General features: G+C 47.1%; 3 long non-coding RNA genes across 4 annotated transcripts; 1 reads left to right on the top strand and 2 right to left on the bottom strand.

Annotated features, from left to right (window-relative positions):
* Window positions 1-41,011: 41,011 nt before the first annotated feature.
* Window positions 41,012-59,644, top strand: LOC141102633 (uncharacterized). Its single transcript, XR_012235174.1, has 3 exons — window positions 41,012-41,165; window positions 52,672-52,794; window positions 59,375-59,644. It is a non-coding gene; the product is annotated as an uncharacterized lncRNA (long non-coding RNA).
* A 902-nt stretch (window positions 59,645-60,546) lies between these two features.
* LOC141102641 (uncharacterized) lies at window positions 60,547-129,853 on the bottom strand. 2 transcript variants are annotated; one of them, XR_012235182.1, is made up of 4 exons: window positions 129,733-129,853; window positions 112,218-112,365; window positions 62,800-64,228; window positions 60,547-62,741 (listed from the first exon to the last, which is right to left on the bottom strand). It is a non-coding gene; the product is annotated as an uncharacterized lncRNA (long non-coding RNA). The 2 variants fall into 2 exon arrangements; XR_012235181.1 differs by having other exon boundaries at window positions 60,547-64,228.
* On the bottom strand, window positions 103,288-104,493 carry LOC141102635 (uncharacterized). Its single transcript, XR_012235176.1, has 3 exons — window positions 104,260-104,493; window positions 103,616-104,213; window positions 103,288-103,477 (listed from the first exon to the last, which is right to left on the bottom strand). It is a non-coding gene; the product is annotated as an uncharacterized lncRNA (long non-coding RNA).
* Window positions 129,854-144,179: the final 14,326 nt, after the last annotated feature.

Genomic DNA, 144,179 nt, shown 5'->3' with positions numbered 1-144,179 from the left:
AATCATTTGAAATAAGAATAGCAGTCTGGGCAGAATGTTCATTTTCACCACATTTATTCTTCCCAACCATGAGTGAGCTAGCTGTGACCATTTCTGTAGGTCAGATCTGATTGTGTTCAGTAATGGGATAAAATTAGTACGAAACAAAGAAGCGAGGTTAGGGGTGAGAAAAATGCCTAGGTATTTCAATGAACGAGATTGCCATCCAAAAGGGAATGATCCCCTCAATTGGGCCACTCTCTCTTTCGGTATTGAAATATTAAGAATTTCAGATTTTGTCATGTTTATTTTAAAATTGGAAACAAGCTTGAACTTTGAGAAGGCTGTCATTAGGTTAGGAAGAGTAATTTCCGGCTGTTGTACGTAGAAGAGTATGTCATCGGCATAAGCTGCGTATTTGTGCTCTGCATTCCCCACCGAAATCCCATGTATGTTGGTATTGTGTCTGATCGTCGAGAGAAATGGTTCTAGGCATAGGGCGAATAAGATTGGTGAGAGAGGGCAACCTTGGCGAGTTCCGTTATGTAAGGTAAATGAATTGCTTAGGGTACCATTTATTCTTAATTGTGCTGTCGGGAAATTATAAAGGGCCGATATTTGTTTTAATAACATGGGGCCGAGGCCTAAGTGGGATAAAGTCGCCAATAAATATTCCCAGTCCACCCTGTCAAATGCTTTTTGTGCATCGGTTGATAATAACAGGGTGGGCTGGGAAGAGCCCTTAACATGAGCAATCAGAGAAAGGGTACGGAGAGAATTGTCCCTTGCTTCTCTACCGGGGATGAAGCCCGTCTGATCGGTAGAAACCCATTTTGGGAGCAAGGGGAGGAGCCTGTTTGCTAAAGCCTTGGCATATAATTTAGCATCGAGGTTTAAAAGGGAGATGGGACGATAACTTCCACATATACTAGGGTCTTTACCAGGTTTCGGTATAATGGTGATATGAGCATGGAGAGTCTCTGAACGAAAATTGCCACCTGCTGAGATTGTGTTAGCATATCGAGTCAGTCTGGGAATTAAAATTTCTGTAAAGGTGCGGTAGTATGCTACCGTAAGGCCATCGGGACTCGTTATATAGCGAATTTAAATCTGTTGCTGATTGGCAGGCAAAATCTGTCACTGTATAGATTATGTGCAAGTCTGATGGCCAGATTGCCACAATTAATATGTTCCAGATGTGTTTCCGCATGAGTATTTTTGATGCAATCTCAATGTGTTTTGCCACTTTCCAGATGTGTTCCATACAGAAACAATGCAACATTCTACTTTTGTTGACTGCACTAGTAATTGGAATCAAATTTAGACAATGTCCAAGCGTTCTTGTTGCAGAATAAAAACGCACTGGACTGCATCTGGTGTGAACAAGTCCATTTTCTCATCCATAGGATCTCCGAAGACAACCGAGTTATAAAAAGGCAAAGACACTTGCTGTTCCAGACACTAGAGGGCAGCATCCACCTCTGGGAGTGCAGTGCATAAACATACATCCGCCATCCTATTTGGATAAAGTTCAGAGAACCTGTTACTGTAAATTGGTCTTCTGACGAGGTCTCGGTCATCCTTCATCAACAAGTAATTTAGGCTCTATACTTATGGAAAAAGACCATCTTCCATCATAAGCGATTTACGCTCTGCCATTGTGGGAAAAAGACCATCCTCCATCAATGAGCGATTTCCGCTCTATCGTTATGGGTGTTGCTTGTGGCGTGGATATTTGCAGCATATTTCCTGCTATAGCCGCCTTAATAGATCTTAGAATTGTGCACAACCCCCATCCTTGTGAGACAACCTGTGCAATTTTATTTCTCTGCCACTGCAGACTGCATGCAATCCCCAAAATGCACCCTAATCTTGGCAAGGCATCTTCTATCATGCTGACATAAACACATGTACCAATCTCCTGGATCCTGTCCCTTCACAGGGTAAGTGGAAACAACTCCTTTAGAGTGTACTGACCACATGATTAAATGAATGTGACAACCTGTTAGGTGTCGTCATCCTGCGATCGTTGGCGGGTCTTATGTTTTTTTGGAGCGTTTGCGTTCAGGGTTTCTGCTCCTCAAATAATGCAAAACACCTTAATTTGCATATTTTCCTTGAGCACTCTTTTAAGAACCATGTCCCACGTCGCCCCCTCCTACTTTTGCTAATCTTCTGTGCCACTAACAGGTGTGGAAAGCTCATATTTGCACAAAATATATGGAGAAAAACATCTTACTTCTCACCAAAAAACATGGAACCCTGTCTCTTTAAGAGCCATCTGCCTTCATCCACTCACTTTAAAGCATCAGTAGGTGAGCTTCACACAGCATTTCCAAAGGCAGACATCAGACACAGTCAGAGTCAGAGACAAAAACCAGTCAGACTATCAAACCCACAAAAGTACACAGCATAGCAGGGGAGCCAGGGCAGCACATCCAGAGACAGGCAGGAGACCCAGTCAGAATCTGAGGTAAGTCCTTTACCTGGAAGGACTGCAGAGAGAGAGGGAGAGAAGCCCTCCCAACTGCAGACCTCCAACTTCATTAACCCCGTTGCACGGTGTCTGACGGTTCCCATCCTGTGCTGCCCATCTCCCCGCCCCCTGTGACACCATTCAGAGCCGCTCTCAGACTGACAATAAAGCCAGGAGAGCAGTGCAGTGCACTGCATATAAAAAGACAGGAAAAAAAAACCCAAAGGGAGAGGCAATGATGATATTGCAGAGCTCATATAATACCACACCTGTACAACATCAATGCTGTTTAAGCATCATTTTGCCCACAGCCTTGGCACAAGGCACCTCAGTTTTTAGAAAGATTTACTTTCAGTATTCAGGGTCTTCCAACTCCATGAGAGGCTGAACATGGAGGGGTAGGTTCGGCAGGGGGGGGATGCAGCAAACAAATGACTTATCAACAGGTGGCCTGGAGCAGACCATAAAGAAGAACATCCTAGTTGGGGGAGGGGCTGTCTTTATATTCAGCTAGATACAGGTGGTCATGTGGGGCTCCGGAGGAGGTGTTAACCCATTGTGTGCTGATGGGAGGTGGGCCAGGAAAGAAGAAATACAGGCGCCTCTGAGTGTAGACTGTTAAAATGGATTTAAAAATCACAATAAGTAAAACTCACACGTGGGACAATAATAACAGGCACATCATGGAAGGTTGTTCGTCCGGTGGAGTATCAATCGCACTGGTCTGTGGTAGAGAGTAGGGATGAGCTTCGAGTTTGAGTCAAACCCATGTTCGACTCGAACATCACATGTTCAACCATTTGTCGAATTTTGAACATTACGGGCCGTTCGCGCCAAATTCGAATGGCACGTCATTACCCATAATTCACTGCGGCATTGCAGTACATTGCTGGCTGATGATTGGCCAAGCATGCACTATGACCCACATGCTTGGCCAATCACACTGCCGTCTGTACAGAGAGCCGTAATTGGACAAAGCCACGGTGGCTTTGGCCAATTATGGCTCAGGGGGTTTAGTACACGCCCCACACTATATAAGGCCGCCTGCATGGCGGCCTTGTGTAGTGTGTTGCAGTGGCGGCGGAGAGATAGACAGAGAGACAGTGTCATTTGATTTAAGTTAGATAGATTAGGCAGGGGAGTCAGTTAGCTGCACTTACAGTGTATTGTGTATATATATATATGCATCCTAGGTGTTGTGTGTATATATATATACATATATATATATATATATATATATATATATATATATATATATATATATATATATATATTGTATTCAGTTTAGCTAGATCCGTTCCTGCTATTCTCTTCCTACTGACAGGCAGGCAGGTGTTTTTACAGTATTTACAGCTACTTGAAGAAAATTGCTGGTGTTCTTCTGATCCTATTAGTACCACAGGCAGGCAGCTACAGTTTTTACAGTTAGTGTACTGTGTCCTCTGCACAGTGTGCACCTAAAGCTACCTGAAGACAATTGCTGTTGTTCTGATCCTATTAATACCACAGGCAGGCAGCTGCAGAATTTACAGTTAGTGTACTGTGTCCTCTGCACAGTGTGCACCTAAAGCTACCTGAAGAAAATTGGTGGTGTTCTTCTGATCCTATTAGTACCACAGGCAGGCAGCTACAGTATTTACAGTTAGTGTACTGTGTCCTCTGCACAGTGTGCACCTAAAGCTACCTGAAGACAATCGCTGTTGTTCTGATCCTATTAATACCACAGGCAGGCAGCTACAGTATTTACATTTAGTGTACTGTGTCCTCTGCACAGTGTGCACCTAAAGCTACCTGAATAAAATTGGTGGTGTTCTTCTGATCCTATTAGTACCACAGGCAGGCAGCTGCAGTATTTACAGTTAGTGTACTGTGTCCTCTGCACAGTGTGCACCTAAAGCTACCTGAAGACAATTGCTGTTGTTCTGATCCTTTTATTACCACAGGCAGGTAGCTACAGAATTTACAGTTAGTGTACTGTGTCCTCTGCACAGTGTGCACCTAAAGCTACCTGAAGACATTTGCTTGTGTTCTCATACTAATAATACTACCGTCAGGCAGTTGATTCTTCTAGCTGCAGTATCAGTATATATATATAAATCCCAAGGCCTTTTTTGAGACGAGTGCATCAGATCCCACTGCTGCTATTTGCAACATATGTCTCAAGCGTATCTCGCATAGCCAAAACATCACCCGCTTGGGCACCACATGCTTGACCAGACATATGTCAACCTGCCATGCAGTTCATTGGCAAGCGTACCTAAAAGACCCACACCAAAGAACAAAACGAACCTCTCCTTGCTCCTCATCAGCTGGGATCTCCAACCCCACTATACCTTTAGTCCTCTCTGAAACCTGCACCAAGAGGAATGAAGGTGTAGAATAAGGTGTGTCACAGCCAAGTATTTGTGGGCAATCTGCTATCGGTACACCGACGTCAGATTGTATCAGGCAAATTTCCCTGCCCCAGCTGCTGCACCGCCGAAAGAAGTTCGCTCTCAGCCATCCACATGCCCAGCGGTTGAATGCTAGCTTGGCTAAATTGCTAGCACTTCAACTGCTGCCTTTTAGATTGTAGACTCTGCCCCCTTCCGTGAGTTTGTGGAATGTGCAGTTCCTCAGTGGCAGGTTCCCAAACGCCACTTTTTCTCACTGATTTTTTTTCTCTCAATTCCAGCTCTCTACTGGCATGTGGAAGGCAATGTCTTGGCCTCGCTGGACAGGGCGGTCAGTGGTAAGGTGCATATTACCGTTGACTCATGGTCCAGCAGGCATGGACAGGGACGTTACCTATCTTTCACCGCGCACTGGGTGACTCTTCTGGCAGCTGGGAAGGATGCAGGACAGGGTGCACTAATGTTGGAGGTTGTTCCGCCACCACGCCTCCAAAATTCTACTAGTGGTGACTCTGCCACGCCTCTCTCCTCCACCCCCTCCTCTTCTTCCTCCTCCATGGCCTCTTCCTGTGCTGATTTGTCCTCGGACTCAGCGGTGCTCTGCCTAATCTGTGACATGCCCTCCAGGTGGAACTCAACCTTGGCCATGCTGCAGCGGGCCATCAATGAGTACCTATGTGACTATGGAACCAGGACAGGGTCAGGGGACCTAGTTTTTTTCCCCATGCCAGTGGGCTATGATCAGGGATGCATGCACTGTCCTGTCACCATTTGAGGAGGCCACGAGGATGGTGAGCAGTGACAGTGCATGCATCAGTGACACTGTCCCTCTTGTCCACCTGTTGGAGCACACGCTGCATGGAATAATGAACAGGGCACTTGAGGCAGAACAGAGGGACGAAGAGGAGGACTTCCTTACCTCTCAAGGTCCCCTTTATCCAGAAAGTGTTCCTGCGTGCCTGCTGGACACACAGGAAGAGGACGAGGAGGAGGAGGAGGATTGTGTCAGCATGGAGGTGGAGCCTGACACTCAGCATCAGCAGCAGTCTTTAAGGGATCATTTACAGTCCGAAGAAACCCATGAACTTGTATGTGGCTGGGAGGAGGTGGCTGCGGATCATGTCATCGTTAGTGACCCAGAGGACTCTGGACCGAATGCCTCAGCAAACCTACACTGCATGGCCTCCCTGATCCTGCAAAGCCTGCGGAAGGCTCCTCGTATTCGTAGTATCGAGGGGAGAGATGATTACTGGCTGGCAACCCTCCTTGATCCAAGGTTAAGGTTGTGGACCTTATCTTGCCATCGCAGAGGGAGCAGAGGATAAAACATCTTCGGGAGGCCTTGCAGAAAGGTTTGTGCAACGCGCTTCCAGAGCCTGGGAGGTTACAATTTCCTGGTCCTCCTGGACAACGTGTTGCTGAGGCTTCGGTCAGTCACAGAAGGAGCGGTGGAGAAGGTGGCCATCTGTTCAGACAATTTTTTAATCCTCAGCGTCAAGGTCTGATCGGTTCCAGCAACCATCACCAGCGTCTGATTCACATGGTGCAGGATTACCTAGGGGCAAGATCAGACTTGGACACCTTTCCCACCGAAAATCCTCTGGGTTACTGGGTCTTGAGGATGGATTACTGGCCAGAGCTTGCACAGTATGCAATTGAGCTACTGGCCTGTCCTGCATCCAGCGTTCTTTCGGATCGCACATTCAGTGCTGCTGGAGGCTTTGTAACCAATCACAGGGTGCGCCTGTCCACCGAATCGGTCGATCGGCTGACTTTGATAAAAATTAATCAGTCTGGGATCACCAGCTACCAAGCACCTGATGCTGCTTAGGGTTAGCAATGTAACCGATTGTTTTTTTTTTTTAAATGTGAGAACCCTTCAAGACAGCCTATGCTGATGCTGAGTGACTATCCTGTTATGCTGAGTGACTATCCTCTTCCTCCTCAATTTTCATGCTGATTAGGGATGAGCTTCGTGTTCGAGTCGAACCCATGTTCGACTCAAACATCGGCTGTTCGCCCGTTCGCCGAATTGCGAATGATATGGGCCGTTCGAGCCAAATTCGCGTGGCGTGTCATGGCCCATATTTCACAGAGGCATCGCAGTGCATTGCTGGCTGATGATTGGCCAAGCATGCACTATGACCCACATGCTTGGCCAATCACAGCGCCGTCTGTAGAGAGAGCTGTAATTGGCCAAAGCCAGGGTGGCTTTGGCCAATTATGGCTCAGGGGTTTAGTACACGCCTCACACTATATAAAGGCCACCAGCGCGGCGCCCTGTGTAGTGTGTTCTGGCGTTGAGAGACAGAGAGACAGTGTCATTTGATTTAAGTTAGATAGATTAGGCAGGACAGTCAGTCAGTTAGCTGCACTTACAGTGTATTGTGTATATATATGCATCCCAGGTGTTGTATGTATATATATATATATATATATATATATATATATATATATATATACACTGTATTCAGTTCAGCTAGACCCGTTCCTGTTATTATCTTCCTACTGACAGGCAGGCTTGTGTTGTTACAGTATTTACAGCTACCTGAAGAAAATTGCTGGTGTTCTTCTGATCCTATTAGTACCACAGTCAGGCAGCTAGACTATTTACAGTTAGTGTAGTGTGTCCTCCTCATAGTGTTCAGCTAAAGCTACAAGTTACTTTAGTGTGACCTCTGCACAGTGTTCAGGTAAAGCTACAAGTTAGTGTGGTGCGTCCTCTGAACAGTGTTCAGCTAAAGCTACAAGTTAGTGTAGTACACAGTGTTCAGCTAAAGCTACAAGTTAGTGTAGTGCGTCCTCCTCACAGTGTTCAGCTAAAGCTACAAGTTAGTGTAGTGCGCCCTCCTCACAGTGTTCAGCTGAAGCTACAAGTTAGTGTAGTGCGACATCTGCACAGTGTTCAGCTAAAGCTACAAGTTAGTGAAGTGCATCTTCTGAACAGTGTTCAGCTAAAGCTACAAGTTAGTGTAGTGCACAGTGTTCAGCTAAAGCTACAAGTTAGTGTAGTGCGTCCTCCTCACAGTGTTCAGCTAAAGCGACAAGTTAGTGTAGTGCGACCTCTGCACAGTGTTCAGCTAAAGCTACAAGTTAGTGTACTGCATCCTCTGAACAGTGTTCAGCTAAAGCTACAAGTTAGTGTAGTGCACAGTGTTCAGCTAAAGCTACAAGTTAGTGTAGTGAGTCCTTCTCACAGTGTTCAGCTAAAGCTACAAGTTAGTGTAGGGCATCCTCCTCACAGTGTTCAGCTAAAGCTACAAGTTAGTGTAGTGCGACCTCTGCACAGTGTTCAGCTAAAGCTACAACTTAGTGCAGTGCGACCTCTGCACAGTGTTCAGCTAAAGCTACAAGTTAGTGTAGTGAGTCCTCCTCATAGTGTTCAGCTAAAGCTACAAGTCAGTGTAGTGTGTCCTCTGCACAGTGTTCAGCTAAAGTTACAAGTTAGTGTAGTGCGTCCTCCTCACAGTGTTCAGCTAAAGCTACAAGTTAGTGTAGTGCGACCTCTGCACAGTGTTCAGCTAAAGCTACAAGTTAGTGTAGTGCGTCCTCTGAACAGTGTTCAGCTAAAGCTACAAGTTAGTGTACTGCACAGTGTTCAGCTAAAGCTACAAGTTAGTGTAGTGCGTCCTCTGCACAGTGTTCAGCTAAAGCTACAAGTTATTGTAGTGCGTCCTCCTCACAGTGTTCAGCTACAGCTACAAGTTAGTGTAGTGTGACCTCTGCACAGTGTTCAGCTAAAGCTACAAGTTAGTGTAGTGCGTCCTCTGCACAGTGTTCAGCTAAAGCTACAAATTACTGTAGTGCGTCCTCTGAACAGTGTTCAGCTAATGCTACAAGTTAGTGTAGTGCACAGTGTTCAGCTAAAGCTACAAGTTAGTGTAGTGCATCCTCCTCACAGTGTTCAGCTAAAGCTACAAGTTAGTGTAGTGCACAGTGTTCAGCTAAAGCTACAAGTTAGTGTAGTGAGTCCTTCTCACAGTGTTCAGCTAAAGCTACAAGTTAGTGTAGGGCGTCCTCCTCACAGTGTTCAGCTAAAGCTACAAGTTAGTGTAGTGCGACCTCTGCACAGTGTTCAGCTAAAGCTACAAGTTAGTGCAGTGCGACCTCTGCACAGTGTTCAGCTAAAGCTACAAGTTAGTGTAGTGAGTCCTCCTCACAGTGTTCAGCTAAAGCTACAAGTCAGTGTAGTGTGTCCTCTGCACAGTGTTCAGCTAAAGTTACAAGTTAGTGTAGTGCATCCTCCTCACAGTGTTCAGCTAAAGCTACAAGTTAGTGTAGTGCGACCTCTGCACAGTGTTCAGCTAAAGCTACAAGTTAGTGTAGTGCGTCCTCTGAACAGTGTTCAGCTAAAGCTACAAGTTAGTGTACTGCACAGTGTACAGCTAAAACTACAAGTTAGTGTAGTGCATCCTCCTCACAGTGTTCAGCTAAAGCTACAAGTTAGTGTAGTGCGACCTCTGCACAGTGTTCAGCTAAAGCTACAAGTTAGTGTAGTGCGTCCTCTGCACAGTGTTCAGCTAAAGCTACAAGTTACTGTAGTGCGTCCTCTGAACAGTGTTCAGCTAATGCTACAAGTTAGTGTAGTGCACAGTGTTCAGCTAAAACTACAAGTTAGTGTAGTGCATCCTCCTCACAGTGTTCAGCTAAAGCTACAAGTTAGTGTAGTGCGTCCTCCTCACAGTGTTCAGCTAAAGCTACAAGTTAGTGTAGTGTGACCCCTGCACAGTGTTCAGTTAAAGCTACAAGTTAGTGTAGTGCACAGTGTTCAGCTAAAGCTACAAGTTAGTGTAGTGCAACCTCTGCACAGTGTTCAGCTAAAGCTAAAAGTTAGTGTAGTGCATTCTCTGAACAGTGTTCAGCTAAAGCTACAAGTTAGTGTAGTGCACAGTGTTCAGCTAAAGCTACAAGTTAGTGTAGTGCACAGTGTTCAGCTAAAGCTACAAGTTAGTGTAGTGCGTCATCCTCACAGTGTTCAGCTAAAGCTACAAGTTAGTGTAGTGCGTCCTCCTCACAGTGTTCAGCTAAAGCTACAAGTTAGTGTAGTGCAACCTCTGCACAGAGTTCAGCTAAAGCTACAAGTTAGTGTAGTGCGTCCTCTGAACAGTGTTCAGCTAAAGCTACAAGTTAGTGTAGTGCACAGTGTTCAGCTAAAGCTACAAGTTAGTGTAGTGCACAGTGTTCAGCTAAAGCTACAAGTTAGTGTTGTGCGTCCTCCTCACAGTGTTCAGCTAAAGCTACAAGTTAGTGTAGTGCGACCTCTGCACAGTGTTCAGCTAAAGCAACAAGTTAGTGTAGTGCACAGTGTTCAGCTAAAGCTACAAGTTAGTGTAGTGCGTCCTCCGCACAGTGTTCAGCTAAAGCTACAAATTAGTGTAGTGCATCCTCCTCACAGTGTTCAGCTAAAGCTACAAGTTAGTGTAGTGCGACTTCTGCACAGTGTTCAGCTAAAGCTACAAATTAGTGTAGTGCGTCCTCCTCACAGTGTTCAGCTAAAGCTACAAGTTAGTGTAGTGCGACCTCTGCACAGTGTTCAGCTACAGCTACAAGTTAGTGTAGTGCACAGTGTTCATCTAAAGCTACAAGTTAGTGTAGTGCGTCCTCCTCACAGTGTTCAGCTAAAGCTACAAGTTAGTGTAGTGCGTCCTCTGAACAGTGTTCAGCTAAAGCTACAAGTTAGTGTAGTGCACAGTGTTCAGCTAAAACTAAAAGTTAGTGTAGTGCGTCCTCTGAACAGTGTTCAGCTAAAGCTACAAGTTAGTGTAGTGCACAGTGTTCAGCTAAAGCTACAAGTTAGTGTAGTGCGTCCTCCTCACAGTGTTCAGCTAAAGCTACAAGTTAGTGTACTGCGACCTCTGCACAGTGTTCAGCTAAAGCTACAAGTTAGTGTAGTGCGTCCTCTGAACAGTGTTCCGCTAAAGCTACAAGTTAGTGTAGTGCACAGTGTTCAGCTAAAGCTACAAGTTAGTGTAGTGCGTCCTCCTCACAGTCTTCAGCTAAAGCTATAAGTTAGTGTAGTGTGTGTAGTGCGTCCTCCTCACAGTGTTCAGCTAAAGCTACAAGTTAGTGTAGTGCGACCTCTGCACAATGTTCAGCTAAAGCTACAAGTTAGTATAGTGCGTCCTCCTCACAGTGTTCAGCTAAAGCTACAAGTTAGTGTAGTGCATCCTCTGAACAGTGTTCAGCTAAAGCTACAAGTTTGTGTAGTGCACAGTGTTCAGCTAAAGCTAAAAGTTAGGGTAGTGTGTCCACTGAACAGTGTTCAGCTAAAGCTACAAGTTAGTGTAGTGCACAGTGTTCAGCTAAAGCTACAAGTTAGTGTAGTGCGTCCTCCTCACAGTGTTCAGCTAAAGCTACAAGTTAGTGTACTGCGACCCCTGCACAGTGTTCAGCTAAAGCTACAAGTTAGTGTAGTGCACAGTGTTCAGCTAAAGCTACAAGTTAGTGTAGTGCGTTCTCCTCACAGTGTTCAGCTAAAGCTACAAGTTAGTGTAGTGCGTCCTCCTCACAGTGTTTAGCTAAAGCTATAAGTTAGTGTAGTGCGACCTCTGCACAGTGTTCAGCTAAAGCTACAAGTTAGTGTAGTGCACAGTGTTCAGCTAAAGCTACAAGTTAGTGTAGTGCACAGTGTTCAGCTAAAGCTACAAGTTAGTGTAGTGTGTGCTCCTCACAGTGATCAGCTAAAGCTACAAGTTAGTATAGTGCGTCCTTTGAACAGTGTTCAGCTAAAGCTACAAGTTAGTGTAGTGTGACCTCTGCACAGTGTTCAGCTAAAGCTACAAGTTAGTGTAGTGCGACCTCTGCACAGTGTTCAGCTAAAGCTACAAGTTAGTGTAGTGCGTCCTCCTCACAGTGTTCAGCTAAAGCTACAAGTTAGTGTAGTGCATCCTCTGAACAGTGTTCAGCTAAAGCTACAAGTTAGTGTAGTGCACAGTGTTCAGCTAAAGCTAAAAGTTAGGGTAGTGTGTCCACTGAACAGTGTTCAGCTAAAGCTACAAGTTAGTGTAGTGCACAGTGTTCAGCTAAAGCTACAAGTTAGTGTAGTGCGTCCTCCTCACAGTGTTCAGCTAAAGCTACAAGTTAGTGTACTGCGACCTCTGCACAGTGTTCAGCTAAAGCTACAAGTTAGTGTAGTGCACAGTGTTCAGCTAAAGCTACAAGTTAGTGTAGTGCGTTCTCCTCACAGTGTTCAGCTAAAGCTACAAGTTAGTGTAGTGCGCCCTCCTCACAGTGTTCAGCTAAAGCTATAAGTTAGTGTAGTGCGACCTCTGCACAGTGTTCAGCTAAAGCTACAAGTTAGTGTAGTGCACAGTGTTCAGCTAAAGCTACAAGTTAGTGTAGTGCGTCCTCCTCACAGTGTTCAGCTAAAGCTACAAGTTAGTGTACTGCGACCTCTGCACAGTGTTCAGCTAAAGCTACAAGTTAGTGTAGTGCACAGTGTTCAGCTAAAGCTACAAGTTAGTGTAGTGCGTTCTCCTCACAGTGTTCAGCTAAAGCTACAAGTTAGTGTAGTGCGTCCTCCTCACAGTGTTCAGCTAAAGCTATAAGTTAGTGTAGTGCGACCTCTGCACAGTGTTCAGCTAAAGCTACAAGTTAGTGTAGTACACAGTGTTCAGCTAAAGCTACAAGTTAGTGTAGTGCACAGTGTTCAGCTAAAGCTACAAGTTAGTGTAGTGTGTGCTCCTCACAGTGATCAGCTAAAGCTACACGTTAGTATAGTGCGTCCTTTGAACAGTGTTCAGCTAAAGCTACAAGTTAGTGTAGTGTGACCTCTGCACAGTGTTCAGCTAAAGCTACAAGTTAGTGTAGTGCGACCTCTGCACAGTGTTCAGCTAAAGCTACAAGTTAGTGTAGTGCACAGTGTTCAGCTAAAGCTACAAGTTAGTGTAGTGCGTCCTCCTCACAGTGTTCAGCTAAAGCTACAAGTTAGTGTACTGCGACCTCTGCACAGTGTTCAGCTAAAGCTACAAGTTAGTGTAGTGCGTCCTCTGAACAGTGTTCCGCTAAAGCTACAAGTTAGTGTAGTGCACAGTGTTCAGCTAAAGCTACAAGTTAGTGTAGTGCGTCCTCCTCACAGTGTTCAGCTAAAGCTATAAGTTAGTGTAGTGTGTGTAGTGCGTCCTCCTCACAGTGTTCAGCTAAAGCTACAAGTTAGTGTAGTGCGACCTCTGCACAATGTTCAGCTAAAGCTACAAGTTAGTGTAGTGCGTCCTCCTCACAGTGTTCAGCTAAAGCTACAAGTTAGTGTAGTGCATCCTCTGAACAGTGTTCAGCTAAAGCTACAAGTTAGTGTAGTGCACAGTGTTCAGCTAAAGCTAAAAGTTAGGGTAGTGTGTCCACTGAACAGTGTTCAGCTAAAGCTACAAGTTAGTGTAGTGCACAGTGTTCAGCTAAAGCTACAAGTTAGTGTAGTGCGTCCTCCTCACAGTGTTCAGCTAAAGCTACAAGTTAGTGTACTGCGACCTCTGCACAGTGTTCAGCTAAAGCTACAAGTTAGTGTAGTGCACAGTGTTCAGCTAAAGCTACAAGTTAGTGTAGTGCGTTCTCCTCACAGTGTTCAGCTAAAGCTACAAGTTAGTGTAGTGCGTCCTCCTCACAGTGTTTAGCTAAAGCTATAAGTTAGTGTAGTGCGACCTCTGCACAGTGTTCAGCTAAAGCTACAAGTTAGTGTAGTGCACAGTGTTCAGCTAAAGCTACAAGTTAGTGTAGTGCACAGTGTTCAGCTAAAGCTACAAGTTAGTGTAGTGTGTGCTCCTCACAGTGATCAGCTAAAGCTACAAGTTAGTATAGTGCGTCCTTTGAACAGTGTTCAGCTAAAGCTACAAGTTAGTGTAGTGTGACCTCTGCACAGTGTTCAGCTAAAGCTACAAGTTAGTGTAGTGCGACCTCTGCACAGTGTTCAGCTAAAGCTACAAGTTAGTGTAGTGCATCCTCCTCACAGTGTTCAGCTAAAGCTACAAGTTAGTGTAGTGCATCCTCTGAACAGTGTTCAGCTAAAGCTACAAGTTAGTGTAGTGCACAGTGTTCAGCTAAAGCTAAAAGTTAGGGTAGTGTGTCCACTGAACAGTGTTCAGCTAAAGCTACAAGTTAGTGTAGTGCACAGTGTTCAGCTAAAGCTACAAGTTAGTGTAGTGCGTCCTCCTCACAGTGTTCAGCTAAAGCTACAAGTTAGTGTACTGCGACCTCTGCACAGTGTTCAGCTAAAGCTACAAGTTAGTGTAGTGCACAGTGTTCAGCTAAAGCTACAAGTTAGTGTAGTGCGTTCTCCTCACAGTGTTCAGCTAAAGCTACAAGTTAGTGTAGTGCGCCCTCCTCACAGTGTTCAGCTAAAGCTATAAGTTAGTGTAGTGCGACCTCTGCACAGTGTTCAGCTAAAGCTACAAGTTAGTGTAGTGCACAGTGTTCAGCTAAAGCTACAAGTTAGTGTAGTGCGTCCTCCTCACAGTGTTCAGCTAAAGCTATAAGTTAGTGTAGTGTGTGTAGTGCGTCCTCCTCACAGTGTTCAGCTAAAGCTACAAGTTAGTGTAGTGCGACCTCTGCACAATGTTCAGCTAAAGCTACAAGTTAGTGTAGTGCGTCCTCCTCACAGTGTTCAGCTAAAGCTACAAGTTAGTGTAGTGCATCCTCTGAACAGTGTTCAGCTAAAGCTACAAGTTAGTGTAGTGCACAGTGTTCAGCTAAAGCTAAAAGTTAGGGTAGTGTGTCCACTGAACAGTGTTCAGCTAAAGCTACAAGTTAGTGTAGTGCACAGTGTTCAGCTAAAGCTACAAGTTAGTGTAGTGCGTCCTCCTCACAGTGTTCAGCTAAAGCTACAAGTTAGTGTACTGCGACCTCTGCACAGTGTTCAGCTAAAGCTACAAGTTAGTGTAGTGCACAGTGTTCAGCTAAAGCTACAAGTTAGTGTAGTGCGTTCTCCTCACAGTGTTCAGCTAAAGCTACAAGTTAGTGTAGTGCGTCCTCCTCACAGTGTTTAGCTAAAGCTATAAGTTAGTGTAGTGCGACCTCTGCACAGTGTTCAGCTAAAGCTACAAGTTAGTGTAGTGCACAGTGTTCAGCTAAAGCTACAAGTTAGTGTAGTGCACAGTGTTCAGCTAAAGCTACAAGTTAGTGTAGTGTGTGCTCCTCACAGTGATCAGCTAAAGCTACAAGTTAGTATAGTGCGTCCTTTGAACAGTGTTCAGCTAAAGCTACAAGTTAGTGTAGTGTGACCTCTGCACAGTGTTCAGCTAAAGCTACAAGTTAGTGTAGTGCGACCTCTGCACAGTGTTCAGCTAAAGCTACAAGTTAGTGTAGTGCATCCTCCTCACAGTGTTCAGCTAAAGCTACAAGTTAGTGTAGTGCATCCTCTGAACAGTGTTCAGCTAAAGCTACAAGTTAGTGTAGTGCACAGTGTTCAGCTAAAGCTAAAAGTTAGGGTAGTGTGTCCACTGAACAGTGTTCAGCTAAAGCTACAAGTTAGTGTAGTGCACAGTGTTCAGCTAAAGCTACAAGTTAGTGTAGTGCGTCCTCCTCACAGTGTTCAGCTAAAGCTACAAGTTAGTGTACTGCGACCTCTGCACAGTGTTCAGCTAAAGCTACAAGTTAGTGTAGTGCACAGTGTTCAGCTAAAGCTACAAGTTAGTGTAGTGCGTTCTCCTCTCAGTGTTCAGCTAAAGTTACAAGTTAGTGTAGTGCGCCCTCCTCACAGTGTTCAGCTAAAGCTATAAGTTAGTGTAGTGCGACCTCTGCACAGTGTTCAGCTAAAGCTACAAGTTAGTGTAGTGCACAGTGTTCAGCTAAAGCTACAAGTTAGTGTAGTGCGTCCTCCTCACAGTGTTCAGCTAAAGCTACAAGTTAGTGTACTGCGACCTCTGCACAGTGTTCAGCTAAAGCTACAAGTTAGTGTAGTGCACAGTGTTCAGCTAAAGCTACAAGTTAGTGTAGTGCGTTCTCCTCACAGTGTTCAGCTAAAGCTACAAGTTAGTGTAGTGCGTCCTCCTCACAGTGTTCAGCTAAAGCTATAAGTTAGTGTAGTGCGACCTCTGCACAGTGTTCAGCTAAAGCTACAAGTTAGTGTAGTGCACAGTGTTCAGCTAAAGCTACAAGTTAGTGTAGTGCACAGTGTTCAGCTAAAGCTACAAGTTAGTGTAGTGTGTGCTCCTCACAGTGATCAGCTAAAGCTACACGTTAGTATAGTGCGTCCTTTGAACAGTGTTCAGCTAAAGCTACAAGTTAGTGTAGTGTGACCTCTGCACAGTGTTCAGCTAAAGCTACAAGTTAGTGTAGTGCGACCTCTGCACAGTGTTCAGCTAAAGCTACAAGTTAGTGTAGTGCACAGTGTTCAGCTAAAGCTACAAGTTAGTGTAGTGCGACTTCTGCACAGTGTTCAGCTAAAGCTACCTGTAGAAGGTTGGTGGTGTTTTCCTGATCCTATCACTACCGCAGGCAGCTACATCATTTACACGTTAGTGTAGTGCGACCTCTGCACAGTGTTCAGCTAAAGCTACCTATAGAAGATTGGTGGTGTTCTCATACTACAGGCAGGCAGTTGATTTTGCTAGCTGCAGTATCAGTGTATATATATATATATATCCCAGCTTAGTGCAGCTACATCTCACTGCAGGCCATTAGTATGTCTGGAAGGCCAACAAGGAGAGGCAGGCAGTCACAAGCCAATAAAAGAGGGCAATCAGGCTCTGTGTCTAGAGGCAACAGTGCTGGTCGTGGACATGCTGCATCCTCATCAGCACGTGGCCGTGGGACACGCTTGGCCTTTTTTTTTTGGCAGCTGGCCGTGGTGAGTCGCAACATGTGGAAGACTTGGTAGAATGGATGACCAAGCCATCCTCATCCTCCTCATCCTCTCTCACCCATGCTCAGGGTACTTTGTCTGGCAAAGCAGCTTCCAACGTGGCCTCTTCCTTCGGCTCAATGGCATCAGTGACTCCTTCCCTAGCCCCACCATGTCCTCCTGAGGAGTCCCTCGAACTGTTTGACCACAGTGTTGGGTACATGCTCCAGGAGGATGCCCAGCGTTTGGAAGGCTCTGATGATGATACTGAGCTAGATGAAGGCAGTAATGTGAGCACAGACAGAGGGGGTGCCCAAGAAGGACAGCAATCTGGCTGTCATGCTCCCCCTGCTGCAGCATACTGCCAGGTTTGCTCCAGTGATGAGGAAGGAGGGGATGATGAGGTCACTGACTCAATGTGGGTGCCTGATAGGAGAGAGGAGGAGGAGGAGGGGGCACATCCCCAACGAGGCAGGATGCCCTCCAGGGGCCAGCCTAAGGACAGCACACTGACTGCATCACACCCCAAAGCTCCGCATGTGCAGGGCGCTGCTGTCTCTGTGCGTTATTCCACAAGTTCTTTGGTGTGGGCCTTTTTTGAGACGAGTGCATCAGATCGCACCGCTGCTATTTGCAACATATGTCTCAAGCGTATCTCGCGTGGCCAAAACATCTCCCACTTGGGCACCACATGCTTGACCAGACATATGTTGACCTGCCATGCAGTTCGTTGGCAAGCGTACCTAAAAGACCCACACCAAAGAACAAAGAAGACCTCTTCTTGCTTCTCATCAGCTGAGATATCCAACCCCACTATACCTTCAGTCCTCTCTGAGACCTGCACTGAGAGAAACGAAGGTGTAGAATTAGGTGTGTCACAGCCAAGTACTTCTGTGAGTTTGTGGAATGTGCGGTTCCTCAGTGGCAGGTAGCCAAACGCCACTTTTTCTCATGGAAGGCGATTCCGGCTCTCTACCGGCATGTAGAAGGCAATTTCCATGCCTCGCTGGACAGGGCGGTCAGTGGTAAGGTGCATATTACCGCTGACTCATGGTCCAGCAGGCATGGACAGGGACGTTACCTAAGTTTCACGTCGCATTGGGTGACTCTGCTGGCAGCTGGGAAGGATGCAGGACAAGGTGCAGTAGTGTTGGAGGTTGTTCTGCCACCACGCCTCCAAAATGCCACTATGCCACTACTAATGATTCTGACACACCTCTCTCCTCCACCCCCTCCTCTTCTTGTTCCTCCATTCCTGTGCTTTGTCCTCGGAACCAGCGGTGCTCCGTAGACGTTCAAGGGGCTACGCAAGTATGCAGGCCAAAAGATGCCATGCGGTGCTTAAGCTGGTGTGCTTGGGGGACAGGAGCCACACTGGGGCAGAGGTTCTGTCAGCTCTGCAGAGGCAGGTTTTGTGCCCTGTTTGGCCCACGCCCTTAAGTTGGTGGTGCAGCGGTTCTTGGGCAGGTACAGGATGTCCTGAGGCAGGCCAGGAAAGTCTGTGTGCATTTCTGCCGGTCATATAATGCCAGTGCTCGGCTGGCAGACCTCCAAAAGGAATTTAACCTGCCCAAGAACCACCTAATCTGTGACATGCCCACCAGGTGGAACTCATCATTGGCCATGCTGCAGCAGAGGGCCATCAATGAGTACCTGTGCGACTATGGCACCAGGACAGGGTCAGGGGAGCTTGGTTTTTTCCCCACGCCAGTGGGCCATGATCAGGGATGCATGCACTGTCCTGTCACCATTTGAGGAGGCCACGAGGATGGTGAGCAGTGACAGTGCATGCATCAGTGACACTGTCCCCCTTGTCCACCTGTTGGAGCACATGCTGCATGGAATAATGGACAGGGCACTTGAGGCAGAACAGAGGCAGGAAGAGGACTTCCTTAGCTCTCAAGGCCCCCTTTATCCAGATAGTGTTCCTGCGTGCCCGCCGATCACACAGGAAGAGGAGGAGGAGGATTGTGTCAGTATGGAGGTGGAGCCTGGCACTCAGCATCAGCAGCATTCTTTAAGGGATCATTTACAATCCCAAGAAACACATGGACTTGTACGTGGCTGGGAGGAGGTGGCTGCGGATCATGTCATCCTTAGTGACCCAGAGGACTCGAATGCCTCAGCAAACCTATGCTGCATGGCCTCCCTGATCCTGCAAAGCCTGTGGAAGGATCCTTGTATTCGTGGTATCTAGGAGAAGGACCAATACTGGCTGGCAACCCTCCTTGATCCACATTATAAGGGTAAGGTTGCGGACCTTATCTTGCCGTTGCAGAGGGAGCAGAGGATGAAACATCTTCGGGAGGCCTTGCAGAAAAGTCTGTGCAACGCGTTCCCAGAGACTGGGAGGTTACAAACTCCTGTTTCTGGACAACGTGTTACTGAGGCTTCGGTCAGTCAAAGAAGGAGCGGTGGAGAAGGTGGCCGTCTGACCGATGCGTTCAGACAATTTTTTAGTCCGCAGCCCCAAGGTATGATTGGTTCCAGCAACCATCGCCAGCGTCTGTTTTACATCGTGCAGGAATACCTATGGGCAAGATCTGACCTGTTATACTGAGTAATTATCCTCTTCCTCCTCAATGATCATGATGATAGCTTGTAAGAACATTTGGGTTCTGGGCGCCGCCAGTCCTGCCACCAGTGCCTAAGGCCCAATTTTTCAGCCCCTGTTCAACAGGGACATGTAATTAGAATTCTTGATCTAATATTTTACAGCAGGGCCCGTTTCTGCGCCCACCAAGAGTATCTGTGAGGACTTACAGTGTTGTGGCACCAGCACCACCACCACCACCAAAGGCCCAATTTTTCTGCCCCTGTTCAACAGGGGCATGTAATTACAATTCTTGATCTAATATTTCACAGCAGGGCCCTGTGAGGGCTTACAGTGTTGTGGCCACAACAACACCTAAGGCCCACATTTCTGCTGAGTATATAGGGCAGGCCCCTACTTTCAAACATCCAACTTACAAACGACTCCTACTTGCAAACGGAAGGAGACAACAGGAAGTGAGATGAAATCTACCCCTAGAAAGGGAAATTCTCTCCTGTAAGAGTTAATATGGGAAAACTTTTCTCCTTTCCACTGATGCTTTATCACCAATCCTTGTTTCACTAAAAACCCCAAATTTTCAAAAAACATTTGTCATTGGGACGAAAAGTGAGGTGAGCACAGACAGCAAAACAAATGTCACAGGGGTGATAACCCTTCCCTATGTTTTCCAAAAAGCTTAAAATAGATTTTTTGGCTGGAGCTAAACACCGCCTGTATACTGCTGTTCAGAGGGCCTGGGGCCCCATGCCTTTCCTTATTTTAATTTGTGTGCGGGGTTCCCCTTAATATCCATACAAGACCCAAAGGGCCTGGTAATGGACTGGGGGGGGTACCCATGCTGTTTGTCACACTGATTTTCATCCATATTACCGGGACCGGACATTACATTAAAGCCGCAAGCAGTTTTAAATGACTTTTTTTCCTTTAAAATTGTCATTTTGTGCAGGGACTGTTCTAAGCACGGGAAACACGTGCCACTTTACAGGCATACTATAGACACCCCCCAGGTATGATATTTAAAGTAATATTTCACTTTTTTTTTTTTTTTACTTTAAGCATCATTAAAATCACTGCTCCCGAAAAAACGGCCATTTTTAAAAGTTTTTTTTGCATTGATACATGTCCCCTGGGGCAGGACCCGGGTCCCCAAACCCTTTTTAGGACAATACCATGCAAATTAGCCTTTAAAATGAGCACTTTTGATTTTGAACGTTCAAGTCCCATAGACGTCAATGGGGTTCAAACGTTCGTGCAAATTTTCGGTCTGTTCGCAGGTTCTGGTGCGAACCGAACCGGGGGTGTTTGGCTCATCCCTAATGATGATAGCTTGTAAGAACATTTTTGGTTCTGGTCACCACCACCAGTGGCCAAGGCCCAATTTTTCTGCCCCTGTTTAACAGGGGCATGTATTTACAATTTTTGATGCAATACTTTGCAGCAGGGCTCATTCCTGCGCTCCAACTATAGTATCTGTGAGGGGTTGCAGTGTTGTGGCAATTTTTCTGCCCCTGTTTAACAGGGGCATGTAATTCCAATTTTTGATGCAATACTTTGCAGCGGGGCTCATTCCTGTGCTCCAACTACAGTATCTGTGAGGGGTTGCAGTGTTGTGGCACCAGCACCAGTGCCCAAGGGCCAATTTTTCAGCCCCTGTTTAACAGGGGTGTGTAATTACAATTTTAATGCAATACTTTGCAGCAGGGCTCATTCCTGCGCTCCAACTAGAGTATCTGTGAGGGGTTGCAGTGTTGTGGCACCAGCACCAGTGCCCAAGGCCCAATTTTTCAGCCCCTGTTTAACAGGGGCGTATAATTACAATTTTTGATGCAATACTTTGCAGCAGGACTCATTCCTGCACTCCAACTATAGCATCTGTGAGGGGTTGCAGTGTTGTGGAACCAGTGCCTAAGGCCCAATTTTTCTGCCCCTGTTCAACAATGGCATGTAATTACAATTCTTGATCTAATATTTCACAGCACGGCCCGTTCCTGCGCCCACCAAGAGTAACTGTGAGAACTTTCGGTGTGGTAACAAAAACACCTAAGGCCCCAATTTATGCACAGTATATAGGGTAGGCCCCTACTTTCAAACATGCAACTTACAAACGACTCCTACTTGCAAACGGAAGGAGACAACAGGAAGTGAGATTAAATCTACCCCTAGGAAGGGAAATTCCCTCCTAATTTAAATACTACCCACCCCATCCTGCCGAGGCCACACCCCTTCCTGTTTAAGACCCACCCTATCATCTGTAAACCACACCCCTTCCTCTTTAGGCTCATTTGGCACCTTTCAGGGGGGAACGGGTACCTGTTTTTGACAGGTACCCTTCCCCACTTCCAGGAGACTGCGCTGTCCCCTCTGAAGTTTGCCCCTCCTCCTCCTTCCTCCACTGGGCCATTCAGAAAGTGCAACGCGCTTCGCACATGTGCAGTAGGGAATCAGTCGGTTTCCCTTACCATAAATGATAGTGGCAAAACCCGAGATCTGAAAATCGGCTGAGGTATCGACATTGCGGGATCCCTGGACAGGTAAATGTCCTAATATTAAAAGTCAGCAGCTACAGTATTTGTAGCTGCTGAGTTTTAATGCTATCACGGGGGGCCCTCACTGTGCCCATCAATTGCAGCCTCACTGTGTCCCATCAAATGCAGCCACTGTGCCCTCAAACGCAGCCACTGTGCCCTCAAATGCAGCCACTGTGCCCATCAAATGCTGCCACTGTGCCATCAAACGCAGTCACTGTTCCATCAAACGCAGCCACTGTGCCCATCAAATGCAGCCACTGTGCCCATCAAATGCAGCCACTGTGCCCCATCAAATGCAGCCACTGTGCCCCATCAAATGCAGCCACTGTGCCCATCAAACGCAGCCACTGTGCCCATCAAATGCTGCCACTGTGCCCATCAGTTGTAGCCACTGTGCCATCAAACGCAGCCACTGTGCCCCATCAAATGCAGCCATTGTGCCCCATCAAACGCAGCCACTGTGCCCCATCAAACGCCGCCACTGTGCCATCAAACGTAGCCATTGTCCCATCAGATGCAGTCACTGTGCCCTCAGACGCAGCCACTGTGCCCATCAATTGCAGCCACTGTGCCCTCAAATTCAGCCACTGTGCCCATCAAATGCTGCCACTGTGCCCATCAAACGCAGCCACTGTGCCCTCAAATGCAGCCACTGTGCCCATCAATTGTAGCCACTGTGCCCTCAAATGCAACCACTGTGCCCTCAAACGCAGCCACTGTGCCCATAAAATGCAGCCACTGTGCCCCATCAAACGCAGCCACTGTGCCCATCAAATGCTGCCACTGTGCCCATCAATTGTAGCCACTGTGCCATCAAATGCAGCCACTGTGCCCATCAATTGTAGCCACTGTGCCCTCAAATGCAGCCACTGTGCCCATCAATTGTAGCCACTGTGCCCCATCAAATATAGCCATTGTGCCATCAAATGCCCCCACTGTACCCATCAAATAAGGACACTGTGCCCATCAAATGCTGCCACTGTGCCCATAAAACTGATATCATTTATTCAATGATTTTACCTGCTGTCCTGGGGGTTTCCCTCGTGCTCCTCTCTCTCCTCCTGACGTCACAGCCAGATCCCGCCCTGGGGCCGAGGAGAAGATTCACTGCAGGAAAGCAGTGCAGGGGAGGGTAGGCGGAGCTTAAGGCTCCACCTGTCATCTGCTGCTTATAGGGGTGCGAGTCACACGCCACCTCCCCGCATGAGAGAAACCCCCCCCACCCGTCTTCCCGATTCTGGGCTCCCACGGCTGCCTTGCTGTAGCGGTGCCGCTGTGTATGGACGTGCTTGTCAGAGAGTGGGGGGCATGAAATTACATGCCCCCCACCCTCTGCCAAGCACGCCCATACACAGTGGCGCTGCTACAGAAAGCCGGCCGCCGTGGGCTGCATGTGTGCGGGAGGCGACCACGGGAGCCGGGAATCGGCAAGACGGGTGGGGGGGCTCTCATGCGGGGGGGCGGCTCTTTTTACCGCCCTAGGCCTAGGCCTTGTCGGCCTAGGCCAAAACACAGCTCTAGGTGCCCATGCCGTTTGTCTCACTGATTTTCATCCATGTTGCCGGAACCCGACATTACATTAAAGCGGCAAGCAGTTTTAAATGACTTTTTATTCCTTTAAAAATGTAATTTTGTGCAGGGACTGTTCTAAACATGGGAAACACGCACCACTTTACAGGCATACTATAGACAACCCCCAGGTACAATATTTAAAGAAATATTTCACTTTTTTTTTTCACTTTAAGCATCATTAAAATCACTGCTCCCGAAAAAACGGCCGTTTTTAAAACTTTTTTTGCATTGATACATGTCCCCTGGGGCAGAACCCGGGTCCCCAAACCCTTTTTAGGGCAATAACTTGCATATTAGCCTTTAAAATTAGCACTTTTGATTTCGAACATTCGAGTCCCATAGACTTTAATGGGGTTCTAAAGTTCGCACGAACTTTTGGTCCATTCGCAGGTTCTGGTGCGAACCGAACCAGGGGGTGTTCGGCTCATCCCTAGTGGATAGCGGTCCTAGCAGCTGTGACAGCTGCCGTTTCAACACGCAGCATTCACTATATTAGTGCTGCCATCTAGTGGGAAAAAATTTATTACAACTTCAACAGGCTGCATTCACTAGCTGTCTAGGGAGAAAACAATTTTACGGCAATTGACAATAATATCAGATAAATACAGTACATGGCAAAGACATTTCCATGCAAATAAGGGCACAAAAGCACTGATCTGTCATTAATATACATAATAAATCATCAGAACAATAAACATAAAACTAAAAATAGAGATAGAAATAATAAAAATAATAATAACTAGAAAAGGTACAATTTCTGGGGAAATTGTGAAAAGTGTTCTTGCCTCTACAACTGGAGTGGGCGGAGTAACTGGGTGGAGTGGCTTGAGTAACTGTTGTGTGGTTGGAGTGGCTGGAGTAACTGTGAAAAGTGTTAAAAAGCTTAATATTTTAAAAAGTATAACTAGTAGTAAAAAAGTTGAAGTCTCATCATTAGCTGAAAGAGCTGAACATTTTTTTCAAAAATTATGATTTTTTTTTCAAAAATTATGATTTTTTTCTCAAAAATTATGATTTTTTTTTTCAAAAATGATTTTTTTTTTTTCAAAAGTATTTTTTTTTCCAAAAATGATTTTATTATTTTTTTCAAAAATTATTTTTTTTTTTTTTCAAAAATTATTTTTTTTTTTCAAAAATTTTTTTTTTTTTTTTAATTATTTTTTTTTTCAAAAATATATATTTTTTTTACATGGGGCGGTCATAATGTTTTGGCTGATCATGGGGTGGTCATAATGTTTTGGCTGATCATGGGGTTGTCAACTTTTGTCACCTCCCACTCTAGTTTTGAACATTTCGCCATTCATTCCTATGGGACCAATTTCGCCGCAAAAACGGCATTTCGTGGACCATTCGGCGAAACGTTCCACAAAGTAATAACACACCAATCGGGAACAATCCGCTCGTTTCGGTATATTACTTGTCTCTGTAGTGTAAAAACTGTGGGAGTAGTCTACTAGCATTATCAAGTCTAGCAGATAAAGTCACATGCATTTGGGGTGTCTCAGCATCTTGTGTTTACAACCACTGTTTCCTAGCAACGCTCATGCCCTGTTTATGCTTCCCAAATACTACTTCATCAAAACTGCCCCATCAGAATTACCCCATCAAAACTGCCCCATCATATTCCTCTATTATAAATCAGTGCATGGTGTGTCTGTCCCCTCCCCCGGGCTCTGTAATCAGAGCTGAGATGCTCCAGCCACCTCCCCCCTCTGTATAACAGAAGCTTTGGTAACCATGGCAACAAAACAAACACTAACAGTACACTCTGATTAATGGCTAAAATTTCCTGAAATGACCTCTAAACAAATGGCCGTATTTTAAAAACTATACATCCTACAGCGAAGATCTTTATATTGTGAGAATCACAAGACCCAGACCTAGATTTTGATACATAGTATGTCTCTGAAATATTAAAAATGGAGGCACAGTCGCAGTTTAGAAATTGCCCTTCAAATTTGAAGGGGGCTAGAGTGTAGTTTCAATGAATGTCAATGGACGGCGTGAGTTGCAAACAAATGGTCATATTGTGAAAACTATCAGGACTATGGTTTAGCCGTGGACATGTTTAGTGGCAGCAGGGATAGCTGAACGTTTTGATATAAGATTTGTGTAGGTGGGCTTGAAAATGAGGGAGTGGCGGCAGTTTAGAAATCATGTTCTGATTTTCCAGCTTTTGTCATCTCCCACTCTAGTTTCCCCATTCATTCCTATGGGACCAATTTCGCCGCAAAAATGACGATATTTCGTGAACCATTCGGTGAAACGTTCCACAAAGTAATAGCACACCATTCGGGAACAATCCGCACGTTTCGGTATATTACTTGTCTATGTAGTGTAAAAACTGTGGGAGGAGTTAGGGTGGTAAATTTGGCTATAATAATAAGAACTAGAAAAGGTACAATTTCTGGGGAAATTGTGAAAGTGTTCTTGCCTCTACAACTGGAGTGAATTTTTTTTTAATCAAAAATGATTTTTTTTTCTTCAAAAATGATTTTTTTTTCAAAGGTAATTTTTTTTTTCAAAAATGAATTTTTTTATTTCAAAAATAATTTTTTTTTCGAAATTATTTTTTTTTAAAGTAATTTTTTTTCAAAAATAATTTTTTTTTTTCAAAAATATTTTTTTTTTTCAAATATATTTTTTTTTTTCAAAAATATTTTTTTTTTTAAAAGTAATTTTTTTTTCAAAAATATTTTTTTTTTCAAAAATAATTTTTTTTTTCAAAAATATTTTTTTTTTCAAAAATATATTTTTTTTTTTTCAAAAATGATTTTTTTTTCTTCAAAAATTATTTTTTTACTTTTTTCAAAAATTATTTTTTTTTTTCAAAAATATTTTTTTTTTACATGGGGCGGTCATAATGTTTTGGCTGATCATGGGGTGGTCATAATGTTTTGGCTGATCATGGGGTTGTCAGCTTTTGTCACTCTAGTTTTGAACATTTCGCCATTCATTCCTATGGGACCAATTTCGCCGCAAAAACGTCATTTCGTGGACCATTCGGCAAAACATTCCACAAAGTAATAACACACCAATCGGGAACAATCCGCTCGTTTCGGTATATTATTTGTCTCTGTAGTGTGAAAACTGTGGGAGGAGTCTACAAGCATTATCAAGTCTAGCAGATGAAGTCACATGCATTTGGAGTGTCTCAGCATCTTGTGTTTACAACCACTGTTTCCTAGCAACGCTCATGCCCTGTTTATGCTTCCCAAATACTGCTTCATCAAAACTGCCCCATCAGAATTACCCCATCAAAACTGCCCCATCATATTCCTCTATTATAAATCAGTACATGGTGTGTCTGTCCCCTCCCCCGGGCTCTGTAATCAGCTGAGATGCTCCAGCCACCTTCCCCCCTGTGTATAACAGAAGCTTTGGTAACCATGGCAACAAAACAAACACTAACAGTACACTCTGATTAATGGCTAAAATTTCCTGAAATGACCTCTAAACAAATGGCCGTATTTTAAAAACTATACATCCTACAGCGAAGATCTTTATATTGTGAGAATCACAAGACCCAGACCTAGATTTTGATGTATAGTATGTCTCTGAAATATTAAAAATGAAGGCACAGTCGCAGTTTAGAAATTGCCCTTCAAATTTGGAGGGGGCTAGAGTGTAGTTTCAATGAATGTCAATGGACGGCGTGAGTTACAAACAAATGGTCATATTGTGAAAACTATCAGGACTATGGCTTAGCCGTGGACATGTTTAGTGGCAGCAGGGATAGCTGAACGTTTTGATATAAGATTTGTGTAGGTGGGCTTGAAAATGAGGGAGTGGCGGCAGTTTAGAAATCATGTTCTGATTTTTCAGCTTTTGTCATCTCCCACTCTAGTTTCCCCATTCATTCCTATGGGACCAATTTTGCCGCAAAAATGACGATATTTCGTGAACCATTCGGCGAAACGCTCCACAAAATAATAGCACACCATTCGGGAACAATCCGCACGTTTCGGTATATTACTTGTCTATGTAGTGTAAAAACTGTGGGAGGAGTTAGGGTGGTAAATTTGGCTATAATAATAAGAATAATATATATGTGAGATAACAGTAAGTGGTCTTGCTATGCAAGAACACTTAATAATATATATGTGAGATAACAGTAAGTGGTCTTGCTATGCAAGAACACTTAATAACTAGAAAAGGTACAATTTCTGGGGAAATTGTGAAAGTGTTCTTGCCTCTACAACTGGAGTGGGCGGAGTAACTGGGTGGGGTGGAGTGGCTTGAGTAACTGTGAAAAGTGTTAAAAAGCTTAATATTTTAAAAAGTATAAATAGTAGTAAAAAAGTTCCATCATTCGCTGAAAGAGCTGAACATTTTTTTCAAAAGTAATTTTTTTTTTCAAAAATGAATTTTTTTTATTCAAAAATTATTTTTTTTTCTTCAAAAATGAATTTTTTTTTTCAAAAGTAATTTTTTTTTCAAAGGTAATTTTTTTTTTCAAAAATGAATTTTTTTATTTCAAAAATAATTTTTTTTTCGAAATTATTTTTTTTTTAAAGTAATTTTTTTTTCAAAAATAATTTTTTTTTTAAAAGTAATTTTTTTTTCAAAAATATTTTTTTTTTTCAAAAATAATTTTTTTTTTTCAAAAATATTTTTTTTTTTCAAAAATATTTTTTTTTTTCAAAAATATTTTTTTTTTTTCAAAAATGATTTTTTTTTTTCAAAAATTATTTTTTTATTTTTTTCAAAAATTATTTTTTTTTTTCAAAAATATTTTTTTTTTTACATGGGGCGGTCATAATGTTTTGGCTGATCATGGGGTGGTCATAATGTTTTGGCTGATCATGGGGTTGTCAGCTTTTGTCACCTCCCACTCTAGTTTTGAACATTTCGCCATTCATTCCTATGGGACCAATTTCGCCGCAAAAACGTCATTTCGTGGACCATTCGGCGAAACATTCCACAAAGTAATAACACACCAATTGGGAACAATCCGCTCGTTTCGGTATATTATTTGTCTCTGTAGTGTAAAAACTGTGGGAGGAGTCTACAAGCATTATCAAGTCTAGCAGATGAAGTCACATGCATTTGGAGTGTCTCAGCATCTTGTGTTTACAACCACTGTTTCCTAGCAACGCTCATGCCCTGTTTATGCTTCCCAAATACTGCTTCATCAAAACTGCCCCATCAGAATTACCCCATCAAAACTGCCCCATCATATTCCTCTATTATAAATCAGTACATGGTGTGTCTGTCCCCTCCCCCGGGCTCTGTAATCAGAGCTGAGATGCTCCAGCCACCTTCCCCCCCTGTGTATAACAGAAGCTTTGGTAACCATGGCAACAAAACAAACACTAACAGTACACTCTGATTAATGGCTAAAATTTCCTGAAATGACCTCTAAACAAATGGCCGTATTTTAAAAACTATACATCCTACAGCGAAGATCTTTATATTGTGAGAATCACAAGACCCAGACCTAGATTTTGATGTATAGTATGTCTCTGAAATATTAAAAATGAAGGCACGGTCGCAGTTTAGAAATTGCCCTTCAAATTTGGAGGGGGCTAGAGTGTAGTTTCAATGAATGTCAATGGACGGCGTGAGTTGCAAACAAATGGTCATATTGTGAAAACTATCAGGACTATGGCTTAGCCGTGGACATGTTTAGTGGCAGCAGGGATAGCTGAACGTTTTGATATAAGATTTGTGTAGGTGGGCTTGAAAATGAGGGAGTGGCGGCAGTTTAGAAATCATGTTCTGATTTTCCAGCTTTTGTCACCTCCCACTCTAGTTTCCCCATTCATTCCTATGGGACCAATTTCGCCGCAAAAACGACGATATTTCGTGAACCATTCGGCGAAACGTTCCACAAAGTAATAGCACACCATTCGGGAACAATCCGCACGTTTCGGTATATTACTTGTCTATGTAGTGTAAAAACTGTGGGAGGAGTTAGGGTGGTAAATTTGGCTATAATAATAAGAATAATATATATGTGAGATAACAGTAAGTGGTCTTGCTATGCAAGAACACTTAATAATAAACATCACTGGAAATATATCCTATATCTTTATTATCATATTTGCTAGGTAGCAGGTCTTATATTACTCAAAGGGAACTTTTTATTTTGGGAGGAGAAATTGGGGAGTAAAGAGAGCGAGGGGGGGTAGGGAGATTTTTTGATGAATTTAAATAAATAAAAACATGGCAGATCCATGTCCAGCTGCCTGGATAATTACTATTGCTGTGGCTAAGCACATCCCTGCCTGCTACCTGGACCAATGCTCTCCCCTGTGGACACTACTAAAAGCACAGGTAATACTTTTTTTTTTTTTTACCCTTTCCGCAATAGAATTTATTTTGGATTGTAATTCTTGGTATGTACATGCTATGTGTTAGAAATATGAAGGGCCTTCAAAAATGATAGATTGCCAGGAAATTATATGCGTAATTTATGCTCCTAGAACGCCTGATGGTGTTACTTGGATGTTGGGCCTCTGTATTTGGCCAGGCTGTGTAAAAGTCTCACACATGTGGTATCGCCATACTCAGGAGGAGTAGCAGAATGTATTTTGGGGTGTCATTTTTGCTATGTATTTGCTATGTGTTGGAAATATCTTATAAATGGACAACTTTGTTTAAAAAAATGCGTATTCTTTTTTTTTCCACATTTTCCAAAAACTTCTGGAAAAAAAATGAACCGTTCAAAAGACTCATTATGCCTCATAGATTATACATAGGAGTGTTTGCTTTCCAAAATGGGGTCATTTTGTGGTCAATTTCTAGAGTATCCAGGGAATAACAACCCTGAACCCAGAAGTGACTTAACACATGCAGCTTCTGGGTTCATTAGGGTTGCCACCTGTCCAGGATTCACCCGGACAGTTCGGGTTTGGAATCATGCTTCCGGGTTTCAGACTGTCTGAAACCCGGACACATAATTCAGACCGGACTATGGCTTCCCAGCAGGGTTGCCGGCTGTAGTTGTCTAAGCTGAGAGTGTCTGTTACACTCTCTTTCACACTGCCCAAAGCCGACACTAACAATCCCCCCCAAACACACACAGACGGGAGAGGAGAGAGAGCTCGATCTGCACCTCTTCCTCCCACCCACACCCCTCTGTGTCTGCCCACACTCCAATACCTGGGGCTATGCATCAGAAAAGGAAAGTGGGGGCCAGAAATTTGAAGTCCAGCAGCCTCAGATACATCTAGATGAGAGGTGATGACTGCCAAGGAGTGAGTGAGCTCACCATCCATCCCTGTCTGTGACTGAAGTCTCCTCCCTTCTCTCTCCTGCCTCTGAGTGAGTACACTAAGGTAAATCACATGAGAGTTCCTCTTTACACCAGAGGCCACAGTGTTCCCCCTTACATCAGAGTCCTCGCCGTACATCAGAGTTCTCAGTGTTCCCCCTTAGATCAGGATTCCCAGAGCATCCCTTATGTTAGAGTCCCCAGAGTTCTCCCTCACATCAGAGTCTGCAGAGTCCCCCCGTACAGTGAAAGGGAACTCTGCGAGTTCAGATGTAAAGGGGGAACTCTGTGGACTCTGATATAAAGGGGGGCTCTTGTTATTAACTTCAAATGATTAGAAATGTTATTTATTAGCAAAATATATGTATAAAATAATATAATTGCTGCGCACCGCTAAAGTGTTCGGGTTTGACTTGAAGAAAAGGTGGCAATCCACACACTAATGCTAGAGATGTTTATACTTTAACCTCTTCATTGTGTATTGCAATTAAAAAAAAATGCAGCGAAACTAATATTTTGGGTGTTCATGTGTGAAAATACATTGCTACTGAGCGTCCCTCTGCAAGTCTCGGGGGTCTCACTTGAGACCTCCTAAAATTTTAGAGTTGGCCACCGCTGCTTGAACCCCTTAAATATCAGGATAATTATAAACATAAATTGGTAGACAAGGGGTTAAATGGTACGCTAAATCCCGACTCACCAGACATAGAATTGTTTCTCGTTCTCTTTGCCACTATTATCGAATCATTTCCTTTTATTCATTTCTAATTATCTATTTATTACATTCTGTTGTTTTTTTAGATTATACCAGGGGGTGTCTTGCAGAAGACGATTATCTGAGAGTGAAAAAGTATATACCTTCAACAGTGTGCTGCTCTACAGACCTCTGTAACCATCCAGAAGAAATGTGATTGGATGGAGGCGGAGCTCACCACACCAATGATGCGATCAATCATTCAATTTCCTGCCTGATAAATAAATCTCATCCGATATCCATCAATGTTATATTATCTGATCATCACCTTCATAATAAAAATCATATACAGTGATATATAAGAGTCGCACTGTTTATTCCTAATCAATATTCTTATCAAATATCTGTAATCCTGTAATCCATGGCTGATTGTTTAATAGCATAAAATCTCAATAAAGTCCAACTTATTAGAAATTTTAAAGAATCATTAACCCCCCCCCCGGATGTAGAATAAAATACAGAACTCACATCAATACTCATCCTATCTCCAGCATTGTACCCCACAGACCCCAAAGAGGGAATTATCACTTAGCTTATTGAATTTCTTATTGAATTCACTAGCCAATCATCTGCAAGGAAGTTCTAAATGTATATATATATATATATATATATATATATATATATATATATATATACATAATACATTTTTGTTCTCTGAAGATTAACAATTAAGTGCAGTGCTATAAAAACCCTAATTAATACCCAATGTGCATATATAAAGAGTATAAAATTATATATATATATATTATGTTCCTCCTAAGGATTATATTACCCTCACTGAGAAATAACCAATGCATTGTAAAGCCTGATTTTGGGACTTTTTCATATAAAATCATTTAACACCCAGAGAAACGAACATTGTATCAGAAGGAACAATTATATCTCACAACATCTGGAGAAGATAGGGGTAAATACAAGAACAATGTAATAATATGTTGTTTAGGAAAAAATCAACATATTGGGGGTTATTTACTAAAGGAAAATCCACTTTGCACTGAAATTGCACTTGGAAGTAAAGTCGCTGTATATCCGAGGGGGACATACAAGGAAAATAAAAAAACAGCATTTTAGCTTGCACATGATTGGATAATAAAATCAGCAGAGCTTCCCCTCATTTCAGATCTACCCCTTAGATTTAGAGTGAGTACACTTCCAAGTGCACTTTCAGTGCAAAGTGGATTTGCCTTTTGTAAATAACCCCCAATGTCATTTTTATAGAAAGAGAACCACATCCAGGTCTCCCTGGTGGATTTTAAAGTGATTTATGTATCCTCAGCAGAGCTTAGAAGGTGGGAATGTAGCGTTGTCTACCTTTAAAAAGGATGCACAGTTTTTATAAAAGATACATTTTTATAATTGTTACATACCACTCCTTATTATATGTGTTCTTTTACACATTAGTTGGTATTTTGTCCTGTTCATAATTACAATGTTGCCACGTTTGTCAACCAGGTTTATCTCAAACAAATTGCATGTTGATTTCTTTTTTTTTTTAATTGTCAGTTCTGGCTCAGAAAGATTTCTTCTCCCATGGTGTTTCTTAGCATATGGACTTTCAATGTCCTGACTCCTACGAAACCCGAATTACAAAGATGACCACATTGACATTGAGCGACAACCGAGGAAAAGTAGTTGGTGGAGGTTCTGGTTATCATTATTTATCAACTTTTGTAGACTAAAAAAAGGTCCAATTGTCCCCTTTTTGGATTAGCTCCTAAGCTTGAATTGTATGTAGTGGCCGGTATTGAAGATGCTTGGCTGAAGGAAACAGGTGATGGAGTCAGAGGACTGTTTGGTGAAACAATAGATGAAGTGTTTGTGATCCAAGATGACATCTAAGATGCCTAAGGGGAGTGTGACTGCATGTTGATATTCCTATTGTGATCTGGTACACATGATATTGTACCAACATTCGTAATATTTAATTTCACATCAAGAGAACACTAGCCATGAGACTTTTAAAGGTACCTCACCATTCATACAATAGCCACATTCAATTAAAATAATTTTACCTTTTATTAGTGAAAAAAAATACTAAAAATTTTCTTCTCAAAGATAATATAAAAACATCCAGCTGATTTAGTACAATTCACATATTAACAGATTAAACAGCCAAAGATAAAATAACTAAATCAAGTAATATTTCCATCAGGTTGGCAAGAGAGACATTTTCACACAGTTTCACCAGGTGGAGCAATACTTCACAGTGGTAGATAATTTTTAAGTGAGTTCACAGCCAACAGAAACTCCAGTTTAAGGGCCTGGTAGCCCACTTTTATTTAAAGTAACAAAATGAAAGTTCATGCATGTACGGGTTGCCCACACAGGGGTTCTTCACCAAAAAAATACAACACAAACAAAAATGCCAAGCCACTTGGCTTTCAAGACTCACTCAGCCTTGGTCGCACTACAAAGCTGCCAAGGCCCACTCCTGTCCTCTAGGAAGGGGCTCTCCTGACACTCCAGGCTTTCTCACTCTTCCAAGACTCACGGTCCCCTCTGGTCCCCAGGACTCTCTTCCATTTGTCTCAGCTATGGTCTCCCCGACTCTCTCACCTGGCCCAACTCTCTTAGTCCACTGACCTGGAACCTCTCCCACATAGAGTGATGTCTCCAGGATATTGCCTGAGTTCTTAAAAGGTAGCACACCTCCCTCCTGGCTGCCGCAACTGCTCCAACACCAACTCTCCTAAGCTATGCTCAGATCTGCCTTATAATGAGTGTGCACACCTGGACACACACACAACCTGCAGAACTGCTGGAAAGCCCAGACTGAAGACTCCATCTCTCTCAATCCTCTTTGAAGTCTTCAAGTTTCCAGCCCCAATCTGGACACCTCTGTGCTGGCTGTCAGCCACGTAGGCCCAACCCTTTTTCCGGGTGCGCTTCCCCGTGACGTCACAGGGAAGTCCCGTCAAGTCACCGTGCGTCAGAGGGGGGCGGGGTCACTGGGTGGCCCACACCCCCCGTTATTTAAGAACCGTCAGACAAGGAGACTCCGTCACACAGCGGGAGCCTCCCTCCATGCCAGCATGGATGCGGAGTGGCCCGGAGATGAAAATAAAGAAGAGAAGAAGGAAGAAGAGAAGAGAATGAAGAAGAAGTTGAAGAGAAGAGCGGGAGCCTCCCTCCATGCCATGGGTGCGGAGCGGCACGAGGAGAAGAAGATAGAAGACGCCGCGGAGGAGATGCTGGACGAGAATGCCGGAGGAAGAACCAGAAGAGCCAGAAGAACCAGAAGAAGAAGAAGATGAAGGAAGATAGAAGAAAGAAGAAGCATTTAAATAAAGGAATTGTCAAAAACTCTCTTGTCATTTTTAACATTTTTGAAAGTTTTTTAGTGAAATGGTAGGGGTAAGTATCCCCTTACCATTTCACACGGGGGGGGGGCCGGGATCTGGGGGGTCCCCTTGTTAAAGGGGGCTTCCAGATTCCGATAAGCCCCCCGCCTCCAGACCCCTTCCACCGGCCAGGGTTGTGGGGATGAGGCCCTTGTCAGCATGGGGACAAGGTGTTTTGGGGGGCTACCCCAAAGCACCCTCCCAATGTTGAGGGCATGTGGCCTGGTACAGTTCAGGAGGGGGGGACGCACTCTCGTCCCCCCCTCTTTTCCTGCGGCCTGCCAGGTTGCGTGCTCATATAAGGGTCTGGTATGGATTCTTGGGGGGACCCCACGCTGTTTTTTTTTTTTTTGGCGCGGGGTTCCCCTTAAAATCCACACCAGACCTGAAGGGTCTGGTATGGAATTTAGGGGGAACCCCATGTCATTTTTTTTTTTAATTTTGGCCAGGGTTCCCCTTAATATCCATACCAGACCTGAAGGGCCTGGTATGGAATTTAGGGGGACTCCCACGTCATTTTTTTTTTTTAATTTTGGTTCGGGGTTTCCCTGTAGGGAATTCCCATGCCATTTTTATCAATGAACTTCTATGTGTATTGTCGGCAATGCAATAGCCGCGGGTAGTTTTAAATGGGTTTTTTCCTTCCAAATGTCATTTTGCTGTCAGACTGTTCTAAACACGGGAAACATGCGCCCCTTTACAGGCATACTATAGACACCCCCCCGGTACGAAATTTAAAGGGATATTACACTTTTATTGTTTGACTTTAAGCATTATTAAAATCACTGCTCCTGAAAAAACGGCCGTTTTTAAAACTTTTTTTGTATTGATCCATGTCCCCTGGGGCAGGACCCAGGTCCCCAAACACTTTTTATGACAATAACTTGCATATAAGCCTTTAAAATTAGCACTTTTGATTATTCATGTTCGTGTCCCATAGACTTTAACGGTGTTTGCGTGTTCGAGCGAACTTTTTTCCTGTTCGCATGTTCTGGTGCGAACCGAACAGGGGGGTGTTCGGCTCATCCCTATTCTGTGGCATCGCAAGAATGCTGTCTGCATAAAGGGGGCCTTGAGAGGAAAGGAAGTCCTACTCTTCTTCCCACTGCTCTGCCTCGAGTGCCCTGTCCATAATGCCACGCAAAGTATGCTCCAGCAGCGACACAAGAGGGATTGTGTCACTGATACATGCATTGTCGCTGCTCACCATCCTTGCCGCCTCATCAAATGGTGACAGTACAGTGCATGCATCTTTTATCAGCAGACATTGGCATGGAGAAAAAAAGCTGAGCTCCCCTGAGCCTATGCTTATGCCATACTCACACAGGTACTCATTGATAGCCCTTTGCTGCATGGGGAGCTGCTGCAGCTTTGCCAAAGTTGAGTTCCAACTGGTGGACATGTCATGCCATTAACGTACTGCAGATCTGATAGAATCTCTGCTCCAGTGCAGCTCCTGTCCCTTGGACAAACTAGCTGAAGCACTGCATGGCATCTTTTAGCCTGACCCATTGATTAGCCCCTTGAACGTTTAGGAGGTATTGGTGGTTCATAGGACAATTCAGCAGAGGAGGGCATGGAGAAGGAGGAGGCAGAGGGGGTGGAGCTGACAGATCTCGCATCATCACCATCAGATGTATGGAGACATGGTGGCAAAATAAGCTCCAGCACTGAGCCCCGTCCTGCATCCTTCCAAGTTGCAAGCAGAATTACCTAGTGTGCTGTGAATGACATATATCATCCCTGACCATGCTTGCTGGACCACATGTCAGCAGCAATGTGGACCTTGCGGCTGACTGACTTGCCCAACAATGCTGTTAGATATAGGAAATAGAAAAAATACTGCACTGCCACTATACAAAAAACCCCCCAAAGAGCAGCAGTTTAACTGTGGGATACACACCAAAAAATACCAAATATATAGAAAAAAACTGCGCTATACCATAGATTGAATGTGAATATACATAAATGAACCATACATGTCATGAGATGATGAAATATTCCTCTCATGGAATACCAACACTAAAGAAATCAAAAAGGTGCAAAGATCAAATAAATCATAAAGGATCAGTGACAAACAATGCAAATAGAGCTGTGAATCAATATATGCATATCAGAGTTCATGAGTGATCTTGACTGAAGAAAATCAGAAACCTCTAGTGAAAGTGAGGAGAGTCCCAAAGAAAAAGCCCCTCAGTACTCTACGGAGTGGACTTGATTGTGAAAACTGCATTAAAACACCGCTCACAGTGATCCTTCACCACAAAGATTTTGCGCTTACCACAAAGCAAGCAGTAAAGGCTTGTGTGCAGACCCAAAACAGGGACATCCAGCTGGTAGTGGAGCTTGTCTGTATGCAGTGTGACTGCAGGAGTGTAATAGGAGATCCACCCACTCAAGCTCAGAGGCATATAAACAAAGGAGAGATGGCCATAGCGTAAATCTGATAGGACATTTATTAAAAAAGGTAGAAAATTTACATAAAATAATAGGATAAAAAGAGCAATTAGCCGGCCGGCATAGCGAGCGCCCGTTCACAATAGGATTGTGATGACGTCAGAGCGTCAACCTCCCGATGTACTCCCGACGTACGTTTCGGCCACAACTGACGTTGTCTGGTTCCTCAGACGACGTCAGTTGTGGACGAAATGTACGTCGGGAGGTTGACGCTCTGACGTCATTGCGTTCCTATTGTGAACGGGCGCTCGCTATGCCAGCTGGCTAATTGCTCTTTTTATCCTATTTTATGTAAGTTTTCTACCTTTTTTAATAAATGTCCTATTATTATTACCCAAATGTAATAGACAATAGTAAATGGGTGATTTGATGCACTTTATTGAATGAAATGTGATGTTTGGCGCACTATAAATTAAGGAATGCACCACTGACACAAATTTAAAAACTATATATAAAAAAAAAATAAAAAATAAAAAAGGGTAACACCAGTGTCGCAGTAAGACAAACTGCGGCTGCCAATTAAAAAAAACGGGGGCAGGCAGGGGGAAAAAAAGCACTGTATACAGCACTAAATGTAATGTTTTTGTAACACTGCACTACCCTCACACTAGACTGACACTACACTATACTCACACTACACTAATGCCGCGTACACACGGTCGGACTTTTCACCTGCAAAAGTCCGACGGACGCCGCCGGACCAAGTCCGGCGGACAATCCGACCGTGTGTGGTCTCCATCGGACTTCCGACGGACCGTTTCGGGCGGAAATCCGACGTACTTTAGATTTGAAGCCTGCTTCAAATCTTTACGTCGTACCTCCGCCGGACTCAGTTCCTGACGGAAAGCCCGTTCGTCTGTATGCTAGTCCGAAGGACCAGATACGACGGAGGAGCAGGTTACTGCATCTCGCGCTCGCTGCAATAGGAAAAACTAATTTTCCCATTGCGGCGAGCGCGGGGGGCATCCCAGGCCCTTAGGTCTGGTATGGAACTTTAAGGAGAACCCCCTACGCCGAAAAACCGGCGTGGGGGTCACCCCAAAATCCATACCAGACCCCGATCCGAGCACGCAGCCCGGCCGGTCAGGAAAGGGGGTAGGGACGAACGAGCGCCCCCCCCCTCCTGAACCGTACCAGGCCGCATGCCCTCAACATGGGGGGGGTGCTTTGGGGGAGGGGGCGCCTTGCGGCGCCCCCCCACCACAAAGCACCTTGTCCCCATGTTGATGAGGACAAGGGCCTCTTCCCGACAACCCTGGCCATTGGTTGTCGGGGTCTGCGGGCGGGGGGGCTTATCGGAATCCGGGAGCCCCCTATAATAAGAGGGCCCCCAGATCCCGGCCCCCCCACCCTATGTGAATGAGTATGGGGTACATGGTACCCCTACCCATTCACCTAGGTAAAAAGTGTCAATAATAAAACACAACACAGGTTTTTAAAATAATTTATTAAACAGCTCCGGGAGGGGGGGTCTTCTTCCGTCTTCGGGGGTCCCTCTGGTTCATCTTCTCCCGGCGTCCGGTTGGTTCTTCTCCGCTCTCCGGCCTCTTCTCCCGGTGTCCCAGGTCTTCGGCCGGCCCCTCCGCTGTCTTCAGGTAGCTCTATTGCCAGCGGAGGTCCGGACTTCTGGGCTTCTTGGCTTCTTGTGTTCTCTTCTCTTCTCTTCTCTTCCCCCAGATGTTGACACGACGCTCTCTCCGGCTGGACTGGTCTCTGAGGGCTGCGTTGTGACTTATATAGGCGGAGACCCCGCCCCCATATGATGTCACAGTCCCTGGGCATGCTGGGACTGTGACGTTTTAGGGGGCATGGTCGACCACGCCCCCTAAAACGTCACAGTCCCAGCATGCCCAGGGACTGTGACATCATATGGGGGCGGGGTCTCCGCCTATATAAGTCACAACGCAGCCCTCAGAGACCAGTCCAGCCGGAGAGAGCGTCGTGTCAACATCTGGGGGAAGAGAAGAGAAGAGAACACAAGAAGCCAAGAAGCCAAGAAGCCAAGAAGCCCAGAAGTCCGGACCTCCGCTGGCAATAGAGCTACCTGAAGACAGCGGAGGGGCCGGCCGAAGACCTGGGACACCGGGAGAAGAGGCCGGAGAGCAGAGAAGAACCAACCGGACGCCGGGAGAAGATGAACCAGAGGGACCCCCGAAGACGGAAGAAGACCCCCCCTCCCGGAGCTGTTTAATAAATTATTTTAAAAACCTGTGTTGTGTTTTATTATTGACACTTTTTACCTAGGTGAATGGGTAGGGGTACCATGTACCCCATACTCATTCACATAGGGTGGGGGGGGCCGGGATCTGGGGACCCTCTTATTATAGGGGGCTCCCGGATTCCGATAAGCCCCCCCGCCCGCAGACCCCGACAACCAACGGCCAGGGTTGTCGGGAAGAGGCCCTTGTCCTCATCAACATGGGGACAAGGTGCTTTGTGGTGGGGGGGCGCCGCAAGGCGCCCCCTCCCCCAAAGCACCCCCCATGTTGAGGGCATGCGGCCTGGTACGGTTCAGGAGGGGGGGCGCTCGTTCGTCCCCAACCCCTTTCCTGACCGGCCGGGCTGCGTGCTCGGATCGGGGTCTGGTATGGATTTTGGGGGGACCCCCACGCCGGTTTTTCGGCGTAGGGGGTTCCCCTTAAAGTTCCATACCAGACCTAAGGGCCTGCGACGGGGCTCGCAAGGTTTCAATCTCGCCAAAAAAAGCGGCGAGATTGAATTCCTTTTCTAGTCCCGTCGTACCCAAGTCACGTTCAAAATGAACGGACTTGTCCGTGTGTGGGAAAGTCCGTTCATTCTGAAAGTCCGGCGGAAGTCCGTCGGGAAGACCGGATTCCGGAAAGTCCGGCCGTGTGTAGGCAAGTCTGGCCGTTCAGAAAGTCCGGCGGTAGTCCGCCGGAAGTCTGGCGGCAAGTACGTCGGACCTAGCTTTCTAGAAAGTCCGACCGTGTGTATGCGGCATAACACTCAGAGCCATAATAACACTAACTAGCTATCACTGAGCCCTGCTCTATCTATCTCCAACAACACACTGAAAAGGTTCCTTTGGGAAGGAACCTTTTATAGTGTGGGGTGGGACTATGAGCACTGAGCCATGATTGGGCAAAGTCATCGTGACTTTGTCCAATCAGGGCTCTGACAGTGCTTTGTGCCCTGATTGGGTAAAGCATTGCACCTGACCAGCGGTCAAGTGCATTCCTTTAGCCATTCAGGGCTCTAGAATGCACTGGCCAGCATTGATGAATATTCTCATGAGCACCCCGCAAATTCACCAGGCATTGTTCATGGCTGAACTAATGCTCAGCCTGAACAGCTTGCCCAACTCTAGTAATCATACATCCTTATGTATTTATACATGGAGATCATATCCCCCCTTATGTATTTATACATGGAGATCATATCCCCCTTATGTATTTATACATGGAGATCATATCCCCCTTATGTATTTATACATGGAGATCATATCCCCCTTATGTATTTATACATGGAGATCATATCCCCCCTATGTATTTATACATGGTTCTCATACCCCCCTTATGTATTTATACATGGAGATCATATCCCCCTTATGTATTTATACATGGTGATCATATCCCCCCTTATATATTTATATATGGTGATCATATCCCCCTTATATATTTATACATGGAGATCATATGCCCATTGTCATACCCTCTGCACTCCTCTCCTGTACATACCGCCTCCTGTCATATCCTTTGCACCCCTTTAATGCACATTGTAATTGATCATTCTGGAACATGCACACTTTTCTTGCATATATAAAAGTTTGTAGTTTAAGTGTATGTACAATGTTCCAGAATATGGAGTTTTCTTAGTGGAATAAAGCCCTGTACCTTTTCCCATCTTACCCTGATTACTGAGGAACCATTCTACTGTCTCATGATGTGAACAGATCCTGTTTATCAATACTGATCAAATATTGGCAGCAGGAGTCATGTGGGAAACCAATTCTGACATGGGACCAGCAGTGACATTGCTCCGCTCCCAGTTTTATAAGGTATTGGGTCCCGGGGGTCCTACATCTTTCATAGTAGAACCTGCAAGACATCACAATGAAGGCAGCGATCACTCTCCTAATCCTGGGGCTCCTCTTCATCCAGGGTAAGTAAGAACATTTCATTATTATACTGTTTATCTTACTAACCTAGAGCCCATTTTATAATAATGGATTATCCATATGTATACTAGTGGAAGAGTCACCTTGTTTATCATTAGATTTTGTTCTCCTGAATATTTGTTACTTCATATTAAAACATCTGCCAGGAACAAAGTGAAAATGTTTCACTGATTCCTAAAAAAAAAAAAAAAAATGATACTGCAGTTTTAAAGAAACAATGTAGAAAATAAGATGATAAAATGTTGCTGGTGTGCAATATTTGATACTTAGTGAATAAATAATAAATAGATAAAAATAAATAAATTTGTTACTTCCAACTATAAGATACAATATTTCTATACAAAAAGACAATTACAAGCAGAGTACCAAAATATCCTCCATAGTAAGGTCCCCTGAGACCGGTACAACCATCACCACCATATATGTATCAATAACTGTATATATCAACATGATCTCGGATGATACATTATAATCAACTTAATAACACATATCACACGTTATAATAGGCTGTTGACAAGAAAACCATCCAAAATCATATCATCCATTGGTTACCCATTTGATGATTGGACTATGACCTGTAAGCGGAGGTTCACACCAGTGTAGTGCGATTTTAATCTGATTTTTCAGTGTGATTTTGTAGTGCAGCTGCAGAGCGAGTCGGTGTAATTTGGATATATTTTTCAATGTAAGCTGTGACTCCTCCTTGCTGTCAGTCAACAGGGATGAATGATCTGTTAAGGATCCCACATCCTAACAATGATAAGTCATCCCTACTGTCAGCAGAGGTAAGTGTCCATCTGTGATGGGGGGTAGGTTAGGACAGAGGAACTGGGCAAAAAGGATAAATGCACTTTGTTTTAAAGTGCACTAATCCTTTAAAAACCCAAAAATATACACACCTTAAAACATCATTTTGAATTTACCCCTATCCCCCAGGCAGTATTTTATAATTTTATCCAGAGGTCATGTGATGCTGCAGGATCCTCTCTCCCTAATCTCTGAGCTGGGTAGTCCTTAACCTCATGCCACCCATAAAATTCATATATGAGCTGCAAATCCCACAAATGCCTATAGATTGATCCTTCCAGTGAAGTTTATCTATTGCAGCCAGGGCCGCCATCAGGGGGTACATCCGATAACTGTAAGGGGCCCGGGAGCACGAGGGGCCCTACCGGGCCAGAAGAAGGCAGGAAGGGTGAAGGGGGGGCTGTGTTGTGCACTATAGAAACAATTTTGCAGCTTCTGCTGCTCTCTGGGTCATTGAGCTCAGACATCGAGCTCTTTACTGCCACCTCTGGCTACTATGTGCATGTGCACCCCTCGTGTTAGCTGTCTGTACTGTGCTCCTCTGTGTCTCAGCAACATGTCAGCTTTGTGGAAATAAGAGCTGGAACTAGGTAAGAAGCTTTCCTTTAAAGTAGGGGCTGTGAAGGAAAGGGAGGGGGCTGTTTGTGTACAGGGAGGGGCCAGAGGCTTGTGTGTTTACAGATTTGTGTATGTGAGGGGCTGACATATATTTACAGGTGGGAGGGGTTTACATATATACAGGTGTGTGTGGGGGGGCTGGCATATATACAGGTGTGAGGGGGGCTGACATATATACAGGTGTGAGTTGGGCTGACACATATACAGGTGTGAGGGGGGTTTACATATATACAGGTGTGTGGGGGGGGCGGCATATATACAGGTGTGAGGGGGCTGACACATATACAGGTGTGAGGGAGGCTGACACATATACAGGTGTGAGGGGGAGTTTACATATATACAGGTGTGTGTGGGGGATTTACATATACACAGGTGTGTGGGGGGATTTACATATATACAGGTGTGGGGGGGTTTACATATATGCAGGTGTGGGGGGGGGGTTTACATATATGCATGTGTGGGGGGATTTACATATATACAAATGTGGGGGGGCTGACATATATACAGGTGTGAGGGGGGGCTGAAATTTATACAGGTGTTTGTGGGGGGCTGACATATATACAGGTGTGGGGAGCTAACTTATATACAGGTGTGAGTGGGATGACATATATACAGGTGGGGAGGGCTGAGGTAGATACAGGTGTGTGTGGGGGGGTGGGGCTGACATATATACAGGTGTGAGGGGGCTGGCATATATACAGGTGTGAGGGGGTGGCATATATGCAGGTGGGGGGTGGGGCTGACATATATACAGGTGTGATGGGGGCTGGCATATATACAGTATTGAGGGGGCTGACATATATACAGGATTGAGGGGGGGGGCTGAGTGCATACAGGTGAGGTGGCCGGTGTGTATTCAGTGGGATGGCCCATGGCCAAGCCCTGGTGAATGTTGGTGGTCAGGCTGGGGGGGCCCAGGCCTACAGCTGTGTAAGGGGCCCAAAAATTTCTGATGGCTGCCCTTATTGCAGCTTCCTGTGATGGGTTGGTAATATTGCTGCATAGCTCCTAAATTCAGAGCAGAGTTGTCACTCTCCTGTAGGCGGGCTTACATGAATTACAGGGGGGGAGGAGAAGACGTTGCAAGGGGGTGTGGCTCTCAGAATTGTCACTGCTGATTCATGAGCCTGTAGCTTGTCAATCATCATCTGGCCCACACATCCTGCTCACTGCTTCCTACATTGACACCTGTTACTGAAACCCCGCCCACTGTGAGCTGCAGTGTCTGGAAGGGGGAGTGTGTGAGACACCAATGAAGGAGGATTTGGCTCAGTCAGTCAGAAGGGAAAAGCGATTACTGCGGGAGGCAGGTCATTAAATTGAGCCCAGAGATGGCCTTTCCCATTGACTCCAATGCATTTTACCAAACTGGTGAAATTTCAACAAAATTAGTATCAGCGCTGTGATGAGAAATGTTAAAATAAAATCAATGTAAAAGTAAATTTGCCATCTGGTCATAATGGGGTATTTGTTCTTGAATACCTCAATTAGAAAAAAAAGAATTTAGGTCACTCACATAAGAGATAATTATACACCATAGAATACGGCAAGTTTCATTGGAGCTGTGTGGATGTGTGTCACATTAGATCAGTGAACTTTATATACATGGACCCCCTTTGTTTTGTCTCTTTAAAAATGCTTAAAGTACAGAAATATACTTTTTGGTCCTGCCAGAACTCCACTGAGCTCCTAAGTTCCCGTAGTGAGCTGAAATACAAAACAGTGTTGTCACACCTGTCAAGTTCCCTCCTTCTTGCATACTAGACAGGGGCAGATCCAGGGGGGTCCCTCTCCGAGAATTCAGGTGAGTTGGCGGGCGGGCTGCTCCATGAGTGAGAGAGCGGGCAGGCCAGGCTGTCGGCTGGCTCGGTTGGTGAACAGGCAGGAGGCTCGGAGGGCGAGTGAGAGTGCGGGCGAGCAGCTGGGCGGCTCGGTGGGTGAACGGATAGCTGACCAATCAGGGAGCCGGCGGGTGGGGGAGCAGAGAGATAACAATCTCTCTCACCGCCCGGCGCCTGCCCTGCATCCCTGCAGCGCAGTTCTGCCCTCACTGTGCAGGCAGCTGCGGGAAGCAGAGAGATGACATCATCTCTCTGCTTCCTGACTGATAATCTGCTGCCTGACTCTGGGACACAGCAAGAGACCACCTTAGCAGGAAAGTGACACAGCAAGAGACAATCAACAATGTGTGGCAAGTGACAATCCGTAACGGGTGGCAGGTGACGTGGCAAGTGAAAATCCGCATTTGGTGACAGGCGACGTGGCAAGTGACAAGCTGCATCTATGGCAGGCGATGGTGGCAAGTGACACGCTCAGGGCTCCCACTGATTCTGCATTATGGTGAGTTGAACTATTTCATTTTATATTACAATGTAATAATAGAAATAGTGCACTTCAATCATCCTGACACCATAACAACCATGGTACCGGAAAGATTGAAGCGCCAACACCAGCCATTTCCCTGATAAATTGCCCCCCAAAAAAATTTTCTGGCAGTGCCCCTCCCGAGACTAGACTCTGGATCCACCCCTGCTACTAGATATGGGCCGAACACACCCCTGTTCTGTGTGTGCCAGAATTTCCGAACATCACAAAAGTTTGGAGCTGAACAATGAACCCCAGTAAGGTCTATGGGATCCAAACTTGAAAAATCAAAAGTTCCCATTTTAAAGGCTTATATGCAAGTTATTGGGCATACAAAGGGTACAAAGGGTCACAGGTACTGTCCTGGGGGACATGTATCAATGAAAACAGGATAATTTTTAAATAAGCAGTGATTTAATGATGCTTAAAGTAAAACAATAACAAATGAAAAATTACTTTAACCACTTGCCGACGGCTGCACGCCGATATACATCGGCACAATGGCAGTGGTGGGCAAATGGGCGTACCTGTACGTCCCCTTTAATTGGCGGGGCTAGTGGGCGCGACCGTGCCCACGGGACCCGCAGACTCCATGTCTGCCGGTGTCCCGGCTATCGTGTCACGGAGCCGCAGAATGGAGAGATGCCTATGTATAATGTCTGGGGGGGGGTCCCCTTAGTCTGCCTGTAAAGCGGTGCATATGTCCTGTGTATAGAACCTGCTGCAGCATGACATTTATAAAGAAAAAAAATAAATTTTCTCTGCAAGCTTTCTTCATTTAGTAAGCATCAGCTTGGGGGCCAGTCTGGATGATGAGACCACAATTTAGTGCACTCAGGACAACATTAGACTTTTTTGGATAAATTCTGGTGTCTGTTTGCAGACTTTGGATAGAATTAACAGGTGCAGAAAAATTGGGCTTTGGATGTTAACCCTTTCATGACTAAGCCTATTTTTGAAATTAGGTGTTTACAAGTTAAACTCCATATTTTTTGCTAGAAAATTACTTAGAACCCCAAAACATTATATATATTTTTTAGCAGAGAATCTAGAGAAAAAAATGGAGATTGTTGCAATATTTTATATCACACGGTATTTGTGCAGCGGTGTTTTAAACGCAAATTTTTGGAAAAGGGACACTTCCATGAATTTTAAAAAATCCAAACAGTAAAGTTACCCATTTTTTTTGTATAATGTGAAAGATGATGTTACGCCGAGTAAATAGATACCAAACATGTCATGCTTTATAATTGCACGCACTCGATAAACTATCGTAGCTATGAATTTCCATAGGCAACGCTTTAAATTTTTTTATGGTTACCAGGTTAGAGTTACAGAGGAGGTCTAGGGCTAGAATTATTGCTCTCGCTCTGACGATCGCGGTGATACCTCACATGTGTGATTTGAACATTGTTTACATATGCGGGCACGACTTCCGTATGCGTTTTCTTTGCTGCGTGAGCTCGCGGGGACGGGGGCGCTTTAAAAAAATTCTTTTTTTTATTTATTTTATTTATTTTTAGACTTATAAATTGTGTTTTTAAAAAAAATGTTTTTTTTTTTTACTTTTATTGCTGTCACAAGGAATGTAAACATCCCTTGTGACAGTAATAGGTGGTGACAGGTACTCTTTATGGAGGGATCGGGGGTCTAAAAGACCTCCGATCCCTCCTCTGCACTTCAAAGTATTCAGATCGCCAAAAATGGCGATTCTGAATACTGTATATTTTTTAAAATTCGGCGCCATTGGCAGCCGAGTAAATGGGAACTGACGTCATGACGTCGCTTCCGCGTTTACATTGAGAAGGCTGGAACGAAGCCACCCACGGCTTCGTTCCAGCCCGCCCACAGCCGCCGGAGACAGCCGATTGGACACCGGGTCTCCGGATCGCACGGGAGGCCCGGTAAGAGTGGCGGGAGGTGGCGGGAGGGGGGTGATGTATAACAGCCGAGCGGCTTTTAGTCGCATTGGTTGTTATATATGGGTAGCCGATCACCCACTCTAAACAACGGTACCGGGATGATGCCAGCAGCTGCGTACGGTCGGCGGGAAGGGGTTAATTGTGCCCATGAAGTCTATAGCAAAACATTTCTTCCAGATAAAATCAACACTCACAAAGCTAGGAAGCCTAGACAGTCTTGCACAGATTCCACATCCCAAAAACATTTAATCGGCAACATCAGCATCAGGGGCTTGATAGCTGCTGCTAATCCAGGAATTATTTTTTTTTATAAATGTCAGCTGATCAACAGGGTCTGTGGACAGACACACTTTTTTTTTTTTTTTTTTAACTTAAAGTTGTATTTTACATGTACAGTACATAAGTCTTAAGACAATGTTGATGTAGTACAGAGGGTGTATAACAGAAAAAACAGAGCATGTACGGTCTCGTTATAGTAGTTTCCAGGAGTGTATCACAGGGTATCAATCCTATTGGAGACATGCTTTTTTTATCTGTCAGAAAACCTCTGGCAGCACTGAATGCCCATTCGGAAAACACACTGGATGTAGGGCAGCCCAGCAGCTCAATTGCATACTGGGCAAGTTCTGGCCAGTGGTCTATCTTCATGACCCAGTAACCCAGTGGATCGTCGACTGAAAAGCTCCCCATGTCTGTTTTTGCCCCAGATATTCTTCCACCATATGATGCAGATGTTGCCGATGGGATATGGAAGCTGCCAGCCCTAGGCGCCAAGGACTAAAACATTTTTGAAATGCATCATTGAGATGGCCCCCTTCTCCACTGCTTCTCCTTTAAAACAACAGAAGCCTCAAGACTCGCTTTTCCATTAGACTAATCTAGCAGAGTCATCTTTAAGCTGTCCTCAAGATATTTCATCCTATGCTCCCTCTGTGGGGATGGGATGAGGTTCGAGATCTTCCCCTGGTAACGGTGGTCAAGGAGGGTTGCCAACCAATAGTAATCCTTCTCCTTGATGCCACAAATTCTGGGGTCCTTTTGCAGGCTTTGAAGAATAAGGGAGCCCATGCACTGAAAGTTTGAGGAGACATGAGAACCAGAATCCTCTGGGTCACTGAGGATTACAATATCTGGAACTGCCTCCTCCCAGCAATGTACTACTTCCAAGGGTTCTGGGGGTGTAAACCATCTCTTAAGATTTGATGCATGTCTTGCTATCAATGCCTCCAAAACTGCCAGAATACTCCTCCTCCCTCTCCTCTTATGTGTTCTGTGATGTATCAAGAATTGTGCCTGCATAAAGTGGGCCTTGAAAGGAAAGGAAGACCTCCTCTTCCTCCTGCTGCTCTGCCTCGAGTGCCTTGCCCATATTGCCACGTAGAGTATGTTCCAGCAGAAACACAAGAGGAATAGTGTTACTGATACATGCATTGTCACGGCTCGCCATCCTTGTCGTCTCCTCAAATGGTGACAATACAGTGCATTCATTCTTTATATGCAGCCATTGGTATGGGGAAAAAAGGCTTGAACTGGTCATTGTTCCATACTCACACAGGTACTCGTTGATCGGGCCTTTGCTGCACGTGCAGCCGCTGCAGCATTGCCAAAGTCAAGTTCCACCTGGTGGGCATGTCACAAATCAGGCGGTTTATGGGCAGGTGGATTTCCCGCTGAATTTCAGCCAACCGAACACTGGCTGTTTATGACCACCTGAAATGGCTACAGACTCTTCTGGCCTGCTGCATGACGCGTGTCAGCTTTGCCTGTCGAAGCGCGGATAGGTGGTTAGTGCCAATTTTCACACACCCCCATTCCTGAAACTGGTGTGGCGTGAACCACCTCTGGGCCTGCCCCTGCAGAGCTGAAAGAATCTCTGCTTTCTGTCCCCTAGACAGACCAGCTGAAGCACAGCATGGCATCTTTTAGCCTGACTCATTGTATTGCCCCTTGAAAGCTTAGTGGGTACTGGTGGTTCTTAGGACAATTCAGCTGAGGAGGGCCTGGAGGAGGAGAGGGTGGAGCTGACAGATTTCACATGGAGATGTGGTGGCAAAACAAGCTCCAGCACTGAGCCCTGTCCTACATCTAAGCAGACTTACCCAGTGTGCTGTGAACAAAATTAAGCGTCCGTGACCATGCTTGCTGGATCATATGCCAGCAGTAGCGTGGACCTTGCTGCTGACTACCTTGCCTAACAACGCCACCACATTGACTTCCAAGTGATGGTACAGAACTGGAATGGCCTTACAATATGTGCAAAGAAATAGTGACTGGGAACTTGCCATAGTGGTACAGAAAATTCTATAGAGGGGGGCAGAATCCACCATATGGAAAGGCAGAAGTTGTAAAGCCAGCAATTTGCACAAGCTGGAATTTAGACACTAAGCCCACCTGGGTGGCAGGGAGTGTATTTTTTTTCACTGCAGCATGGTGGAGGTAGCATAGTGGAGGTAGATCTGAAAAGGTGAGGAGTGAAAAGAAGAAGAATTGTGTCCCTTTTGCGTGGCTTTTAGGTGCTCTTACCAATGGGATAAGTGGTCGAAGGTTGTCAGGCATGTGGTACCCAAATGGTTGGTGTTTTTGCCACACTTGATCTGCTTGAGGCAAAGTTTGCAAATTGCAACGGTGCAATTAGCTTCACATGTGCTAAAAAAGACACAGACAGCTGAGCTGTGGGAAGTGGGAGATAAGAACTCCACAATTTGATGAAATGGGGTGGCTGCTCTCTACTCTTCCACGATGGCTGCCTCTGGAGGAAATCCTGCCTCATTGGGGTTGTGACTCCTGCTCACTTTCCTCCTCTGCTCTATCCGGCACCCAAGTCGCATCAGTGACATGACTGACAATTTGTTGTTTAGCAATGTTCTCCCATATCTGTAGGCTAATGTTCCTACCTTCCTCAACCTTAGAGTCAGAACCAGCATTTGAATCAAGCAATGCCTGTGAATCGTCATGAAGCAAGTGACTGACACTATGTTCAAATAACTCAGCTGACCCCTCCATGCACGATGCTGGCACTATGGTAGGAGTAGCTGTGGATAAGGATGCAGAATAAGCTGCTCTGGCAGCTGCAGTGGACTGCGCACTAGTCTCTGCTTGAGTGATAAAGGATGAGGAGGTTAAGGATGGTTTAGTAAGCCAGTCCACCACCTCCTCTGCATGCTGTGTCTGGATAGAATGGGCAACATCACTAAACAGAGGAAATTATACCCTGCCTAAGGACGGACCACGCCAACCTCTGGCTATGGACACAGAGGCCCCTTCATAGTGGATTGGGAAAGTCTGCCTCTCTTTGTTGGCCTCCTAGACATGATGGGGTGGATTATTACCAAAATGTAATACAGACAGGGAAATGTGTAATTGGATGCACTTTATTCAGTGGAAAGGGATGTTTAGTGTACTTTAACTTGAGGACTGCTGCTGAAAGATAACATGCAGCAACTAAAAAAAAGGAGGGTATGCAGCACTGTATACAACACAAAATGTGACAAAATGCGGTGTAAAACACAGCACTACTGACACTCTACAATATACTGCAGTAAAACTGCACTGACGCACTACAATATACTGGAGTAAAACTGCACTGATGCACTACAATATACTGCAGTAAAACTGCCCTGACACCAGTGGCGTCGGGAGGGGGGCTGGAGCCCAGAATGGGTCCCCGAAAAGCCCCGGGTTGTACAACTGTATTAGTAGCCCTGAGCGCCACTGAGCTGGGACCGATCTGATCCCGAGCGCTGCTGAGTGCGGCCAAGTCACATAACAGGTCTAGCCTTCTGGAGCCTGCAGAGCCTATGATGGACGTCCCACTGGTCCAATGGTGGGACCGCAGGACGTGTGACATTCATCAAAGGCGCTGCAGGCTCCAGAAGGCGGGAATTACAATGCGGCCACTGTGCCACATCACTGTGAGATCTCTGCTCGGCGATCGGGCAGGCGGGTCTCCTCTACTCCTCTGGCTGCCTGATGTGATGATGGGCGCACTGCACACCGCACACCCTGGCTGAGCTGAGCTGCTGCTGCTGGACACATTGGTCTGGTAGGTCAGTGTGTGTCACTACCGTCAGTGTATGTATGTCAGGTAGGTCAGTGTGTGTCAGGTAGGTAGGTCAGTGTGTGTCAGGTAGGTCAGTGTATGTCAGGTAGGTCAGTTGTCAGGTAGGTAGGTCAGTGTATGTATGTCAGGTAGGTCAGTGTATGTCAGGTAGGTAGGTCAGTGTATGTATGTCGGGCAGGTCAGTGTGTGTCAGGCAGGTCAGTGTATGTCAGGTAGGTCAGTGCGTGTCAGGTAGGTCAGTGCGTGTCAGGTAGGTCAGTGTGTGTCAGGCATTGATGGGCACTGGTAAGCCAGGCAGCAACCAGCAAGTGAGCTTACCCCCCGCTACAAAACCCCACCACCCAGCCAAAGAAAACCGCGCTGGCCTTGGACTTCAGGCTGAAGCCCCTGGTCTTTTTGCCACCAACACCCCTGCATGACACACTTCAGTATACTGCAGTAAAACTGCACTGACGAACTATAATATACTGCAGTAAAACTTCCCTGACTCACTACAATATACTGCAGTAAAACTGCCCTGACACACTACAATGTACTGCAGTAAAACTGCACTGATGCACTACAATATACTCCAGTTGAACAGCACTGATGCACTACAATATACTGCAGTAAAACTACACTGAGGCACTACAATATACTGCAGTAAAACTGCACTGACACACTTCAATATACTGCAGTAAAACTGCCCTGACACACTACAATATACTGAAGTAAAACTGCACTGATGCACTACAATATACTGCAGTAAAACTGCCCTGACACACTACAATATACTGCAGTAAAACTGCACTGATGTACTACAATATACTGCAGTTGAACAACACTGATGCACTACAATATACTGCAGTTGAACAGCACTGATGCACTACAATATACTGCAGTAAAACTGCCCCGACACACTACCCTAACACACTTCAATATACTGCACTAAATTTGCATGGACGTACTACACTGATGCTGCACTACCACTATATTCACACTACTCCAGTGGTTCTCAACTCCAGTCCTCAGGGCCCACCAACAGGCCAGGTTTGCAAGATAACTGAAATACATCACAGGTGACATCATTTGCTGCTCAGTGATTGCAGTATTCTAGTATGTATCTCCCCAAGGTAATACATAAAATCTGGTCTGTTGGTGGGTCCTGAGGACTGGAGTTGAGAACCACTGCACTACTCGGACACTCTACACTGGCAATAGAATGACAATAGCACACTATAGCACACTAACTGTCTAGTAGCACTGAGCAGAGCCCTGTTCTATCTCTCTCCACCCCAATATCACACTGCAAACGGCTCCTCTGGGAAGGAACCTTTTAAAGTGTGAAGTGGGTCTATGAGTAATAAGCCCTGATTGGGTACAGTCATCATGACCTTATCCAATCATAGCTCTGACAGTGTTCTGTGCCTGGATTGGGCAAATCGCTAATTGCTTCAGCCAATTAGGGCTTAGAATGCACTGTGCGGCGTGCAGTACATTGCGGGGCAAACAAATGGTCAAACGCCCTGCCAAATCGGGTGTTTGCCGAACAGCCACTGTTCAGGCCAAGCTTTTGCTTAGTTCTAACTGTTCGACTAACACTGTTGACTACAGGTGGAGGTGTTCTATAGTCCTGGGCGGGGCTTGGGATGTCAGTGGATGAGAGGCAGTGTGATGTCAGTAGAAGAGGTTAGAGGCTCCCTGTCTGTGTCCTGCTAATCTCTATATATCTTCTTCTAGGTGAGGCTCTGCGGTGCTTACGGAGACCCTGTCTTACGGAAGGAAACTGTGACTCCTCAGCGAAAACCTGTGCAAAGAACCAAGACCAATGCTTCAAGTTGGGAGAGGGAGGCTATCTCTTGGGCAAGTGTCTTCTATAGTTTTAGACCTGTGCTTATTACTTTGAAGTTTAAAGTCTCACTTCAGCCAACATTTTTTTAAATCTCCAGCCTCCCATTCAGTCTTGCACATTTGTACACACTCCTCTCCTGGACTGAAATGGTTTCCTCTGATTTCACTGCACACTGTGAGCTTCTCACAATGTGGATTAGAAGCTGCTGTAGGTCACCAGCCATAATCAGTCTGCATTGCATAAAGAAGCACAGAGACCCAGTGATGACATCAAGAGATCTAATATAAGATATGTCAAGAAAACAGGTTTTATTTAACCCTTTTCTGCCACTGCCATATGAAGTACATTGGTGGCAGTGGGGGGGGGGGGGGGGGTTACACGTGGCTGCAGCTGTACTTTATGTAAATCTGACAAGCTGACTTTCGGATGTCATGTGGAAGTGATCCAGAGGCTGTGCAGGTGCTGGATTGCTTCCACACACCCCCATAACTGCTGGTTCCTCCTCTGTGCACAACCCAACATGTTTTCCAGGCTCCACACCCCCAACAGTGGACCCAGGACCAGCATGATGGGGCCACAAGATAGAGGGGAGGGAGATCAGTGAATATCCCTGGTCCTCATCCTCATACCTTCCAACCGTCCCTGATTCGCAGGGACAGTCCCGGAAAATGGTCCCTCTCCCGGAGTCCTGCAAATCACTGCTGAGTCCCGGAATGCCAGTGGCGTGTGTGGGTTGTCATGGTTCCTGCACGCTGCGAGCAACACATTTTATAGCAGCCAGTATTTCTCCCCATACACAGTGCAGAGTGGAGTGCACTGAACACAGAGGAGGAGGCACACCGCTCTGCTACAACAACTTGACTGATCTGAGGTAAGATTTTAGCTGCCTTGACTCACTCCCGACAGTCCTCCCAGTGTGCCCCCCGCCAGCACCAGCAGCAGACCTCCACTCCTACTCTGAATGTCCTCTCCCCGCTCAGCCTGAGTCCCGCCAGCAGTACCTCCCCTGCTGCTGCACCTTAATGTGCTCTCTCTTCTGCCAGGTCTGTAATGATTTCTGTGAGACTTGCAGAGGAGGGAGGCATGGGGGAGAAGGATGGAGCTGGGATTAGATGGAGGGGGAGGATGGAGCTGGGATGGGATGAGAGGGGAGAAGGATGGAGCTGGGATTGGATGAGGGGGGGAGAAGGATGGAGCTGGGATTGGATGGGGGGAAGTATGGAGCTGGGATGGGATGGGGGGAGAAGGATGGAGCTGGGATGGGATGAGGGGGGGAGAAGAATGGAGCTGGGATTGGATGGGGGGGAAGTATGGAGCTGGGATGGGATGGGGGGAAGTATGGAGCTGGGATGGGATGGGGGGAAGTATGGAGCTGGGATGGGATGGGGGGGAGAAGGATGGAGCTGGGATGGGATGAGGGGGGGAGAAGGATGGAGCTGGGATTGGATGAAGGGGGGAGAAGGATGGAGCTGGGATGGGATGGGGGAGAAGGATGGAGCTGGGATGGGATGAGGGGGGAGAAGGATGGAGCTGGGACTGGATAAGGGGGAGAAGGATGGAGCTGGGATGGGATGAGGGGGGTAAGGATGGAGCTGGGATGGGATGAGAGGGGAGGATGGAGTTGGATGGGGGGACAAGAAGGATGGAGCTGGGGGGGAGGGTGGAGCTGGGATGGGGGGTGGATGAAGCTGGGATGGGATCAGCGAGAAGGATGAAGCTGGGATGGGATCAGGGTGGTCGATGGAGCGGGGATGGGATCAAGGGGAAGGATGGAGCCAGAATGGGATCAGGGGGTTGGATGGAGCCGGGATGGGATCAGGGGGGTGGATGGAGCAGGGATGGGATCAGGGGGATGGATAGAGCCAGAATGGGATGGAGGTAAGGATGGAGCCGGCTTGGGATTGAGAAAAGGATGGATAAGGGATGGGATAAGGGGGGAGGATGGAGCTGGGATGGGATCGGGGGTTGGATGGAGCCGGGATGCAATGGGGGGAATGGATAGAGTTGGGATGGGATCAGGGTGGTGGATGGAGCCAGGTTGGGATCAGGGGATGGATGGAGCTGGGATTGGATCAGGAGGATGGATGGAGCTGGGATGGGGTCAGGGGGATGGATGGAGCCGGGATGGGATCAGGGGGAAAGGATAGAGCAGGGATGGGATCAGGGGGAAGGATGGAGCAGTGATCGGGGGATGGATGAAGCTGGGATGAGATCAGGGGGATTAATAGAGTTGGGATGGGATCAAGATGGTAAATGGACATGGGATGGATGGAGCCGGGATAGGATGGGATGGGGGAATGGATGGAGCCGGGATCGGGGGTGGATGGAACCGGGATGTGATCGGAGATGAATAGAGCCGTGGTGAGATCAGGAGAATCGATAGAGTTGGGATGGGATCGGATGGATGGAGCCAGGATTATATTGGGGTGGTGGATGGAACCGGAATGGGATTGGGGTGGTGGATGGAGCCGGGATGGGATTGAGGGATTATATGGCCGTCCCCTGCATTCTATACATTACATATTCCTGCCCACTGCATGCTGTACATTACATACTTCTATCCCTGCATTCTATAGATTACGTATTCCTGTCCCCTGCATTCTATAGATTACATAATTCTGTCCCCTGCATTCTATAGATTACATACTCCTGTCCCCTGCATTCTGTACATTACACACTCCTGTCCCCTGTATTCTATAGATTACATACTCCTGTCCCCTGCATTCTGTACATTACATACTCCTGTCCCCTGTATTCTATAGATTACATACTCCTGTCCCCTGCATTCTGTACATTACACACCCCTGCCCCCTGCATTCTATAGATAACATACTCCTGTCCCCTGCATTCTGTACATTGCACACTCCTGTCCCCTTCATTCTGTACATTACACAGTCCTGTCTCTGCATTCTATAGATTACATACTCTTGTCTCCTGCATTCTGTACATTACAAACTCCTGTCCCCTGCATGCTGTACAGTACACATTCCTGTCTCCTGCATTCTGTACATTACACACTCCTGACCCCTGCATTCTGTACATTACACACTTCTGACCCCTGCATTCTGTATATTACACACTCCTGTACTATATACACAATACTGTACATTATATACCGTATTTATCAGCGTATAACACACACTTTTTTCCCCTTAAAATCAGGGGAAAATCATGGGTGCGTGTTATACGCCGATCCCCCAACTATCCCCCGCTGATTGTGAGCGGAGGAGCGAGCCGCCGAGATACACATAGCCGAGTGTACTCGGCTAGACTTGGCTCCGCTCACAGTCACGCCCAGTCCTGCCCTATGATGGACATAACACAGGGACTGGGCATGACTGTGAGCCGAGCCAAGTCTAGCCGAGTACACTCGGCTATGATCTCGGCGGCTCTCGGCGGCTCTCGGCTACTCTTGGCTCCGCTCACAGTCACGCCCAGTCCCACCATTGGACCTGTGTTATGTCCATCATAGGGTGGGACTGGGCGGGACTGCGAGTGGAGCCGAGAGCGGCCGAGAGCCGCGAGATACACACGACATCTGGCTCTGTATCTCGGCGGCGCCATTTTTAAACTGGAAGGCTGCAATGACACTGGAGCAAGGTTACACTGACAAGTCTGCAAATGACACTGGGGCAAGGCTACACTGACAAGGCTACACTGACAAGGCTGTACTGACAAGGCTGCACTGACAAGGCTGCAAATAACACTGACAACGCTGCAATGACACTGGAGCAAGGCTGCAGATGGACACTGATAAGGCTGCATTGATGGGCATTTAAATGTAAGTTTTTTCCTTAAACTCCCCTCCTAAAAGTTTTTTCTTTAAAATTCCCTCCTAAACTTGGGGTGCGTGTTATACGCCGATAAATACAGTACTTCTTACCAAAGTCTTCATTGTCAGTTGCTGATTGCTATGCAGTCCCTGACTATTTTAATGAAGTTCTTCGTTAAGGTAGGTTCAGACAAAGCAATCAAAGCATATTTCATAGGTACAAGGAAACCTGGGTTTTGTTTAACCACATCCCTTGAGCCCCTCCCACTGCTAAGCACTTAGCCACGCCCACATTTTACGCAGATCTTTTCCCTCCTCCAGTGTCCCTCATTCTGAAGTTCAAATGTTGGGAGGTATGCATCCTGATCTCCCTTCCTGATAATGACCAGGAAGCGATGTGTAAAATGTTACTTTCAAGTCCTGGTGTCACTCTCCTCAACCAGTATGGTCGGGGAAGAAGCTAATAGAACATAATCTGCACTCCATTAGCTTCACTGGAGGGCAGGTGAGTCTAAATGACCCCTGATGCCTCATAAAAGAGAACTTGCCACCGAAAAGTTATAACATAGGCGACTTTTTGTGATTAAAGGAAAAGTTTAGTAAAAAAAAAAAGGAAAACATTAAAGCTGCACCCCCCCCCCCCAAATGTTGCTTTTGCTACTACATACATTAGTCAAGTATGTACATCGTCAGGTGGAGGGGAGTGCTGGGGTGTGCTGCACCTCCCAGAATTCAGTTGTGCCCACCCCAAAGCCTCCCACCATCCCTGACATTGTGCTGGCTGCATCACATTAATGCACAGATCACAGCCGGAGCACAGGCAGCGAGATCACCTCCTCCCTACACAGCACACATTGTAGCTGCAATTTCCCTTACACACAGCTAAGATCTGCACAGTGTATAGCTGTATCTATACTGCAGCTGAGCTACTATTCCATCCAGGGAGATTCAGAACTGCAACACAGTAGCCAGCTCTGTCTTTTCTCCTGCCAGCAGTGCCCTCCTTCATCTCTTCTGCCAGTGGTGACCTCTGTCCTCTCTCCTGCCTGCAGTGACCCCTGTCCTCTCTCCTAACTGCGGTGACTCCTGTCCACTCTTCAGTCTGCAGTGGCACCACCCTCCCTCCTTCCAGCAGTGCCCCTTTTCATCACTTCTGTCAGCGGTGACCCCTATCCTCTCTCCTGCCAGTGGTGACCCCTGTCCTATCTTCTGCCTGCAGTGACCCCATCCTCTCTCCTGCCAGAATTGCCTCCTTTCATCTCTTGATGACCCCTGTCCTCTCTCCTACCAGCTGTACCCCCTTTATTCTCCTCTGCCAGCAGTGACCCCTTCCTTCTTTTCTGTCAGCAGTGATCCCTGTCCTCTGTCTTGCCAGTTGTGATCCCTGTCCTCTGCTCTGCCAGCAGTGACTCCTGACCTCTGCTATGCCAGTGGTGACCCCTCGATTGGCCCTGCTGACACATTGTATACTGTCCTACAAACTAATAGCCCCTGTGTACAGCCCTACAAACTGCAGTGACCCTATCCTCCCTACTGCCCGCAGTGTCCCCTTTCATCTCTTCTGCCAGTGGTGACCTCTGTCCTCCCTACAGCCCGCAGTGTCCCCTTTCATCTCTTCTGCCAGTGCTGACCCCTGTCCTCTCTTTTGCCTGCAGTGACAACATCCTCTCTCTTGCCAGAGGTGCCCCTTTCATCTCTTCTGCCAGTGGTGACCCCTGTCCTCTCACCTGCCAGAAGTTCCCACTTCCATCTCTTCTGCCAGTGGTGACCCCTGTCCTCTCTTTTGTCTGCAGTGACAACATCCACTCTCCTGCTGGAGGTGCTCCCTTTCATCTCTTCTGCCAGGGGCAACCCCTGTCCTCTCTCCTGCCAGCAGTGCCCACCTTTCATCTCTTCTGCAAGCAGTGACCCATGTTCTCTCTCCTGCCAGTGGTGATCCCTGTCCTCTCTCCTGCCTGCAGTGACCCCATCCTCTCTCCTGCCAGAAGTTCCCCCTGTCTTCTCTTCTGCCTGCAGTGGCACCATCCTCTCTCCTGCCAGCGGTAACCCCTTTCTTCTCTCCTGCCAGCAGTGACCCTTGTCTTCTGCCCTGCCTGCAGTGACCCCTTTCCCCTCTCCTGCCAGCAGTGACCCCTGTCCTCTGCCCTGCCAGCAGTGACCCCTCTCCTGCCAGCGGTGACCCCTGTCCTCTGCCCTGCCAGTGGTAACCCTTGCCCTAGGCCCTGCTGACGCATTGTACACTGTCCTACAAACTAATCGCCCCTGTACTCTGCCCTACAAACTGCCGACCCCATCCTCTGCCTTGCTGACCTCCTATACACTGCCTGCTGTCCTCCCATCCTCTGCCCCCCTGACATTTTTTTTCTGCACCTCTAATAGAAGACAGGCTAGATCTGGCTCTGGTTACATATCACTTATTAACTGCTTCCCCAGCTACAGTAGACAGGGAATAACAATTGTGAACCTGGAAGTGACTTGATAAATGCAGCTTCCGGGTTCATTAGTTGAGGTATTACAATAAGAAAAATGCAGCAGGACTGAAATTTGGGGCATTGATCTGTAAAAATACATTGCTATTGTGTGGCAAGCATTGAGGGCAGCACTTGAGATCCCCTATAATTTTCAAGTTGACCACCACTGCTTTACCCCTCTAATGCCAAGACATTTATAAATGTACCTCAATAGCCAAGGGGGCTAAATGGTACGTTGGATCCAGACTCACCAAGCATAGAATTGTTTCTCTTGTCTCTGTTGTTATTATTGAATGATCTCATTATTAGTATGTAATATTCTCTTTATTAAATTCTGTTGTTTTTCAGCTAAGAAAGGCTGGGGGTGTGCTTCAAAACGCACCTGTGGATTATTGCAAAAATTTAATCCTTCAGCACTGTGCTGCTCTACAGACCTCTGTAACATGTGATCCGGAGATCCAGAAGAAATGTGATTGGATGGAGGCGGAGCTCACCACACCAATGATGTGATCAATCATTCAATTTCCTGCCTGATATATAAATCTCATCCGATATCCATCAATGTTATATTATCTGATCATCATCTTCATAATAAAAATCATATACAGTGATATATAAGAGTCGCTCTGATTGTTTCCTAATCAATATTGTTAACAGATCTGCAATCTTGTAATCCAATGGCTGATTTTTTAAATGTTTGCATAAAATCTGCATAAAGTCCAAGCCCATTATACATTTTAAAAATAATTTTACCCCCCCCAGGATGTAGAATAAAATACAGAACTCACATCAATACTCATCCTATCTCCTGCATTGTACCCCACACACCCCAAAATGGGAATTGTCACTTAGCTTTTCAAATTAAGGCGAAATTCACTAGGCAATCATGTGCAAGGAAGTTAAAAAAAAACAGGTGTTTTGCTCTCATATGATTGGATGATTGAAGTCGGCGCCAGTTCAGCTCATTCACTAAGCTGAGTGAAAATTCACTTTCCAGATTCAACATTCTCTACTAAGTTGTGACCATCCAATGTTATAACATAGATACTTCAAATTCCCATCGCATACGTTCCTGGTATAAGCTCTCAAGATTTGGGTGCTGCAGCAACAACCAGCTGGATACTGGTTCAAGGCACAACGTAGATATTTGCCAGCACACCAAGGATCGGCACAAACTGGCATCCAAAGGGGTGGTTTATTGCATGATCACGACAGAAGAAAGGTGCAACGTTTTGGAGTCACGCAGGACCCCTTCGTCAGACGTGATAAACGTGGGGTAACAGTGGAAAGGATTTAAATAACCATCAACCAATCAGAAAAGAAAGAAAACCAGAGCTCCTCCCACCCCCAGATAGGTATGATGTTTATCACATGTCTACAAAGGGGTCCTGCGTGACTCCGAAACGTTGCACCTTTCTTGTGTTGTGATCATGCAATAAACCACCCGTTTGGACGCCACTCTGTGCCGATCCTTGGTGTGCTGGCAAATATCTACGTTGTGACTTGAACCAGTATCCAGCTGGTTGTTGCTGCAGCACCCAAATCTTGAGAGCTTATACCAGGAACGTATGCGATGGGAATTTGAAGTATCATCCAATGTTATAGATAGACACTTTCCAATCCACTTATAATTATGTGTTCTATCAGAATAACGTACCCATTAGAAATTGAACCGGAGTGACATTGATTTGGCTCAGTCAGAGGGGAAAAGAGATTACTGTGGGGGAGGGGTTCGGGGAATTCAATTTAGCCCAGAGATGGCCTTTCCCATTGATGCCAATGCATTTAGCCAAACTGGTGAAATTTCAACAAAATCTGTGTCAGCGCTGTGATCAGGAATGATGAAATAAATTCAATGTAAAAGTCAGTTTGTAAAGTATATTGTTGTTGTTCAGTTGTTTAGTTGTGTCCGACTCTTCGTGGTTCTTTAAATAGTGGACTGTTTGTATCACAATTTGTCACATGCCTGATGAAGGGGTCCGGCGTGGCTCCGAAACGTCGCTTCTATTTATTTTTTTGATATTATGTGATTAAAGTTTTGGACCCGATTTTGGAGATCCTGGTGTGCTGGTGACACTTCCTTCTCATGAACCATGGCGCACCCAGCTTTTCTGTCCTCCACTGCCTCCCAGAGCTTGCTTAACCACTTGCCGACTGGGCCATAAACGAAAGACGGCTACAGCGCGGCCGGCTTATTCTGGGTGGACGTCTATGACGTCCTTCCAGAATGTTGCACTTGCGTGCCCCCTGGGGCGCGCTCCCGCAAACATCCGTGACCGCCGGGTCTGGAAGACCCAGCGCATCACGGATTGCGGTAAATGGCCCCTTGTAGCGGCTGTTTACCACGTGATCGCTCCGTCAAATGATGGAGCGATCACTTGTAAACAAACATCATGATATGACACTGGTTCCTCCCTCCCCTCTCTGTACCGATCTGTACAGTGCAAGGGGAGGGGGAGAAATTCTTTTTAGCAGCGCTGTGGGCTGGATCTGTAGTGCCCACAGCGCTGCCCTGTGCCCATACTGTGCAATACTCTGAAATTATGTGCAATACTCTGCAATAATGTGCTATACTCTGCCAGTACTCTGCAATACCCTGTCAATACCCTGCCAATACTCGCCAATACTCACCAATACTCTGCCAATACTCGCTAATACCCTGGCAATACCCTGCCAATACTCGCCAGTACTCTGCCAATACTCTGCCAATACTCGCTAATACCCTGGCAATACCCTGCCAATACTCGCCAGTACTCTGCCAATACTCGCCAATACTCTGCCCATACTCTGCCAAAACTCTGCCAATACTCGCCAATACTCTGCCAATACTCGCCAATACTCTGCCAATACTCACCAATACTCACCAATACTCTGCAATAAATTTTAACAGAAACAAAGATTTTTTTTTTTAAGGAATTTTCAGTCTTTTTTGATTTATAGCGCAAAAAATAGAAAACCCAGCGGTGATTAAATACCACCAAAATAAAGCTCTATTTGTGTGAAAAAAAGGACAAAAAATTCATATGGGTACAGTGTTACATGACTGAGTAATTGTCATTCAAAGTGTGAGAGCAACGAAAGCTGAAAATTGGTCTGGTTAGAAAGGGGGTTAAGTGCCCGGTTGTCAAGTGGTTAAAGCGAAGTTCCACACATTGAAAAGTCAGCAGCTACAAAAAGTATATCTGCTGACTTTTATTAATCAGACACTCACCTGCCCCATGGTCCAGCGGTGCGGGCGCACGAAGCCCTGCTCCTCTATCCCTCCTCTCTGTGGTGCCGGCATTGTAACAGTGGGCACCTGGCTTCACAGGGCAATGACCCAGAAGATTGACGAGTGATGTGTCCCAGAAGATTGCAGGGAGGGGGCGATCTGCCTTCCAGTGCCAGAGGAGGATGTGGAATCTGGATGCCTCTAAAAACAAGGTACCCACTCCCCCCCTAAAAAAAAAAATTACATGCCAAATGTGGCATGTCGGGGGGGGTCACCAGCACTTAAAGCGGAAAGTTCCGTTTTTGGAACTCCACTTTAACTGCATGTTTGTTGTTTCGATGATGCTATCCAGGGGCGTTGCTAGGTGGCAAAAAAAACAGGGGCTTCAGCCCGAAGTCCGAGCCAAGTACTGAGGGGGGGTAGTACCTGACGCGCGCTGACCTACTTGACACTGACCTTCCTGACACACATTGACCTACACTGACCTTCCTGACACACAATGACCTACACTGACCTTCCTGACACACATTGACCTACACTGACCTTCCTGACACACAATGACCTTCCTGACACACACTGACCTACCTGACAGACACTGACCTACACTGACCTTCCTGACACACACTGACCTACACTGACCTTCCTGACACACAATGACCTACACTGACCTTCCTGACACACAGTGACCTACACTGACCTTCCTGACACACACTGACCTTCCTGACACACACTGACCTACCTGACAGACACTGACCTACACTGACCTTCCTGACACACACTGACCTACACTGACCTTCCTGACACACAATGACCTACACTGACCTTCCTGACACACAGTGACCTACACTGACCTTCCTGACACACACTGACCTTCCTGACACACACTGACCTTCCTGACACACACTGACCTACCTGACAGACACTGACCTACACTGACCTACCTGACAGACACTGCCCTACACTGACCTTCCTGACACACACTGACCTACACTGACATTCCTGACATACAATGACCTACACTGACCTTTCTGACACACACTGACCTTCCTGACACACACTGACCTTCCTGACACACACTGACCTACCTGACAGACACTGACCTACCTGACAGACACTGACCTACACTGACCTACCTGACACACACTGACCTACACTGACCTACCTGACACACACTGACCTACCTGACACACACTGACCTATCTGACACACACTGACCTATCTGACACACACTGACGTACACTGACCTACCTGACACACACTGACCTACACTGACATACACTGACCTACCTGACACACACTGACCTACACTGACCTACCTGACACACACTGACCTACACTGACATACACTGACCTACCTGACACACACTGACCTATCTGACCAGACTTCAGGTGTCCTCCTGCAGCTCAGCGGTGTGCCCATCACACAGTAGAGTAGACTCCAGGCAGTTAGAGCCATGATGAGGAGAGGAAATCCGCCCGCCCATGCGCTGAGTGGGGTCGGGATCTTCTCACAGTGGCGCGGCGGCCGCATTGTAATTCTCACCTTCTGGAGCCTGCAGCACCTATGATGTACATCACACATCCCGCGGTCCCCACATTGGACCAGTGGGACGTCCATCAGCACTGCAGGCTCCAGAAGGTGGGACCTGCTATTACACTCGGTCGCCCTCAGGTCAGATTGGTCCCTGCTTGGCGGCGACACTTGGGGGCTAATAATAGAACAGTGCCCACCTGAGACCCGGGGCATTTTGGGGACCCACTCAGGGCTTCAGCCAGCCGTCAGCCCCCCTGCCGATGCCACTGATGCTATCTATTCATCTTGTTTTCTGTTGTCTTCTTCTCCTTTTTCCTTCCGTGTTTCCCAGCATCAGGGTCTTTACCAATGAGTCCTCTCTTCTCATTAGGTGGCCAAAGTATCAACTTCAGGATCTGTCCTTCCACAGAATATTCAGGCTGGATTTCGTTCAAGATTGGCTGGTTTGATCTTCTTGCTGTCCAAGAGACAATAAAAAAAAATATAACACCATATTCAGTAGATTTTGCAATACACACACATTACACTGTGGGGGATCCATTTAGAAGAAGCTCACCGAACGAATGTGACCGACATCCACACATCTCCAATGAAAATCGCTGTATTCTAGTGTGATCACATGCGCCATCTAGTGGCCATAATGCGGCATTTGTTCTTGAATACCTCAATGAGAAAAAAATAATTTTGGCCACTAGATCGTGCTTACCAATCATAAGAGATAATTATACACCACAGAAATACGGCACATTTCATTGGAGCTGTGTGGATGTCGGTCACATTCTTTCAGTGAACTTTCTTAAAAAAATAGACCCCCCGTGTTTTGTCTCTTTAAAAATGCCCAAAGTACAGAAATATACCTGTCGATCCTGCCAGAAATCCACCGAGCTCCTAATTTCCTGTAGGGAGCTGAAATCCCAAACAGTGCTGTCACACCTGTCAAGTTCTCTCCTTCTGGACTACAAAACTCCTCCTACTTTACTCCCCTCCATAACATTAGGTGGAGGTGTTCTATAGTCCTGGGCGGGGCTTGGGATGTCAGTGGATGAGAGGCAGTGTGTTGTCAGTAGAAGAGGTTAGAGGCTCCCTGTCTGTGTCCTGATAATCTCTATATATCTTCTTCTAGGTGAGGATCTGCAGAGCTGGAAGAAAGTCTGTATTACGGGAGAAAACGTAGAGACAACCTGTATAAATTACAAGGTCCAATTCTACAAGAAGGCTTTGTCTGGGGTAAGTGTCTTCTGGATTTTTATCCCTGTTGTGCTTATTACTTTAAAGCTTAATGTCTCACTCCAAACAACATATTTTTTTAACTCTAATCTCCGCCCCTCCCCCCTCCTTCAGTCTTGCAGAGATGTACCGACTCCTCTACTGGACTGAAACGGCTTCCTTTGATGTCACCGCACACTGTGAGCTTCTCACACCGTGCATTAGAATCTGCAGCATGTCAGATAGAACCCCGCCTCATTTCCTGGTTGGAGGACGTCCAGCATCATCTAGTTCTTTCCTCCCGAGCCAAACTGTTCCTGGCCCCACCCCTTTCTTTCTTTGGATTTCAGTTGTTTCAATCATGGAGGCTCAGCATCGCACAAGGGGGGGGGGGGGGCGTTACCTATGTAAATACAGCCTGTCTAGGAACGCCCACTCCTCCAGACTGATACCCAGCCATCAAAACATTTTGATTTTTGCATAACTCCTCCCACTGCTTGTATCAGGGCCGAGGGCTCCTAAGAGTACTAATGCCGGGGGGCTGGGATGTTTCCAGGAAGCTACAGTATCTGCAGCCCCCCCACCCCCCGTCGGCCCCTCCCACCAGCCTTGATCTGCCTGTTTTGCATAAAGAAGCACAGAGGCCCAGTGATGACATCACCAGATCTAATATAAGATCAGTCATGAAAACTGTTTTTATTGAACCCTTTTCTGCCACTGACATATGTAGTACATTGGTGGCAGTGGAGGGTGTTTGCATGCAATCTTAGAAGTTGCAGTTGTGTGTAAATCTGACAAGCTGACTGTCGGATGTCATATGGAAGTGATCCAGAGGCTGTGCAGCTGCTGGATCGATCCCCCCACCCCCTCCGTACCTGCTGGTTCCTCCCCCTGTGCACACCACAACATGTTTTCCTGGCTCCTGATGTGGAAAAGTAACGAATGACCAGGCAATACATTTCCAATAAGGCCCCTTTCACACTGTCGGACCGTTCAGGTCCACCTGTCAGTTTTGTCGGCGGACCTGAACGGGCGCTCCATGCTAGTCTATGGAGCGTTGGATGTCAGCGGTGACATGTCCGCTGACATCCCACCCGGTCCGATCCGCCAAAATCAGACAGACGGCCCTACGTTCACATCCGTCCCCGGCGGATCGGATCGGGTGAGATCGGATGAAAACAGACATGCTGTCCGTTTTTGTCTGATCTCTCCATAGCAACCAGCGGAGCTCGACAAGCCCCTCCCCCGCTCAGTGAGCAGAGAGGGACCTGTCCATCCGCCGACCCAGCGGAGATCAACGGAGAGATTCTGCCGCTGAGCTGGCAGACCGAGGCAGACTCCGTGGCAGCGGATCCGCCTCGTGAGAATGAAGCCTAAGGCAGGAGGTTTAATGAAAAGAATAAAAAATAACAATTACAAATAACAGTAAAAATAACAAACAGCTGCAGCTGGGAGCTCAAAGACAGACAAGCAAGCCTTCTTATACAATTTATTGACCATAGAATTACATGTGGGACAATATGATTGGTTGAAAGATCTACGTCATTGTAACTAACCATAAATCTGACACCCGTCATCCAACCAGACAAACGTATTCTTTCCCACAATTCCTACATATTTATTAAAATGATTTATAACTGTTTTTGTCTTATGGTTTTACCCATTAAAATAATTGTATAGAGACAATATGGCGCCCAGTCATGTTACATCAAAACCTCCTTGTCTTATTGTTTTTCACTATATAACCCTATGTGTATATATTCATATATTGGTTTCACAAAAAGGTACTATATTATTTACATATTTATATATATATATATATATATATATATATATATATATATAAATAAATAAACTACTTTATTTAATATTGTCGAATGATATATACATACATACATACACATAATCAGGGCCGGATTAACATAGGGGCTGGTGGAGCTGCAGCTCCAGGCCCCTCCCTCAATATAGGCCCATGGCAGTGGCTTATGGATATCTGTGTGCCTTCCTGAAGGAAGAGGAGCCCTCTGTGCCCACATGGAGGAGACAAGTGTCAGTGCAGCCGAGTCCTGTCTCTGCCGATGCCTCCTGACTCCTATCACAGGATCTGTTCACTCACACTCAGTGTCTGGGGGAGGGGCGCTGATGTTCTCCTAACCAGCAGGAGCCCGGGAGGAAGGAAGGACATCTCCCATACTGTTATGATAAGGTCAGTACATTTGTTAGGGAGATGTGTAATTATTGTGCTAGGGGACAGACTGCCAGCTTCCCCCCATGTAATGTGCTCTCTTGTGCCCACCATGTCATGTGCTGTACATTGCAGTGCCCCCCATGTAATGTGCAGTGCCCCCCATGTAATGTGCAGTGCCCCCCATGTAATGTGCAGTGCCCCCCATGTAATGTGCAGTGCCCACCATGTCGTGCTGTGCCTTGCAATGCCCGCTATGTTATTTGCAGTGTCCACCATGTCATGTGCTGTGCCCACTATGTAATGCGCTGTGCCATGCAGTGCCCACCATGTCATGTGCAGTTCCCACCATGTCATTTGCTGTGCCCACCCTGCCATGTGTTGTGCCCACTGTGTAATGTACTGTGCTGTTCAGCAGTGCCCACCATGTCATGTGCAGTTCCTAACATGTAATGTGCAGTTGCATTGCCCACCATAAAATGTGCTATGCCATGCAGTGCCCACCATGTAATGTGCTGTGCCCACCATGTAATGTGCTGTGCCATGCAGTGCCCCCCATGTAATGTGCTGTGTCCAGTATGTCATATGCTGTACATTGCAGTGCCCTCCATGTAATGTGCAGTGCCCACCATGTCATATGCTGTGCATGGCATTGCCCTTCATGTGATGTGCAGTGCCCCCTATGTTGTGCTCTGCCTTGCAGTGCCCTCCATGTAATGTGAAGTGCCCACCATGTAATGTGAAGTGCCCACCATGTCATGTGATGTGCCATGCAGTGGCCACCATGTAATGCACTGTGCTCGCCATGTAATGTGCAGTGCCCACCATGTCATGTGATGTGCCATCCAATGCCCACCATGTCATGTGCAATGCCCACCATGTCATGGGCTGTGCCATTCAGTGCCCCCCATGTAATGTGCAGTGCCCACCATGTCATGTGCTGTGCCTTGCAATGCCCGCTATGTAATTTGCAGTGTCCACCATGTCATGTGCTGTGCCATGCAGTGATCCCACCATGTAATGTGCAGTGCCCACCATGTAATGCGCTGTGCCATGCAGAGCCCACCATGTCATGTGCAGTTCCCACCATGTCATGTGCTGTGCTGTGCCCACCCTGCCATGTGTTGTTCCCAGCATGTAGTGTGTTGTGCCCACTGTGTAATGTACTGTGCTGTTCAGCAGTGCCCACCATGTCATGTGCAGTTCCTAACATGTAATGTGCAGTTGCATTGCCCACCATGAAATCTGCTATGTCATGCAGTGCCCACCATGTAATGTGTTGTGCCCACCATGTAATGTTCTGTGCCCACCATGTAATGTTCTGTGCCCACCATGTAATGCACTGTGCCCACCACGTCATGTGCTGTGCCATGCAGTGCCCATGATGTAATGCACTGTACCCACCATGTAATGTACTGTGCCATGCAGTGCCCACCATGTCATGTGCTGTGTTGTGCCCACCATGTCATGTGCTGTGTTGTGCCCACCATGTCATGTGCTGTGTTGTGCCCACCATGTCATGTGCTGTGTTGTGCCCACCATGTCATGTGCTGTGTTGTGCCCACCATGTCATGTGCTGTGTTATGCCCACCATGTCATGTGTTGCACCATGCAGTGCCTACCATCTAATGTGCTGTACGCACCATGTAATGTGCTGTACATTGTCCCCATGGCATGTGCCGTGCAGTACCCACAATTGAATGGGCTGTGTGGGGCTCACCATGTCATGTGCTGTGTCCATCATTTAATGGGCTGTGCTCACAATGTAATGTGCTGTGTCGTGCAGTGCCCACCAATGTGCCCAATGGAATGTGGTGTGCAGGGCTCACCATGTCATGTGTAGTGTCCACCATTTAATGTGCTGTGCTCACAATGTAATGTGCTGTGCTGTGTCGTGCAGTGCCCACCATGTCATGTGGTGTCATGCAGTACCCACCTTGTCATGTGCTGTGCAGTGATCACCATGCCATGTGCAGTGCCCACCATATAATGTGCTGTTCAGTGCCCACTTGTAATGTGCAGTGCCCACCATGTAATGTGCTCAGCTGTGCCCTCGATGTCATGTGCTGTGCCCATCATATAAGGTCCTGTGCCCACCGTGTGCATGTGCTGTGTTGTGCCCACCATGCAATGTGCTGTGTTGTGCAGTACCAACCATGTCATGTGCTGTGTCCACCATATAATGAACTGTGCCTACCTTGTAATGTGCTGTATTGGGCAGTGCCAACCGTGTAATGTGCTGTGCCCACCATATAATATGCTGTGCCCACCATATAATGTGCTGTTCAGTGCCCACTTGTAATGTGCAGTGCCCACCATGTAATGTGCTCAGCTGTGCCCACCATGTCATGTGCTGTGCCCATCATATAAGGTCCTGTGCCCACCATGCAATGTGCTGTGTTGTGCAGTACCAACCATGTCATGTGCTGTGCCCACCATATAATGAACTGTGCCTACCTTGTAATGTGCTGTATTAGGCAGTGCCAACTGTGTAATGTGCTGTGCCCACCATGTAATGTACTGGGCTTTGCTTACCATTAAATGTGCTGTATCCATGTATCCACCATGTAATGTGTTGTGCCAACCATGTAATGTACTGTGCTATACCCCCCCGTGTTATGTACTATGCTGTGCCTCCCACAGACTCACCCCCTCACTCCCACCCCCCTCTCTCTTTCACCCCCCTCACCCCCTCTCTCTCTCATCCCCTCTCTTTCATCCTGTTCTCTCTCTCGCCCCCTTCAACCCTCTCTCTCTTTCACCCTCTCTCTATTCCCCTTTTTCTCACCCCCTCTCTCGTCCCCTCTCTCTCTCACCCCCTCTCTCTCTCTCTCTCTCACCCCCCCTCTCTCTCTCATTCCCCCTCCCTCTCATCCCCTCTCTTTCAACCCCCCATCTCGCTATCACCCCCCCCCCCCCCCCCACCCCTCTCTCTTAACCACTCTCTCACACCCCTCTTTCTCTTTAATTTAAATTTAACAAAAATTGTTTGCGTTTTCATTTTATTTATTTCCATAAAAAGGCCCACCAAAATCCTTAGCACCAGGCCCATGTTGCTCTTAATCTGGCCCTGCACATAATAGTGTTCTCTTATAGACATGTGCACTGCCAAAAAATTTATTTGTTTTCGTTTTCGTTTCATTCGTTTATTTTTTTTTTTTCATTTTTTGGGTCATTCGTTATGATCGCAATTCGTAAATTTGTACATTCAGACATTCGTACATACGAACATTCATACATTCGTACATTAGTAAATTTGTACATTCGTTAATTCGTACATTCATACATTCCTAAATTCGTACATTCATAAACTCGTACATTCATACATTCCTAAATTCATAAATTCGTACATTCAGACATTCCTTAATTCATAAATTCGTACATTCAGACATTTGGAAATTCGCACATTCGTACATACGTAAGTTCGTAAATTTATAAATTCATAAATTTGTACATTCGTAAATTTGTAAATTCATAAATTCATAAATTTGTACATTCGTAAATTCATATATTCCTAAATTTGTACATTCGTACATTCGTAAATTCGTAAATTCCTAAATTGGTACATTCATAAATTCGTATATTTGTAAATTCGCTAATTCATAATTTCATAACTTCGCACATTCATAAATTCGTACATTCGTACATTCGCACATTCATAAATTCATAAATTTGTACATTCGGAACTTCGTACATTCGCACATTCGTAAATTCATAAATTCCTAAATTTGTACATTCGTTAATTTGTAAATTCATAAATTCGTACATTCGTAAATTCCTAAATTGGTACATTCGTAAATTCCTAAATTGGTACATTCATAAATTCGTATATTTGTAAATTCGCGAATTCATAATTTCATAACTTCGCACATTCATAAATTCGTACATTTGTACATTTGTAAATTCGTACATTCGATAACTTCGTACATTTGTACATTTGGAAATTCGTAAATTAGAAAATTTGTATATTCGTAAATTCGTTCATTTGTAAATTAGAGGATTCGGAAATTTGTAAATCCGAAATTTGAAAATCCAAAAACCCGAAAATTCGAAAATCTGAAATAGTAACTAAAAATGAACGATCCTAATACACTTTCACCCAGTAAACTTGTGACCGTCTTACAAAAAACACCAGCATGAAGCAGAGAGGTCATCTAGAGTTCAACATTTAGAAGTGAAGATTTTCTATATTTATGGAATAATATAATATACATTATTAAAGACTAATAACTATTGCTTTAACCTCTTCCCGTTCACTCTATAGTCGAATGACGGCTACAGCGCAGACCTACTGTGCCGGGAGGGCGTCCATAGAGGCCTGTGCGCCCCCTGCAGGGTGCGTGCGGCGCGCTCTGTGATCAGCGAGTCTATGAGACTCGGCTGATCACAGATCAGAGTAAGGGGTTGATCCCGACCTCTCACCACATGATCAGCTGTTAGCCAATGACAGCTGATCATGTGATGTAAACAGAGCCGGTAATTGGCTATTTTTTCTCCTCATGCTGATAGCGTGAGGAGAAAAAAAAAAAGCCGATCACTGGCGGCTGTGAGAGGGACATCGGTCCTGATCATGGAGAGGCTCTGCAGAGTCATCTGTGCCCACCTGTGCCACCTGCTAATGCCACCTACCAGTGCACAACAGTGCTGCCTACCAGTGCCCACAGTGCCACCTATAAATGTCACCAATCAGTGCCTCATCACCAGTGCTGCCTATCAGTGCCACCTACCAGTGCCCATCAATGACACAAAAAAAGTGTCAAAAGTGTCTGAGCTGTCCAATATCGCAGTCCCGCTAAAAATTGCAGATCGCCGCCATTACTATTAAAAAATAAATAAATAATAAATATGCCATAAAATCTATCCCCTATTTTGTAGACGCGATAACTTTTGCGCAAACTGATCAGTATACGCTTATTGTGATTTTTTTTACCAAAAATATGTAGAAGAATATATATCGACCTAAACTGATGAATAAATTTGTTTTTCTTTTTATAAATGTTTATATTTATTATAGCAAAAAGAAAAAAATATTGTTTTGTTTTTTTTTTTTTTTGTTTTTTTTTTTAATTGTCTGTCTTTTTTGTTTATAGCACAAAAATTAAAAACCGCAGAGGTGATTAAATACCACCAAAAGAAAGTTCTATTTGTGGGAAAAAAAGGACGTCAATTTTGTTTGGGTACAAAGTCACACGACCGCGCAATTGTCAGTTAAAGCGACACAGTGCTGTATCGCAAAAAATGGCCTGGTCATTAAGGGGGTAAATCCTCCTGGGGCTGAAGTTGTTAAAGGTACCACAAAAGATATATTTTTAAAAAATCTATATTTTATTTAACATGTTAAAAAAACCTTTGGTAAGATAGTTAAAAAGGCATAAATCTGTGTATATCATCATACACGTACATGGTTTGTTGTATCATCAAATAATTCACTCAGCATCCCCGCCAAACTTGGGTGATCTGTTGCTTGCTGTCAGTTTGATGCATTTCGCCGGTCATTGCCTGCTTCATCAGGAAGGTATTTACAGTCAAGCTCTACAATGGTAAAAGGTAGGGATAAGCCCGCGGTTCGAGCCGAACATTGGGTGCTCGTTTGCTCACAAACATATGGGGCGTTCGTGGCAAATTCGAGCACAGGGCGGAACGCCCCATAATGCCCTGCATCGCAGTATCGCAGTGCATTGACGGCTGCTGATTGGCCAAAGCAGGCGCCCGACCTGCCTGCTTTGGCCAATCACAGCACGCTCTGTTGTGAGAGCCATGATTGGAATCGATTTCATTCAGTAAAATGCTTGCTATATGCAAAAAATAAATAAAATAGATAAATACTGATCACTTCCTCAGAGTAGTACAATATTACTATGGTAACATTATACTGCTCTGGTAAAGTGTGATGAAATAAAATTGACAAAAAAAAAAAAAAAAAAGTATTTAAAAAAAATAAATAAATAAATAATAATAATTTCTTCATTTTACAAAAACTTCTGACAAAAAAAAAAAACAGTGGTGATTAAATACCACCAAAAGAAAGGTCTGTCTGTGTGAACAAAGTTATAAATATTTCATTTGGGTTTGCTGTTTGCAAAATTTTATAACAAACTATCAAATATGTTTTTTGTTTTTGTTTTTTTTTTCTGTCTTTTTTTGTTTGTTTAGCAAAAAATAAAAACCCCAGAGGTGATTAAATACCAACAAAAGAGAGCTCTATTTGTGTGAAAAAAGTGATAAAGATTTCATTTGGGTACAGTGTTCTATGACCGCCCAATTGTCATTCAAACTGTGACAGCGCTGAAAGCTGAACATTGGCCTGGGCAGGAAGGGGGTAAAAGTGCCCGGTATTGAAGTGGTTAATTCCAGGACGTTCATAAATGTACGATGTCGGCCAAGGTGTTAAGTAGTATGCTACATCCCAGACATAGAATTGTTTCTCTTTCTCTCTGTCACTATTATTATATAATTTCCTTTTATTCGTTTCAAATAATCTCTTTATTACATTCTGGTGTTTTTCAGTAAAGAAAAGCTGGGGGTGTATTACAAGAAACAGATGTACACTACTGGAAATACATAGTCCATGAACACAGTGCCCCTCTACAGACCTGGGTAATGTCCTAACCGGAGATCCAGAAGAAATGTGATTGGATGGAGGCGGAGCTCACCACACCAATCATGTGATCAATCATTTCATTTCCTGCCTGATATATAAATCTCATCCGATATCCATCAATGTTATATTATCTGATCATCACCTTCATAATAAAAATCATATGCAGTGATATATAAGAGTCGCTCTGTTTATTGTTTTACACTCCAAAAAGAGAATAATTACTTAGCTTACGGAATGGAGGAGAAATGCACTAGCCAATCAAGTGCAAGGAAGTTCAAAATATAAAACAGGAGTTTTGCTGGCACATGATTGGATGATGGAAATCAGTACCAGTTCAGCTCATTCGCTAAGCTGAGTGACAATTTTCCATATTAAACATTCTCTTCTCCTTTATTAAAATATTTGTGACTAGGGATGAGCTTCGTGTTCGAGTCGAACCCATGTTCGACTCGAACATCGGCTGTTCGATCGTTCGCCGAATTGCGAACGTTATGGGCCGTTCGCGCTAAATTCGTGTGGCGCGTCACGGCCCATAATTCACTGCGGCATCGCAGTGCATTGCTGGCTGATGATTGGCCAAGCATGCACTATGACCCGCATGCTTGGCCAATCACAGCGCTGTCAGTAGAGAGAGCTGTAATTGGCCAAAGCCAGGGTGGCTTTGGCCAATTATGGCTCAGGGGATTTAGTACACACCCCACACTATATAAGGCCGCCTGCACGGCGGCCCTGTGTAGTGTGTGTTCCGGTGTGCTGAGAGATAGAGAGAGAGAGAGACAGTGTCATTTGATTTGAGTTAGATAGATTAGGCAGAACAGTCAGTCAGTTAGCTGCACTTACAGTGTATTGTGTATATATATGCATCCCAGGTGTTGCATATATATATATATACACTGTATTCAGTTTAGCTAGATCCGTTCCTGTTATCTTCTATCTAGACTATTTACATTTAATGCAGTGCGTCCTGCTCACAGTGTTCAGCTAGATCCGTTCCTGCTATTTACATTTAGTGCAGTGCGTCCTGCTCACAGTGTTCAGCTAGATCCGTTCCTGTTATCTTCTAGACTATTTACATTTAGTGCAGTGCGTCCTGCTCACAGTGTTCAGCTAGATCCGTTCCTGCAATTTACATTTAGTGCAGTGCGTCCTGCTCACAGTGTTCAGCTAGATCCGTTCCTGCTATTTACATTTAGTGCAGTGCGTCCTGCTCACAGTGTTCAGCTAGATCCGTTCCTGCTATTTACATTTAGTGCAGTGCGTCCTGCTCACAGTGTTCAGCTAGATCCGTTCCTGCTATTTACATTTAGTGCAGTGCGTCCTGCTCACAGTGTTCAGCTAGATCCGTTCCTGTTATCTTCTAGACTATTTACATTTAGTGCAGTGCGTCCTGCTCACAGTGTTCAGCTAGATCCGTTCCTGCAATTTACATTTAGTGCAGTGCGTCCTGCTCACAGTGTTCAGCTAGATCCGTTCCTGCTATTTACATTTAGTGCAGTGCGTCCTGCTCACAGTGTTCAGCTAGATCCGTTCCTGCTATTTACATTTAGTGCAGTGCGTCCTGCTCACAGTGTTCAGCTAGATCCGTTCCTGCTATTTACATTTAGTGCAGTGCGTCCTGCTCACAGTGTTCAGCTAGATCCGTTCCTGCTATTTACATTTAGTGCAGTGCGTCCTGCGCACAGTGTTCAGCTAGAGCCATTCCTGCTATTTACATTTAGTGCAGTGCGTCCTGCTCACAGTGTTCAGCTAGATCCGTTCCTGTTATCTTCTAGACTATTTACATTTAGTGCAGTGCGTCCTGCTCACAGTGTTCAGCTAGATCCGTTCCTGTTATCTTCTAGACTATTTACATTTAGTGCAGTGCGTCCTGCTCACAGTGTTCAGCTAGATCCGTTCCTGCTATTTACATTTAGTGCAGTGCGTCCTGCTCACAGTGTTCAGCTAGATCCGTTCCTGTTAAATTCCTACTGACCGGCAGGCTTGTCTGGTTACAGTATATAAAGCTACCTGAAGAAAATTACAGGTGTTCTATTTGATCCTATTAGTACCACGGTCAGGCAGCTAGACTATTTACATTTAGTACAGTGCGTCCTGCTCACAGTGTTCAGCTAGATCCGTTCCTGTTATCTTCCTACTGACAGGCAGGCTTGTCTGGTTACAGTATATAAAGCTACCTGAAGAAAATTACAGGTGTTCTATTTGATCCTATTAGTACCACGGTCAGGCAGCTAGACTATTTACATTTAGTACAGTGCGTCCTGCTCACAGTGTACAGCTAGATCCGTTCCTGTTATCTTCCTACTGACAGGCAGGCTTGTCTGGTTACAGTATATAAAGCTACCTGAAGAAAATTACAGGTGTTCTATTTGATCCTATTAGTACCACGGTCAGGCAGCTAGACTATTTACATTTAGTACAGTGCGTCCTGCTCACAGTGTACAGCTAGATCCGTTCCTGTTATCTTCCTACTGACAGGCAGGCTTGTCTGGTTACAGTATATAAAGCTACCTGAAGAAAATTACAGGTGTTCTATTTGATCCTATTAGTACCACGGTCAGGCAGCTAGACTATTTACATTTAGTACAGTGCGTCCTGCTCACAGTGTACAGCTAGATCCGTTCCTGTTATCTTCCTACTGACAGGCAGGCTTGTCTGGTTACAGTATATAAAGCTACCTGAAGAAAATTACAGGTGTTCTATTTGATCCTATTAGTACCACGGTCAGGCAGCTAGACTATTTACATTTAGTACAGTGCGTCCTGCTCACAGTGTTCAGCTAGATCCGTTCCTGTTATCTTCCTACTGACAGGCAGGCTTGTCTGGTTACAGTATATAAAGCTACTTGAAGAAAATTACAGGTGTTCTATCCCAGCTTAGTGCAGCTACAGGCCATTAGTATGTCTGGAAGGCCAAGAAGGAGAGGCAGACAGTCACAAGCCAATAAGAGAGGGCAAGCAGGCTCTGTGTCTAGTGCTGGTCGTGGAGACGGTGCATCCTCATCAGCACGTGGCCATGGGACACGCTTGGCCTTTTTTTCGGCAGCTGGCCATGTTGAGCCGCAACATGCGGAAGACTTGGTCGAGTGGATGACCAAGCCGTCCTCATCCTCCTCATCCTCTCTCACCCATGCCCAGGGTGCTTTGTCTGGCAAAGCAGCGGCCTCTTCCCTCAGCTCAATGTCATCAGTGACTCCTTCCCTAGCTCCACCATGTCCTCATGAGGATTCCCTCGAACTGTTTGACCACAGTGTTGGGTACATGCTCCAGGAGGATGCCCAGCGTTTGGAAGGCTCTGATGACGATACTGAGCTCGATGAAGGCAGTAACATGAGCGCGGACAGAGGGGGTGCCCAAGAAGGACAGCAATCTGGCAGTCATGCTCCCCCTGCTGCAGCATACTGCCAGGTTTGCTCCAGTGATGAGGAGGGAGGGGATGATGAGGTCACTGACTCAACGTGGGTGCCTGATAGGAGAGAGGAGGAGGAGGAGGAGGAGGAGGAGGAGGAGGAGGAGGCGGCAGCACATCACCAACGAGGCAGGATGCCCTCCAGGGGCCAGCCTAAGGGCAGCACATTGACTGCATCACACCCCAAAGCTCCACATGTGCAGGGCGCTGCAGTCTCTGCGCGTTATTCAAAAAGTTCTTTGGTGTGGGCCTTTTTTGAGACGAGTGCATCAGATCGCACCGCTGCTATTTGCAACATATGTCTCAAGCGTATCTCGCGTGGCCAAAACATCTCCCGCTTGGGTACCACATGCTTGACCAGACATATGTTGACCTGCCATGCAGTTCGTTGGCAAGCGTATCTAAAAGACCCACACCAAAGAACAAAGAGGATCTCTCCTTGCTCCTCATCAGCTGAGATTTCCAACCCCACTAGACCTTCAGTCCTCTCTGAGACCTGCAGTGAGAGGAATGAAGGTGTAGAATTAGGTGTGTCACAGCCAAGTACTTGTGGGCAATCTGCTTTTGGTACACCGACGTCAGATTGTACCAGGCAAATTTCCCTGCCCCAGCTGCTGCACCGCCGAAAGAAGTTTGCTCCCAGCCATCCACATGCCCAGCGGTTGAATGCTAGCTTGGCAAAATTGCTAGCACTTCAACTGCTGCCTTTTCAGTTGGTAGACTCTGCCCCCTTCCGTGAGTTTGTGGAATGTGCGGTTCCTCAGTGGCAGGTACCCAAACGCCACTTTTTCTCACGGAAGGCGATTCCGGCTCTCTACCGGCATGTGGAAGGCAATGTCCATGCCTCGCTGGACAGGGCGGTCAGCGGTAAGGTGCATATTACCGCTGACTCATGGTCCAGCAGGCATGGACAGGGACGTTACCTAAGTTTCACGGCGCATTGGGTGACTCTGCTGGCAGCTGGGAAGGATGCAGGACAAGGTGCAGTAGTGTTGGAGGTTGTTCCGCCACCACGCCTCCAAAATGCTGATTGTGACACACCTCTCTCCTCCACCCCCTCCTCTTCTTCTTCCTCCATGGCCTCTTCCTCGGAACCAGCGGTGCTCCGTAGGCGTTCAAGGGGCTACGCAAGTACGCAGGCCAAAAGATGCCATGCGGTGCTTGAGCTGGTGTGCTTGGGGGACAGGAGCCACACTGGGGCAGAGGTTCTGTCAGCTCTGCAGGGGCAGGTTCAGAGGTGGTTGACGCCACGCCAACTTAAGGCAGGAATGGTGGTTTGCGACAATGGCACCAACCTCCTCTCTGCCCTCCGACAGGGACAAATGACCCATGTGCCCTGTTTGGCTCACGTCCTTAACTTGGTGGTGCAGCGGTTCTTGGGCAGGTACCCGGGCTTACAGGATGTCCTGAGGCAGGCCAGGAAAGTCTGTGTGCATTTCCGCCGGTCATATAATGCCAGTGCTCGGCTGACGGACCTCCAAAAGGAGTTTAACCTGCCCAAGAACCGCCTAATCTGTGACATGCCCACCAGGTGGAACTCAACGTTGGCCATGCTGCAGCGGCTGCACACGCAGCAGAGGGCCATCAATGAGTACCTGTGCGACTATGGCACCAGGACAGGGTCAGGGGAGCTTGGTTTTTTTTCCCCACGCCAGTGGGCCATGATCAGGGATGCATGCACTGTCCTGTCACCATTCGAGGAGGCCACGAGGATGGTGAGCAGTGACAGTGCATGCATCAGTGACACTGTCCCCCTTGTCCACCTGTTGGAGCACACGCTGCGTGGAATAATGGACAGGGCACTTGAGGCAGAACAGAGGCAGGAAGAGGAGGACTTCCTTAGCTCTCAAGGCCCCCTTTATCCAGACAGTGTTCCTGCGTGCCCGCCGATCACACAGGAAGAGGACGAGGAGGAAGAGGAGGAGGAGGAAGATTGTGTCAGTATGGAGGTGGAGCCTGGCACTCAGCATCAGCAGCAGTCTTTAAGGGATCAGTCCCAAGAAACACATGGACTTGTACGTGGCTGGGAGGAGGTGGCTGCGGACCATGTCGTTCTTAGTGACCCAGAGGACTCCGGACCGAATGCCTCAGCAAACCTACGCTGCATGGCCTCCCTGATCCTGCAAAGCCTGCGTAAGGATCCTCGTATTCGTGGTATCAAGGAGAAGGACCAATACTGGCTGGCAACCCTCCTTGATCCACGTTACAAGGGTAAGGTTGCGGACCTTATCTTGCCATCGCAGAGGGAGCAGAGGATGAATCATCTTCGGGAGGCCTTGCAGAAAGGTCTGTGCAACGCGTTCCCAGAGACTGGGAGGTTACAAACTCCTGTTTCTGGACAACGTGTTGCTGAGGCTTCGGTCAGTCAAAGAAGGAGCGGTGGAGAAGGTGGCCGTCTGACCGATGCGTTCAGACAATTTTTTGGTCCGCAGCCCCAAGGTATGATCGGTTCCAGCAACCATCGCCAGCGTCTGTTTTACATGGTGCAGGAATACCTAGGGGCAAGATCAGACTTGGACACCTTTCCCACCGAAAATCCTCTGGGTTACTGGGTCTTGAGGATGGATCACTGGCCAGAGCTTGCACAGTATGCAATTGAGCTACTGGCCTGTCCTGCATCCAGCGTTCTTTCGGAACGCACATTCAGTGCTGCTGGAGGCGTGGTAACCGATCACAGGGTGCGTCTGTCCACCGACTCGGTCGATCGGCTGACCTTCATAAAAATGAATGAGTCTTGGATCACCACCAGCTACCAAGCACCTGATGCTGATGTAACCGAATAATTTTTTTTGAAATCTCAGATCCCTTCAAAGACTGCCTATGCTGATGCTGAGTGACTATCCCTGAGTAATTATCCTCTTCCTCCTCAATCATCACGCTGATAGCTTGTAAGAACATTTTTGGTTCTGGGCGCCACCACCAGTGCCTAAGGCACAATTTTTCAGCCCCTGTTTAACAGGGGCGTGTAATTACAATTTTTGATGTAATACTTTGCAGCAGGGCTCGTTCCTGCATTCCAACTAGAGTGTCTGTGAGGGGTTGCAGTGTTGTGGCACCAGCACCAGTGCCTAGGGCCCAATTTTTCTGCCCCTGTCTAACAGGGGCGTGTAATTACAATTTTTGATGCAATACTTTGCAGCAGGGCTCGTTCCTGCGTTCCAACTAGAGTGTCTGTGAGGGGTTGCAGTGTTGTGGCACCAGCACCAGTGCCTAAGGCCCAATTTTTCTGCCCCTGTCTAACAGGGGCGTGTAATTACAATTTTTGAAGCAATAATTTGCAGCAGGGCTCGTTCCTGCGTTCCAACTAGAGTGTCTGTGAGGGGTTGCAGTGTTGTGGCACCAGCACCAGTGCCTAAGGCCTAATTTTTCAGCTCCTGTTCAACAGGGGCATGTAATTACAATTCTTGATCTAATATTTCACAGCAGGGCCCTGTGAGGGCTTACAGTGTTGTGGCCACAGCAACACCTAAGGCCCAAATTTCTGCTGAGTATATAGGGCAGGACCCTACTTTCAAACATCTAACTTACAAACGACTCCTACTTGTAAACGGAAGGAGACAACAGGAAGTGAGATGAAATCTACCCCTAGGAAGGGAAATTCTCTCCTGTAAGAGTTAATATGGGAAAACAAGTTCTCCTTTCCACTGATGCTTTCCAATCCTTGTTCCACAAAAAAACCCAAATTTTCAAAAAACATTTTTCATTGGGACAAAAAAGTGAGGTGAAATCTTCTGAAGAGGAGGAAAGACAGCAAAACAAATGTCACAGGGGTGATAACCCTTCCCTATGTTTTCCAAAAAGCTTAGAAAAGATTTTTTGGCTGGAGCTAAACACGTTAAAAATGTTCAAAATTACAAACAGATTCTACTTAACAACAAACCTACAGTCCCTGTCTTGTTTGCACCGCCTGTATACTGCTGTTCAGAGTATATAGGGCCTGGTGGCCCCACACCTTTCCTTATTTTAATTTGGGTGCGGGGTTCCCCTTAATATCCATACAAGACCCAAAGGGACTGGTAATGGACTGGGGGGTACCCATGCCGTTTGTCTCACTGATTTTCATCCATATTGCCATGACCCGACATGACATTAAACCCGCAAGCAGTTTTAAATGAGATTTTTTCCTTTAAAAATGACATTTGGTGCAGGGACTGTTCTAAACATGGGAAACACGCGTCACTTTACAGGCATATTATAGACACCCCCCAGGTACGATATTTAAAGGAATATTTCACTTTTTTTTTTTTACTTTAAGCATCATTAAAATCACTGCTCCCGAAAAAACGGCCGTTTTTAAAAGTTTTTTTTGCATTGATACATGTCCCCTGGGGTAGGACCCGGGTCCCCAAACCCTTTTTAGGACAATACCATGCAAATTAGCCTTTAAAATGAGCACTTTTGATTTCGAACGTTCGAGTCCCATAGACGTCAATGGGGTTCTAACGTTCGTGCGAACTTTCGGTCCGTTCGCGGGTTCTGGTGCGAACCGAACCGGGGGGTGTTCGGCTCATCCCTATTTGTGACCAACCAATGTTATAGACAATTTCTAATCCAGTTATAACTTTGCCGGCACCAGAACTACTTTTGTTTAGTTTCAGAAATGATCTTTCTTATCTTTTTTACAAGCTTAAAAAGTTCTGTCATGTGACCAATCATCTCTTCTTCCTGATACTGGGGGGGGGGGTTAAAGGACACTGTGCAGACACACCCTGTGCCTATATCCCATAGTCTGTTCAGCCTGAGGCAAGAGGCAGGTTGGCAGGTTGGGAAGGGATGTGTTCAAGAGGCAGGGCTGTGATTGGGAGGAGGAGTGTTCAAGAGGCAAGCTGTGATTGGGAAGGGGGTGTGTTTAGGAGGCAGGCTGTGATTGGGAGGGGGTGTGTTTAAGAGGCAGGCTGTGATTGGGAAGGGGGTGTGTTCAAGAGGTAGGCTGTGCTTGGGAGGGGGTGTGTTCAAGAGGCAGGCTGTGATTGGGAGGGGGTGTGTTCAAGGGGCAGGCTGTGATTGGGAGGGGGTGTGTTCAAAAGGCAGGGCTGTGATTGGGAGGGGGAGTGTTCAAGAGGCAGGCTGTGATTGGGAGGGGTGTGTACAAGAGGCAGGCTGTGATTGGGAGGGGGTGTGTTCAAAAGGCAGGCTGTGCTTGGGAGGGGGTGTGTTCAAAAGGCAGGGCTGTGATTGGGAGGGGGAGTGTTCAAAAGGCAGGGCTGTGATTGGAAGGGGGTGTGTTCAAGAGGTAGGCTGTGATTGGGAGGGGGTGTGTTCAAGACGCAGGCTGTGATTGGGAGGGGGTGTGTTCAAGAGGCAGGCTGTGATTGGGAGGGGTGTGTTCAAGGGGCAGGCTGTGATTGGGAGGGGTGTGTTCAAAAGGCAGGGCTGTGATTGGATGGGGGTGTGTTCAAAAGGCAGGGCTGTGATTGGGAGGGGGAGTGTTCAAAAGGCAGGGCTGTGATTGGGAGGGGGAGTGTTCAAGAGGCAGGGCTGTGATTGGGAGGAGGAGTGTTCAAGAGGCAGGCTCTGATTGGGAAGGGGGTGTGTTTAGGAGGCAGGCTGTGATTGGGAGGGGGTGTGTTTAAGAGGCAGGCTGTGATTGGGAAGGGGGTGTGTTCAAGAGGTAGGCTGTGCTTGGGAGGGGGTGTGTTCAAGAGGCAGGCTGTGATTGGGAGGGGGTGTGTTCAAGGGGCAGGCTGTGATTGGGAGGGGGTGTGTTCAAAAGGCAGGGCTGTGATTGGGAGGGGGAGTGTTCAAGAAGCAGGCTGTGATTGGGAGGGGTGTGTACAAGAGGCAGGCTGTGATTGGGAGGGGGTGTGTTCAAAAGGCAGGCTGTGCTTGGGAGGGGGTGTGTTCAAAAGGCAGGGCTGTGATTGGGAGGGGGAGTGTTCAAAAGGCAGGGCTGTGATTGGAAGGGGGTGTGTTCAAGAGGTAGGCTGTGATTGGGAGGGGGTGTGTTCAAGAGGCAGGCTGTGATTGGGAGGGGGTGTGTTCAAGAGGCAGGCTGTGATTGGGAGGGGTGTGTTCAAGGGGCAGGCTGTGATTGGGAGGGGGTGTGTTCAAAAGGCAGGGCTGTGATTGGGAGGGGGAGTGTTCAAAAGGCAGGGCTGTGATTGGAAGGGGGTGTGTTCAAGAGGTAGGCTGTGATTGGGAGGGGGTGTGTTCAAGAGGCAGGCTGTGATTGGGAGGGGGTGTGTTCAAGAGGCAGGCTGTGATTGGGAGGGGTGTGTTCAAGGGGCAGGCTGTGATTGGGAGGGGTGTGTTCAAAAGGCAGGGCTGTGATTGGAAGGGGGTGTGTTCAAAAGGCAGGGCTGTGATTGGGAGGGGGGGTGTTCAAGAGGCAGGCTGTGATTGGGAGGGGGTGTGTTCAAAAGGCAGGGCTGTGATTGGAAGGGGGTGTGTTCAAAAGGCAGGGCTGTGATTGGAAGGGGGTGTGTTCAAGAGGTAGGCTGTGATTGGGAGGGGGTGTGTTCAAGAGGCAGGCTGTGATTGGGAGGGGGTGTGTTCAAGAGGCAGGCTGTGATTGGGAGGGGTGTGTTCAAGAGGCAGACTGTGATTGGGAGGGGGTGTGTTCAAGAGGCAGGCTGTGATTGGGAGGGGTGTGTTCAAAAGGCAGGCTGTGATTGGAAGGAGGAGTGTTCAAAAGACAGGCTGTGATTGGGAGTGGGAGTGTTCAAGAGGCAGGCTGTGATTGGGAGAGGCATGTTCAAGAGACAGACTGTAATTGGTCAGGGGCGTGGTGGCTAAACAAACCCAATCCAGGCATGCTGTGTATCTGCACAGTGTCCAGATGGAGGGGGCGGGGCTGAGTCATGGCTTGCTGTGGCGGCACCTGGGAGGGGGGAGGGGCCAGGAGTGCTGGCAAGAGACATGAAAAGAGGAGGATTCAGGCTGCTCTGTGCAAAACCATTACACAGAGTAGATAAGTGTAACATGTTTGTTGTTTTAGAAAGAAACAAAGACTTTAGGATAACTTTAAAGTGGTTGCAAAGGGTAAAGGTGCATTCCATGAATGAAGGTAAAAAACCTTCTGTGTGCTGCTCCCCCCCACAGCCTCCGTAATACTTACCTGAGCCCCCATTCGATCCAGCGCTGTGCACCAGATCCTTAGCTGTCCCGGGACTCCCTCTCCTCATTGGCTGACAGCACTGACTCCCACTGCTGTCAATCACAGACAGTGGGCCAATAAGGAGAGAGCCAGGGGCGGTGCCAAGCCACGGTTCTTATGTGTCTTATAGTCACACAGAGCATGGCTCGGGAGCGAGCACACACCAGTGCCCCCATAGCATGCTGCTTGCTAGGAGGGCACTGGTCAAGGGGGAGGAGCCAGGAGCCCCAGCAGGGGACCCGAGAAGAGTATTGGAGCTGCTCTGTGCAAAACCATTACAGAGCAAGTAAGTATAACATGTTTGTTATTAAAAAAAAAAAGCCTTTAGAACCACTTTAAGACTTGTAAATTTATTACAACAGTTCCTACAGGTGTCCCAACCTTTGTTGATTACTTACAACCTCTCTGTCCTTATGAAAGAAGTGTTGAAACAGACTGTGTTGCCACACCCTCTTAAGCAATATTTGGACAGTAGTAACAAAAAAGAGAAAACCTGCATGTAGTGCTCCTAAATCTGTGCAATAGCAAGAAAACAAATAAATAAAATTAAAGTCCACAACTGCACATAAAAACACTCAATACTAGTGCATGAAATAAAAAAAAGCAATATACCGTATTTATCGGCGTATAACACGCACTTTTTTCCCCTTAAAATCAGGGGAAAATTGCAGGTGCGTGTTATACGCCGATCCCCTGCGATCCCCCGCTGTTAGATCTAAAAAATCGCCGACTGCGATTTGAAAATGGCGCCGCCGGCGCCGAAATACACAGTGCCGGTCCTCGGCTCTTCTCGGCCACTTTCGGCTTCACTCGAGCGCCGCCCGAACCTAGCCGAGTGTACTCGGCTAGGCTCGGATAGCTCCGCTCACCGTCACGCCCATCCCGAGTGGAGCCGAAAGTGAAGGAGAGCCGCCAAGAAGAGCCGAGGACTGGCTCTGTGTATTTCGGCGCCATTTTCAAATCGCGGTCGGCGATTTTGAAGCTCAGCGAGCTGCAAGGCTGGACTGGGGCAAGGCTGCACTGACAAGGCTGCACTGACAAGGCTGCACTGACATGGCTGCACTGACATGGCTGCACTGACAAGGCTGCACTGACATGGCTGCACTGACATGGCTGCACTGACAAGGCTGCACTGAGAAGGCTGCAATGATCGGCATTTAAATGTAAGTTTTTTTCCCCTTCAACTTCCCTCCTAAAAGTTTTTTTTTCCTTAAAATTCCCTCCTAAATTGGGGTGCGTGTTATACGCCGGTGCGTGTTATACGCCGATAAATATGGTAAATGTTGCTCTGTGTCTCTAACTCCTTCAATACCGGGCACTTTTACCCCCTTCCTGCCCAGGCCAAATTTCAGCTTTCAGCGATGTCACACTTTGAATGACAATTGCGCGGTCATGTAACACTGTACTCATATGACATTTTTATCATTTTTTTTCACACAAATAGAGCTTTCTTTTGGTGATATTTAATAACCACATGAAGATGTAGAGGGAAAAAAAAGATTTTTTTTCTTGGTTTCTGTTATAAAATCTTGCAAACAAATAATCTTTCTTCATAAATTTAGACTAAACTGACATTTAAATGGGAAAAAAAACATAAAATAGCGTCTTTCACTTTTTTTTATATACTGTCACCAGTGCACTACAGCGTCATCATATAAGCTAAACTATTTTGTGCCCTAGGCATGGACACCTACTTGCCCCCCCCCCCCCCAAAAAAAAAAAATCCTCTTGTGATACGGTTCAAACTTTCCCCAATCAGGTCACATACACCTTTCACATACCCCTATTATCCTCACCATATCCTCCAAACAGGGTCTTAGCCTGCTCCCACATCTGTCAACCTTTAGCCACACCCACCTGCCTTCCCCCAGACCACCATTGAGAGCACTGCGCATTACATGCCTCCCCCAAAACTACCATCCAGTGCACTGTGCATTACAGGCCTCCCCCCAGACCACCATCCAGAGCACTGTGCATTACAGGCCCCCCCAGACCACCATCTAGAGCACTGTGCATTACAGGCTGCCCCCAGACCACCATCCAGAGCACTGTGCATTTCAGGCATCCCCCAGACCACCATCCACAGCACTGTGCATTACAGGCCTCCCCCCAGATCATCATCCAGAGCACTGTGCATTGCAGGCCTTCCCTCAGACCAGCATCCAGAGCAATTTGCAGTTCAGGCTTCCCCTCAGACCACCATTCAGAGCACTGTGCATTACAGACCTCTCCTCAGACCACCATCCAGAACACTGCTCATTACAGGCCGCCCCCCAGACCACCATCCACAGCACTGTGTAGCATTTCAGGCCTCCCCTCAGACCACCATCCACAGCACTGTGTAGCATTACAGGCCTCCCCTCAGACCACCATCAACAGCACTGTGCAGCATTACAGGCCTCCCCTCAGAGCATCATCCAGAGCACTGTGCATTACAGGCTTCCCCTCAGACCACCATCCAGAACACTGTGCATTACAGGCCTCCCCTCAGACCACCATCCACAGCACTGTGCAGCATTAGCAGCATTACAGGCCTCCCTCAGACCACCATCCAGAGCACTGTGCATTACAGGCTTCCCCTCAGACCACCATCCAGAGCACTGTACATTATAGACCTCCCCTCAGACCACCATCCAGAACACTGTGCATTACAGGCCTTCCCCAGACCACCATCCAGAGCACTGTGCCTTATAGGCCTCCCCTCAGACCACCATCCACAGCACTGTGCAGCATTACGGGCCTCCCATCAGACCATCATCCAGAACACTGTGCATTACAGGCCTCCCCCAGACCACCATCCAGAGCACTGTGCATTAAAGGCCTCCCTTCAGACCACCATCCACAGCACTGTGCATTACAGGCCTCCCCCAGACCACCATCCACAGCACTGTGCAGCATTACAGGCCTCCCATCAGATCATCATCCAGAACACTGTGCATTATAGGCTTCCCCTCAGACCACCATCCAGAGCACTGTGTATTAAAGGCCTCCCCCACACCACCATCCAGAGCACTGTGCATTACAGGCCTCCCCTCAGACCACTGTCCAGAGCACTGTGCATTACAGGCCTCCCCTCAGATCACCATCTAGAGCACTGTGCATTACAGGCCTCCCCTCAGACCACCATCTAGAGCACTGTGCATTACAGGCCTCCCCCACACCACCATCCAGAGCACTGTGCATTACAGGTCTCCCCTTAGACCACTGTCCAGAGCACTGTGCATTACAGGCCTCCCCTCAGATCATCATCCAGAGCACTGTGCATTACAGGCTTCCCCTCAGACCACCATCCAGAGCTCTGTGCATTACAGGCCTCCCTTCAGAACACCATCCAGAGCACTGTGCATTACATGCCTCCCTTCAGACCACCATCCAGAGCACTCTGAATTACAGGCTTCTCCTCAGACCACCATCCAGAGCACTGTGCATTACAGGCCTCCCCTCAGACCACCATCCACAGCACTGTGCATTTCAGACCTCCCCTCAGACCATCATCCAGACCACTGTGCATTTCAGACCTCCCCTCAGACCACCAACCAGAACACTGTGCATTACGGGCCTCCCCTCAGACCACCATCCACAGCACTGTGCAGCATTACAGGCCTTCCCTTAGACCACCATCCAGAGCACAGTGCATTACAGTCTTCCCCTCAGACCACCATCCACAGCACTGTGCATTACAGGCCTCTCCCAGACCAGCATCCAGAGCACTGTGCATTAAAGGCCTCCCTTCAGACCACCATCCACAGCACTGTGCATTACAGGCCTCCCCCAGACCACCATCCACAGCACTGTGCAGCATTACAGGCCTCCCATCAGATCATCATCCAGAACACTGTGCATTATAGGCTTCCCCTCAGACCACCATCCAGAGCACTGTGTATTAAAGGCCTCCCCCACACCACCATCCAGAGCACTGTGCATTACAGGCCTCCCCTCAGACCACTGTCCAGAGCACTGTGCATTACAGGCCTCCCCTCAGATCACCATCTAGAGCACTGTGCATTACAGGCCTCCCCTCAGACCACCATCTAGAGCACTGTGCATTACAGGCCTCCCCCACACCACCATCCAGAGCACTGTGCATTACAGGTCTCCCCTTAGACCACTGTCCAGAGCACTGTGCATTACAGGCCTCCCCTCAGATCATCATCCAGAGCACTGTGCATTACAGGCTTCCCCTCAGACCACCATCCAGAGCTCTGTGCATTACAGGCCTCCCTTCAGAACACCATCCAGAGCACTGTGCATTACATGCCTCCCTTCAGACCACCATCCAGAGCACTCTGAATTACAGGCTTCTCCTCAGACCACCATCCAGAGCACTGTGCATTACAGGCCTCCCCTCAGACCACCATCCACAGCACTGTGCATTTCAGACCTCCCCTCAGACCATCATCCAGACCACTGTGCATTTCAGACCTCCCCTCAGACCACCAACCAGAACACTGTGCATTACGGGCCTCCCCTCAGACCACCATCCACAGCACTGTGCAGCATTACAGGCCTTCCCTTAGACCACCATCCAGAGCACAGTGCATTACAGTCTTCCCCTCAGACCACCATCCACAGCACTGTGCATTACAGGCCTCTCCCAGACCAGCATCCAGAGCACTGTGCATTACAGGCTTCCCCTCAGACCACCATCCAGAACACTGTGCATTATAGACCTCCCCTCAGACCACCATTAAGAACACTGTGCATTACAGGCTTCCCCTCAGAGCACATCCAGAACACTGTGCATTACAGGCCTCCCCCAGACCACCATCCAGAGCACTGTGCATTACAGGCCTCCCCTCAGACCACCATCCAGAGCACTGTGCATTACAGGACTCCCCCAGACCACCATCCAGATCACTGTGCATTACAGGCCTCCCCCAGACCACCATCCAGAGCACTGTGCATTACAGGCCTCCCTTCAGACCACCATCCACAGCACTGTGCATTACAGGCCTCCCCCAGACCACCATCCACAGCACTGTGCAGCATTACAGGCCTCCCATCAGACCATCATCCAGAACACTGTGCATTATAGGCTTCCCCTCAGACCACCATCCAGAGCACTGTGTATTACAGGCCTCCCCCACACCACCATCCGGAGCACTGTGCATTACAGGCCTCCCCTCAGACCACTGTCCAGAGCACTGTGCATTACAGGCCTCCCCTCAGACCACTGTCCAGAGCACTGTACATTACAGGCCTCCCCCACACCACCATCCAGAGCACTGTGCATTACAGGTCTCCCCTTAAACCAATGTCCAGAGCACTGTGCATTACAGGCCTCCCCTCAGATCATCATCTAGAGCACTGTGCATTACAGGCTTCCCCTCAGACCACCATCCAGAGCTTTGTGCATTACAGGCCTCCCTTCAGAACACCATCCAGAGCACTGTGCATTACATGCCTCCCTTCAGACCACCATACAGAGCACTGTGAATTACAGGCTTCTCCTCAGACCACCATCCACAGCACTGTGCATTTCAGACCTCCCCTCAGACCATCATCCAGACCACTGTGCATTTCAGACCTCCCCTCAGACCACCATCCAGAACACTGCGCATTACGGGCCTCCCCTCAGACCACCATCCACAGCACTGTGCAGCATTACAGGCCTTCCCTTAGACCACCATCCAGAGCACAGTGCATTACAGTCTTCCCCTCAGACCACCATCCACAGCACTGTGCATTACAGGCCTCTCCCAGACCAGCATCCAGAGCACTGTGCATTACAGGCTTCCCCTCAGACCACCATCCAGAGCACTGTGCATTATAGACCTCCCCTCAGACCACCATTAAGAACACTGTGCATTACAGGCTTCCCCTCAGAGCACATCCAGAACACTGTGCATTACAGGCCTCCCCCAGACCACCATCCAGAGCACTGTGCATTACAGGCCTCCCCTCAGACCACCATCCAGAGCACTGTGCATTACAGGACTCCCCCAGACCACCATCCAGATCACTGTGCATTACAGGCCTCCCCCAGACCACCATCCAGAGCACTGTGCATTACAGGCCTCCCTTCAGACCACCATCCACAGCACTGTGCATTACAGGCCTCCCCCAGACCACCATCCACAGCACTGTGCAGCATTACAGGCCTCCCATCAGACCATCATCCAGAACACTGTGCATTATAGGCTTCCCCTCAGACCACCATCCAGAGCACTGTGTATTACAGGCCTCCCCCACACCACCATCCGGAGCACTGTGCATTACAGGCCTCCCCTCAGACCACTGTCCTGAGCACTGTGCATTACAGGCCTCCCCTCAGACCACTGTCCAGAGCACTGTACATTACAGGCCTCCCCCACACCACCATCCAGAGCATTGTGCATTACAGGTCTCCCCTTAAACCAATGTCCAGAGCACTGTGCATTACAGGCCTCCCCTCAGATCATCATCTAGAGCACTGTGCATTACAGGCTTCCCCTCAGACCACCATCCAGAGCTTTGTGCATTACAGGCCTCCCTTCAGAACACCATCCAGAGCACTGTGCATTACATGCCTCCCTTCAGACCACCATACAGAGCACTGTGAATTACAGGCTTCTCCTCAGACCACCATCCACAGCACTGTGCATTTCAGACCTCCCCTCAGACCATCATCCAGACCACTGTGCATTTCAGACCTCCCCTCAGACCACCATCCAGAACACTGTGCATTACGGGCCTCCCTTCAGACCACCATCCACAGCACTGTGCAGCATTACAGGCCTTCCCTTAGACCACCATCCAGAGCACAGTGCATTACAGTCTTCCCCTCAGACCACCATCCACAGCACTGTGCATTACAGGCCTCTCCCAGACCAGCATCCAGAGCACTGTGCATTACAGGCTTCCCCTCAGACCACCATCCAGAACACTGTGCATTATAGACCTCCCCTCAGACCACCATTAAGAACACTGTGCATTACAGGCTTCCCCTCAGAGCACATCCAGAACACTGTGCATTACAGGCCTCCCCCAGACCACCATCCAGAGCACTGTGCATTACAGGCCTCCCCTCAGACCACCATCCAGAGCACTGTGCATTACAGGACTCCCCCAGACCACCATCCAGATCACTGTGCATTACAGGCCTCCCCCAGACCACCATCCAGAGCACTGTGCATTACAGGCCTCCCTTCAGACCACCATCCACAGCACTGTGCATTACAGGCCTCCCCCAGACCACCATCCACAGCACTGTGCAGCATTACAGGCCTCCCATCAGACCATCATCCAGAACACTGTGCATTATAGGCTTCCCCTCAGACCACCATCCAGAGCACTGTGTATTACAGGCCTCCCCCACACCACCATCCGGAGCACTGTGCATTACAGGCCTCCCCTCAGACCACTGTCCAGAGCACTGTGCATTACAGGCCTCCCCTCAGACCACTGTCCAGAGCACTGTACATTACAGGCCTCCCCCACACCACCATCCAGAGCACTGTGCATTACAGGTCTCCCCTTAAACCAATGTCCAGAGCACTGTGCATTACAGGCCTCCCCTCAGATCATCATCTAGAGCACTGTGCATTACAGGCTTCCCCTCAGACCACCATCCAGAGCTTTGTGCATTACAGGCCTCCCTTCAGAACACCATCCAGAGCACTGTGCATTACATGCCTCCCTTCAGACCACCATACAGAGCACTGTGAATTACAGGCTTCTCCTCAGACCACCATCCACAGCACTGTGCATTTCAGACCTCCCCTCAGACCATCATCCAGACCACTGTGCATTTCAGACCTCCCCTCAGACCACCATCCAGAACACTGTGCATTACGGGCCTCCCCTCAGACCACCATCCACAGCACTGTGCAGCATTACAGGCCTTCCCTTAGACCACCATCCAGAGCACAGTGCATTACAGTCTTCCCCTCAGACCACCATCCACAGCACTGTGCATTACAGGCCTCTCCCAGACCAGCATCCAGAGCACTGTGCATTACAGGCTTCCCCTCAGACCACCATCCAGAGCACTGTGCATTATAGACCTCCCCTCAGACCACCATTAAGAACACTGTGCATTACAGGCTTCCCCTCAGAGCACATCCAGAACACTGTGCATTACAGGCCTCCCCCAGACCACCATCCAGAGCACTGTGCATTACAGGCCTCCCCTCAGACCACCATCCAGAGCACTGTGCATTACAGGACTCCCCCAGACCACCATCCAGATCACTGTGCATTACAGGCCTCCCCCAGACCACCATCCAGAGCACTGTGCATTACAGGCCTCCCTTCAGACCACCATCCACAGCACTGTGCATTACAGGCCTCCCCCAGACCACCATCCACAGCACTGTGCAGCATTACAGGCCTCCCATCAGACCATCATCCAGAACACTGTGCATTATAGGCTTCCCCTCAGACCACCATCCAGAGCACTGTGTATTACAGGCCTCCCCCACACCACCATCCGGAGCACTGTGCATTACAGGCCTCCCCTCAGACCACTGTCCTGAGCACTGTGCATTACAGGCCTCCCCTCAGACCACTGTCCAGAGCACTGTACATTACAGGCCTCCCCCACACCACCATCCAGAGCATTGTGCATTACAGGTCTCCCCTTAAACCAATGTCCAGAGCACTGTGCATTACAGGCCTCCCCTCAGATCATCATCTAGAGCACTGTGCATTACAGGCTTCCCCTCAGACCACCATCCAGAGCTTTGTGCATTACAGGCCTCCCTTCAGAACACCATCCAGAGCACTGTGCATTACATGCCTCCCTTCAGACCACCATACAGAGCACTGTGAATTACAGGCTTCTCCTCAGACCACCATCCACAGCACTGTGCATTTCAGACCTCCCCTCAGACCATCATCCAGACCACTGTGCATTTCAGACCTCCCCTCAGACCACCATCCAGAACACTGTGCATTACGGGCCTCCCTTCAGACCACCATCCACAGCACTGTGAAGCATTACAGGCCTTCCCTTAGACCACCATCCAGAGCACAGTGCATTACAGTCTTCCCCTCAGACCACCATCCACAGCACTGTGCATTACAGGCCTCTCCCAGACCAGCATCCAGAGCACTGTGCATTACAGGCTTCCCCTCAGACCACCATCCAGAGCACTGTGCATTATAGACCTCCCCTCAGACCACCATTAAGAACACTGTGCATTACAGGCTTCCCCTCAGAGCACATCCAGAACACTGTGCATTACAGGCCTCCCTGAGACCACCATCCAGAGCACTGTGCATTACAGGCCTCCCCTCAGACCACCATCCAGAGCACTGTGCATTACAGGCCTCCCCCAGACCACCATCCAGATCACTGTGCATTACAGGCCTCCCCCAGACCACCATCCAGAGCACTGTGCATTACAGGCCTCCTCCTCTTTACTCCAGGAGTATATTGATATATTGAGTTAGGAAATTGTAGAGATATGCTTAAATAATGCATTATAATTTAACTAAACTCATTAGATTTTAGATGACTAAAATTGTTTTAGTCTACTAAAATGTACTGGATACTTTTGTTAACTAAATATGAGTAAAACTAAAAGAATTGCACATGACTAAAATGCGACTAAAACGAAAATGGCATTTTAGTCAAAAGACTATGACTAAAACTAAATTTAAATTTGATGCCAAAATTAACACTGGCTGTTATACCTGCAAACGGTGCCGATTTTCATGCTTAAAAAATGTAGATTGCATTTTGTTAAAGAAAACAATTCCCAAGATTTTATATGTCCAGATGTTTATTTGTTCTAATCTTTGTTTTCAGAGTAAATTGAGATATTAAACTGTAAATTTGAATAAAAACTGGAAAAGTGTTGGTTTTCTAAACCTTTCAAACATAGCGTATGACACTACGGTCAAAAGTTTTAGAACACCCCCATTTTTCCATTTTATATCTAATTAATATTCTTTTTATAGGTTTTAATGAAAAATATTATCTTTGCTCATCATTGGAAGAACATGGGGGATATATCCAAATATTTAAAATAATTTTTAGGCTGGAGTTACACTTAAAAGATGGACCTGTTCCAACCTTCATACAAATTCAACTTAAGAACAAACCTACAGAACCGATCTTGGTCCTAACCCAGGGACTGCCTGTACTTGGCATCCTTGCTGAAACAAAGCCCTTTCTCTTTCTTCATCTTTTCCCGGTTACATCATTGTACTCCATCTCAGTTCTGCAATTAAAACCTGGAATGTAAAGTGATTCAGTTTCACAATCCTGAGCAAACATTACCACAGGACCCGTACAAGAAATAGGTTTTGTAATGTTACCAGCAAAGACATGCCCCTGCTACTCATCCTATAAATATAGGGGCCCGGGACCCCAACAAAGTTCATAGCAGAAACTGCAGGCCATCAAGATGAAGGCAACAATCACTCTCCTGATCCTGGGTCCTGGGGCTCCTCTTCATCCATGGTAAGAAAGAACAAATTCTTATTATACATCTTTCCTTGTCTTATTCTTCCATTACAAGTCCATTGTCCATAATACAACCTCTATACTAGCAGAACACTGACTTTGTTGCTCATTCCACTTTCTTCTTCTGAATATTTGTTACTTTATATGAGGCATCACTAAAAGGCAGACTGTGGTCTGGATCCAGACCCAGTCACCGTCCAATCTGGACCACTGCGGCCATGCTACTTTCTCTGGTTCTTTCCCCCACCCTTCACCACTGTCATTTACACAGCAAAATGAAGGGCAGGAGGCACAGCAGCATTGCACAGAAAGCGGGAGCTGCCGGAGATAACTTTTCATATTAACAAGCTAGTGATTGGTTGCTAGGACTGCCCTGCATCTGAGCAACCAATCATCTGCTGAACCTCATTGGTGGCCCGTAATGCAAGGCACATGGGTGACCCCCCCCCCCATCCATGCATCTGGTCCTCTAATCTACATATGGGGTGCCAGACCAATGAATTCCAATCAGGGTTTTTTTCTTTTAAAGCATGTTATTAGATCCTGAGGCTCTAATTGGCTTCAAGCAAGGGTGGGCTCAGGGTACAGAGCACTGCGCCCAGAGCCCACCCAGTTGTGTGACAATAGCAAATAAATATTTGCTATTGTCACACTTATTCTCCTCCTGGCCAATCAGGAAGTGGGTCTGAGACCCGTTTCCCAATTGGCTTGAAAGGAGAAACGTTCCAATTGGCCTAGGTGGAGGAGGAGGGAAGAGACGTGTGGTCGAAGTCACCGCCCGTCACCCTGGAGGAAACCTACTGACAGACCGGACCAGGTGGGGGGATGAAAATTTACCACCAGCCGCCACTGCTGCTGGTTACCTTAAAAAGTTACGTTGGGAAGCTCCAGCTCCCACCCTCCATCCAGTGCTGCAGTGCCTCCCACCCTCCACTCTGTGTTATTGTGTAAGGTAGGAGAGTGAAAGGACTAGGGCATGGTTCTGAAGGATAGGGAGGGGGTGGGGGTGATATGAAGGGGGGCAGAGAAAGACAACCTCTACAACCTCTAATCAAAAGTCTAATGAGGCAATCTGCATTTTTCAATCCTTGCAAATAATTAATTAGATAACCATCCGCAAACAGGTCAGCCCAGGATAAGGTATTTGCCTCTTGCATATCCTCTTGATGTGTAAAATGCAGATTCTTTGGTAGACACTACAGAGGAGAACACTACTGTGGGGGGGGGTGTGAAGGGGGCAGAGGAGGACACTACTGTGGGGGGTGATGTGAAGAGGGGCAGAGGAGGACACTACTGTGGGGGGTGATGTGAAGGGGGCAGAGGATGACACTACTGTGGGGGGTGATGTGAAGGGAGGCAGAGGAGGACACTACTGTGGGGGGTAATGTGAAGGGGGCAGAGGAGGACACTACTGTGGGGGGGTGATGTGAAGGGGGCAGAGGAGGACACTACTGTGGGGGGTGATGTGAAGGGGGCAGAGGAGGACACTACTGTGGGGGGTGATGTGAAGGGGGCAGAGGAGGACACTACTGTGGGGGTGATGTGAAGGGGGCAGAGGAGGACACTACTGTGGGGGGTGATGTGAAGAGGGGCAGAGGAGGACACTACTGTGGGGGGTGATGTGAAGGGGGCAGAGGAGGACACTACTGTGGGGGGTGATGTGAAGGGGGGCAGAGGAGGCCATTACTGTGGGGGGTGATGTGAAGGGGGCAGAGGAGGACACTACTGTGGGGGGTGATGTGAAGAGGGGCAGAGGAGGACACTACTGTGGGGGGTGATGTGAAGGGGGGTAGAGGAGGACACTACTGTGGGGGGTGATGTGAAGGGGGGCAGAGGAGGACACTACTGTGGGGGGTGATGTGAAGGGGGGTAGAGGAGGACACTACTGTGGGGGGTGATGTGAAGGGGGGCAGAGGAGGACACTACTGTGGGGGGTGATGTAAAGGGGGGCAGAGGATGACACTACTGTGGGGGGTGATGTGAAGGGGGCAGAGGAGGGCACTGCTGTGGGGGGGTGATGTGAAGGGGGGCAGAGGAGGACACTACTGTGGGGGGTGATGTGAAGGGGGGCAGAGGAGGACACTACTGTGGGGGGTGATGTGAAGGGGGGCAGAGGAGGACACTACTGTGGGGGGTGATGTGAAGGGGGGCAGAGGAGGACACTACTGTGGGGGGTGATGTGAAGGGGGGGCAGAGGAGGACACTACTGTGGGGTGTGATGTGAAGGGGGCTGAGGAGGGCACTGCTGTGGGGGGGTGATGTGAAGGGGGGCAGAGGATGACACTACTGTGGGGGGTGATGTGAAGGGGGGCAGAGGATGACACTACTGTGGGGGTGATGTGAAGGGAGGCAGAGGAGGACACTACTGTGGGGGGTGATGTGAAGGGGGGCAGAGGAGGACACTACTGTGGGGGGTGATGTGAAGAGGGGCAGAGGAGGACACTACTGTGGGGGGGTGATGTGAAGGGGGGCAGAGGATGACACTACTGTGGGGGGTGATGTGAAGGGGGGCAGAGGAGGACACTACTGTGGGGGGTGATGTGAAGGGGGGCAGAGGAGGACACTACTGTGGGGGGTGATGTGAAGGGGGGCAGAGGAGGACACTACTGTGGGGGGTGATGTGAAGGGGGCAGAGGAGGGCACTGCTGTGGGGGGGTGATGTGAAGGGGGGCAGAGGATGACACTACTGTGAGGGTGGGTGATGTAAAGGGGGGCAGAGGACGACACTACTGTGGGGGGTGATGTGAAGGGGGGCAGAGGAGGACACTATTGTGGGGAGTGATGTGAAGGGGGGCAGAGGAGATCACTACTGTGGAGGGTGATGTGAAGAGGGGCAGAGGAGGACACTACTGTGGGGGGGGTGATGTGAAGAGGGGCAGAGGAGGACACTACTGTGGGGGGGGTGATGTGAAGGGGAGCAGAGGAGGACACTACTGTGGGAGGGGGTGATGTGAAGGGGGGCAGAGGAGGGCACTGCTGTGGGGGGGGTGATGTGAAGGGGGGCAGAGGATGACACTACTGTGAGGGTGGGGTGATGTGAAGGGGGGCAGAGGACGACACTACTGTGGGGGGTGATGTGAAGGGGGGCAGAGGAGGACACTATTGTGGGGAGTGATGTGAAGGGGGCAGAGGAGGACACTACTGTGGGGGGTGATGTGAAGAGGGGCAGAGGAGGACACTACTGTGGGGGGGGTGATGTGAAGAGGGGCAGAGGAGGACACTACTGTGGGGGGGGGTGATGTGAAGGGGAGCAGAGGAGGACACTACTGTGGGAGGGGGTGATGTGAAGGGGGGCAGAGGAGGGCACTGCTGTGGGGGGGGGTGATGTGAAGGGGGCAGAGAGGGCATTATTATTATTATTATTATTATTATTATTATTATTATTATTTATTATTATACATGATTTATACAGCATTATTGTGGGAGGGGGTGATGTGAAGGGGGGCAGAGGATGACACTACTGTGGGTGGTGATGTGAAGGGGGGCAGAGGATGACACTACTGTGGGTGGTGATGTGAAGGGGGGCAGAGGATGACACTACTGTGGGTGGTGATGTGAAGGGGGGCAGAGGATGACACTACTGTGGGGGGTGATGTGAAGGGGGGCAGAGGATGACACTACTGTGGGTGGTGATGTGAAGGGGGGCAGAGGATGACACTACTGTGTGTGGTGATGTGAAGGGGGGCAGAGGAGGGCACTACTGTGGGAGGGGGTTATGTGAAGGGGGGCAGAGAGGGCATTATTATTATTATTGTTATTATTTATTATTATACATGATTTATACAGCATTATTGTGGGAGGGGGGTGATGTGAAGGGGGCAGAGGATGACACTACTATGGGTGGTGATGTGAAGGGGCAGAGGAGGATACTACTGTGGGGGGGTGATGTGAAGGGGGGCAGAGGAGGACACTACTGTGAGGGTGATGTGAACATTTGTTGCACGAATGTCAGAAGCATTTGTGGAACTAGAATGAAATGTTAACTTATGTTTCTTTGTAAGAGATGAATGCCTGTATCATCTGCGCCATCTAGTGGCTAAAATGCAGTATAGTTCTCTTATTGAGGTTCAGAACAAATTACCATATTTTGGCCACAAAAATGATGATACCGGCATTCATCTCTTAGAATGAATACAGGACATTTTGTTCAGTTTGAACGATTGCTTCTGACATTCAGGCAATGAATGAAAGAATGAATAGACAGCCCCCCCCCCCCCCCCCCCATGTTTTGTTTCTTTAAAATTGCTGCAAATACAAAAATATACAGTACGTGTTGGTCCTGCCAGAAATCCACTCTTCTACAAACTTCCTGTAGTGGGCTGACAACACTGTTGCTGCTCCTGCTGCACTGAAATTGTAAGCCCTGTTGTCACAACTACCAAGTTTTCACATTATGGACTGTGGGACACCTCCTACTTTCCTCATCTCCATAGCATACGGTGGAGGTGTTTTGTAGTCCTGGGCAAGACTGACAACATGGTGTGGGATCTCAGTGGATCAGGGGCAGTGCGTTGTCAGCTCTGTAGACAAGTTAAGAGGCGTCCTGTCTGTGTCCTGATAATCTCTATATGTTTTGTTCTAGGTGAGGCTCTGAAGTGCCGGGAGGCCTCCTGTACCGGGGGAGGAAGTTGTAGCCCCAGAGTGACAACCTGTAGAGAGGGCGCCGAGCAGTGCTTCACCATGATGAGGGTCACAGGCTCCCGGGGTAACTGTCTTCTATATATTTAGACCTGTGCTTATTCCTTTGACCCTTTCGCTTCCCTGATTATCAGTGCAGCCCCATCAGTGCCCATCACTGCAGCCTATCAGTGCCCATCACTGCAGCCTGTCAGCGTACATCAGTGCCGCCTATAGGTGCTGCCTAACAGTGCCCATCAGTGCAGTCTCATCAGTGCCTCCTTATCAATGTCCATCAGTTGCTCCTCATCTGTGCCCCTCAGTGCAGCCTCATCAGTGCCCAACAGTGCAGCCAGTCAGTGCCCATCAGTGCCGCCTATCAGTGCTGCCTATCAGTGCCCATCAGTTTCACCTATCAGTGCCCATCAGTGTCACCTATCAGTGCCCATCAGTGTCACCTATCAGTGCCCATCAGTGCCACCTATCAGTGCTCATCAGTGCCGCATATCAGTGCCTCCTCATCTGTGACCATCAGTGCTGCCTCATCAGTTCCGCCTATCCGTGCCCGACAGTGCAGACTCATCAGTGCCTCCTTATCAATATCCATCAGTGGCGCCTCATCCGTGCCCCTCAGTGCAACCTCATCAGTGTCCAACAGTGCAGCCAGTCAGTGCCACCTATCAGTGCTCATAAGTGCTGCATATCAGTGCCTCCTCACCTGTGCCCATCAGTGCTGCCTCATCAGTTTAGCCTATCAGTGTCCATCATTGCCACCTATTAGTGTCCATCATTGCCACCTATCAGTGCCTCCTCATCAATGCCGCTTACCAGTGCCCATCAGTGCCACATATTAGTGCAGCCTCATCTGTGCCCATCAGTGCAGCCAATCAGTGCGGCCTTATTAGCGCACATCAGTGAAGTAGAAACATTACTTATTTGGAAAATTTTATAGCAGAAAAACGTTTGTTTTTTTTTTTTAATGTCCGTTTTTTTTTTTTTGTTTATTTAGCAAAAAATAAAAATTAAATTAAATTTTAAATACCACCAAATGAAAGCTGTATGTGTGAGAAAAAAATTGTAAAAATGTCATATGGGTACAGTGTTGCATGACCGCGCAATTGTCATTCAAAGAGTGCGAGCGCTGAAAGCTGAAAATTGTCCTGGGCAGGAAGGGGTGGAAGTGCCCCCCGGGTATTGAAGGGGTTTAAAAGTTATTTTAGAGAAGATTACATAAAACCCCTAAAACATCATATAGTTTCTGAAAGCAGATACTCTTCTCCTCCTATCCTCCGGACTGAGGCAGGCCAGCCAGACACGAAGGTTAGTGAGACTCCCTTGTGACAGTCGTGCTACTGGCCCCGGGGGGGATAGAGAGAGAGAGAAGGTCAGTTAGTGTAGTATGGCGGTCAGTTAGTGTAGTATGTGGTCAGTTAGTGTAGCATGGCGGTCAGTTAGTGTAGTATGTGGTCAGTTAGTGTAGTATGGCGGTCAGTTAGTGTAGCATGGCGGTCAGTTAGTGTAGCATGGCGGTCAGTGTAGTGTAGTATAGCGGTCAGTTAGTGTAGTATGGCGGTCAGTGTAGTGTTGTATGGCGGTCAGTTAGTGTAGTATGGCGGTCAGTTAGTGTAGCATGGCGGTCAGTTAGTGTAGTATGTGGTCAGTTAGTGTGGTATGGTGGTCAGTGTAGTGTAGTATGGCGGTCAGTGTAGTATAGTATGGCGGTCAGTTAGTGTAGTATGTGGTCAGTTAGTGTAGTATGGTGGTCAGTGTAGTGTAGTATGGCAGTCAGTTAGTGTAGTATGGCGGTCAGTTAGTGTAGTATGGCGGTCAGTTAGTGTAGTATGTGGTCAGTGTAGTGTAGTATGGCGGTCAGTTAGTGTAGTATGGCGGTCAGTGTAGTATAGTATGGCGGTCAGTTAGTGTAGTATGGCGGTCAGGTTAGTGTAGTATGGCGGTCAGTGTAGTGTAGTATGGCGGTCAGTGTAGTGTAGTATGGCGGTCAGCTAGTGTAGTATGGCGGTCAGTGTAGTATAGTATGGCGGTCAGTTAGTGTAGTATGGCGGTCAGGTTAGTGTAGTATGGCGGTCAGTGTAGTGTAGTATGGCGGTCAGTGTAGTGTAGTATGGCGGTCAGCTAGTGTAGTATGGCGGTCAGTGTAGTATAGTATGGCGGTCAGTTAGTGTAGTATGGCGGTCAGTTAGTGTAGTATGGCGTTCAGTGAAGTATAGCGGTCAGTGTAGGGTAGTATGGCAGTCAGTGTAGTATAGTATGGCGGTCAGTTAGTGTAGTATGGGGGTCAGTTAGTGTAGTATGGTGGTCAGTTAGTGTAGTATGGCGGTCAGTGTAGTGTAGTATGGCGGTCAGTTACTGTAGTATGGCGGTCAGTGTAGTATAGTATGGCGGTCAGTTAGTGTAGTATGGCGGTCAGTTAGTGTAGTATGGCGTTCAGTGTAGTATAACGGTCAGTGTAGGGTAGTATGGCAGTCAGTGTAGTATAGTATGGTGGTCAGTGTAGTATGGTGGTCAGTGTAGTATGGTGGTCAGTATAGTGGTCAGTGTAGTATGGTGGTCAGTATAGTGGTCAGTGTAGTGTAGTGGACAGTATAGTGTAGTGAACAGTATAGTGTAGTGAACAGTCTAGTATAGTGGTCAGTGTGTAATGGTCAGTAAAGAAATCAGATTTGTCAGTGTTGAAATCAAGTAGGTTAATGTAGTGGTCAGTATAGGAATCAGGTAGGTCAGTACTATTGTATTTGAAGGGACTTGAGGAGTGCTAACAGTCTGTAGATTAGGGGGCGCAAATTACTTGCCTTGCCCCGGGTGCTGACAACCAACGCTACGCCACTGCTCCCACCGACCAACTGGATAAGTACACAAGCAGACCACCCTGGGGGATGACATGGGCTCACCCAAGGTGCAGGGACTAAGTATTAATGGGTAATCACCAGACCTCCTGATGTGGGGATGGGTTTTGTGTTAGTGCCAATTTGCAGTCCTCATGATTGTCCTGCCAAGAGGTGAGCAAGCCAGGGTCTGGTAGCAGGTTGGGATCAAGCAGAAGTGTAGTCAGTAGCCAAAGGTCAGAAACAAATGGTTGCAGGTTGGGATCAAGCAAAAGCGTAGTCAGTAAACAAGTCAAAGGTCGGTAACAAATGGTTGCAGGTTGGGATCAAGCAGAAGGGCAGTCAGTAAACAAGCCAAAGGTCAGTAAAAAATGGTTGCAGGTTTGGATCAAGCAGAAGTGTAGTCAGTAAACAAGCCAAAGGTCGGTAACATATGGTCACAGGTTTGGATCAAGCAGAAGTGTAGTCAGTAAACAAGCCAAAGGTCGGTAACAAATGGCTGCAGGGTGGGATAAAGTCAAAGTGTTGTTAAGCAACAAGCCAAAGGTTGGTAACAAATAGTAGTGAAGATACGGATGGCTAAAAGAGTGACAAGAGAAAGATATTGGCTGGAGAGAGCACAGAAATCTGGCAAACAGGAATTGCAGAGTCCTCAGGAACGCCCTACCAGGAGGTGAGCAAGCAAGTAAAAAAGTCAAAGATCAGTAACAAATGGTTGCAAGTTGGGATCAAGCAGAAGGGTAGTCAGTAAACAAGCCACCAAACATCGGTAACAAATGGTTGCAGGTTGGGATCAACCAGAAGGGTAGTCAGTAAACAAGCCAAAGGTCAGTAATAAATGGTTTCAGGTTGGGATCAAGCCAAAGCATTATTGAGGAACAAGCCAAAGGTCAGTAACGAATGGTAGTGAAGATACGGATGGCAACAGGGGTGAGAAGAGAGAGATATTGGCTGGAGAGAGCACAAAAATGTGGCAAACAGGAAGTCCAGAGACTTAAATAGGAAGTTCATGGGAGGAGCAAAGAGTTCACGGATTATGAGAAACAAGATTATCCAAAGGATCAGACAGGGAACTCCAGCATTTCAGGTGCCTCAGGAAAAGTTGCTGCTGGATGCAGGAGAGGTTGTTTTATCTATGACAAGTGTCAGTTAATCTTAATATTAATTATTTTTTAATTCCTGTTTTAGTCTTTCTGACTCGTGGATGTGCTACCAGACCCCAATGTGCAGCGATGAAGGCCCTCCATCCCAATACCATCTGCTGTTCTACAGATCTCTGCAACTGAAGCCTGAATCCGATGTCTATGGCCCCACAAACCATCTCTTCAGCTATTAGATGGGCCAAAAATATTGTCCTCCCCTTCCAAAAAACATTGTCCTCCCCTTCTGAAAAACATTGTCCTCACCTTCCAAAAAACATTGTCCTCACCTTCCAAAAAACATTGTCCTCTGCTTCCAAAAAACATTGTCCTCCCCTTCCAAAAAACATTGTCCTCACCTTCCAAAAAACATTGTCCTCCCCTTCCGAAAAACATTGTCCTCCCCTTCCACAAAACATTGTCCTCTGCTTCCAAAAAACATTGTCCTCCCCTTCCAAAAAACATTGTCCTCAGCTTCCCAAAAACATTGTCCTCTGCTTCCAAAAAACATTGTCCTCTGCTTCCAAAAAACATTGTCCTCTGCTTCCAAAAAACATTGTCCTCAGCTTCCAAAAAACATTGTCCTTACCTTCCAAAAAACATTATCCTCTGCTTCCAAAAAACATTGTCCTCTGCTTCCAAAAAACATTGTCCTCAGCTTCCAAAAAACATTGTCCTCTGCTTCCAAAAAACATTGTCCTCTGCTTCCAAAAAACATTGTCCTCAGCTTCCAAAAAACATTGTCCTCAGCTTCCAAAAAACATTGTCCTCACCTTCCAAAAAACATTGTCCTCAGCTTCCAAAAAACATTGTCCTCACCTTCCAAAAAACATTGTCCTCAGCTTCCAAAAAACATTGTCCTCACCTTCCAAAAAACATTGTCCTCACCTTCCACAAAACATTGTCCTCACCTTCCAAAAAACATTGTCCTCACCTTCCAAAAAACATTGTCTTCACCTTCCAAAAAACATTTTCCTCCCCTTACAAAAAACATTGTCCTCACCTTACAAAAAACATTGTCCTCACCTTACAAAAAACATTGTCCTCACCTTACAAAAAACATTGTCCTCACCTTACAAAAAACATTGTCCTCACCTTACAAAAAACATTGTCCTCACCTTCTTACTGTAAACCTGCTCAACCTCTCGCATTATCTGTAAACCGAAACTTCTATCTACTTTATATATTTGAATAAATTCCTGCTCAAGTATTTGTGTTCTGTGTAAAGCATTTGTAACCTTTATATTCTCTCTATATTATTTTTATTTTATTTCTAATAATGCTATCTTGTGGCACTGAAATGATAAACTCGATTTTAGCAAACCTCTCCCATCCCCCACACTAAATTTTTAAAAAAATTGGCGATGTGCAAGAGAGCCTCAGCTGTCCTGGGACTCCCTCCCCTCATTGGCTGAGACAGCAGCAGGAGCCATCGGCTCCCACTTCTGTCAATCACAGCAAGTCAGCCAATGAGCAGAGGGGGGGGGGCAGGCTGAGACGTGGCTCCATACGTCTTATGGACGCATAGAGCGGTGCTTGGGAGCATTGCCAACCACCCGTTAATTTACGGGCAACCTTCACTCTGCAGAAGGTGGTCTCTGGTCACCAGAGTGGCCCCCACATCAGAGTTGCTGGCGTTCCCCTTTATATTAGTCTGCTGGATTCCTCCTTACAGTGCAAGAGGGAACTCTGCAGACCCTGATGTAAGTGAGAACTCTGTTGTAAAGGGGAATGCGGTGGACTCTGATATAAGGTGGCCTCTGGTCACCCTACATCATGATCTGCAGCGTTCCCCTTTACATAAGAGTTCCCTTCCACTGTAAGGGGGAATCCTGCAGACTCTGATGTAAGGGGGGATCCTGCAGACTCTGATGTAAGGGGGGATCCTGCAGACTCTGATGTAAGGGGGATCCTGCAGACTCTGATGTAAGGGGGAATCCTGCAGACTCTGATTTAAGGGGGGATCCTGCAGACTCTGATGTAAGGGGGTATCCTGCAGACTCTGATGTAAGGGGGGATCCTGCAGACTCTGATGTAAGGGGGAATCCTGCAGACTCTGATGTAAGGGGGAATCCTGCAGACTCTGATGTAAGGGGGGATCCTGCAGACTCTGATGTAAGGGGGAATCCTGCAGACTCTGATGTAAGGGGGGATTCTGCAGACTCTGATGTAAGGGGGGATCCTGCAGACTCTGATGTAAGGGGGAATCCTGCAGACTCTGATTTAAGGGGAGATCCTGCAGACTCTGATGTAAGGGGGGATCCTGCAGACTCTGATGTAAGGGGGAATCCTGCAGACTCTGATGTAAGGGGGAATCCTGCAGACTCTGATGTAAGGGGGAATCCTGCAGACTCTGATGTAAGGGGGGATCCTGCAGACTCTGATGTAAGGGGGGATCCTGCAAACTCTGATGTAAGGGGGGATCCTGCAGACTCTGATGTAAGGGGGGATCCTGCAGACTCTGATGTAAGGGGGAATTCTGCAGACTCTGATGTAAGAGGGGATCCTGCAGACTCTGATGTAAGGGGGAATTCTGCAGACTCTGATGTAAGGGGGAACTCTGTGCCGGCTGGATTATAGTAATCTGACCTTTGTGTAATTGGATAAATATGGTTTTTGACTTTTGTTTAAGTTAAACACATTGCTAATAGCACTAGCTACATGTTTATAGTTTAAATATTGATATTCACACAGTTTAGCACTGAAAACGGTTATTTTTTAGGGACCTTTTTGCAGTGCCAGTAAAAAATGTGACTCTGTCAGTAAATTTCATGATTTTTGCCAGGGAAAAAAAATTGGTGTCGTTTGTAATTTTTAGCGTCCTGCCAGTAAATTTTCACTTCAAAGGGTTGGCAACAAACTGCCATGCACCAGTGTCCCCATAGCAAGCGGCTTGCTATTGGGGCATTGGTTGTGGGGGAGGAGCCAGGAGAGTCGGCGAGGGACCCGAGAAGAGGAGGATCAGGGCTGCTCTGTGTAAATCTATTACAGAGGGCAGGTAAGTGTCACATGTTTTTTTTTTTAAAGCCAAATATTTAATACCACTTTAAAGATAAACAGGAAGAATTATTTAGCCAGAATTTATTTTGCCATGAAGTTACAGGTCACACCGAGTTTATGGCGGGATTAAACACAAAACCAGAAATGTCTTATATTGCAGATTACCAATCATTAGATATGGTGGCTGCATTAGATTTATTTTTTTATTTTCCCCTGATCTGGCCAGTAACACACCACCTGTATCAGTGAGACACAACTCTGGAGGAATGAACACAGGAGGCACAGCAGACAGCAACATTGGCAGTCTGGGGGGGAGGGGCGCAGTGTTAAATGTATTAGCAACTCTAAATACAATAACAAATTTGAAGCCAAACTCCAGGTGATATTTTATAATCGGTTATAGTAACAGTTTTGTGCTTTTTGGGATAAAGGTTTTGCGTGAATAAATAAAAGTTGATCATTGTAAGCACCCCTGCCAGTGATACATGGTTTGTCTCGTCTCTGTAATCCTATACATTCTACTGGAGAGCTTGTGCTGCTGAAAAACAATAGACTTACTGGGAGGATCGCTAGCTGAAAAAAGAAGAAAGAAAGCCCCAAAAAAGAAAACGAATGCAGCCGTCACATTGAAGAACTGGTAAGCTGCAATATAATAAATGTTTGCTTTTGGGTTTACAGTAATACCTTGGATTACGAGTAACGCGGTATACAAGCGTTTTAAAAAAACGAGCAACATTTTTTTTTTAATTTGACTTGATATGCGAGCAGTACAATCCATGTAGTAAAGCTGCTGGTGTATGCAGTACTGCATTTGGCCAGACGTCCAGGGGCGCTGGTGGCTCCCAGCACTTCATGGAGAACTCGGAGACACTTTGAGACACTCCCAGCTGGGTTGGGGCGGGCGCAACATGCCAAAAGTGTCAACAGTTCCCGAGCACCTCTGAGCGTCTCCAAGTTCTCCAGGAAGCGCTGGGAGCCACCAGCACCCCTGCACCTCTGGCCACATACAGTACTGCATACACCAGAGCCCCCGCACAACTGGCCACATACAGTACTGCATACACCAGAGCCCCCACACCTCTGGCCACATACAGTACTGCATACACCAGCGCCCCCCACACCTCTGGCCACATACACTACTGCATACACCAGAGCCCCCGCACCTCTGGCCACATACAGTACTGCATACACCAGCGCCCCCCGCACCTCTGGCCACATACAGTACTGCATACACCAGAGCCCCCGCACCTCTGGCCACATACAGTACTGCATACACCAGCACCCCTGCACCTCTGGCCACATACAGTACTGCATACACCAGCGCCTCCGCACCTCTGGCCACATACAGTACTGCATACACCAGAGCCCCCGCACCTCTGGCCACATACACTACTGCATACACCAGAGCCCCCGCACCTCTGGCCACATACAGTACTGCATACACCAGCACCCCTGCACCTCTGGCCACATACAGTACTGCATACACCAGCGCCTCCGCACCTCTGGCCACATACAGTACTGCATACACCAGAGCCCCCACACCTCTGGCCACATACACTACTGCATACACCAGAGCCCCCGCACCTCTGGTCACATACAGTACTGCATACACCAGCGCCCCCGCACCTCTGGCCACATACACTACTGCATACACCAGAGCCCCCGCACCTCTGGCCACATACAGTACTGCATACACCAGAGCCCCTGCACCTCTGGCCACATACAGTACTGCATACACCAGAGCCCCCGCACCTCTGGCCACATACAGTACGGCATACACCAGAGTCCCTGCACCTCTGGCCACATACAGTACTACATACACCAGCGCCCCCACACCTCTGGTCACATACAGTACTGCATACACCAGAGTCCCTGCACCTCTGGCCACATACAGTACTACATACACCAGCGCCCCCACACCTCTGGCCACATACAGTACTGCATACACCAGAGCCCCCACACCTCTGGCCACATACACTACTGCATACACCAGAGCCCCCGCACCTCTGGCCACATACAGTACTGCATACACCAGCGCCCCCGCACCTCTGGCCACATACAGTACTGCATACACCAGAGCCCCCACACCTCTGGCCACATACACTACTGCATACACCAGAGCCCCCGCACCTCTGGCCACATACAGTACTGCATACACCAGAGCCCCCGCACCTCTGGCCACATACAGTAATGCATACACCAGCGCCCCCGCACCTCTGGCCACATACGCTACTGCATACACCAGCGCCCCCGCACCTCTGGCCACATACAGTACTGCATACACCAGAGCCCCTGCACCTCTGGCCACATACAGTACTGCATACACCAGAGTCCCTGCACCTCTGGCCACATACAGTACTGCATACACCAGAGCCCCCGCACCTCTGGCCACATACAGTACTGCATACACCAGAGCCCCCGCATCTCTGGCCACATACAGTACTGCATACACCAGCGCCCCCGCACCTCTGGCCACAAACAGTACTGCATATACCAGAGCCCCTGCACCTCTGGTCACATACAGTACGGCATACACCAGAGCCCCCACACCTCTGGCCACATACAGTACGGCATACACCAGAGCCCCCGCACCTCTGGCCACATACAGTACTGCATACACCAGCGCCCCCGCACCTCTGGCCACATACAGTACTGCATACACCAGAGCCCCCACACCTCTGGCCACATACACTACTGCATACACCAGAGCCCCCGCACCTCTGGCCACATACAGTACTGCATACACCAGCGCCCCCGCACCTCTGGCCACATACACTACTGCATACACCAGAGCCCCCGCATCTCTGGCCACATACAATACTGCATACACCAGCACCCCTGCACCTCTGGCCACATACAGTACTGCATACACCAGAGCCCCTGCACCTCTGGCCACATACAGTACTGCATACACCAGAGCCCCCGCACCTCTGGCCACATACAGTACTACATACACCAGAGCCCCCGCACCTCTGGCCACATACAGTACTGCATACACCAGAGCCCCCGCACCTCTGGCCACATACAGTACTGCATACACCAGAGCCCCCGCACCTCTGGCCACATACAGTAATGCATACACCAGCGCCCCCGCACCTCTGGCCACATACGCTACTGCATACACCAGCGCCCCCGCACCTCTGGCCACATACAGTACTGCATACACCAGAGCCCCTGCACCTCTGGCCACATACAGTACTGCATACACCAGAGTCCCTGCACCTCTGGCCACATACAGTACTGCATACACCAGAGTCCCTGCACCTCTGGCCACATACAGTACTGCATACACTAGAGCCCCCGCACCTCTGGCCACATACAGTACTGCATACACCAGAGCCCCCGCACCTCTGGCCACATACAGTACTGCATACACCAGCGCCCCCGCACCTCTGGCCACAAACAGTACTGCATATACCAGAGCCCCTGCACCTCTGGTCACATACAGTACGGCATACACCAGAGCCCCCACACCTCTGGCCACATACAGTACGGCATACACCAGAGCCCCCGCACCTCTGGCCACATACAGTACGGCATACACCAGAGCCCCCGCACCTCTGGCCACATACAGTACTGCATACACCAGAGCCCCTGCACCTCTGGCCACATACAGTACGGCATACACCAGAGCCCCCGCACCTCTGGCCACATACAGTACGGCATACACCAGAGCCCCCGCACCTCTGGCCACATACAGTACTACATACACCAGAGCCCCCGCACCTCTGGCCACATACAGTACTACATACACCAGAGCCCCCGCACCTCTGGCCACATACAGTACGACATACACCAGCAGTGGCTGTGGAACAAATCATCTGAGTTTCCATTATTTCTTATGGGGAAACTCGCTTTAATATACGAGTGTTGTGGATTACGAGCATGCTTCTGGAACTAATTATGCTCATAATTCAAGGTGTTACTGTAATTCCGCTTTACATTTTGTTGAAATCTGACTCCCATTTTAGACTGCTTAGGTGAAATTTGTGTGAAAAACAAGATCACATGGCTTTGTTTTCTAACTCAGGCTCAGTGATCACCTGGTTTTGTCTTTAAACAAATCCATATCACTGACAGCGATGGTGACATTTGGTTAGCAGCACTCTATTTACTACAAAGGAGAAGAGGAATTTTTTGGCCTGAAATTTATTTTGCTGTGAACTTACCGATTCCACCATAGCTACAATTTTTATGAAAGAAATTTCACATTTCTCCATGTGGACTGCTTAGGTGATATCTCAAACCAAATCACACGACTTCAATTTCTAACACTGACTACATTTATAGCAAGCAGGCGGCACAGCCAGGCACTGCAATGTACCTGTACCTCACGGTGAACTTCCTGGTTTTCAGGTGCGCGTGTGCATGCCCCCTGCTAACCTGTGCTGTGATTGGACACAGCATGCCTTTGTCAGCAGGTTTCAGCCAATTATTTTGGCTGAAACATTCTGATTGGCTGTGGCTGTGGTTACAAACACATGGGTTTCTGTACGCAGAACATACAAGAAAAAATACATTGGCTAGTGGACTCTATATGAAGCAAATCACTTCGAAGGTTAGGCTCCATTCAAATTTGTGCGACTTGTCATGCAACTTTGGACATCAAAGTTGCATGACAAGTCAGTCCCCATGTTTTCCAATTCATATATGCTCAATCTAAAGTTGCAGCGACGTCTAAGTAGTCCATGCACTACTTTGGTCAGACTGGTCATGAAACTTGAGGGCCATAGACTTTAACTGCTTGCTGCCCGCCCCGCCGTCAAATGACGGCGGGGCGGTGCAGCTCTTGTTCTGGGATGCCGTCATATGATGGCATTCCAGAAAGGCCATTCTCGTGCACCGGCGGGGCACTCCCAGCTCTGCGAGATTACGGCCGCTCTGTGTTGCTAGGACACGGCGCGACCCGGATCTGTGTAAAGAGCCGCGTCCGCAGCTCTTTAACCATGTGATCGGCTGTGTCCAATCACAGCCAGTCACATGTAAGCAAGGAGATGCCGGTAATTGGCTCTCCTCGCCTTACACTGACAGAGTGTGAGGAGAGAAGAGCCAATCAGCAGCATCTCCTCACAGGGGGACATCTAGGGATGTAATCAGGGCACTGATCATCAGTGCCCTGATTACAATAAATAAATACAGTGTCACAAACAGTGCCCACCAATGCCAGCATATAGTGCCCACCAGTGGCAGCAATCAGTGCCCACCACTGCCCACAAGTGCCACCAATCAGTGACCATTAGCGATGTCAGTCAGTGCTGGAAATCAGTGCCGCCTATCAGTTTTGCCCATCAATGCCCATCACTGCTGTCGATCAATGCCCATCAGTGTCGCCCATTGGTTCCACCCATCAATGCCCATCAGTGCTCATCTGTACCGCCTATCCATGCCGCCTATCCATGCCCACCAGTGCCTACCAGTGCCGCCTATCAGTGCCCACCAGCACTGCCTATTAGTACCCATCAGTGCCACCAAACAGTGCCCATCAGTGCCGCCTATCAGTGCTCATCAGTACCTCCTCATCAGTGCCACCTCATCAGTGCCCATAAGTGCCGCCTCATCAGTGCCCATAAGTGCCACCTCATCAATGCCCACCAGTTCAGCCTATCAGTGCCGCCTCATCAGTGCACATCAGTGAAGGCAAAAAATGACTTAGTTACAAAATGTACTAACAGAAAAAAAGTAAAAAAACATTTTTTTTTCAAAATGTTTGGTCTTTTTTTTTTTGTAAAAAATAAAAAAAACAGCAGTGATTGAATACCACCAAAAGATTGGTATTGGCTCTATTTGTGTGAAGAAAATGATAAAAAAAAATTTTTGGGTACAGTGTTCTATGACCCCGCAACTGTCATTCAAAGTGTGACAGCGCTGAAAGCTGAAAATTGTCCTGGGCAGGAAGGGGGTGAAAGTGCCCAGTAGGCAAGTGGTTAATGTTAACCCTCAGAAGTTGCATGAAAGTCGTACCTGAATGTTATACAATGCAACTCGTGTGCAGCAGTTGTCCATTATTATTGGTCAAAGCCAAAGTCAGATCCAGGATGCATCCATCCAAAGTTGCACCAAAGTAGTACCAAAGTAGTACTCCAAAGCTGGTCATGATGACAAATTTCACCTATAATATAGACACATTGAAAAGAGCTGATATATAAGAAATGTATATAATAACAGAATACATTCATATAGTCCCAGCACATGATGATAGTTACATATACTGTAGAGATACATGATTGACATAAAATGTAACAAAGAAAATTTCTTTCTTTCTTTCTTTTCTGAAAGAAGACCCTTCCCTTGTCTCCAATGATTGCTTTTGGAAAAGTTGTATCTTTTTTTTTTTTTTTTTACAAAGACTGTAACAGTATTTTCTTGTTTGTATGAGTCAGTTTTATCCGGCTGGAATACAATGTATACAATGTTCAGTGTTTCTTCTTGTTTCCATGCCAGGGCAGGAGGGCGGGGGGGGGGGGTAAAAGGGAACTATAATGGGTTTTGGTACATTTTTATCTTCCTCTTTTTCATTTTTCATGCAGACTTGTAAAGTGAATGAAAAGTCTCTTTGGTGCTTTCAGAGGGTTCAATGACACTTCTGTATGCAGATTACAGTTCCCAATAGGGACTTTAATAGGGACTTTAACTTCAATGAAACCCTGACAGGGACTATAATACTTCCCCTGCTCTATTCCAAACAAAGGAGTTGAGTTTAAATCGAACGTCTGCCCACCGCTGCAAAAATGAAAAGCCAGCAGCTGCACATACTGCACATCAGTGGTGGCTGGTGCTCAAAAAATTTTTGGGAGGGGGGGGCACAAACAAACTGAAAAATACTGAAACCCCTCCCCCACCAATTGCAGCCACTTGTGCCCATCATATGCAGCCACTTGTACCCATCAAACGCAGCCATTGTGATAATAAAACACAGCCACTTGTGCCCATCAAATGCAGCCACTTCCCCATCAAATGCAGCAGGGGCGGATCCAGAGTCTAGTCTCGGCCAGAAAATATATTTTTGGGGGGTAAATCTATCGGGGAAATGGCTGGTGTTGGCGCTTCAATCATCACGGCACCATGGTTGTTATGGTGTCAGGATGATTGAAGCGCATTATTACTATTATTACATTGTTATAAAAAATTAAATAGTTTAACTCACCATAATGCAGAATTAGTGGGAGCCCCGAGTGTGTCACTTGCCATGTCACCTGTCATCAGATGCAGATTGTCACTTGCCACGTCGCCTGCCACATGTTGCGGATTGTCACTTGCCATGTCGCTTGTCACCAGATGCATATTGTCACTTGCCACGTCGCCTGCCACATGTTGATTGTCACTAGCCACGTCGCTTGTCAGCAGATGCAGATTGTCACTTGCTATGTCGCCTGCCACATGTTGCGGATTGTCACCTTCCACATCGCTTGTCACCAGATGCAGATTGTCACTTGCCACGTCGCCTGCCACATGTTGCGGATTGTCACTTGCCAGGTCGCCTGTCATCAGATGAAGATTGTCACTTGCCACGTCGCCTGCCACATGTTGCGGATTGTCACTTGCCACGTCGCCTGTCACCAGATGCAGATTGTCACTTGCCACGTCGCCTGTCACCAGATGCAGATTGTCACTTGCCACGTCGCCTGCCACATGTTGCGGATTGTCACTTGCCAGGTCGCCTGTCACCAGATGAAGATTGTCACTTGCCACCTGCTAAGGTGGTCTCTTGTGTCCCAGAGACAGGCAGCAGAGAGATGGTGTAATCTCTCTGCTGCCACAGCTGCCTGCATGGTGAGGGGGGAACTGCAGGGATGCAGAGCGTGCGCCGGGCGGTGAGAGATGATGTCATCTCTCTGCTCCCCCGCCCACCAGCTCCCTGATTGGCCAGCAGCCCGCTCACACATCGAGTGGCGCCGGCACATCTCACCAACTGAGCCGCCGGGCCAGCCCTCTGTCTCTCTCCTGCGGAGCCGCTCGGCGGCTCTCTCACCTATGGAGCCACCCGGCGGCTCTTTCACTTACGGAGCCGCTCGCAGGCTCAGTTTGTCACATATGGAGCCGCCCGGCGGCTCTTTCACTTATGGAGCCACTCGCCGGCTCAGTCTGTCACCTATGGAGCCGCTCTTTCACTTACGGAGCCGCTCGCCGGCTCTCTGACACACCCGCATTTCTCGGAGGGGGCAATTGCCCCGTTGCCCTCCCTGGATCCGCCCCTGAAATGCAGCAACTTGCCCATCAAATGCATCCATTGTGTCCATCAAATGCAGCCACTGTGCATATCAAATGCAGCCACCTATGCCCAACAGATGTAGTCACTGTTCCCATCAAATGCAGCCACTTGTGCCCATCAAATACATCTATTGTGCCCATCAAATGCAGCCACTGTGCCCATCATATGCAGCCACCTGTGCCCATTAAATGCAGCCACTTGTGCCCTTCAAACTCAGCCACCTGTGCCCATCAAATGCAGCCACCTGTGCTCATCATATGTAGCCACTTCCCCATCAAATGCAGCCACTTGCCCATCAAATGCAGCCCCTTGAGCCCATCAAACGCATCCATTGTGCCCATAAAATGCAGCTACTGTTCCCATCAAATGCAGTCACTTGCCCATCATATGCAGCCACCTGTACCCATCAAATGCAGCCACTTGTGCCCTTCAAACGCAGCCACCTTTGCCCAAAAAACACAGCCACCTGTGCCCATCAAATGCAGCCACTTGCCCATCAAATGCAGCCACCGGTGCCCAGGTCTGACGTCCTGTCTCCTGATTGGCAGGGAGGAAGGTTAGTGTGAAAATAGCGAAAATTAGTTTGCTATTGTCACACAATTGGGTGGGATCAGGGCGCACTCTCTGCGCCCCGAGCCCACTCTATTTTGGAGCCTATTAAAGCCTCTGATCAGGTGCTTCAATATACCACCCCTCCCACCCCCGCCATAGGAATCCATGCGTCTGGCATCCTGAGGGGCCAGGCGAATGGATGGGGGGCCGGCGCCCGTGCACCCACAGTGCACGGGCCGCCACTGACTGCACACATACTGTACACATACTGCACACATACTGCACACATACTGTACACATACTGCACACATACTGTACACATACTACACACATACTGTACACATACTGTACACATATTGCACACATACTGTACACATACTACACACATACTACACACATACTACACACATACTGCACACATACTACACACATACTGTACACATACTACACACATACTACACACATACTACACACATACTACACACATACTGCACACATACTACACACATACTGTACACATACTACACACATACTACACACATACTGTACACATACTACACACATACTGTACACATACTACACACATACTGTACACATACTGTACACATATTGCACACATACTGTACACATACTACACACATACTACACACATACTGCACACATACTACACACATACTGTACACATACTACACACATACTACACACATACTGTACACATACTACACACATACTGCACACATACTACACACATACTGTACACATACTGTACACATACTGCACACATACTACACACATACTGTACACATACTGTACACATACTACACACATACTGTACACATACTACACACATACTGCACACATACTACACACATACTGTACACATACTGCACACATACTGTACACATACTACACACATACTGTACACATACTACACACATACTACACACATACTGTACACATACTGCACACATACTACACACATACTGTACACATACTACACACATACTGTACACATACTACACACATACTACACACATACTGTACACATACTACACACATACTGTACAAATACTACACACATACTACACACATACTGTACACATACTACACACATACTGTACACATACTGTACACATACTGCACACATACTACACACATACTACACACATACTGTACACATACTACACACATACTACACACATACTGTACACATACTACACACATACTGTACACATACTACACACATACTGCACACATACTACACACATACTGTACACATACTGTACACATACTGCACACATACTACACACATACTGTACACATACTGTACACATACTGTACACATACTACACACATACTGTACACATACTACACACATACTGCACACATACTACACACATACTGTACACATACTGCACACATACTGTACACATACTACACACATACTGTACACATACTACACACATACTACACACATACTGTACACATACTGCACACATACTACACACATACTGTACACATACTACACACATACTGTACACATACTACACACATACTACACACATACTGTACACATACTACACACATACTGTACACATACTACACACATACTACACACATACTGTACACATACTACACACATACTGTACACATACTGTACACATACTGCACACATACTACACACATACTGTACACATACTACACACATACTGTACACATACTGTACACATACTGCACACATACTACACACATACTGTACACATACTACAAACATACTGTACACATACTGTACACATACTGCACACATACTACACACATACTGTACACATACTACACACATACTACACACATACTGTACACATACTGCACACATACTACACACATACTGCACACATACTGCACACATACTACACACATACTGCACACATACTGTACACATACTACACACATACTGTACACATACTGTACACATACTACACACATACTGTACACATACTGTACACATACTACACACATACTGTACACATACTACACACATACTACACACATACTGCACACATACTGTACACATACTACACACATACTGCACACATACTATACACATACTACACACATACTGTACACATACTGTACACATACTACACACATACTGTACACATACTACACACATACTACACACATACTGCACACATACTGTACACATACTGTACACATACTACACACATACTGCACACATACTGTACACATACTACACACATACTGTACACATACTGTACACATACTACACACATACTGTACACATACTACACACATACTACACACATACTGCACACATACTGTACACATACTACACACATACTGCACACATACTATACACATACTACACACATACTGTACACATACTGTACACATACTACACACATACTGTACACATACTACACACATACTACACACATACTGCACACATACTGTACACATACTACACACATACTGTACACATACTGTACACATACTACACACATACTGTACACATACTGTACACATACTACACACATACTGTACACATACTACACACATACTACACACATACTGCACACATACTGTACACATACTACACACATACTACACACATACTGTACACATACTACACACATACTACACACATACTGCACACATACTGTACACATACTACACACATACTGCACACATACTGTACACATACTACACACATACTGTACACATACTGTACACATACTACACACATACTGTACACATACTACACACATACTACACACATACTGCACACATACTGTACACATACTACACACATACTGTACACATACTACACACATACTGTACACATACTGCACACATACTACACACATACTACACACATACTGTACACATACTACACACATACTGCACACATACTGTACACATACTACACACATACTACACACATACTACACACATACTGTACACATACTACACACATACTGTACACATACTGTACACATACTACACACATACTGTACACATACTACACACATACTGTACACATACTGCACACATACTACACACATACTGCACACATACTGTACACATACTACACACATACTGTACACATACTGCACACATACTGTACACATACTACACACATACTGTACACATACTGTACACATACTACACACATACTGTACACATACTACACACATACTGCACACATACTGTACACATACTGCACACATACTGTACACATACTACACACATACTGTACACATACTGTACACATACTACACACATACTGTACACATACTACACACATACTACACACATACTACACACATACTGCACACATACTGTACACATACTACACACATACTGTACACATACTACACACATACTGTACACATACTACACACATACTACACACATACTGCACACATACTACACACATACTGTACACATACTACACACATACTGCACACATACTGTACACATACTACACACATACTACACACATACTACACACATACTACACACATACTGTACACATACTACACACATACTACACACATACTACACACATACTGTACACATACTACACACATACTACACACATACTACACACATACTACACACATACTGCACACATACTGCACACATACTACACACATACTACACACATACTGTACACATACTACACACATACTACACACATACTGCACACATACTGTACACATACTGTACACATACTACACACATACTACACACATACTGCACACATACTGTACACATACTGTACACATACTACACACATACTGTACACATACTACACACATACTACACACATACTGCACACATACTGTACACATACTGTACACATACTGCACACATACTGTACACATACTACACACATACTGTACACATACTACACACATACTGTACACATACTGCACACATACTACACACATACTACACACATACTGCACACATACTACACACATACTACACACATACTGCACACATACTACACACATACTACACACATACTACACACATACTACACACATACTGCACACATACTGTACACATACTGTACACATACTACACACATACTGTACACATACTACACACATACTACACACATACTGCACACATACTGTACACATACTGTACACATACTGCACACATACTACACACATACTGTACACATACTACACACATACTGTACACATACTGCACACATACTACACACATACTACACACATACTACACACATACTACACACATACTGTACACATACTACACACATACTACACACATACTACACACATACTGTACACATACTGTACACATACTGCACACATACTGTACACATACTACACACATACTGTACACATACTACACACATACTGTACACATACTGCACACATACTGTACACATACTGCACACATACTGTACACATACTGCACACATACTGCACACATACTGCAGCTGCTGACTTTTAATAATAGGACACTTATCTGTCCTGGAGTCCAGCGATGTCGGCACAGCAGTCAGCTGTCGGGTGCATGGCGCCTCCATTGCAAGTAAGGGAACCTGGCAGTGTAGCCTTACGGCTTCACGTCAGGAACCCTACTGTGCATGCGCGAGGCTCCTCTCCTCTCTCCTACTGGACCGGTGGCTGGGGAAGGAGGAGGGAGGAGGAGGGAGCCCCAGAGATGATGCAAATACCCCCCCCCCCCACGAAAGGTGCCAAATGTGGCCCCAGAGCGGGGGAGGAGTACAACTAGTGGCAGATCCACTTTTGGGTGGAACTCTGCTTTAAAGTGTTACTAAACCCAGGAGCCTTCATTCCCTATAACTGCTCTCCCCAGGAGCCTGCATTCACTATATCTGCTCTCCCCAGGAGCCTGCATTCACTATATCTGATCTCCCCAGGAGCCTGTATTCACTATATCTGCTCTCCCAGGAGCCTGCATTCACTATATCTGATCTCCCAGGAGCCTGCATTCACTATATCTGATCTCCCAGGAGCCTGTATTCACTATATCTGCTCTCCCCAGGAGCCTGCATTCACTATATCTGATCTCCCCAGGAGCCTGTATTCACTATATCTGCTCTCCCAGGAGCCTGCATTCACTATATCTGCTCTCCCAGGAGCCTGCATTCACTATATCTGATCTCCCCAGGAGCCTGCATTTACTATATCTGCTCTCCCAGGAGCCTGCATTCACTATATCTGCTCTCCCAGGAGCCTGCATTCACTATATCTGATCTCCCCAGGAGCCTGCATTTACTATATCTGCTCTCCCCAGGACTCTGCAGTCACTATATCTGATCTCCCAGGACTCTGCATTCACTATATCTGATCTCCCCAGGAGCCTGCATTCACTATATCTGCTCTCCCAGGAGCCTGCATTCACTATATCTGCTCTCCCAGGAGCCTGCATTCACTATATCTGGTCTCCCCAGGAGCCTGTAGTCACTATTTCTGATCTCCCCAGGTGCCTGCATTCGCTATATCTGATCTCCCCAGGAGCCTGCAGTCACTGTATCTGCTCTCCCCAGGAGCCTGCAGTCACTATATCTGGTCTCCCCAGGAGCTTGTAGTCACTATTTCTGATCTCCCCAGGCGCCTGCATTCACTATATCTGGTCTCCCCAGGAGCCTGCAGTCACTGTATCTGCTCTCCCCAGGAGCCTGCAGTCACTATATCTGGTCTCCTCAGGAGCCTGCATTCACTATATCTGATCTCCCCAGGAGCCTGCATTCACTACATCTGATCTCCCCAGGAGCCTGCAGTCACTATATCTGCTCTCCCCAGAAGCCTGCAGTCACTATATCTGATCTCCCCAGGAGCCTGCAGTCACTATATCTGATCTCCCCAGGAGCCTGCATTCACTATATCTGGTCTCCCCAGGAGCCTGTAGTCCCTATTTCTGATCTCCCCAGGAGCCTGTAGTCCCTATTTCTGATCTCCCCAGGCGCCTGCATTCACTATATCTGCTCTCCCCAGGAGCCTGCAGTCACTATATCTGGTCTACCCAGGAGCCTGCATTCACTATATCTGATCTCCCCAGGAGCCTGCATTCACTATATCTGGTCTCCTCAGAAGCCTGCATTCACTATATCTGGTCTCCTCAGAAGCCTGCATTCACTATATCTGGTCTCCTCAGAAGCCTGCATTCACTATATCTGATCTCTCCAGGAGCCTGCAGTCACTATATCTGCTCTCCCCAGGAGCCTGCAGTCACTATATCTGGTCTCCCCAGGAGCCTGTAGTCATTAAATCTCATCTCCCCAGGAGCATGCAGTCATTATATCTGGTGTCACTATAAATAGTCTCCCCAGGAGCCTGCAGTCATTATATCTGGTGTCACTATAAATAGTCTCCCCAGGAGCCTGCAGTCACTATATCTGGTCTCCCCAGGACTCTGCAGTCACTATATCTGATCTCCCCAGGAGCCTGCATTCACTATATCTGGTCTCCTCAGAAGCCTGCATTCACTATATCTGATCTCTCCAGGAGCCTGCAGTCACTATATCTGCTCTCCCCAGGAGCCTGCAGTCACTATATCTGGTCTCCCCAGGAGCCTGTAGTCATTAAATCTCATCTCCCCAGGAGCATGCAGTCATTATATCTGGTGTCACTATAAATAGTCTCCCCAGGAGCCTGCAGTCATTATATCTGGTGTCACTATAAATAGTCTCCCCAGGAGCCTGCAGTCACTATATCTGGTCAGCTCTCATCTCTATTCTGATCATGCGTGGCACTTTGTGCGTCGGATTTGTGTACACATGATCAGAATTTAAACGATCGGATTTTGTTGTCGGAAAATTTTATATCCTGCTCTCAAACTTTTTGTGTCCGATATTCCGACGGAAAAAGTCAGATGGAGCCCACACACGATCGGAATTTCCAACAACACAATCCGATCGCACTTTCTCCGTCGGAAATTCCGACCGTGTGTACAGGGCATTAGGGTACTTTCACACTGGGGCGGTGCTGGTGTTAGCGGTAAAGTGCCGTTTGTTTAGCGGCGCTATACCGCTGTTTTAGCGGCGCTATACCGCTGTTATAGCGGCGCTTTGGCACCGCTTTTTGGGTGGTGCTTTTAACCCTCAAGAAGGGGTTAAAAGTGCCCGTGATGCAGCACTTCCGGCGCTTTGGAAGCGGTGCCCATTTATTCCAGTGGGCAGGGGCGGTGCGGGAGTGGTGTGTACACCGCTCCCGCACCACCCCAAAGATGCTGCTTGCAGGACTTTTTTTTCTGTCCTGCAAGCGCACCACCCCATTGTGAAAGTCTTCAGACTTTCACATTGGGGTGGCTTGAGAGGTGCTTTTCAAGGGCTTTACAGGCACTATTTTTAGGGCTAAAATGCCTGAAAAGCGCCTCAATGTGAAAGGGGTCTTAGGGGAGTGAAGGGGGTGCTACGCACAGAAGGCTTTTTATCTTACTGCAGAGAATGCACCTTCTGCCTTTGCAACTCCTTTAATTAACTCCTTCTGCTCTCCTGTACTAAAAACAAAAAGGAGAAAGGGCACCAGGTCAATGTGGGTAAAAGCAACAATTTATTTAATATCCACTTACATAAAAGAATCTTGCATGCTGCATGCAGAAGTGGTGTGGTGTGCTGTTCGAGAAGCCAGTACACAGTATGGACTTTAGGACGGCTGCTAACACAAGCACGGACACCACTGAGTGGAACACCAGAGACAGGTTTCAATAAACCGTTGTCAGGATGCTAAAGGATCGGAACACCAGTAGAGGAAGATGGCCGCTCACACCAGCCAGGACCCACCGCAAGGAAGTCCCGAAAACCGGCGGCATCAGCAGGCTCTCTTAGTCCACTGTCAGGCTGCCAAGAGACAAGACATGACCTGCAGAGGGGGCAATGCATTTCCAAGGCCCTGCCTCCTTCTTCAGTGCCGGCTTTCAGCACTTCCTTGCGGCGGGTCCTGACTTGTGTGGGCGGCCACCTTCCCCATACCATGTGGATAAGTATATGGAGTCTCCATACCGCGGGTTTGGGGGAACCAACCACTACGGAGGGAGCCAGATCACCGACCTCCTTGCTACCAGAGGACCTGTCGCCATGCCAGGTAACAATCTTCTTGACAGGTTGCTATTTGCTTTCCACCAGACCTTGGTTACCCATGGCAACTGTTTACCTTCTCCAACTTTTGGTACAATAGTTTTTATTGAGTAAAACAATGCCAAGATACAGGTCTGAAGAAAAGAAAGGCAAAATGGTCTCGCACAGGGGAACAAAAGATCACACTTCATGTAAATACAAACAAAACACTTTTTCAAAGTGTAAAAGCAAATAATAGAACCATCCGGCATTAGTCCCGGAAGTGATAATGAATAACTGGACTCGGAGGTCCAAGACATGGTGAGACAAACAAACAAAAAAAAAAGCAGGGGGGGTGGAAGAGGGAGGAACATGGTGGCAGAAGGTGGAGTGGGAAGAGACAAAGTGAGAGACAAGTAGGAAAAAAAGGAAAAGAACGGAGATGTAGAACTAGGCCAGGAAAGGGAAGGAGAAACAGTCAAGACAAGAATGGAAACAAGGGAGGTGTAGTCTTAGACAAGAAAAGAGCGCTGAGCCTGCGGGTTGGGTGGTATATTAGAAGGGTCCGGAATACCCAAGCTGGTCGGGGGCAGGGTGGGGAGAGCAAAAGACCACCATGAGTTCCAAACTTTGGGGAACTTAGCATGAGAGTCATGAAGTGCACTGGTCATCTTCTCATGCAGCATGAGGGTAGTCAAAATGCTCTCCACCTCTGCGAAACCAACCGAGGGCTTCCACCAAGCTTTTGCAATAGCGTATTTTGTGGCAATGAAGAGGTAGGTAGCCAGCTTTTGCTGGTATAAGAAGAGGCCTGGTAGCGGGGCAGTGGAGAAGTGCATGCCAGGTGTCTTTGTGGAAGGGTACATGAAAAAGGATTAAAAGGGGGGCATGGCTAACCACCGAGGAAGATGGATGCATATCGGTACAGCTCCTTAGTGTGGGAGAATTACGGAGTGACTCAGGCCCGCTGTACACAGCCATCCTTCGCCATTTTCACCCCAGGGACTCACCACACCACTGCCGACAATGTCCCGCAAACGGATGAGGGAACATAAGCCTAAGAAGCTAACTACCTTCATGTTCCCACTGGAGACTGAGGTCAGTGACATCCAAGATGGCGGCGTCAGCCCCGCCATGCCACAAGAGGCATATACGGACCTCCTGGATAATAATCAGGGAGAAATGGGCATCACAACACTACCCCTGTCCCCTACACATGACCAGGGAGCGGACCCCCTCACGAGTTGCCTAGCCAAAGCCAGGATGTGGATGGATGCACCGCGCCAGCGGCCGCCTCAGGCTCTAACCGAGGCCCAGGCCTTCAATCCACTGCAATCCAACCAGGCCTTACATAACTCCATGGCATCCTTCCCCACTACAGGGAAGCCAGTCATGGACACTACTCTGAAAGACATGCTCATGACCCTACAAACATCACTGATAACAGACCTCTCTTCCCTGTTCCACAAAATCACCACTGATATGAAAGGTATTGATCAAAGGGTCATTACTACTGAACAGGGTATGTCGGAATGTACAACCACAGTAAACGATCTGATCGACACATATTAAGAGGTTAAAGAGGAGCAAGAGTGGGTCTGGGCCAAGCTGGCCGATTTAGAAGACCGCTCCAGACGCAATAACGTCAAGCTCAGGGGGGGTCCCTGAAACTATTATACGGGCAGATCTTCAAAAATATGTCAAAGACCTCATGCACTTCATTTTACCTGATGCATCGCCTAGAGATTTAATCGTGGACAGGATCCACAGAATAGCAAAGCCTCCCCACCTAGCAGCTTCCGTGCCAAGAGATGTACTTATGCGGGTTCACTTCTTCCACATCAAGGAAAGATTGATGGTGGAAGCACGGTCAAAGACACCACTACCCCATCCCTACGAAGGGGTACAGCTATATCCAGACCTCTCTAAATATACGCTACAACTCAGGAGGAATCTGAACCCTGATCACTAAGGGCCTCCACAATCACAAAATCTTATACAAATGGCGCTACCCTGCAACCCTCCTCATACCTAAGAATGGCACCACTCACGTAATTAATGACCTGAAGAAAGGTATGCAACTTCTGCATGAATGGGGCATCATCCTGGAACCCCCCAAAGATGGGACCCCTCCCTTGCAGCCCCGAAGGGACTCACAAACACGTCGTTACCAGGGACCCAAAGGATACCAACAAAACCCCCATACTTGATCTTGATGGGCCTACTACACAAACAAAGTTTCCCCCTCACTGCTCACTGTTCAAAGAAGTACTTAGTAATTCTTTGTTACTGTTTCCCCCCCACACGGCTTAGCTGACTCAGCTTTCTTTATACTGTCCTACGCCGCTTCCTAATCTGCAATAGTACAGACTGTCTAACAGGAAAATCCCAACGTTCTAACTGTCCATAAACATTGCTCTGGCTTATTGTTTTTTTTTTTTCCCCGCTGCTATAGAGCCAAGCTCACGTATCTAGGGAACCTTCCACCTCACAGATGCCTCAATTACGGACGAAGCACACCACCCTTGCCTCAAGTCTAAACTCCACGAACTGTAAGTGTTGACCGTTTCACATATCACCACACGCACCAACAAACTACAACAATGCCGCTAAACATCTTATCACTCAATGCCAAAGGCCTGAATCATCCAGCCAAAAGACACTCCCTATGGCAAACGGCTGAAAAACTAAAAAGTGACATCATATGTGTCCAAAAGACACAGTAACCAAGTTGGCAGCCCTTTGCTCCAACAACAAATACTGTCACATATACCATGCCACCCAAGTCCAAAAAAAATCAGTGTTCTCATTGCCATAAAAAACACTGTAGAATTCCACGTGATTCAAGAGATCTCAGACCCTCATGGTAGGTATGTAATTCTGATCTGCACCCTAAACAAGATCAAATACACACTCTTAAATGTGTATGCCCCCAACACCCACCAGATGAACTTAATTTGGAAAACCATGTGTAAAGCCCAAGCAGACAGACAAGGTCATCTGCTCATGTGTGGAGATTTCAGCTTGGTAGCAGATATCCATATGGACACCACCTCAGCAGCAAAAAGAAGAAAGTCCCTCCTGAAACAATTCCTCAACTCACAGGATGTATATGATGTATGGAGATGTCACCATGGTTCTGAAAAAGACTACACCTACTCTTCCCCTCATCATAAATCTTACTCGAGAATAGACACGATCCTTACAGATAAGTGGTTATTACAAACAATCAGCGCATCTGTGATCCACACCATGACGTGGTCAGACCATGCTCCGATCACAATCTCCATCAATGACACAGGACGCCAGCGAAATACATTTCTTTGGCAAGCCAACAATTACATACTGCAACACCCAACCTACTCCCAAGAGATCAAATCTCACCTGAAAGAATACTTTGACCTTAATAGCAGTTCGATGGGCGATCCCGCTATGGTGTGGAATGTGCATAAAGCGGTTATTCGAGGTGTCATAATGAAATTAAGTTCACTATGTAAAAAAAAGAGGACGCAGCGCGTTGGTGATCTGACATCACAAATTGCTAATCTTGAGACCGTTCACAAAACTAAAACGAACCCTACCATATTGGCCCAACTACTATCCCTGAGACAGGGAGACAGAGACACTACTCCTCAACTCCTTCGAACAAATACAGCACAAAATCAAAGCCACTTCCTTCTCTACTTCTAACAAAGCGGGCAAAAGACTGGCGCAGTGCTTGAAGGGGAAAAGGCTTAAAACTAAAATGACTCACTTGTTTCACCCCCAGCACTAAACAAAAATGAACTAACCCACAGGACATAGCTAACGCATTTAGTGACTCCTACAGTGACCTCTATAACATCAGACAAGGCACATCTACGTTTCAACCCTCCAACGAGGACATTGACGCATTTTTGCACAAAATCACTCTCCCCAAGCTGACCGAACCACGACTGAATTCTCTAAATGCCCCCTTCATTGACCAGGAAATTCTTGCGACAATATCAGCGCTACCATCAGGGAAAGCTCCAGGCCCGGATGGATCAACTGGAGAGTACTATAAACAATTCTCCAGTCAATTGATCCCACACCAAACACAAATTTGTAACAACGCCTCCTCCTCTTACACTCCCGAAACCAGGGAAGGAACAAACCTCCCCTCAGAACTTCCGTCCTGTATCCCTTTTAAACCTAGATGTGAAAATTTATGCCAAATCCATTGCCAGACGCTTGATGGAGATCATGCCAGACCTCATACACACGGATCAATCAGGATTCACTAAGGGGAGACAAGCACCAGAGAAGGCATTCGACAGGGTACACTGGATGTATCTACAGAAGGTACTACTTAAATTTGGTTTCAAAGGCAACATATATAAGGCATAATGGTACTCTACACCACCCCCATCAGCACAAGTGTATTCAGTGGATATGCTATCCCAACCATTTAATATAACGAACAGCACACGCCCACGTGTTAAAGGTGTGTGCGCTAGCTAGCGCTGTATTTTTACTCTCATCTTTGCTTAATAAACGGAGTACACTTGTGCAGCGTACACACGAGCAGACTTTTCGACTGGACTGGTCTGACGGACCGAGTCCAGCGGACAATCCGATCATGTATGGGCTTCATCGGACCTTCAGCTGACTTTTCCAGTCGAAAATCTGACTGACTTTAGATTTGAAACATGCTTCAAATCTTTCCGACGGACTCGAGTCCGGTCGAAAATCCGCTCGTCTGTATGCTAGTCCAACGGACGGAAACCCACGACAGATATTGGCTACTGGCTATCAACTTCCTTATTTTAGTCCGGTCATACGTCATCACGTACGAATCCGTCGGACTTTGGTGTGATCATGTGTAGGCAAGTCCGTTCGTTCAAAAGTCCATCGGAAGTCCGTCAAAAGTCCGTCGAAAGTCCGTTGGAAAGTCCACCTGTGTGTGCGCGGCATTAGAGTATTTCCTCTGTCTATTTGGAGCGCTCTTTACCCTTATCAATACCCGCTTCTGGAGGTCCCCCCTTTGTGCTACTGGATTTCACTGCTGGGCAGGAGTTCCACGTACCTGGATCTAGGACCGCTCAAGCCTTATGGGAGGTTTGCAACATCCCTGTGGGGATACTCGCGCTTTTGACCTTCTGTGATAGGGAGGTCCACCATTTCCGGTAAGTGTATTTGGGCTTATTTTGGTGGAGGAATTGTCACTTAATATCGGAAGGACTTTCCCACTTTCTTCACGAGGGATCCTGTTATACCTTCTCTCCGGTGATTGGAGTTTTTCCATTTGAATTGGACTTTTTCTTTCCTTTATTTTCATATGCTGCACTTACCTTTGTTTTATTGATCATCCCTTAGGTATTTGTGATTGCCTATAGTGTTCAGCTTTCATTTCTCACGTCCTTTATTGTGTTTGCGCTGGTTTTTTTTTTTTTTTTTTTACTGTCGGATATATCAACTCAAAACACACCTCCAGTACCTGAATTGGCAATTCTAAATCTCAACATAGACACAATGCCACAACATGTCAGACATGTGACGACACACATCTTACTAACGGCCAGACTGTCCATTACACGATTATGGAAAACAGAAAAGACACCTTCCATGGAACAAACACTTGAACTGGTAAACCTTCACTATAGCTATGAAATAGCAATGGCATCTAGTGGTGGTTACCTAGCAAAGAGTAAGAAAGCGTGGCTACCGTGGGAAATATGCACAGGGGCAGCGAAATCCCTTTAATAAGTTAAGTTTGCATTTAGTATAGTCATGACTCAGCGATAAGTTGGACTTTAATACCATCAATTAGACCAGTTATAGGTTACACAACAGCAGCACGACGCAACATAAGAGATCCCAATGGGGTTGCCTGGAGGAGTGGTAACTACTAATATTCGATAGCCTATATTTACTGTATAAGTTTAATGTGCAAAATTTTCTGTTAGTACTTCCGTAAACATGTACTTCTGTATTAGAGTATGTGCGTTGATGTGTAAACGACGTACAATGTATACATTGTTTGTTATTCTTGCCATCACTATAAAACAATAAAAACTATTGATTAAAAAAAAGGATTAAAAGGAGGCCATAGACCCTAGACCAGAATCCCACCAATCGTGGGCAAGACCACCAAATGTGAATCTTGTCTCCATGTTGGCCACATCTCCTGAAGCATCTATCATTGTATGATGAGTTTGAATGAGCTATGCAGGAGAACCTTATAGGCCGCCTCCATGGTGACCGTGTTGGAAGAACATTTGGCAATGGATGACCAGGCCTTGCTCCAGTTCTCTAAATCTATAGAGACTGACAAATCTCGCCCCCATTTGGAGACATACAGGTGGGAGCGAGACGAGCCCCCCGCGGTCAAAGAGGAATAAATAGAGGAGATAGTGCCCCGGGTTCCAGGTGAGTTAAGGCAACCTTCTCCAACATTCCTGACGAGTTAAACCTTTGTGATTGCTTTACTCTTTTCCCCCCATGTGTGCTTTACAGGCCCTGTTCTTTTGATACGCCATGTACCACCATGCACCCCTTTACAGAAACCTCAGACCAGGCATTAAACAGTTATTGAAACTTTACTGAAGCTTCCAGCAACACAGTTCAACAGCCCAGCTCTAATTGACTAATGCAGGCTGCCAGGTTCATACCTTCCAGGGAAGCAGTCCATCCAGCAAGAGTCCAGTGATGGGGGGTTCCTAATCCAGGGAGGGTGACACAGGAGGGGGCCATGAGCTCCAGTAGGACTACATGGTGCAGCAGACCTTCCTCTGTAAATCCCATGTGGTAGAGTGCTTGCTCCGAGCCCTCCCCTTGCATTTATTTAACTTGCAGCAGGGGGCAGGACTCAAAAAGCCCTGGAAAGAGACTTGACACAGTTAAACCCTTCCCATTCTGGGTAGCCTGTTACTGTCTGTATAACTACACAGTGCAATGAATACAACAGCAGGACTACATTCAATGACACTTCACAAGCACCTGCTTACTTAGCTCAATTTCTAACACCAAGAATATCCATTAATTGTACATGTGGCCTACAATACACAAAGCTGCTCAGACCCTGGCAGGTATATATGAAATGGGTGGGGGCATTATAGAGGTTTCCCATCACTTTAGGGCCCGTATCTCACATTGTGACAGACAAGTGAGGTCAAGGATTCTGCATGGACAATAGAGCCAAGAGGAAGCTGTCCTGCTTCTAAACTTTGCACCATTTTCATTGCCAAAACCTTTGTTGTTTGTTTGCTTTGGCTGTTTTCAGACTGACCCCAGGTTCTATCTTTGGAAAAAGTTGTCAGGTTAACTTTTTCAACGTTTAGCAGCAAGAAAACCTGACAAGGGGTGTAACCCTTTCAGAATTTTCCCAAATCTTAATGGTGAAATCCATGTCAAGTGACCATCTTCCCTTGCATTGGTGGTGTGCCGGCCCTGCAATAGTTAGATACTTGTTTGTGGCAAGGGGGGATTGGATCAAACAGTTCCATATCTCATCCTCCACTCCAGGAGGTTCAGCATCACTAATAGACAGGTCCCTGCAGCCAGGGCCGGGACAAGGGGTGGGTAGGAGGGGTGGCTGCCCTGAGCACTGCAGTATCATGTGAGGTTGGGGGGGGGTGACAAGGAGATTAGGGGGGGGTAAAGGAGGAATTTGGGGGCAGCAAGACGTAAGTATTGTTCTAGGAAAGGAAATTTGGGGGGGGGGGTGCTAACAGTGGTGGTTTAGTGTTGGGAAGGGAGATGGGGAAAAGAAGATTTGTGCTGGGGGGGATATGTACTTGTTTTTGTCGTTCAGTCGTTTATTCATGTCTGACTCTTTGTGACCTCATGGACCATAGCGTGCCAGGCTTTTCTGTCCTCTACTGCCTCCCGGAGCTTGCTTAACTTCATGTTTATTGTTTTGATGATGCTATCTATCCATCTTGTTTTCTGTTGTCTCCTTTTTCCTTCCATGTTTACAAGCATCAGGGTCTTTTCCAATGAGTCCTCTCTTTGCATTAGGTGGCCAAAGTATTCGAGTTTCAGCTTCAGGATCTGTCCTTCCAGTGAACGCTCAGGGTTGATTCCCTTCAGGATTGACTGGTGTGGTCTTCTTGCCATCCAAGGGACTTTCAAGAGTCTTCTCCAACACCATAGTTCAAAAGTAGGGATGAGCTTCGTGTTCGAGTCGAACCCATGTTCGACTCGAACATCGGCTGTTCGATCGTTCGCCGAATTGCGAACGTTATGGGCCGTTCGCGCTAAATTCGTGTGGCGCGTCACGGCCCATAATTCACTGCGGCATCGCAGTGCATTGCTGGCTGATGATTGGCCAAGCATGCACTATGACCCGCATGCTTGGCCAATCACAGCGCTGTCAGTAGAGAGAGCTGTAATTGGCCAAAGCCAGGGTGGCTTTGGCCAATTATGGCTCAGGGGATTTAGTACACACCCCACACTATATAAGGCCGCCTGCACGGCGGCCCTGTGTAGTGTGTGTTCCGGTGTGCTGAGAGATAGAGAGAGAGAGAGACAGTGTCATTTGATTTGAGTTAGATAGATTAGGCAGAACAGTCAGTCAGTTAGCTGCACTTACAGTGTATTGTGTATATATATGCATCCCAGGTGTTGCATATATATATATACACTGTATTCAGTTTAGCTAGATCCGTTCCTGTTATCTTCTATCTAGACTATTTACATTTAATGCAGTGCGTCCTGCTCACAGTGTTCAGCTAGATCCGTTCCTGCTATTTACATTTAGTGCAGTGCGTCCTGCTCACAGTGTTCAGCTAGATCCGTTCCTGCTATTTACATTTAGTGCAGTGCGTCCTGCTCACAGTGTTCAGCTAGATCCGTTCCTGCTATTTACATTTAGTGCAGTGCGTCCTGCTCACAGTGTTCAGCTAGATCCGTTCCTGTTATCTTCTAGACTATTTACATTTAGTGCAGTGCGTCCTGCTCACAGTGTTCAGCTAGATCCGTTCCTGCAATTTACATTTAGTGCAGTGCGTCCTGCTCACAGTGTTCAGCTAGATCCGTTCCTGCTATTTACATTTAGTGCAGTGCGTCCTGCTCACAGTGTTCAGCTAGATCCGTTCCTGCTATTTACATTTAGTGCAGTGCGTCCTGCTCACAGTGTTCAGCTAGATCCGTTCCTGCTATTTACATTTAGTGCAGTGCGTCCTGCTCACAGTGTTCAGCTAGATCCGTTCCTGCTATTTACATTTAGTGCAGTGCGTCCTGCGCACAGTGTTCAGCTAGAGCCGTTCCTGCTATTTACATTTAGTGCAGTGCGTCCTGCTCACAGTGTTCAGCTAGATCCGTTCCTGTTATCTTCCTACTGACAGGCAGGCTTGTCTGGTTACAGTATATAAAGTTACCTGAAGAAAATTACAGGTGTTCTATTTGATCCTATTAGTACCACGGTCAGGCAGCTAGACTATTTACATTTAGTACAGTGCGTCCTGCTCACAGTGTACAGCTAGATCCGTTCCTGTTATCTTCCTACTGACAGGCAGGCTTGTCTGGTTACAGTATATAAAGCTACCTGAAGAAAATTACAGGTGTTCTATTTGATCCTATTAGTACCACGGTCAGGCAGCTAGACTATTTACATTTAGTACAGTGCGTCCTGCTCACAGTGTACAGCTAGATCCGTTCCTGTTATCTTCCTACTGACAGGCAGGCTTGTCTGGTTACAGTATATAAAGCTACCTGAAGAAAATTACAGGTGTTCTATTTGATCCTATTAGTACCACGGTCAGGCAGCTAGACTATTTACATTTAGTACAGTGCGTCCTGCTCACAGTGTTCAGCTAGATCCGTTCCTGTTATCTTCCTACTGACAGGCAGGCTTGTCTGGTTACAGTATATAAAGCTACTTGAAGAAAATTACAGGTGTTCTATCCCAGCTTAGTGCAGCTACAGGCCATTAGTATGTCTGGAAGGCCAAGAAGGAGAGGCAGACAGTCACAAGCCAATAAGAGAGGGCAAGCAGGCTCTGTGTCTAGTGCTGGTCGTGGAGACGGTGCATCCTCATCAGCACGTGGCCATGGGACACGCTTGGCCTTTTTTTCGGCAGCTGGCCATGTTGAGCCGCAACATGCGGAAGACTTGGTCGAGTGGATGACCAAGCCGTCCTCATCCTCCTCATCCTCTCTCACCCATGCCCAGGGTGCTTTGTCTGGCAAAGCAGCGGCCTCTTCCCTCAGCTCAATGTCATCAGTGACTCCTTCCCTAGCTCCACCATGTCCTCATGAGGATTCCCTCGAACTGTTTGACCACAGTGTTGGGTACATGCTCCAGGAGGATGCCCAGCGTTTGGAAGGCTCTGATGACGATACTGAGCTCGATGAAGGCAGTAACATGAGCGCGGACAGAGGGGGTGCCCAAGAAGGACAGCAATCTGGCAGTCATGCTCCCCCTGCTGCAGCATACTGCCAGGTTTGCTCCAGTGATGAGGAGGGAGGGGATGATGAGGTCACTGACTCAACGTGGGTGCCTGATAGGAGAGAGGAGGAGGAGGAGGAGGAGGAGGCGGCGGCACATCACCAACGAGGCAGGATGCCCTCCAGGGGCCAGCCTAAGGGCAGCACATTGACTGCATCACACCCCAAAGCTCCACATGTGCAGGGCGCTGCAGTCTCTGCGCGTTATTCAAAAAGTTCTTTGGTGTGGGCCTTTTTTGAGACGAGTGCATCAGATCGCACCGCTGCTATTTGCAACATATGTCTCAAGCGTATCTCGCGTGGCCAAAATATCTCCCGCTTGGGTACCACATGCTTGACCAGACATATGTTGACCTGCCATGCAGTTCGTTGGCAAGCGTATCTAAAAGACCCACACCAAAGAACAAAGAGGATCTCTCCTTGCTCCTCATCAGCTGAGATTTCCAACCCCACTAGACCTTCAGTCCTCTCTGAGACCTGCAGTGAGAGGAATGAAGGTGTAGAATTAGGTGTGTCACAGCCAAGTACTTGTGGGCAATCTGCTTTTGGTACACCGACGTCAGATTGTACCAGGCAAATTTCCCTGCCCCAGCTGCTGCACCGCCGAAAGAAGTTTGCTCCCAGCCATCCACATGCCCAGCGGTTGAATGCTAGCTTGGCAAAATTGCTAGCACTTCAACTGCTGCCTTTTCAGTTGGTAGACTCTGCCCCCTTCCGTGAGTTTGTGGAATGTGCGGTTCCTCAGTGGCAGGTACCCAAACGCCACTTTTTCTCACGGAAGGCGATTCCGGCTCTCTACCGGCATGTGGAAGGCAATGTCCATGCCTCGCTGGACAGGGCGGTCAGCGGTAAGGTGCATATTACCGCTGACTCATGGTCCAGCAGGCATGGACAGGGACGTTACCTAAGTTTCACGGCGCATTGGGTGACTCTGCTGGCAGCTGGGAAGGATGCAGGACAAGGTGCAGTAGTGTTGGAGGTTGTTCCGCCACCACGCCTCCAAAATGCTGATTGTGACACACCTCTCTCCTCCACCCCCTCCTCTTCTTCTTCCTCCATGGCCTCTTCCTCGGAACCAGCGGTGCTCCGTAGGCGTTCAAGGGGCTACGCAAGTACGCAGGCCAAAAGATGCCATGCGGTGCTTGAGCTGGTGTGCTTGGGGGACAGGAGCCACACTGGGGCAGAGGTTCTGTCAGCTCTGCAGGGGCAGGTTCAGAGGTGGTTGACGCCACGCCAACTTAAGGCAGGAATGGTGGTTTGCGACAATGGCACCAACCTCCTCTCTGCCCTCCGACAGGGACAAATGACCCATGTGCCCTGTTTGGCTCACGTCCTTAACTTGGTGGTGCAGCGGTTCTTGGGCAGGTACCCGGGCTTACAGGATGTCCTGAGGCAGGCCAGGAAAGTCTGTGTGCATTTCCGCCGGTCATATAATGCCAGTGCTCGGCTGACGGACCTCCAAAAGGAGTTTAACCTGCCCAAGAACCGCCTAATCTGTGACATGCCCACCAGGTGGAACTCAACGTTGGCCATGCTGCAGCGGCTGCACACGCAGCAGAGGGCCATCAATGAGTACCTGTGCGACTATGGCACCAGGACAGGGTCAGGGGAGCTTGGTTTTTTTTCCCCACGCCAGTGGGCCATGATCAGGGATGCATGCACTGTCCTGTCACCATTCGAGGAGGCCACGAGGATGGTGAGCAGTGACAGTGCATGCATCAGTGACACTGTCCCCCTTGTCCACCTGTTGGAGCACACGCTGCGTGGAATAATGGACAGGGCACTTGAGGCAGAGCAGAGGCAGGAAGAGGAGGACTTCCTTAGCTCTCAAGGCCCCCTTTATCCAGACAGTGTTCCTGCGTGCCCGCCGATCACACAGGAAGAGGACGAGGAGGAAGAGGAGGAGGAGGAAGATTGTGTCAGTATGGAGGTGGAGCCTGGCACTCAGCATCAGCAGCAGTCTTTAAGGGATCAGTCCCAAGAAACACATGGACTTGTACGTGGCTGGGAGGAGGTGGCTGCGGACCATGTCGTTCTTAGTGACCCAGAGGACTCCGGACCGAATGCCTCAGCAAACCTACGCTGCATGGCCTCCCTGATCCTGCAAAGCCTGCGTAAGGATCCTCGTATTCGTGGTATCAAGGAGAAGGACCAATACTGGCTGGCAACCCTCCTTGATCCACGTTACAAGGGTAAGGTTGCGGACCTTATCTTGCCATCGCAGAGGGAGCAGAGGATGAAACATCTTCGGGAGGCCTTGCAGAAAGGTCTGTGCAACGCGTTCCCAGAGACTGGGAGGTTACAAACTCCTGTTTCTGGACAACGTGTTGCTGAGGCTTCGGTCAGTCAAAGAAGGAGCGGTGGAGAAGGTGGCCGTCTGACCGATGCGTTCAGACAATTTTTTGGTCCGCAGCCCCAAGGTATGATCGGTTCCAGCAACCATCGCCAGCGTCTGTTTTACATGGTGCAGGAATACCTAGGGGCAAGATCAGACTTGGACACCTTTCCCACCGAAAATCCTCTGGGTTACTGGGTCTTGAGGATGGATCACTGGCCAGAGCTTGCACAGTATGCAATTGAGCTACTGGCCTGTCCTGCATCCAGCGTTCTTTCGGAACGCACATTCAGTGCTGCTGGAGGCGTGGTAACCGATCACAGGGTGCGTCTGTCCACCGACTCGGTCGATCGGCTGACCTTCATAAAAATGAATGAGTCTTGGATCACCACCAGCTACCAAGCACCTGATGCTGATGTAACCGAATAATTTTTTTTGAAATCTCAGATCCCTTCAAAGACTGCCTATGCTGATGCTGAGTGACTATCCCTGAGTAATTATCCTCTTCCTCCTCAATCATCACGCTGATAGCTTGTAAGAACATTTTTGGTTCTGGGCACCACCACCAGTGCCTAAGGCACAATTTTTCAGCCCCTGTTTAGCAGGGGCGTGTAATTACAATTTTTGATGTAATACTTTGCAGCAGGGCTCGTTCCTGCATTCCAACTAGAGTGTCTGTGAGGGGTTGCAGTGTTGTGGCACCAGCACCAGTGCCTAGGGCCCAATTTTTCTGCCCCTGTCTAACAGGGGCGTGTAATTACAATTTTTGATGCAATACTTTGCAGCAGGGCTCGTTCCTGCGTTCCAACTAGAGTGTCTGTGAGGGGTTGCAGTGTTGTGGCACCAGCACCAGTGCCTAAGGCCCAATTTTTCTGCCCCTGTCTAACAGGGGCGTGTAATTACAATTTTTGATGCAATACTTTGCAGCAGGGCTCGTTCCTGCGTTCCAACTAGAGTGTCTGCGAGGGGTTGCAGTGTTGTGGCACCAGCACCAGTGCCTAAGGCCCAATTTTTCTGCCCCTGTCTAACAGGGGCGTGTAATTACAATTTTTGAAGCAATAATTTGCAGCAGGGCTCGTTCCTGCGTTCCAACTAGAGTGTCTGTGAGGGGTTGCAGTGTTGTGGCACCAGCACCAGTGCCTAAGGCCTAATTTTTCAGCTCCTGTTCAACAGGGGCATGTAATTACAATTCTTGATCTAATATTTCACAGCAGGGCCCTGTGAGGGCTTACAGTGTTGTGGCCACAGCAACACCTAAGGCCCAAATTTCTGCTGAGTATATAGGGCAGGACCCTACTTTCAAACATCTAACTTACAAACGAGTCCTACTTGCAAACGGAAGGAGACAACAGGAAGTGAGATGAAATCTACCCCTAGGAAGGGAAATTCTCTCCTGTAAGAGTTAATATGGGAAAACAAGTTCTCCTTTCCACTGATGCTTTCCAATCCTTGTTCCACAAAAAAACCCAAATTTTCAAAAAACATTTTTCATTGGGACAAAAAAGTGAGGTGAAATCTTCTGAAGAGGAGGAAAGACAGCAAAACAAATGTCACAGGGGTGATAACCCTTCCCTATGTTTTCCAAAAAGCTTAGAAAAGATTTTTTGGCTGGAGCTAAACACGTTAAAAATGTTCAAAATTACAAACAGATTCTACTTAACAACAAACCTACAGTCCCTGTCTTGTTTGCACCGCCTGTATACTGCTGTTCAGAGTATATAGGGCCTGGTGGCCCCACACCTTTCCTTATTTTAATTTGGGTGCGGGGTTCCCCTTAATATCCATACAAGACCCAAAGGGACTGGTAATGGACTGGGGGGTACCCATGCCGTTTGTCTCACTGATTTTCATCCATATTGCCATGACCCGACATGACATTAAACCCGCAAGCAGTTTTAAATGAGATTTTTTCCTTTAAAAATGACATTTGGTGCAGGGACTGTTCTAAACATGGGAAACACGCGTCACTTTACAGGCATACTATAGACACCCCCCAGGTACGATATTTAAAGGAATATTTCACTTTTTTTTTTTTACTTTAAGCATCATTAAAATCACTGCTCCCGAAAAAACGGACGTTTTTAAAAGTTTTTTTTGCATTGATACATGTCCCCTGGGGTAGGACCCGGGTCCCCAAACCCTTTTTAGGACAATACCATGCAAATTAGCCTTTAAAATGAGCACTTTTGATTTCGAACGTTCGAGTCCCATAGACGTCAATGGGGTTCTAACGTTCGTGCGAACTTTCGGTCCGTTAGCGGGTTCTGGTGCGAACCGAACCGGGGGGTGTTCGGCTCATCCCTATTCAAAAGCACCAATTGTTCGGCATTCAGCCTTCCTTATGGTCCAACTTTCACAGCCATAGGTTACTACTGGGAATGCCATAGCTTTGACTATACGGCACTTTGTCAGTAGAGTGATTTTTCTGCTTTTTATAATGTTGTATAAGTCTAGGTATTAGCAGGGGACGTTTTAGGAGTAAAGGATTTGTGCTAGGAGGAGTAATTTTTTTTGGGGGGAGGTAGGCATTTGAGCTGGGGGGATTTGGAGTATGGGGCAAATGCTTGTGCTGAGAGGGTGGTTTAAGCAGGGTGGCTGATATTTACTGGGGGGAGGGGGAAATTTATGCTTTGGGGGTTAGCATGCAGATTAGTGCTTAGTGTTTTTGTGGGGAGATTTTTGCTCACACATAATGATCATACATCTCGGGGGGTGCAGTTTGGCATGTTCGTCCTGGGTTCTAGATTACCTTGTCCTGGCACTGACTGCAGCCTGTTTTCCCTGCATTCTGGGTGCCCAGTGACGGCATCCGGCCCAATGCAGAGACCAGAGGCCTGCAATGGACGTGAGGACGCCAAGGGACAGTCAATTTGTTGCTGCCATCTGCTGGTGTAAACTAAAAGAAATGAGGATAAAGGAGCGCCCGCTGATCAAAGAGGTAAGTAATTTGTATTTTGCTTGAATTTTCAGCAATAAAAAGAGGCCAATGCATTTCGTCAACTTTGCTGCCTCTGAACACAAAGCCAGTACTGAGGACTTCGAACAGTTCAGATCCATGTGCCAAGGGCACCCTCCAACAGGATCATCCCACAACTATTTTTGCTAGCAGCCCTGATGAAGGGGGGGTCTTTAGTCCCCTGAAACGTGTTGGCATCTTTTTATTGCTGAACCTTCAAATAAAAAGAGACCAACACGTTTCGGGGGACTAAAGACTCCTCCTTCATCAGGGTTGCTAGCAAAAATAGTTGTGGGATGATCCTGTTGGAGGGTGCCCTTGGCACATGGATCTGAATTACTTACCTCTTTTATCACCGGGCGCTCCTTTATCCTCATTTCTTCTACATTACATGTTGAGTCGACCGTAAGGACGAACACCAAGGTAGCAGCACAAGCCCCAACAGGGCTCATCACCACCTTTACCTTTTTCTAAACTGGGCACGGACCTCTGGAAACTAATTCTTTCCCTCTGCTCACACCACACCAATCTACAACACTGACTGATAGAGCCGGTCCAGCGCGATCTACACCCATTCTTCTCAATCTGCTGGTGTAGCAAAGGGTGGGCTCACTATAAATGCTCTTACCATCCCCTACAATTGTTCACCTTTGCTTCTTTACTGTATATAATATAAAGTGGATTTTTTCCCTTGCTACATTTATATTTGAATTAGTCAGTGAAGCTGAGTTTCTTTTTTTCGATTCAGTTTTCATGGATCACAACCAGTCAAACCTCTACAAAACTGTATGATCTAAGCAGGTTCTTCACTTCTATATACAATGTAACAACAAGATTGCCTAAATGATCTCTGTGATGGACCCAGTTTGGAAATGAAGAAACATGCTGGTTATGGAGTGGTTACATTTTTTTATTATACTCTGTCTAAAAGGTTATTAAAACCAATCACAATACAATGCACGGGGCCCCACTTCTATATATAGGGGGTTATTTACTAAAACTGGAACATGCAAAATCTGCATAGAAACCAATCGGCTTCTCGGTTTTACCACCAAAGCTTAACTGAACAGGCTTAAGTTAAAAGCTGATTGGCTACCATGCACAGCTGCGCAAGATTCTAAGTGTGCCAGTCTAACCAATTGCCTACTGATCACTTTCACCCCCTTCCTGCCCAGGACAATTTTCAGCTTTCAGCGCTGTCACACTCTGAATGACAATTGCGCAGTCATGCTACACTGTACCCATATGACATTTTTTATAAAATAGAGCTTGCTTTTGGTGGTATTTGGTCACCACTGGGTTTTTATTTTTTGCTAAACAAACAAAAAAAAGTCCCTCCCAAAAAAAAAAAAAAAAACATTTTTCTTGGTTTCTTGTTTAAAATTTTACAAACAGGCAATTTTTCTCCTTCACTGATGTGTGCTGATGGGGCTGCATTGATGGGCACTGATAGGCAGCACTGATGGGTACTGATGAGGAGGCACTGGTGGGCACCGATGAGGAGGCACTGGTGGGCACCGATGAGGAGGCACTGGTGGGCACCGATGAGGCAGCACTGATGGGCACCGATGAGGAGGCACTGATGGGCACCGATGAGGCAGCACTGATGGGCACCGATGAGGAGGCACTGATGGGCACTGATGAGGCTGCACTGATATGCAACACTGATAGGCAGCACTGATGGGCACTGAAAGGCAGCACTGAAGGGCACTGATAGGCGGCACTGGTGAGGAGGTACAGATGGGAACTGATGAGGAGGCACTGGTGGGCACTGATGAGGTGGCACCGATGGGCACTCGTGAGGAGGCACTGGTGGGCACTGATGAGGAGGCACTGATGGGCACTGATGAGGCTGCACTGATATGCAGCACTGATAGGCAGCACTGATGGGCACTGATAGGCGCACTGGTGAGGAGGTACTAATGGGCACTGATTGGCAGCAATGATGGGTACTGATGGGCATTGATTGGCAGCACTGAGTGTCACTGATGGGCGCTGTTGGGACTGCACTGATAAACAGGACACTGATGATCAGTGCCCTTATTATCAGTGTAGATGTCCCCTTTTAAACTTGTTGGTTCCTCTCCTGATGCTGTGACAGTGCATGAGGAAAGGAATGCCGATAACCGGGAGTGTGTTTACATTGTGATCAGCTGTGATTGGACACAGCTGATCACGTGGTAAAGGGCCACTGTGATTGGCCCTTCACCCCAATCTGTGAACAGCTGTGTCCAATAGACAACCGCAATGAGTGGTTCTGGGAGGACAATAGACGCCTTCCCAGAACTGTATGATCATGCTGTAGTCATCATTTGGCTATAGCGTGGTCGGCAAGTGGTTAAGCAAATTTGCCCCATAGTATTCCAATTATTTTTATGTGTGTCGGCCAAGGAGTCGATCACTCACTCATAATAACATATGTTCTATGTAGAATGACCTGATTCTGTACACAGAGTACAGAACTGCTGCAATTATGACAGAAAATCGCACCTGGCAACACCAATACAATCCTACCAGTTGGTGGATATTATTATTATGCCCCGTACACACGGTCGGATTTTCCGACTGGAAATGTTCAATGGGAGCTTGTTGTTGGAAATTCCGACCGTGTGTGGGCTCCATCGGACATTTTCTATCGGAATTTCCGTCAAAACAAACTTTGAGACCTGGATCTCAAATTTTCCGACAACAAAATCCATTGTCGTAAATTCCGATCGTGTGTACACAATTCCGACGCACAAAGTTCCCTGCTCGGAATCAAGCAGAAGAGCCGCACTGTCTATTGAACCTTATTTTCCTCGGCTTGTTGTACGTGTTGTATGTCACCGCGTTCTTGACATTTGCAATTTCAGACAAGATTTGTGTGACCGTGTGTATGAAAGACAAGTTTGAGCCAACATCCGTCGGAAAAAAATACATGGCTTTTGTTGTGGGAATGTGCGATCGATGTCCGATCGTGTGTACGGGGCATTAGTCTTTTGTTATGAGAGAGACAGCCCTGAAAAGGTCCTCCTCCATCCCAGGTCAGTTAGGGATCTTTGCACTCTATTCTACAAAGTAAATAGAGAACGAGGAATGAGAAGAGTTTGTTTTCCAATTCCAAGCAAACATTGCCACAGAACTCGTCTGCAAAATTAGTTATATAATTGTACCAGTCGTGACGTAGCTTCACCCCCCGGACTTATAAGCTCAGGGGCCCGGGACCCCTACACAGATCCTAGCAGAACCTGCAGAACATCATGATGAAAGCTGTGATCACTCTCCTGATCCTGGGGCTCCTCTTCATCCATGGTAAGTAAGAACATTTCCATATTATACATCTTTCCTTGTCTTATTCTCCCATTACAAGTCCATTCTATAAACATTCCACCATTGTCCATAATACAAGATCTATACTAGCAGCAGGCTGACTTTTATTTTGGAGTCCATAATTATTATTTTTATTATATATATACACACACACAGTATATAGTTTATATATCTACTGTATACTAGCAGCACACTGACTTTGTTTTTCATTCCAATTTCTTCTGCTGAATATTTGTTACTTTATATTGAAGCTCCTGCCGGGAAGAAATGAAAATGTTTCAATGATTCTGACTTCATTCCATGTTGCAGTTTAAAAGAAACAATGTAGTCATTTCACCAAACTGAGAGCCCAGAATTGTTATTTTTAGTCCATCGTTTCCATGTATTGATTGTTTTTGTGATGAATAATAAGGATATTTTTCAGTCCATTTTCCATCATGCTGTAGAACACACAGGTTATTATTATTATTATTATTATTATTATTATTATACACGATTTATATAGTGCCAACAGTTTACGCAGCACTTTACAACGTAGAGGGGGGACATCACAATTACAGTACAATACAGAAGGGACAGGGGGCCCGGCTCATAGAGCTTACATTCTAAAGGGAGGGGGTGGCACAAAAGGTAATAGATGCGGGGAATGATTTGATGGGGGGGGGTGGCTCGGGGACAGTTGTTAGGTGGGGGTGGGGTAGGCTTCCCTGACTAAGTGAGTTTTCCACCTAAAGGTGGACAGGTTAGGGGCTGATCAGACACACCGGATATACCAGGGCAGGGAGCAGGGAGTTCCAGAGTATGGGAGAGGCTCTGGAGAAGTCCTGAAGGCGAGCATGGGAGGAGGTAAAAAGGGAGATAGAGAGCAGGAGGTCCTGGGAGGAGCGGAGGGGACGATTTGGGTGATATCTGCAGATGAGATTGGTGATGTAGCTGGGGGGGGATGTTGTGGATGGCCTTATATGTTGTGGTTAGCATTTTGAACATGTTCATTTTAAACAGCGTCCTATGTTTATAAACAATGTTACTTTGTATCTCTCTATTTCCCGTCTGATCAATGTTTATAAACAATGTTACTTTGTATCGCTCTATCTCCTGTCTGATCAATGTTTATAAACAATGTTACTTTGTATCTCTCTATCTCCTGTCTGATCAATGTTTATAAACAATGTTACTTTGTATCGCTCTATCTCCCATCTGATCATTTTTTATAAACAATGTTACTTTGTATCTCTCTATTTCCCATCTGATCAATGTTTATAAACAATGTTATTTTGTATCGCTCTATCTCCTGTCTGATTAATGCTTATAAACAATGTTACTTTGTATCTCTCTATCTCCTGTCTGATCAATGTTTATAAACAATGTTACTTTGTATCGCTCTATCTCCCATCTGATCATTTTTTATAAACAATGTTACTTTGTATCTCTCTATTTCCCATCTGATCAATGTTTATAAACAATGTTATTTTGTATCGCTCTATCTCCTGTCTGATTAATGCTTATAAACAATGTTACTTTGTATCTCTCTATCTCCTGTCTGATCAATGTTTATAAACAATGTCACTTTGTATCTTTCTATGGCCCCTTTCAGACAGGTAGACTCCGGCAGTGTACCCACCTGCTCAGCGGGGAATCTGCCCGTCGATGACAGGTCCACTGTCCTCTATGGGTGGTTGGAAATGGACCTCCTGTCTGTTTCCATCCAACTATCAACCTATTAAATGTTCCAGATGGATGGGGAACAGATCCTCTATCCGCCTGTGTTTAGCGGACAGGATCGGATGTCGGTGGGTGTCAATGGACACACGTCTGTTACCATTCACCGCTCCACAGAGGACAATGGATGGTCAGATCAGATCCACCTAAAAAACTGACAGGTGGACCCAATTGGTCGCCTCGTGTGAAAGGGACCTCCCGTCTGCATAGTCCACTGCAAGCATAGATTGTTTTCTAATCCCTGGAATTGGGATTTTAAAGATCCCCTTTAAAGCCAGGAGTGTTCTCTAGTCCTGGGCGGGGGTTGGGATGTCAGTAGAAGAGATTAGAGGCTCCCTGTCTGTGTCCTGA

This window comes from Aquarana catesbeiana, linkage group LG07 (genome assembly GCF_042186555.1).
Source record: "Aquarana catesbeiana isolate 2022-GZ linkage group LG07, ASM4218655v1, whole genome shotgun sequence".
Classification (NCBI taxonomy): domain Eukaryota; kingdom Metazoa; phylum Chordata; class Amphibia; order Anura; family Ranidae; genus Aquarana; species Aquarana catesbeiana.
The sequence above is the reverse complement of the archived record's forward strand: the minus strand, read 5'-3'. Positions and strand labels throughout refer to the sequence as shown.